The sequence below is a fragment of the Oryctolagus cuniculus genome, chromosome 1 (assembly GCF_051225735.1).
Source record: "Oryctolagus cuniculus isolate XC-2025 breed Fujian yellow rabbit chromosome 1, ASM5122573v1, whole genome shotgun sequence".
Taxonomy (NCBI): Eukaryota; Metazoa; Chordata; class Mammalia; order Lagomorpha; family Leporidae; genus Oryctolagus; species Oryctolagus cuniculus.
The window spans coordinates 65,796,793-65,938,433 of NC_142867.1; the positions used below are offsets into that span (position 1 = coordinate 65,796,793).

At 48.3% G+C, this 141,641-nt stretch overlaps 2 protein-coding genes, 1 long non-coding RNA gene and 1 other non-coding gene across 16 annotated transcripts in view; 2 read left to right on the forward strand and 2 right to left on the reverse strand.

The window, feature by feature from the left end:
- Positions 1-2,309: 2,309 nt before the first annotated feature.
- Positions 2,310-4,921, reverse strand: LOC138849953 (uncharacterized). Of its 2 annotated transcripts, XR_016232514.1 has the most exons (3): positions 4,672-4,808; positions 3,321-3,371; positions 2,310-2,447 (listed from the first exon to the last, which is right to left on the reverse strand). It is a non-coding gene; the product is annotated as an uncharacterized LOC138849953 (long non-coding RNA). The 2 variants fall into 2 exon arrangements; XR_011389270.1 differs by lacking the exon at positions 2,310-2,447 and having other exon boundaries at positions 3,056-3,371; positions 4,672-4,921.
- A 59-nt stretch (positions 4,922-4,980) lies between these two features.
- On the forward strand, positions 4,981-64,750 carry POLD3 (DNA polymerase delta 3, accessory subunit). Of its 7 annotated transcripts, none has more exons than XM_008264043.4 (12): positions 4,981-5,213; positions 6,483-6,538; positions 15,486-15,588; positions 30,710-30,749; positions 32,663-32,795; positions 39,856-40,120; positions 41,651-41,723; positions 46,759-46,924; positions 51,351-51,484; positions 56,965-57,077; positions 58,181-58,259; positions 62,850-64,750. In XM_008264043.4, exons 1-12 carry the CDS (start codon positions 5,154-5,156, stop codon positions 63,050-63,052), a joined length of 1,425 nt encoding a protein of 474 aa, XP_008262265.1. In that variant the 5' UTR covers positions 4,981-5,153; the 3' UTR covers positions 63,053-64,750. The 7 variants fall into 7 exon arrangements, with proteins under 7 accessions (XP_008262265.1, XP_002708741.1, XP_089186980.1 ...); XM_002708695.5 differs by having other exon boundaries at positions 51,378-51,484; XM_089330854.1 differs by having other exon boundaries at positions 5,001-5,213; positions 39,838-40,120.
- LOC127485218 (small nucleolar RNA SNORA2/SNORA34 family) lies at positions 26,248-26,384 on the forward strand. Its single transcript, XR_007912364.1, has one exon. It is a non-coding gene; the product is annotated as a small nucleolar RNA SNORA2/SNORA34 family (small nucleolar RNA).
- Positions 64,751-120,417: 55,667 nt separating the features above from the next.
- The window catches only part of CHRDL2 (chordin like 2), a 23,102-nt gene continuing 1,878 nt past the window's right edge, over positions 120,418-141,641 (reverse strand). Inside the window, exons 2-13 of one of the 6 annotated variants that reach the window (XM_089311580.1) lie at positions 134,542-134,654; positions 131,295-131,388; positions 129,511-129,653; positions 129,153-129,246; positions 127,751-127,809; positions 126,313-126,484; positions 125,513-125,707; positions 125,126-125,299; positions 124,302-124,356; positions 121,220-121,312; positions 120,862-120,931; positions 120,418-120,579 (exon numbers count right to left, since the gene is read on the reverse strand). In XM_089311580.1, the coding sequence (XP_089167706.1) occupies positions 120,559-120,579; positions 120,862-120,931; positions 121,220-121,312; positions 124,302-124,356; positions 125,126-125,299; positions 125,513-125,707; positions 126,313-126,484; positions 127,751-127,809; positions 129,153-129,246; positions 129,511-129,653; positions 131,295-131,388; positions 134,542-134,654 (1,283 nt within the window). In that variant the 3' untranslated portion in view covers positions 120,418-120,558. Of the gene's footprint in view, positions 120,580-120,861; positions 120,932-121,219; positions 121,313-124,093; positions 124,218-124,301; positions 124,357-125,125; positions 125,300-125,512; positions 125,708-126,312; positions 126,485-127,750; positions 127,810-129,152; positions 129,247-129,510; positions 129,654-131,294; positions 131,389-134,541; positions 134,655-139,513; positions 140,809-141,641 lie in introns of those variants that run through there. The other 5 variants (XM_089311589.1, XR_016218996.1, XM_089311573.1 and 2 more) reach the window with 5 other exon arrangements.

Sequence of the window (141,641 nt, forward strand, 5' to 3'; positions counted from 1 at the left end):
GTGATTTAACCTCTCTGTACCAAATTTTACTTACCTTCAAAAAGGGGATAATAACACGGCTTAATTCTAAGGCTTGTTATGGAGATTGGATGGGCAAATGTTTGTAAAGCACTTGGAAGAGAGCCTGGCCTACAGATGGTGGTATATGAGTGTTTGTTATACAACAATAGTTACCATTTCTGGAGCACTTTGCTATCTGCCAGGCATAGAATGTGTTACTTCCAACCCCCTCTCAATCATGGGAGGCAGATATATCATTTACAGTGGTGTGTTAGAGCTTGCTTGTACTTTCTTATGAGAACCAAATATTTTATTTCGAGAAAGTTTGGAAGTCAGTAGGTACTAAAGTCAGAGCCATTATTAAAAGTTAAATTATTGGTGCTGCTGTGTGGCACAGCAGGTTAAACCACTGCCTGCAGTGCCAGCATCCCATATGGATGCCAGTTCGAGTCCTGGCTGCTCCCACTTCCCATCTAGCTCCCTGCTAATGTGCCTGGGAAAGCAGTGGAAGATAGCCTAAGTGTTTGGGACCCTGCCACCCACATGGGAGTCCTGGATGAAACTCCTGGATCCTGGTTTCGGCCTGGCCCAACCCTGGCTGATGCAGCCCTTTGGGGAGTGAACCAGTGGATGGAAGACCTCTCTCTGTCTCTGCCTCTGCCTCCCTATATGCCTTTCAAATAAATAAACAAATCTTTTTTAAAAGGTTAAATTATATTTATAATCAAACATATTAAAAATGAAGATAATAAATATTCAAATATCACTTCCTAAGTATTTTACTACCATCTATGCCCAATCCTTTGCAGTATTTGCATGGTAGAAAAAAATGGTGTGAAATTGTGCCCTTCTCCCTAACTCTGCCTCTGGTGACGTCAGTAGCTGGCTTTGATATCTGCTGTGTGGAGCAGTGCTACCCTAGACATTGGCAGCCACTACAAATCCGGGTTTTTTTTTATTTGGCAAGTTGGTTGTTAAACACTTATCTGTATGCCTACTTTTAAGATGGTGAAATTGAGAAATTAAATGATTTTGCCCAAGGCCACACAGCTAAGAAGTGGTAATGTGGGAGGCAACCCTAGGATTTTGTTTGCTTGCTTGTGTTTAAAACAAAAGCTGTGTTTCCCAAGCCTCTGTGCTTGCTATTCAGCTACTCTCCCCTGAGCACAGGAACGTGCACACTGGATACACCTCGGACACAGAAACAGAAACAGGCGAGCTATCCCTTCCCTGGAGCTCCTGGGGCCTTAATGTGCACATCTAACCCCAGCACACCCATCCCGTGCACAGCTGTGAAAGTTCCTCTCCAGTCCCATTATTTTAATCCAGCCTAGGAATGCCTTTAGTCACTAATCTTTTTCTTTTTTTGAAGGTTTATTTATTTATTTGAAAGAGTTATACACAGAGAGAATAAGAGGAGAGAGAGAGAGAGAGAGAGGTCTTGCATCTGTTGGTTCACTCCCCAGATGGCTGCAATGGCCAGAGCTGCACCGATCCAAAGCAAGGAGCCAGGAGCTTCTCTCAGGTCTCCCACACGGGTGCAGGGGCCCAAGGACCTGGCCATCTTCTACTGCTTTCCCAGGCCACAGCAGAGAGCTGGATTGGAAGTGGAGCTGCCGGGACTTAGAACTGGTGCCCATATGGGATGCTGGCACTGCAGGCAGCGACTCTACCCACTCCGCCACAGCACAGGCCCCTGGTCACTTATCTTGATCATCCCATTGCTGTTTTGCCTGTGGTTCATTTTTGTCCATTATCCCTCATTCCCAGAACTTCCTTTCTGTTGTTCAGGGTTAAGATTAAACCCATTCTTTCCAACACCTGCCCTAGTTTCTATTTTCTGGGGTTGAGAAGGCTTGGAATAGTATTGAAGGTTTTCTAAATAACCAATTTCCTTAAACTTTTGATTAATGTAAATATGCATCCAGGAAACTACGCATATCAGAAGTGTCCCACTTACTCATTTCCACAAATTCAACAAACCCCCGTGACTGGCACCTTCCTTTCAGCAGCTTCTTCATCCTCTTGTCTAGTTTTTACTCTTCCAAGGGTAACCACGAATCTAATGTCTAAGTCTTGCAATTTTTTTCCTTTTAATTTTTATTTATTAGCAAGAGGGAGAGGGAGAGAGAGAGGGAGAGTGAGCTCCACCTGCTGTCTCAAATGCCCACCACGGGCAGGGCTGGGGCTGAAGCCGGGAGCCAGGAACCCAATCACTCGAACCACCACCACTGCCTCCAGGGTCAGGAGCTGGAGCCCTAGATCAAACTCAGGCGCTCTGATGTGGCAGGATACAGGCGTAACAGTCTTAACCACTACCCTTGCTGCGGGCACATCCAGGACTGTGTTGGGAGAACACTCTGTCCAGGATTATCTTCTCCTCCTTTTGGCATGGGCGTAGTGTCAGGACTCTTCTCTGGCCAACCCTCTTGACTTACTTCCTACTCCTGTGGAGCAATGACAAGAGACCTGAGTTCAGATTCCAGCACAACCCCTGAATAACCCCGTGGCCCTGGAAAGTCCACTTCTCTCTGAGCCTCAACAATCGAGTCTACAAAATATAAATGACACGATCTGTTTGCAGGGTTGCCATGAGGATCAACTGAAGTCTCAGCCTTAAACACCTTGTACAGTGTGCCTGCTGTGGAATCATGTACTAGCCAATTGTTACTGACTTGGCTTTGTGAAAGCACAATGCGAGGGTTTGTGTCTATTATTCTTAAATCTGGCCAAATGGAATGATCTGATTTTCTTATCTGCTCTTCCTCCCAGTCTTTGACATCTCAGTTAAGGCATCATTGCCATTTTCTAAAGATTTAGGTTCCACATATAGTTGTTTTTCTTGATTCCTATCTTTTTTACTCATCTAATTAACCAGTAGGTTTTGCTAACCCTAAAAGAAAACTCAGGCCACTAAATTTTCTCTTATTTCCTACTACCCTATTTTAAGCCAGCACTGTTGTTATGGAACATTCCAAAACCGCTTGGAGGAATTGCTATAGAATCCTGAAAACGGGGCCCACTTGCACAACACACAAGTCAATCACTCACTTGTGGAAGTGAATAGGTATTTATTGCAAAGCATAGAATAAAGAGCCAGGAAGCTATGGCTTAATTCCTAAGCCCCCTGAGGGTTTGGGGTAAAGGTTGTTATAGACTGAAGAGTTGAGACATGCATGTTCATGTCTCATGTTCATATGCAGATCACTGCTTGGTCTGTAGCACTTGTGGCCCTCCTGATTGGTTGGTGATACCGTATTCTTTTGGGAATTTTGGTGGTAGCAGAGTGGGCTCCAATCAGTCAGGTGGTAGCCACCTACTTCTTTCTCAGGGCCTGGGGTTCCAGATGAGACTAAACATCAAGAAATTGCCTACAGGGGAGATAAATGACCTCATGAGTCTTATGTTCAGGGATCCTGTAGGTCTAGTTACACCACTCCAACAATTTAGTGGATCATTTTATTTTAAAATATTTATTATTTATCCCAAAGGTAGAGTCATGGAGAGAGATACTCCCCAAATGACTGCAAACGCCAGGCTGAAGCCAACAGCCAAGAACTCAATCCAGGTCTCTTACATGCGTGGCAGGGGCCCAAGCACTAAAGCCACCTTCTGCTGCTTTCCCAGGTGCATTATCAGGGAGCTGGATCAGAAGTGGAGCAGCTGGGACTCATAAGGTATGCTGGCATTGCAAGCAGTGACTTAACCTGCTGTGCCACAAAACTGGCCCCTAGTGAGTTAATTTTGTAAGAGGTTGATTTGCGATCATAAAAGCTGGGCAAGGAAACTTTAAGCTAAGGGAAGGCAGCTGGGAGACCATGGGAGACTGGGACTTAAATATCTCCAGGAGAGTGTGATGTAATGAGAACGGCCTCCATGTCTTAATGACTGCAGCTGTACCCTCACTACCCTGAACCGTTCCTGGCCCTTGGTAGGCTTTTGCCATCTTACAGATAAGGAACCAGATTCTGAGTGGTTAAACAACTTATAAAACTCAGTACATAAAAAATCAGACTCAAGGGGCCAGGGCTGTGGCATAGTCAGTAAAGCTGCCGCTTGCAGTGCCCGAATCCCACATGGGCATGGCTTCAAGTCCTGACTGCTCCACTATGGATCCATCTCCCTGCTAAGGTGGCTGGGTACAGCGGTGGAAGATGATGAAGATGGCCCAAGTGAAGTGACCCATGTGAGGGACCTGGAAGAAGTTTATGGCTCCTAGCTTCTGGCTTCGGCCTCGCCCAGCCCTGGCTGTTGCAACCACTTGGGAGTGAACCAGTGGATGGAAAACCTCCCCCAATCCCCGCCCCGATTCTGCCTTTCAAATAAAAAATAAAAATTTAAAAAGAAATCCAGATTCAAATCTGGAGTCCTCTAGAGCTTGATTGCTTATTCACTATGCTGGGGACCTTGGCTTATCCTAAATTTTTGGTGATACTATGAGAAATTCTCACGCAATTCCCCAACCTGAAAATTCTCCTTGTCCTCTTTAACTGAGAAGGACGTGCATGCAACCCTACACACAGCCTCCTAAGGCATGGAGTGCTGTGGCCTCGTCAGATCTCCTCTCTCCCTGGCTCCTTCTCCCCCACATTCCCGCTATTCCCGCTATCTGGAGCTTTCTCTTCCCGGCAGCCGCTCCCGCCTCTCTCAGAAACGCCCCGCCTCCTTTACCTGCTTTGAAGAACTTCTAATTCTTTAACTGTGCATTATAACAGGCAAGTATTGTATTCCAGCCGGCCCTACTCAACTTTTATCTTTATCGTCCAAAACTGTGGCCTGCCTGAATAGGTTCCAAATATTTACTGAATAAAATATCGCGAGGCAAGGATTCTTTTATCAATTCACAGATGAAAAGGCTGTGGCTCCTACAGGTGCGGTCACTCAGCGGCGGGGTGAAACCCGACACCTCCTCTCCACACACACCACACACAAACCCGCCCCAACCAATGGCTCTTACTGGCTCCACCCACTTCACCCTGCGCCGTCTCCGTGACTAGTTTGACCCCTGGGCGGCCGCCGTAGCGCGTCGCTTCGGTTGCCGTGGGAAACGACCCGGGACCTGGGAGGGAGTAAAGACGTTTCCCGCCGGCGGGAGCTGCCGCTGTGACTGAGAGGGGGTACCCCGAGCCGGCGGGGCCGATTGCTGTGGCACCATGGCGGACCAGCTGTATCTGGAAAATATAGACGAGTTCGTCACGGACCAGAACAAGATTGTGAGGAGCGAGGGCCTGGGGGAGCAGGCGTGCGACTGGGGTCCTGGGCCGAGCCAGGGCGGTGGGGGCCTGGACCCTCGTGCTTGTGGTCTCGTGGGGGACTGGCCGAGAGGGGGGACAGGTCCCCGTCACCGCGTGCTCCCGGGGCGAGCGAGGACTCGCCGGGGAGGTCTAATGGCGCGCGCGGCAGCGGGCGTTCCTCGGGTAGGCGTGTTGGGGGCTGCCCCGGGGAGAGGCCGCGGGGGTTGAGGGTCTGTCTAAGGCGTCCCTACGCCGGCTTGACCCGGCGGGTGGCGTTTCAAGCCCCAGGTTTGCCTCTGAGGAAAGTGTGCCTCAGCCGTGTTGAGGGACGGTCTGACCTCGGGTTTCCTCTTCCTGGAAATTGGAGTATTGACGGGGGCGTGACCCGCCTGGCGGGGTTGGTGTCCTGATCGGAGGGGAGGGAGGCGAATGCGCCTTGCGAGGCGTGGTAGTGAGCGCCCGCTGGGTGCCGGGGCTCTGTGGCTACGCGCTGTTGCCCGTCATCTTTGCCTCGGCCCTCCCCACCCCCACCCCCGCCCCAGGCAGGGAGTCGTATTCCTTCGGGGAACCCCGAGGCCAAAGAACGAGTTCGGTCGCTCTTAGAGAGGGCGGCGCCGTCTTCGAACCTAGGCCTGGCTCTTCCACGAGTCCTTCGAGCTCGCCCCGGCCTGTGCCTGACCTGCCCAGGTCTTTTGATTATGGCAGCTCGGCCTGTAGCGAGCTTTAGCGAGAGAGTGACAGGCGGACGGGGTGGAGGAGGGCTGCACGCTTGGTGTCAGTGGTTCCCATCTGACCCGCTGCGGTCTTCATCCCGACCCCTGCACCGCCTGTGCCCCTAGTGCTCGTCCCTGTGGCTGCAGCTTTCCTGAGCGATTTCTGCATCATACGCTTGGGAAATCATTTAGCTCCTAGGTGAGTTTTCAGGTAGTTTAGGCCGGTGGTTCCCCCACAAAGGCAGAATCTAAAGAAAGGCCTAAGTGAAACAAGGAGCAAGAGGAAAAGGAGAGCTCTTTCTTTACGTGTATTCGGACTGTCTTTGTATGAAGCAGTCTGGGGGGAAAAAAACACAAACTTTTTGTTAGTGTTTGTAAAGTAGATATCTTTATTCTGCCAGCCCAGGTAGTTCTTGACAAAACTGTGGTGGTATTGATTGCAATTGATAAGGCACAATCACACTCACTTAAGATTACTGATCTAGGCTCTGGGGGCATTTCATAAAACATTCTTGAAAATTGCTTCTTCTTGCAGGTGACGTACAAATGGCTGAGCTATACACTAGGGGTTCATGTTAACCAGGCCAAACAGTAAGTCCAATTTACTACCAATTTTAATCACATAGAGGAGGGTTTTGTTTTGTTTGTTTCTTGTTTTGCTCTTTAGATAGCTCCTAGGATAGAACTAATTTTCTTTTTTTTTCCTGAGTAAATGGAAAAAAACACTTATTTTACTACCTCATATTTTTGTCTCTTTTAGGAGACTGGTAGACTTGATAACAAAGGTGTGGTGTGATCAATTTGCTGGATTCATTTGCATCCTTGGCCTGCTGTGAACATGTTTGTTATTTCAAATTTCTTAAATGAATTAGTTCTTTTTGCATCTAAAATTTATATGTCTGTTATCTTACGTCTTCACCACATTCTCATATGTGGGCCTTAGACCCATCTCCAGATGTTACTGGAGTACTTCATAATGAGGTCAACAGGTGTTCGACGCAAGCTGTGTGACAGGGTGAGCGATTTAAGTGAAACTGGAAAGGGAGTGTTTAGGATGGTGTATGGCCTTGCCTTTCTTCAATTTAGTGCCATGTCACCTTTCCTTGCCTAAATTTGGGATCTAACCCGAGCCCAAAAGAAAAGGTGAGCTTTTGAATTCACTTCCAAGATGTGGATGATGTCTGTGACCCAGGGGAGGAATTAGTGAACTGGCTGAGGATACATATATTGGGTTAAATTCTCATTTTGTTTGTTTGATTCCTAAGGGTGGTCTGAAGTTTCTTCTGGAGTCATAGAAACCTAGAGTCATGAGAACTTCCCACAAGTCTCAGAAAATCCCTGACTTCTAGAATGGGTTGATTTGGTTTTATTGGGTTAAGCACATCTAGGAGTCTAATTTGGGGTGTGATGTTAAAGCTTTCAAAACCCAGAAACTCTTATATAGGGATGGATTTGGATTGATTTTGACTAAAATTGCGTAAGACTAGTTCTGGCCCAAACCCAAGAGCTTCAGTTAACTTTGTCAGTGGATACCTATAAGAGTTATTGTCTGTTACCATTATGGGTATTTAAATAAGAGATGAAGCACCTGTTAACCTGTTGGGGTTTAAGGATGAATAATGACTGGATTCTCTGAAAATGAAATAAAGATGTATGCAATTTTAGTGGAGGTACCCCAATTACTTGTAATTTTTATAGCATTAGCACACTAATTCCTACCTGTGTACCCAACTTTACCTATACCACTCTCTGTCTCAATTGTGATACTCTAGCCATATTTGCTTTGCTTTCCTTCAGTTATGTGAAGTCATTCTCACCACAAGAACCTGTACCTTTCTCTCTGCCTAGATTGCTTTTCTTAGCTTTTTTCACCCTTCAGGTTTCAAACTCTAATTCCATGTTACAACAAGCCTTCCCCAATTCTCTATTCCAGGTATCCTCACCCTTCCCTATTTTTATCATAATACTGTTAATTTAGACTTACTATTTATTTTGAAAGTCAGAGTTACAGAGAGAGGGCGAGATAGAGAGAAAGTGATCTTCCATCTGCTGGTTCATTCCCCAGATGGCTGCCATAGCCAGCATTGGACAAGGCTGAAGCCAGGAACTAGGAGCTTTATCAGGTCTCCCACGTGGGTGGCACGGGCCCAAACACCTGGACCATCTTCCACTGCTTTTCCCAGGCCATTAGCAGGGAGCTGGATCAGAAGTGGAGCTGCAGCTGGGGTACAAACTGGCACCTATATGGGATACCAATGTCACAGACAGTGCCTTTCTCTGCTATGTCACAATACTAGCCCCCTACTGTTAATTTCTTTCATGATTCTTTTTTTTAAATAGATTTATTAAGACATGATTCACGTACTATACAATTTACCCATTTGAAGTATACTGTTCAATGATATTGTATACTTAGTTGTGCAGTCATTACCACAATTGCTTTTTTTTTTAAAGATTTATTTATTTTTTATTTATTTGAAAGGCAGAGTTACAGAAAGAAGATGAGAGACAGAGAGGGATCTTCCATCTGCTGATTCACTCCCCAAATGACCGCAACGGCCAGAGCTGGGCCAGGCCAAAACTAAGAGCTTTATTCATGTCTCCCATGTGGGTACAGGGCCCAAGCACTTAGACCATCATCTGCTGCCTTCCCAGGCTATTATCAGAGAGCTGGATCAGAAATGGAGCAGCCAGGACTCTAACAAGTGCTGATCTGGGATGCTGGCATTGCAGGTGGCAGCTTAACCAACGGTGCCACAGCACCAGTTCCTCAGGCTACATCTTAACTACTGTCAATCACCCTCCCAGTTATCAAGCTAATTTTTATTTTGTTGCTTATTTTTTTTTGTAGCAGGAAGCATATTAGCAAAGTTTAATGAGGAGAATACAGCTGACAGGCCAGGTGGGCATCTCAGCAAAGAACTGAGAGCCCAGCTTGCATTCAGACGAGTTTTTATAGATATGGGCCCACCGTTTCTCCTCCCCACTTCCTCTTCTGGGGTATTGCTGGATGGAGGGCTTTCTCAGCTTGGAATTTGGGAAATTCCTCTCAGTTTAACCAGCAAAATGTTCTTTGCCTTAATAGTCCTCCTGGTGCCAGGTGCAGAAGATTCCCCGAAGCTTCCTCCCCTCCCCCCTGCCTGGGAAGGGCTGGGACCCACCTAGCATGGTTATTGGACTTAGGCAAAACTTTTTTTTAAAGTTTTAATTATTTTGAAATAACTAGATACACACACACATACACACACACACATACACATCTTCCATCCTCTGGTTCACTCCCCAGATGACCACAACAGCCAGTGCTGGACCATGCCAAAGCCAGGAGCCTGGAGCTTCATCTGAGTCTCCCACATGGTTGGTGGGGCACAAATACTTGGGCCATCTTCTGCTGCTTTTTCCAAATCCATTTGTGGGGAACTGGATCAGAAGTGGAGCATCCAGGACTCAAACAGGAGCCCATATGGGATGCTGGTGTTGCAGGCAACAGCATTACCCACCATGCCACAACACCAGCCCCTTGGGCAAAACTTGGTGTCCAAATGCTGGTCTGCTTCCAAGGCCTGCTGCTTCTGCTTCTCATTCCACAGCACAGAATTCCCATTTTTGTTTTTCAGCCCCTCTCGCAATACATAGGCTAATGTTTACCTTCCTACCTAATGTTTCCCTCTCAAAAAAAAGTTACCCATGATCTCACGTGGGTAGAACAGGTGAAGGTCTGTCTTCTGTAGGTTCTTTGGGCTAGTGTATGGGCGGCGTAGAACTGGTATTATTGGTATTGGTTTTCTTCTCTTGCTGTCTGTCCTGTGGTGTTTGGAGGTGGCCTGGGAAAAGAGTGTCCTATGTGATCCAGAGGGCTGGTCACATGGTCCAGCAAGATAGGTTGGGACTCCTGACTCATGATCATCTGGAGTTGGGTGGCTTGTATTTGTGGCTCTTGTTTTCTCCTGGCCAGCTCTGCCAAAAATATGTCCCCAGAAACAGCAGGGTCAGAGGTCCTTGTCTTTGGACAAGAAAAGGAGTTCAGAAGTGAGAGTAACAATATGCATGCTGGCAAAGTTTAATGAAGAGAATATACCTGACAGGCCAGATGAGCATCTCAGCAAAGAAGTAAGCCTCAAACTAATTTTTTTTTAGATTTATTTATTTATTTGAAAGTCAGAGTTACAGAGAGAGAGAAGGAGAGGCAGAGAGAGAGAGAGAGAGAGAGGTCTTCCATCTGCTGGTTCACTCCCCAGTTGGCCGCAACTGCCGGAGCTGTGCCTATCCAAAGCCAGGAGCCAGGAGCTTCCTCCGGGTCTCCCACGTGGGTGCAGGGGCCCAAGGACTTGGGCCATCTTCTGCTGCTTTCCCAGGCCATAGCAGAGAGCCGATTTGGAAGTAGAGCAGCCAGTTCTCCAAGCGGCACCCATATGGGATGCCAGCGCTTCAGGCTGGGGCGTTAACCCCCTGCCACAGCGCTGGCTCCGCTCCCTCAAACTAATTTTTAAATGAACATTGAAATGTGTAAGTAGCGGCTGGAAACAACCATTTTATTCTCATGGATTCTTAATGGTCTGAAATTTGGACATAGAACAGAGGGAATAACTTATAGGTGTTTCCTAACTGGAAAGTCTCAATGACTAGAACCCAGTCATCTGAGTGCATTTTTTTGTACACATCTGGCAGCTGATGCTGGGCATTGGCTAGGATTTTCTATTCCCCCCAGTTCTTTGTATGTTTTTAGCATTACTTTAGACTCATAAAATGGTAAACTTGATAGAGTCTCAACCCTCATTGATTTGAACAAAATAATTTCACATTGTAAAAATGCTGTGGGGGCCAGCATTGTGGCATAGCAGGTGAAGCTGCCACCTGCAGTGGCATCCCATATGGGCACTGGTTCAAGTCCTGGCTGCTCCTCTTCCAATCCAGCTCTCTGCTGTGGCTTGGGAAAGCCGTGGAAGATGGCCCAAGTCCTTGGGCCCCTGCAACCACATGGGAGGACTGGAGGAAGCTCCTGGCTCCTTGCTTTGGATCGGCACAGCTCTGGCCATTTCGGCCAAATGGGGAGTGAACCAGCAGATGGAAGACCTCTCTCTCTCTCTCTGCTTCTCCTTCTCTCTGTGTGTAACTCTGACTTTCAAATAAATAAATAAATCTTTAAAAAAAAAAAAAAAGTTGTGAAAGAATTAGGCTAGGGAAGGCTGTATGGCCATGTACAGTATTTGTCCTGGAAAGAATTGTGTGTGGAATTTGCAAGGTAAATTAATAAAGTGAGAAGCTCTAATCATGTAGGAAGTGTGTGGTTTTTTTGTTTTGTTTTGTTTTGTTTTGTTTTGACAGGCAGAGTTAGTGAGAGAGAGACAGAGAGAAAGGTCTTCCTTCCATTGGTTCACCCCCCAAATGCCTGCCACGGCCGGCGCTGCACTGATCCGAAGCCAGGAGCCAGGTGCTTCCTCCTGGTTTCCCATGCCGGTGCAGGGCCCAAGGACTTTGGGCCATCCTCCACTGCCTTCCCGGGCCACAGCAGAGAGCTAGACTGGAAGAGGAGCAACTGGGACAGAATCCAGTGCCCCAACCGGGACTAGAAACTGGGGTGCCGGCGCTGCAGGCGGAGGATTAGCCTAGTGAGCCGCAGAGCCGGCCGGAAGTGTATCTTTAAAAATCATATATATATATTGTCATTTATATTTAAGAAATTCCATATTGCCGGTAAAATGCTTGACTTGATTAAATCAGAAAATGCATCTAAGAGCTTCAAAAAGTACTCAGAAATTACTTTTTTTTTTTTTTTTTTTTTTTTTGACAGGCAGAGTGGACAGTGAGAGAGAGAGACAGAGAGAAAGGTCTTCCTTTTACCATTGGTTCACCCTCCAATGGCCGCTGCGGCCGGAGCACCACACTGATCCGAAGGCAGGAGCCAGGTGCTTCTCCTGGTCTCCCATGGGGTGCAGGGCCCAAGTACTTGGGCCATCCTCCACTGCACTCCCTGGCCACAGCAGAGAGCTGGCCTGGAAGAGGGGCAACCGGGACAGAATCCGGTGCCCCGACCGGGACTAGAACCCAGTGTGCCGGCGCCGCAAGGCAGAGGATTAGCCAAGTGAGCCGCGGCGCCAGCCAGAAATTACTTTTTAAAGTTTGCTTTGATCTTGTTAATAAAGAGAACAACAGATTTATTTGCAAAGGCATGAAAAACAATCACTGTGGTGATATAGGCAAAGGTCTGAGTTTGGGATAAAAGCCCTACAGTTGGACAGTTAACTTGAGAGTGTCTTTGGTGTGGTACCTGCCTATCATGTCTCCTTCCAGCGTGGTCCTAACTAGTATAAACACACCAACGTGTTCCTGAGTCTGTTACCTTATTTGTCTTTCTAACATAATTGATGCAGTAGAAGGAAACACTATAGAGGCAAGGTGGAGAAATCAACAAAAATACTGAATAGGGTACGTTTTTATTCTTATAGTCTAGTGGGGATGGCACATAAGAAAACTAAATAGAGAATTTTAAGTGCTAAATAATGAGGTTGGGGTAAGTTCTGTTAGAGCTTGGAAGGTAGACAACCTTGCTTGCAGTGGGGGTGAGGGAGGGGGTTGTTAGGGAAGGCGTCACATAGGGGATGATGATAGAGCTTCTGTTTTCATGAGGAAATTGGGTGGATGAGGCCTGAGAAGAGCATTGCAGGCAGAAGGAGGGACGCAGACAAATGAGCCAGGGGTACTGCAGAATGCTTAAAATAGGGGAGTCAGGGAATGTGAGACATATAGGGTGCAGGATAAGAAGGGTCTTACTGCCTTTATTGGGAATTTGAAGTTGGTCCTTCCGGGTGGGGAGCCACTGAAATTTTGCAGACCAGTATTATTGAGCCAGCCACTTTTCAACGTTAATTATCTCAAATTTAACACATGCCAAAACTATCTCCTGATTTCTACCTGTACCACCAGCTTCTGCTGTCCCCCGTCTCCGTGAATGCTGCTTCCTTGAATTGCATAGTCTAGTCATCCTTGCCTCCTCGGTCTCTCACACTTCACAATCAGTCCATTGGCAAATCATGCTTTTCCCTTTAAGGTATACCCAGAATTGATCCACTACCTCCATTGCTGCTGCCCTGATTGAGCCCCCATCATGTTGAGCTTGGTCTCCTCCTTGCTTTCTCTTGCCCTTCCATGGTAAATGTGTTCTGCACACAGCAGTCAAGGATCCCTCTAAAAGATGACGTCATGTTACTTCTCTAAAAATTCTCATGGCTTCCTACAGTGACTGCAGAGCCCTCTGGGTCTGGTTCCTTCTCTGCTTTGCTTCAGCACTGGTTTCCTTTCTGTTCCTTGAACCTTGCTAACAGTCTTGCCTCAGAACTTCTGTGTTTGCTGCTTTCTCTGGAATATTTCCCCCCCAAAAAACCACATTGGTGGCCCTCTCACTTCCTATAGGACTCTGCTCATGAGATCTTCCCTAGTCACTTTATGTAAATTGCAAAACTTCTTATTGTGTACTCTCTGTTTGCTTTAATTTTTTTCATAGACTTACCACCAACCCAGATTGTGCAAGTACATTTACTTATTTATTTTTTTATCTCTATCTTCCAGAATGTAATCTCTAAAAGGGTAGGAACTTTGCTTTGTTCACAGCTGTGTCCCCATGGCATTGAGCATAAAGTAGCCACCCAGAATTTTTATTGACTGAGTGACTTGATTTGTATTTTTAAAACTTCATTCTGGCAACATCATGCACAATGAAAAGTGGGAGGAAGAAGGGGAATTGACATTTGGAATTGAAATGGTCCAGTCAAGAGATTTGAAGGGCATGGAATCAAGAATTACTTGGGAGGGAGAGCTGATGAGACTTGGCAACTCACTGCATAGGGAGGAGTGAAGAATAATGACTCCCAGATTTCTGGCTTAAGTAGTTTGAGCAGATGATGGTGTTGTCAGGGATAGAGGAGACCATGGGGATGAATGAAATAGACCAAGGTGAAGAAGTGGTGGGGAGACTAACCATGTCTAATGCTCCAGGAAGCCCCTCTGACCCAAGCAAGGATGGTGGGTCCCTGTTATACATGGAGTGAAAAGATAGCTAAAGACAGCACCAGCAGTTAAAGAGGAAGGAAGCAGAGAAGTCTGAGGATAACAATGGAGTGGAGACTGTTGGTGGGGTAGCAGGGTTCATGGAAGCTAGGAGGGTTCATTTCAAGAAAGCAATCAGTCGTATAGATTGAGTTTCTCTTGGGATTTTGGCATTTCTAGCCGTCTTTGGCTGGAATCTGACATCTTTTAGAGGCTCAGGAAATGTTTCTTGGTATCTTTTTTGTAGTTGAACTATAAATGACTGAGGGGAGCCAACTTCTGATATTTACTGGATCATAGGGCTAAACATGAATTTAGAGATTTTATTAGAAGCCGCATTATTCCTGTATTTAGTGCTTGGCCTCTCAGGTTAATGTGTAGTCTGAATACTGGGCAGTGGAGTAAGCAGCTAACATTCCACAGTTCCAAAACACTGTTGGATCTAAGTAAACATAAAATTGGAATTTCAGAGCTGGGCATTTGTGATTATGTACAGAGTAGTTCTTAATGTTTTGGAATAATGAACTCTTAGAAACTATTGAAAACCCTGAATCAGCCCCCTCTGAAAGAAGCACACATATGTTTGCTGACACTTTGGGATTTGAGGATTGTAGAGAACCTTGGGAATCTCAGGTTAAGAGAATCACTAATCTTATACAGCCCTGTTTTATACCTCAGGATATTGGGAGGCTTGGAAAAATCAGCTAACATACACAAGAGAACACATAGTAACTTTATTCTTGATTGAGATTTGTGTCCATCGTATGAGTAGCTTTATTATTGATTGAGTTTTGGGTCCATCGTATGAGGAGGTCTTCAAAAAGTTCTTGGAGAATGCATATTATGAAAAAAATGCACGGATTTCAAGGTTTTTTTGCACCAAAATAAACTTACTTTTTTAAAAGATTTATTTATTTATTTATTTGATATAGAAGAGAGAAAGAGAGAGAGAATATCACTCTTCCATCTGCTGGGTTACTCCCCAAATGGCCATAGTGGCTGGGGTTGGGCCAGGCTGAAGCCAGGAGATTCCTCTGGGTCTCCCACATGGGTTCAGGGGCCCAAGTACATGAGCAGCCAGGACTTGAACCAGTGCCCATATGGGCTGCTGGTACCGCAGGCAAAGGCTTAGCCTTCTACTCCGCAGTACTGCCCCAATAAACTTACCTTTTAATTCCATTTTTCCATGAACTTTTTGAAGAGCCCTTCATTGCCATTGTTTTAATAGATTCAGTCCCTTTTGGTCTATTATTAAATTTATTTTCTCTCCTTACTGGGTCACCACCAGTTCAGTATAGATGGCAGTTGAAATCTCCATTTTCTATCTGATGTCCATACCTTTCTAAACTGTCCATAGACTGGGCATAAATTACATTGTTTAGAAATTTGGTGGAGTATCAATTTCATAGTTCTAAGTTTCAAGGTGTAAGTTAAGAGTTGATGAGATAAAAACTCATGTTAATGACTTTCATGTACCTTCTTTTCTTTGGAACAGGATGCTGTATGATTACGTTGAAAGGAAGCGAAAGGAAAATTCAGGAGCCCAGCTGCACGTCACCTACTTGGTATCCGGCAGTCTCATACAGAATGGACATTCTGTAAGTTCTCAGAATCTTAGAGTGAGCTTATATGTCTGAGCAAAGAACAGTGTTATAACTTAACACAAGGGGAGAAAAAGACAAAGATTCATAACACAGCTGTTTTTAAAAGCTGCTTGAAGGAGATGATTATTTTCCATTGTTAGACTGACTCAAACTCTTAGAAGTCTACACTTGATCTTAGCCAAAAGGCCAAAAAGCGATTGAAAAGTCTAATTAATAGTATCTTGGCTGTGATGTAGAAAGTATGTCGTCATTACAGTTTTCTAAGTAACAAGACATTAGGTCATGCTTCTATTATTCCTTATAGCTTTTTCTTCCTCTTGAAGATATATTTGGGACAATAGTAGTTGTCTATTCAAATTTCAAGCCACAAACCCAGGTGTCAGAAACGACATTTTTTAAAAATTGACATTTTAATTTTGGTAAGCTGTGTCTTAAGTGGCTGAGAGATAGTGGGTATTGACAGGGAGCTGAGTGAATGCAGAGACCTGAGCCAGGAATAACTTCATTCTGCATTATCTTTTTATAGTCCTCTCTAGTATCTGATCATCCATCAGCACAGGTCACTGCTACATTTTCACCATCCCAACCACAAAGCTGTCTTGGGCCTGCTGACTTTCTCTTAGCTTCCACATCCTTTTGGGCCCAGGGATCATTCTGTTACTTTCATTCTTTGGTGGGCACCAGAAGCTCCCTCTGTTGAGATATTTTGTTCCCTTTTCTTACGCTGACAAAGCCCTGTGAACTTTAAAAATTCCCCTTCTGGTTTCTTTCCTGGAGGAAGGCATACGTCCTGTGTTTTCATTTCCTCAAGCCTCCTATCTTTTGCTTCTGCCACCATCAGTCCCATCGGACTTGGCTCAAGGATCAGGATCTCTCTTCAGATAGCCACTAATTTAAATTTTCTGCTTCCTTTTTTTTTTTTCTCAAAAACTTATTTGCTAAAATGCTCACTGGATTTGTTTTTTAGCAATGGAGTCCCAAACATGTGGAATTTAAAACTGGAATGTCAATGTAGTAATTTACAAGGAGAAACAAAACTGCCAGTGGGATCAGATCCAAACATTTGCTAGCCAGAATATTCTTTTCCTGGTTGACAAGCTATTTGGTAACGCAGAGAATAAGATACAATCATACATTGGTTAACACTGAGATATGTTCTGAGAAATGTGTTAGGTATTTTTGTCATTGTGCAGACATCACAGAGTGTACTTACACAGACCTGAATGGTATGGCCTGCTACACACCCAGGAAGTAGTCTGTTGCTCCTAGGCCACAAACCTGTATAATATGTTACTGTGCTAAATACTGCAGACAGTTATAATACAGTGGTAACTACTTGTGTACAGTTATAATACAGTGGTAACTACTTGTGTATCTAAACATAGAAAGGGTACAGTCAAAATACAGTATAAAAGGGTTTTAAAAATGATTTACTTTTAGAGGACACTTACTATGAAAGGAGCTAGCAGGAGTGGACGTTGCAATGGGTGAGTCAGTGAGTGGTGAGTGAGTGTAAAAGATGACGAATTGCTGTCACTGCTGTAGGCTTTATCAACCTTGTATCCTCAAATAACACTGCATTTATGAAAGCATATTTTATTTCAGTAATTAACCTTAACTTACTGTAACCTTTTTTACTTTTTTTTAAGTCAGAGTTACAGAGAGAGAGAAAGAGAAGCAGAGAGAGAAAGAGAGAGAGAGAGAGGGAGGGAGAGAGGTCTTCTATCCATTGGTTCACTCCCCAATTGACCGCAATGGCCAGAGCTGAGCCGATCCGAAGCCAGGAACCAGGAGCTTCCTCCAGGTCTCCCACGCAGGTGCAGGGGCCCAAGGACTTGGGCCATCTTCTACTGCTTTCCCAGGCTATAGTGGAGAGCTGGATTGGAAGTGGAGCAACCGGGACTCGAACCAGCACCCATATGGGATTCCAGCACTGCAGGCGGCAGCTTTACCCACTACGCCACAGTGCCAGCCCGTAACCTTTTTACTTTATAAGCTTTTAAATTTTTAAGCTTTTTGACTGGTAATAACACTTAGCTTAAAGTGCATCATACAGCTACATAAAAATATTTTCTTTACATTCTTTTCTAACTTTTTTGTTACAAATTCAGACAAACATACAGATTAGCCCATGCTTACACAGGATCAGGACCATCGATATTACTGTCTCTTCCACCTCCACATCTTGTCCCACTGGAAAGTCTTCAGGGACAAAAACATGCATGGAGCTGTCATCTCCTAGGAAAACAGTGCCTTCCCGATGCTTTCAGATGGACCTGCCTGGGGCCTTTCCTTTTGAGAGGGTGTCACTCATTTCACAAATGTGTCCATGGTGGTTTACTTGATTTATTTATTTTTTCATCAAAGATTTGCTTGTAAGTAGATAATGTACCCTGAACATTCCTCTCTATAATGAATACCTTTTGGTATTGGGGTCCATGTTTTTGAACTTTTCAAGGAGCTTGTTGAGATCTGCATAAGCCTCTGCTAACCTTTCACTGAATTTTCTTGGAGGTTCTTTTTATTCTGCAGTTTCCTTTTCTTGTTCCTGCAGCTCTGTCTTTACTAGATGATAGGAAATTTTATTTATTTATTTATTTTAAGAGATGGGAGACAGCTCCCATCCACTGGTTCACCTAGCATGTCCACAATGACCAGGATTCTGCAACTGGGAACTCATTCCAGGTCTCTTAACATGAGTGACAGGAACCCAACTACTTGAACCATCACCTCTATCTCCTAGGATCCATATAGCAAGAAACTGGAATTAGGGGCTAGAACTAGGGAATGAACCCAGGCACTCTGTTCTGGCCAGGTGTCCTAACCAGTGACTTTACTGCTAGGCCAACACCTGCCCAGTGATAGTAATTATTTTTTTTCTCTTAGATTTATTATTATTTTTTAGGTTTATTTGAAAAGCAGAGTGACAGAAAGAGATATCTTATATCTGTTGGTTCATTCCCTGAGAGAGAGATCTAGTATCTGTTGGTTCACTCCTTAAATAGCTGCAACAACAGGGGCTTGGCCAGACTGAAGCCAAGGTCTAGGACTCCTTTTGGGTCTCTGACATGGCGGCAGGGATTCAAGCACTTGAGTGGGATTGCTGTAGCTGAAATAGGTGTGAGGATTTTGGAGCCCTAGACTTGCCCTCCTAACAGCCTCACATGGGAAGCTCTGGAGCCCTGGCCAAGTAAGGATGCTTACCTATGTTTTTTTCCTTAATGAGGCACTCCTACAGAAAGATGAATTATTTTGCTTGTGTTTTAAATTTGTATTTATCCATTTGAGAGACAGAAACAGAGAGGACGAGCTGCCACCTGCTGGCTCACTCTCCAGTTGCCTACAATATCAGAGCTGAGCCAGAGCCAACCTTGGGAGCCAGGAACACAATCCACATCCCCTTTGTTGGTGACAGGAACCCATTTACTTGAGCCGTCGCCGATGCCTGCCAGGATCTGCATTAGTAGGAAGCTGGAGTCAGCAGCTGGAGTCAGTTGTTAAACCCACATACGCTGATGTGGGACATGGGTGTTTTATCCAGCACTTTAACTACAAGATTAAATGCCTGCTCTGTGTAAAGTAAATTTTTAAGCATATTAGCGAGTTTTGTTCTTTGGATTCTTCTAGTTTTTTCTTAAAGATGTGTTTCTGGGAAGAAGGTGTTAAAGGCTTCGTATGGATTTTTTTAAATATAAATTTTTATTTTTCCAATTACCGTGTTCATTATAAAAAGTGTTTAACAATACCCAGAAAGTACAAAGCCTCTTTCTAATCTCATCATGGAGTTTATTCCAGAGAATTATTTGAAAATTTCGAGGTAATGTTTGTGTGATTCTTGACCTGACCCATCTTTTATCAGTTCCCCATTAGCTTTCTATCTGAAGATGTTACTGATACTGGTTTTATAATGTGTCAATCATTAATTTACCAGAGGTTACAAAATAATCACTTTTTTTTGCTGGCTTTTTTTTTTTTTTAAGATTTATTTATTTATTTGAAAGTCAGAGTTACACAGAGAGAAGGAAAGGCAGAGAAAGGTCTTCCATATGCTGGTTCACTCCCCAGTTGGCCTCAGCAGTCAGAGCTGGGCCGATCTGGAGCCAGGAGCTTCTTCCAAGTCTCCCATGTGGGTGCAGGGGCCCAAAGACTTGGGCCATCTTCTACTGCTTTCCCAGGCCATAGCAGGGAGTTGGATTGGAAGTGGAGCAGCCGGGACTTGAACTGGCACCCATGTGGGATGCCAGCACTGCAGGCGGCGGCTTTACCTGCTGTGCCACAGCGCTGGCCCTCTGCTGGCTTTTTTTTTTTTTTTTTTTTTTTTTTTTATGAAGAACTTTGACCAGCCATATTTTCCCCTTAATTACTAAAAATCTCAGGGCTGACCCAACAGCCTTGGGGTTTGTAGATGCAGTCTTACTCTTGTGTCCACCTTCCCAGGAGCCCACTGAATCAGAGCCCCATTCTGATTCATATTATTCTAACACCTGCAAGGTGGTATTTCCAGTCTGTTGTGTTTGTACATTTTCCATAACTCCCCAAGGCAGCATTTAGCTACCTTCTGTGCTAAACTTTTCCTAAGGTACAAATTACTGTTTTTAGATCTGTTACTAAAAAAGAGTGAGTAGTTCCTAATGCTCATTCTCACAAGCTTTGTAATTTTTAGTGTTCAGTTTTACAGAACATGACATATAGAAATGCCCATTTTAAGAAAAAACGTGGCCGGTGCCGCGGCTCACTAGGCTAATCCTCCACCTTGCGGTGCCGGCACACCGGGTTCTAGTCCCGGTCGGGCGCCAGATTCTGTCCCGGTTGCCCCTCTTCTAGGCCAGCTCTCTGCGGTGGACCGGGAAGTCAGTGGAGGATGGCCCAAGTGCTTGGGCCCTGCACCCCATGGGAGACCAGGATAAATGCCTGGCTCCTGCCATGGATCAGCGCGGTGCGCCGGCTGCGGCGGCCATTGGAGGGTAAACCAACGGCAAAAGGAAGACCTTTCTCCCTGTCTCTCTCTCTCTCACTGTCCACTCTGCCTGTCAAAAAAAAAGTAATAATATTCCCAGTTCAGATTTGTGATTTTGCTTTTTGAAAAACTTACTTGATTTCTATATTGTTTTATTTCATGAACTTTGTTGTTCCTACCCAATGTTAACATAAGTATGTATTTACTTTAGTCAAATATGAAGGTTTTTTTTTTAAGGTTTATTTTATTTATTTGAAAGTCAGAGTTACATAGAGAGAAGGAGAGGTGGCGGGGGGTGGGGTGGGGGGGTGGGGGTGGATCTTCCATCTGTTGGTTCACTCCCCAATTGGCTGCAGTGGTCGCAGCTGTGCCGATCCGAAGCCAGGAGCCAGGAGCTTCTTCCTGGTCTCCCACATGGGTGCAGAGGCCCAAGCACTTGGGCCATCTTCTATTGCTTTCCCAGGCCATAGCAGAGAGCTGGATCATAAATCATACAGTGGAGCATCTGGGTCTCGAACCAGCACCTATATGGCTTGCTGGCATTGCAGACAGTAGCTTTACCCACTATGCCACAGCACCAGCCCCCTGTTTATATTTTTAATGTAAGCAAATGCTTATTTGTATTGCCCCTCTTTCTTAAAGTTTCCTTAGGTAAAGTGGTCTTTTTTGTTTGTTTGTTTTAGATTGATTTATTTTATTTGAAAGAATTAAAGAGGTTTTCCATTTGCTGGTTAATTCTCCAAGTGGCCACAATGCCAGGGCTGAGCAAGGCCAAAGCCAGGAGCTTTATCTAGGTCTCCTATGTGGGTCGCCAGGGCCCAAGCACTTGTGCCATCTTCTGCTGCTTTTCCCAGGTGCATTAGCAGGGATTTGGACTGGTACTGGGGCAGCCAGGACTTAACTGGCACCAGAATGGGATGCTGGCATTGCAGGCAGTGGCTTTATTCCATGTGCCGCACAAATCTAAATAAATTGAAAGAAATACGAGACAGGATTTTTTCTTTTACCAGAGTGGAACTAAATTAGAAGTCAAATAATGAAAATGTTTCTGGAAAGTCTCCAAATATTTGAAATTAATAACATACTTCTAAATAATCTGAGTCAAAGAAACAATGAAATTAAAATCTTTTGAGATGAAGAAAAATGAAAACAAAACATAGCAGAATCTGTGGAGTACAGCAGGAAGCAGTACTTAGGGGAATTTGCAGAAATAAAAACTTAATATAGAAAAGAAAAGAGTTTTGAATCAATGACTTTAACTTCTAGCTTAAGCTATAAAAAGAAGAGCACATTTGTAAGAATAACAACAAAGATCAGAACGGGGGGAGGTGAATGGAAAACAATGAAATCTAAAACTGGTTTTTTGAAAAGATCAATAAAATGGATAACCTCTAGCCAGATTAATCAAGAAAAAAGGAGTAAAGAAATAAATTGCCAATATCTGAATTAATTACACATGTATTAAAAGGATCATAAGGATAAAATATTGTGAACAACTTCATGCCAATAAATTAACAACATGGAAGAAACAGACAAAATCCTTGTAGGACACAAGCATCCAAATTTTACTTTTTTTTTAAATTAATTAATTTTTTATTTTTTTGATAGGCAGAGTGGACAATGAGAGAGAGACAGAGAGAAAGGTCTTCCTTTACTGTTGGTTCACCCTCCAATGGCCGCTGCAATTGGCACACTGCAGCCAGCACACCACGCTGATCCAAAGCCAGGAGCCAGGTGCTTCTCCTGGTCTTCCATGTGGGTGCAGGGCCCAGGGACTTGGGCCATCCTTCACTGCACTCCCAGGCCACAGCAGAGAGCTGGACTGGAAAAGGGGCAACTGGGACTAGAACCTGCTGTGCCGGCGCCACAGGCGGAGGATTAGCCTAGTGAGCTGCGGCACCAGGCCAAATTTTACTTAATCACTATATAACTTGAGTAACTCTTAAAAATATTTAATTAGGTGAAAAATATTCCATCAAAGAGAACACCAAGCCCAGATTGCTTACTAGTGAATCTACCAAATATTTAAGGAAAAAAATAATATCAATTTTACAAACTTCCAGATAATTGAAAATATTTTCAAATATGTCCTGTGAGACCAGTGCTACTCTGGTGCCAAAATCAAAAACATTATAAAAACCCTACAGATAAGTGTCCCTCATGAACATAGATACGAAAATTGTAAACTACAGTGCTGACATCCCATATGGGCGTTGGTTTGAGTCCCAGCTACTCTGCTTCTGATCCAGCTCTCAGCTAGGCCTGGGAAAGCAATAGAAGATGACCAAAGTGCTTGGGCCCCTGCACCCATGTGGGAGACCCAGAAGAAATTCCTGGCTTCTGGCTTTGGATTAGCACAGCTCCGGCCATTGTGGACAATTGGGGGAGTGAACCAGTGGATGGAAGACCTCTCTCTCTCTTCCTCTCCTTTTCTCTCTGTAACACTGACTTTCAAATAGATAAATAAATCTTTTAAAAATTTTAGCAATAAAAAATAGTTCAATATATAAATTGATAACATAACCCAGTCATGAGAACGACCAGTATAATTAATGATATTAGCAAATTATAGAAAAACCGCATCATTTCAATAATACAAAGCATTGGATACAATGTAATATCTGTTCTTGAGAATAATACTCAGCAAACTAGAAATAATAGACAAGTTCCTCAACCTGATACCTACCACTAACATTACACATAACAATTAAGACCAGGTGCTTTCCTCCTAACATCAGGAATGAGACAGACCTCCATCTTCAGTACTTATATCTGCAGTGCACTGGACATTTTAGCCAGTGCAATAAGGCAAGAAAAATAAATAAAAGTCATCCAAATAAGAGAGAGAGTACTAGGGGCAGGCATTTGGCCTAGAGTTGAAATGCCTGGCTTCTAAATTGAGCACCTGGGTTTTATTCTCAGTTCTGCTCCTGACTCCAGCTTACTGCTAATGCAGGCCCTGGGAAGCAGCAGTGATGGCTCAGATAATTGAGATTCTGCAAACCATGTGAGGACCTAGACTGAGTTCCTGGCTTCCAGCTTCAGCCCAGGGTCATTACAAGTATTTGGGGAGTAAATCAGAAGATGGGTATCTTTTTCTCCTTTCTGTTTTGCTCTCACTCTAGCTCTCTGCTTTTCTCTCTAATAAGTAAATAAGAACTTTTTGAAAAGCTTTCAGAAAGATGGTATGAAAGTTGACTTTGCAGACATTATTTTCTTTGTGGACTACAATTAAGTCTAAGAAAGCTATGGTATCTAATAAGTGAGTTTAACATGGTTTTCAGGATTACGATCAATCTATAAAACCAATGCCTCAATATACCAGCAAGAACAAATGGAAATTGAAGAGTTTTAAGTACATGATTTATAATATGCTAAAGGTAAGCTTGATAGGCCGGTGCCGCGGCTCACTAGGCTAATCCTCTGCCTGCGGTGCCGGCACACCAGGTTCTAGTCCCAGTCGGGGCGCCGGATTCTGTCCTGGTTGCCCCTCTTGCAGTCCAGTCTCAGTCTCTCTCTCTCTCTCTCTCTCTCACTATCCACTCTGCCTCTGGGGGAAAAAAAAAGATAAGCTTGATAAAAAAATATGAAATATATGTATACTAAACTTTTGAGAGAAATTAAAAGTCTTAAGTAGATTCATAGAAATAACTTGTTCATGAGTCAGAAGACTCAACATTAAGGAGTCAGTTCCCCTCAGATTCATTTAAAGATTCAAAGTAACCCCAATCACTTTTAAAATAGAAGTGAACAACCTGATTATGAAGTTTATATGGAAATGCAAAGAGCCCGAATAGCCAAAATCACTCTGAAAAAGAACACTACTTGTTTTTAAAATATATCATAAAGACAGTGTGATCTTGGTGAAAAGACTGATAAATAGATCAATATAACAGAATAGAGGTTCCCGTAGGAAACTTATACAAAAGTGGATGATTGATTTTTGACAAAGATGGAACATAGTGAAAGGAGAGTATTTTATTTAACAAATATAAATTTCCAAAGTACAGCTTATGGATTACAGTGGCTTTTTCCCCCCCATAGCTTCTCTCCCACCCGCAACCCTGTCATCTCCCGCTCCCTCTCCCATTCCATTCATATCAAGATTCATTTTCAATTCTCTTTATATACAGATCAATTTAGTATATATTAAGTAAAGATTTCAACAATTTGCACCCACACAGAAACACAAAGTGCAAAATGCTGTTTCAGTACTAGTTATAGCATTAATTCACATTGTACAAGACATTAATAGGACAGATCCTACATGAGAAGTAAGTGCACAGTGACTCCTGTTGTTGACTTAGCAAATTGACACTCTTGTTTATGGCGTCAGTAATCACCCCAGGCCCTTATCGTGAGTTGCTAAGGCTATGGAAGCCTTTTGAGTTCACCGACTCCGATCTTTTTTAGACAAGGTCATAGTCAAAGTGGAAGTTCTCTCCTCCCTTCAGAGAAAGGTGTCTTGGCTTTCCATGCCTAAAATACTCTCATGGGCTCTTCAGCCAGATCTGAATACCTTAAGGGCTGATTTCTATCAGTTAGTATTAGCAGACACTAGTCTTGTTTATGTGATCTCTTTGACTCTTAGACCTATCTATCATTATGGTCAATTGTGAACAGAAATTGATCACTTGGACTAGTGAGATGGCATTGGTACATGCCACCTTGATGGGATTGAATTAGAATCTCCTGGCACTTTTCTAACTCTAACATTTGGGGCAAGTCAGCTTGAGCATGTCCCAAATTATACATCTCCTCCCTCTCTTATTCCCACTCTTATATTTAACAGAGATCACTTTTCAGTTAAATTAAACACCTAAGAATAATTGTGTGTTAATTACAGAGTTCAACCAATAGTATTAAGTAGAACAGAACAAAATACTAAAAGGGATAAAGTATTAAGTTGTTCATCAACAGTCAGGACAAGGGCTGATCAAGTTACCATTTCTCATAGTGTCCATTTCACTTCAACAGGTTTCCTTTTTGGTGCTCGGTTAGTTGTCACCAATCAGGCAGAACATATGATATTTGTCCCTTTGGGACTGGCTTATTTCACTCAGCATCATGTGTTCGAGATTCTTCCGTTTTGTTGTAAATGACTGGATTTCATTGTTTTCTACTGCTGTATAGTGTTCTATAGAGTACATGTCCCATAATTTCTTTGTCCAGTCTACTGTTGATGGGCATTTAGGTTGATTCCAGGTCTTAGCTATTGTAATTGAGCTGCAGTAAATTTAAGGTACAGACAGCTTTTTTGTTTGCAATTTAATTTCCTTTGGATAAATTCCAAGGAGTGGGATGGCTGGGTTCTATGGTAGGGTTATATTCAGGTTTCTGAGGAAACTCTGTCGTTTCTAGGAGAAAACCTTTATGACCTTAGGGTAGGCAAAGATTTCTTGAATGTGATGTGATAACAGAATTTTTAAAATTAATCTATTGATCTTAGAATGAAAAATGTCTTCTCTACAAAAGACAGTGTTAAGAGAATGAAAAGACAAGCCATAGACTTGGAGAAAATGTTTGCAAATCACATATCTCATAAAGGACTTGTATTCAGAATATTGTAAGAACTCTCCAAACTTTAGAAAGTCACAAAGAATTCAAACCTTAAAAATTTTTGGGTGGAAAGGATATATACTGGCCAATAAGCACTTGATATTCAACATCATTAGTTATTAGGAAATATAAATTTATTGGCCCTGAATCAAGACCAGCAGTTTGCTGAAGCTGTTGGTTTCAAGCAGGAGCCTAAAGAAATGTCTTTCTATGGTCTGTTGACCATTTCAGAACTTCTGAAGTGTAATGGTCAATTCATTGGGAAGAAACACCAGAGTTGTTGGTGATAGATATGGGCTAATATTTATTTTTTAGTCTTTGTACTGGGATTCTTAAAGATTTATATTTATCTCTAGATTCTTTTTTTTTTTTTATTTTTTTTATTTTTTTTTGACAGGCAGAGTGGACAGTGAGAGAGAGAGACAGAGAGAAAGGTCTTCCTTTGCCGTTGGTTCACCCTCCAATGGCCGCCGCGGCCGGCGCGCTGCGGCCGGCGCACCGCGCTGATCCGATGGCAGGAGCCAGGAGCCAGGTGCTTTTCCTGGTCTCCCATGGGGTGCAGGGCCCAAGCACCTGGGCCATCCTCCACTGCACTCCCTGGCCACAGCAGAGGGCTGGCCTGGAAGAGGGGCAACCGGGACAGAATCTGGCGCCCCGACCGGGACTAGAACCCGGTGTGCCGGCGCCGCTAGGCGGAGGATTAGCCTAGTGAGCCGCGGCGCCGGCCTATCTCTAGATTCTTGATTTGACTTGTTCATCAGATTATAATGCTGTAAAATTATTATTAACAAAAAATGTGAATGGTAGGTTTTCCACCCAAAACAAAAGGGTGATATTGCAATGTGAACTTCTAGTATTGTAGTTTTGTATGATCAAGACTCTTATGCATTTTAAACTTCATTCAAATTAGAAACAGTGGTTCAAAAAATTAAAAAAAAAGGAAATATAAATTTAAACTGCAATAGGTATCATTATGTATGTATTAGAATAGTTAAAACATAAGAAGACTGACTATACCAAGAGTTGGTAGAAACATGTTCTCATATGCCACTGGTCAGAATGAAAAATGTTATATCCACTTGGAAACAATTTGGCACTTAAAAAGAAAAACCTATTATTTATTCATTCCACTCCTGAGAACTTACCCAGAGAAATGAGAAACTTATGTGTACAAAGATACTTTTACACACTGGGGCTGGCGCTGTGGCTCATTTGGTTAATTCTCCGCCTGCTGGGCCGGCATCCCATATGGACGCCAGTTCTAGTCCCGGTTGCTCCTCTTCCAGTCCAGCTCTCTGCTGTGGCCCAAGTGCTTGGGTTCCTGCACCCGCATGGAAGACCAAGAAGAAGCACCTGGCTCCTGTCTTCGGATCGGTGCAGCGCCAGCCGTAGTGGCCATTTGGGGAGTGAACCAACAGAAGGAAGACCTTTCTCTCTGTCTCTCTCTCTCACTGTCTATAACTCTACCTATCAAATAAATTTAAAAAAAGTTATTTAAAATAATAAAAGATACTTGTACACAAATGTCCACAGAAGATTGACCTGTATCGGAAACAAACCAAATAGCCTTAATAAGTGAGAGGATAATCACAGTGTGGTTTATTCATCCAGTGGAACTCTATTCAGCAATGAAAAGGAAGAAACTATTGAACATACCACAACATACTTATCACTCAGTTATTCAGAGTGAAAGCCAGATTAAAATAAGATTATGTAATGTATGTTATCATTTATATAAAATTCAAGAAAATTGAAACTATAGTTCCAGAAGGTGCATCTGTAGTTCAATGAAGATGGGGCAGGCATGGGCAGGCAGGCAGAGCCTGAAACTTGCAGTTACAACCCCATTATTTTTGGGGCAATAGACATGTTCACTGTCTTAAGTGGGGTGATGGTTTCACAAGTGTATACACATGTCAAAACGCTAATTTTTTTTTCTTTTTTTCTTTTTTTTTTTTTTATTATTTAATGAGCATAAATTTCCAAAGTACAGCTTATGGACCACAATAGCCTCCTCCCCCCCCCCCCCCGTGTCTTCCCTCCCATCCACAACGCTCCCCTCTCCCACTCCCTCTCCCCTTCCCCTTCACATCACAATTAATTTTCAATTATCTTTATATACAGAAGATCAATTTAGCGTATGTTAAGTAAAGATTACCACATTTTGCTCCCACACAGAAACATAAAGTGTAAAATACTATTTGAGTACTAGTTATAGCATTAATTAGACACCTAAGAGTAATTGTGTATTAATTACAGAGCTCAACCAATAGTTTTAAGTAGAATATAAAATGCATCTTTTGCATTGTTGTGGCTTCCCCCCGACCTCCCTCCCTTCCGTGGCCCTCCCTCACCCACTTCTTCTCCCCTCTCCCCCCTTCATCACGCTTCATTTTCGGTTACCTTCATATACCGAAGATCAATTTAGTATATACTAAGCAGGGATTTCAACAGGTTGCACTCACACAACCGAACCAGGTATAGGGTATTGTTCGACTAGTAGTGTTGTTTTTGAGTTTCATAGATAAACATATTGAGGACAGAGATCCTGCGAGGGGAGCATGAACCCAGTGACTCCCGTTGTTGATTTAACAATTGGCACTCTTATTTATGACGTCAGCAATCACCCGAGACTCTTGCTATGAGCTGTCTAGGCTATGGAGGCCCCTTGAGTTCACCAACTCTGAATTTGTTTAGTCAAGGCCATATCACAGTGGAGGTTCCTTCCTCCCTTCAGAGAAAGGCGCCTCTCTCCTTGATGGCCTGATCCTTCTGCTGGAGTGTTGTTCGCCAGGATCCTTCATTTAGATTGTTTTTTTGCCACCGTGTCATGGCTTTCCATGCCTGCGAGACTCTCATGGACCTTTTAGTCAGATCCGAATGTCCCAAGGGTTGATTCTGAGGCAGGAGTGCTGCAAAACGCTAAATTGTACACTTAACAAATGTGTCTGGGGTGGGTGTTTGGTGCAACAGATAAGATGCAGCTTGGGACATCTGCATCCCTTGTCTGAGTGCTTAGTTTTGAGTCCTGGCTCTGCTTATGATTCCAGCTTCTGGCTGATGTGCACCCTGGGAGGCAGCAGGTTATGGCTCAAGTGGTTGGGTCTCAGCAATCCATATGAGACCCAGATTGAGTGCCGAGCTCCTGGCTTTGGCCTGGCCCAGCTCTGGATGTTGAGGGCATTTGGAGAGTGGGCCAGTGAATGGAATATCTCTGCCTCTGTATGTCTCTCTCTCTCTCTCCCCTGTTTCTTTTCACTTAAAACAGGTAAAAAGAAATATTTTTAACAATTAAAATGTGTCAGGTCTGGTGCTGTGGTGTAGTGGGTAAAGCCACCGCCTGCCATGGCAGCATCCCATATGTGCTCCAGTCCTGGGTGCTAATGTGCCTGGGAAAGCAGTGGAAGATGGCCCTAGTGCTTGTACCCCTGTACCCATGTGGGAGACCTGGATGAAGCTCCTGGCTCCTGGCTTTGGCCTGGCTCAGCTTGGTCATTGTGGCCATTTGAGGTGGAAGGTGTGTGTGTGTGTGTCCCTCTCTCCACCTGTGACTTTCAAAATAAATCTTTTAAAAGTTATACCGCCCAATAAATCTGTTAAGATTATGTGACCTTATTTTGGCAAAAATACATGTGCATATTATGCAATTGGAAGAGGACATATACACCAAAATGAAAACACAACTTACTTTTCTGTCCTTTTGCCCTTTCTTTATCTTTGTCCTACTCATCTTCATTTGCTTATTTACACTTTCAGATTTCAAAAACTGACATGTATTGCATGTGTAACAAAAATAATGCAGAACAAAGAACCAGAGAGATAAAGAAGGAAAGGTTGTGATCTTATTAACAGGGACAGGAGGTACAATTTTAAAGATATCTCTTATTTTAGAACAAAGATTTGTACAAAAATCCATCAGACATGAAACACTTAGGGATTAAAACAGTGGGCTTTTGTGCACCTTAGAAAGCAAACGCTAAAATTTTAACATAACTGATAAGCCAATACAGATAAAAAAATGTATTAAAAATCTCAATCCATAAGAGGGCAGAAGAAGGACAGGAAGAACAAAGAACACATGAGACACTTTGTCCTTTATGTTTTGCTTGGAGTTTTTTTTTTGTTTTTTTTTTTTTTTTTGTCATCCAAGTTTGTTTCAATTACTTCTGGCTTTTCAGTTATACCTAAGAAATGATCCCTCATTCTTAGGTTAAGATAAGCTACAGAAAAATTCACTTATGTTTTCTTCTAATGCATGTATGTTTTTACCTTTTATTTAAATCTTTGATCCATTCAGAACTTATTTTGTACTACCAGGTCCAATTTTTTTTGGTTACATGTAATTATACAGTAGTTCTCATCAAATCCATTACTTGAAAGTCTTGTTCCTCACTGACTTGAGATGCTGTATTTTTTCTTTTTGACTCTTTCACTTTCCTTTATCTTATTGTAGTTTTAAAGTAAGCAGATTTAAAGATTCTGACTTTATTAAACTGTAACATTTTAAGGGGTACCTTGGTGTTTTCTTAATTTCACGTTGAAGCACAAAACCCGGAATTCTACAACTTTGAACGCTAATGAAGTGTTATTTTCTTACAGTGCCACAAGGTTGCAGTAGTGAGAGAAGACAAATTAGAAGGTAAATGTATTTATGATTTGGCAGGTTTTTTCTTATGGAGTCAGTGTAAGTACAATAAAAAAAAATCTTTACCTAACAGCTGCATGCTTTTATTTATATATATATAGAGAGAGAGAGAGAGAGAGCGAGCGTGAGAGCGAGCAAGCTACTTAATAAAAGAGCTCTGTTCCTTTTATGAATAGTTTCTGAAACATGTTTTAAAACATAATACTACATCTGCCTAACTTCCTGTTCTTAAGGTTGATAGCTGTATCAAGCGCTTTTATCACAGGATTTCAAAACTTATGACAAACATACAGAAAAACTATGATCGGTACTGTATAGGACACCTCATTGATAAAAATACTGCATTGTGTTCCATACAGTTTTTTTTTTTTTTTAAGGAAGAAAATAAAAGAACACTTTTTTAGAAATGAGAAAGACTCCAAAATTGAATAACTTTTTTAAAAAAAAATTAGTTATTTTAAAGCCACAGTTACGGAGAATAAGGGATAGACAGATATCTTCCATCAGCTGGTTTACTCCCCAGATGTCCACAAAGGTGGGGGCTGGGCCAGACTGAAGCCAAGAGCCAGGGACTCCATCTAGGTCTCCCACGTGGGTGGCAGGGCCCCAATTGCTTGGGACATCTGCTGCTTTCCCAGGCATAATAGCAGGGCTGGATTGGAACTGGAGCAGCCAGGACTAAAACCAGTTCTCATGGGATGCTGTCATCACAGGTGGTGGTGTAATCTGCTATACCATGATGCTGCCCCCAGATAACTTTTTTTTTTTTCTTTCTTTTGACGGAGTGGACAGTGAGAGAGAGAGACAGAGAGAAAGGTCTACCGTTTTCTGTTGGTTCACCCCCCAATGGCCACCGTGGCCGGCGCACCGTGCTGATCCAAAGCCAGGAGCCAGGTGCTTCTCCTGGTCTCCCATGCGGGTGCAGGGCCCAGGGACTTGGGTCATCCTCCACTGCACTCCCGGGCCACAGCAGAGAGCTGGACTGGAAGAGGAGCAACTGGGACAGAACCGGCGCCCCGACCAGGACTAGAACCCGGTGTGCCGGCGCCACAGGCGGAGGATTAGCCTAGTGAGCTGCGGCGCTGGCCCCAAATAACTTCTACATTAAATTTGTCCAGCTGTTTTAAGGCTGTTAGTACTACTCTTTGTTTAAAACCCAATTCAAAAGAATTTAATAACAGATCTTCATGATCCTGAACTTAAGTTTCAAAACAAAATTTCATTATTGTACTTTGTAGACTCCTGCCAGAATAGGGGGGTATTTTCTCACCTAGTTGTCTTTGGAGTATTTAGGGTGGTGGTGGTGGTGTCCCCTGTGGCAGATAGAGTCAGATCTCATTATTATTTAGATCTGTGGTGGTTATCCACTCTGTGCCTTGCTCTGTTTTAGACACTGGGGCATGTGGAAAGGTAGGCACAGTCCTTTCCTTTGTGGAACTTACAATTTGTTTTTGTGATTTTCTTTTTTTTCTGCAGATTTATCTAGTTAGTAGTATTTTTATGTAGTTGCTTTCTCTAAACTAAAATTGAAATATGTAAGTGAGCCTTCTCAAGTAGAGATTACTTATTTTTAATTATATGCTAGAATGTGAGGTTCTTCACTGGCCATAAAAAAAGAACATTGTAGTCACCATTGGTCATTAATTAATATTTGCTGAGTGTCTACTGCATGAGTGATATCCTCAGTTGCTGTACTTAGGAATGACTCACTGCCACCTATGTTGTCATAATGTCCCCACTGCAGACAGAAGGATTGATGTTACACTGTATATGTGGCTATTTGGCCTTCTAGAGTTTTTGAACCACTACAGATGGCAAATGGTTTAATGCAGATGGGTTTCTTGTTAAAGTCCCCACATGCGATGAACTTTGTGTATTAACAGACTGCTTTTCCTGTTGACTTGTAGCAGTGAAATCCAAGCTAGCTGTGACTGCCAGCATCCATGTGTACAGCATCCAGAAAGCCATGCTAAAGGACAGTGGGCCTCTGTTCAATACTGACTATGACATCCTTAAAAGCAACTTGCAGAACTGCAGCAAGTAAGCTCCTTAATGTTCCTTGTGGGCTTCTTTAGGAATTGATTTTGTAAGATGTTTACACAGTGGCTGCCTCTTCAGAGTGATTGCCAAGTCTAGTAAAACCCCATTTATCTTGCAGTAAGACACATGCTTGGTTTTATTAGCACATCATAAGATGAAAAATAGCAGCCACAACCCACATTGAAAACCCCAATGGACTCCTCATAAATCTATTTCTCCTTTCAAAACTGTTTGTTGTGCCCCCTTGGTACTCCTTTACCCCAGTCTCTGCTTGTCTAAATCCTACCTACCCTTCAAGAACAGGTTCAAATGTCCTTCAAAAAACTATGCCTAATTTGGTATATCTCTTCCTTCTAACCAACAACAACTTCTTGAGCTTCCATAGCCAGAATCAGGTCCTCTAAATCTTGTATCTTTCACAGTACAGAGAGGTGATGCATGTGCATTTTGGAAGTTGATGGTTATAGACTTGAGTAGTACTCTGCTGATTTAATAGCCCACTGGGTTTGGGCAAGTTACATAAGCTCTTTGAGCTCTTATTTCATCTTTAAATTGGATGTAAATAATGCCTACTTTGTGGGGTTGTATTGAAGGCTTAAATTAGTTCTTCAAACATACATTGTGAGCACCTGCTACTTTGACAGGTACTAAGCCAAATCATTGGAATTGATTCAGCAAATATCTGATTAGTATACCTGTTATTTGCCACACATTATAGGATGACTATCACCCAGTACCTACTCATGGAACTGATGATCTGATGGGAAACAGGCAGTTAACACAGTGTGGTCATGCTATAGTAGGAGCAACAGGAAATCAGGGAGAACACTTGTATCCTGCTTTTGGGTGGGTGGAATGAATGGCAAGACAGAAGTCTTTTTGAAGGTTATAACATCAAAGTTGAGGGTTGAAGGCTAGGCAGAGGAGAAATGGAAGAGTAAGAACAGAGCTGAGAGAGAAAGCATGATTCTTGTATGCAACCATGATAGTTTCTGTGGCTGGAACTTAGAGGGAGAAAATGAGATAGAAGACTGAAAATGTGCCATTATGCTTTGACTCCTGGGATAAGGAGTTTCATTCTGAGAGTACAGGGGAGCCACTGAAGATTTTTAAACAGATGGAGTAAAATGATCAGAATTACATTTCAGGGGCCTGCACTGTGGTGTAGTAGGTTAAGCATCCACCTGCGGCATGTGTACAGCATCCAGAGTCCCAGCTGCTCCATTTCCAATCCATCTCCCTGCTTATGGCCTGGGAAAGCAGTAGAAGATGGTCCAAGTGCTTGAGCTCTTGTACTTGCGTGGGAGACCTGGAAGAAGCTCCTGGCTTTGGATGGCCCAAGTGCGTCTGTTGTGGCCATTTGGGGAGTAAACCAGCAGATGGAAGACCTCTCTCTCCTAAGTAAATAAATAAATCTTAAAAAAACAAAAAACAAAAAACTGCATTTTAGAAAGATCACTCTGGCTGCAGTGTTATAGGTAGGTCAGAAGGCAGTAATCTGGAGGCAAGGCAATCAAAGAAGAGAAATGTTGCCATGATCCATGATAGGGAGGACAGCTGTGGTAAAGTAGTGGTGGAGATGGAGAGACATGAAGATTAGAGTCGTAATTATCAAGGGCAAGCTGTGGGTGTGAGATAGCTGTTCATGGTGTTAGGGATGATATTCAACATCTGTTTGAGTAACTGGGTACTAAGGGAATGTAAAAGGAGGAGCAAGCTCTAAGAAGAGGGAAAAATGATGAATTGGGTTTTGGACATGTTAATTTTTAGCCGATCCGAAGCCAGGAGCTTCTGGGTCTCCCACATGGGTGCAGAGGCCCAGGGACTTGGGCCATCTTCTACTGCTTTCCCAGGCCGTAGCAGAGAGCTGGATGGGAGGTGGAGCAGCCGGGTCTCGAACCGGCGCCCATATGGGTTGCCGCCACAGCACCGGCCCCTAAAGATAGATTTTGAAATCAGAGAAAATAGGATTAGTAACTGGATCATAGCAATAGATAAAACTTATACAGAATATAGAATGCCAGGTCAGTTACTAGTGTGTGACCTTGGACTAATGATTTAACCTTTCTGTGTTTTATTTTCCTTATCAGTAAGATGGAGTTAACAAGAATACTAACTTCATATATGTTATAAAGCTCTTATTGCAGTGGTTGACATGTAGTAAGCGCTATTTAATGATAGCTTTTTCAAAAAAATATTTATTTGGAAGGCAGAGGGACAGAGACAGAGGTAGAGAGACAGAACAAGAGAGATCTTCATCTGCTTGTTTACTTCCCAAATGCTTGCAATAGCCAAGGCTGTGCCAGGCTTAAGCCAGGAGCCTAGAACTCCCTCCACATCTCATGTAGGTGGCAAGGACCCAAGTATTTAAGGCATCATCTGCTGCTTCTCAGGTACATTAAGAGCAAGATGGAATGGCAGTGGAATAGCTGGAACTCAAACCAGGCACCCCAATAAGAGATGTAGGTATCTGAAGCAGGGGTTTAACCTGTTGTGCCAAAATGCTTACCCCATTATAGCTATTTTGAAAGGGATGCACAGAAAAAGAGGGGACCAGGAAAGAGCTGCCAAAGACAAAAAGAAAATCACTAAAGTGTATGGGGTCCCAGCACACAAGGGAAGAGTTTCAGGAGGGATTTTCAGGAGGGATTGGTCTACAATGTGAAATGCTGCTGAAAAGCCAAGTAAGAACTGAAAAGTGCCCATTGATTCAGTGATGGTTGTGGTAAGAGCATTTTCAGTGGAGTGACCAGGTTCTGTCCAGCTGAGTCAATGGGCAAATGAGGAAGTGAGACAGCTAATACATGCAACTCTTTGCGAGAAACTTGACTATGAAATGGAGGGGAACAGAGGGCAGTAGCTAAGGAGGAACTGACACTAAAGAAGGATATTTACAGTTTTAAAGTTGAGGATGATATGAACTTACGTTGTTAGGAAAAAGGTGTGGAAAGAGAAGGTTGAAAATATTGGGGAAGATGGGGTAACTGATTGAGATGGGTTCTTAAAGTGAAATAGATGCAGAATTGGGGCTGGCATTGTGGCATAGCAGGTAAAGTGGCTGCCTGTGATGCCAGCATCCCATATGGGTGCCAGTTCGAATCCTGGCTGCTCTACTTCAGATTCAGCTCCCTGCTAATGGCCTGGGAAAAGCAGTAGAAGATGGCCCAAGTACTATACCCACAAGAAGATCTTGGCGTCATCCTGGCCCAACCCTGGCTGTTACAGCCATCTGGGGAGTGAACCAGGAAGTAGAAGATCTGTCTCTTTCTCTCTCCCTTTTTCTCTGTAACTCTTGTCTTTCAAGTAAATAAATAAGTCTTTAAAAAAAGACTTACGAAATTGCCAGACAGAAATTCCAGAATAGGGATCATGTCTGTTTTATTAACTGTATAACCAAGATGGTGCCTGGCATGTGATAAATAATTGGCATATATAATTGCATGTAATTGTTGAATGAACCGATATTAGTTCCTTTCCTTTAGCTCAAAACTTCGAGTGTAATAGGCATAAATATTTTTTAAATATATAACCGCAATGAAATAATGTACAAATCCAGAGTCTTTTTGGGAAAGATTTCAAGAGAACATTGAAATGTTGGTAAGTTTATATAAAATCTATTTTAGGATTTTGAAATAATCTGTGTTTAAACCTAGTCATGGCATGTAAGGCTCTAAAAATCAATTCTTCTGTTGTATCTATGAAGTAAGCAAACAAGAATAAAAGTGACTCAAAAGCTCAAAATGAAATTTCCACAGGGCCCATTAAAGTAAACATGGCAAGTAGGATTGTGATAATAGGAAGCACTTCCATGAAACTTTACCTAAAAACTTAGTGTCCTCAGTAGAAATGTGAAGAATTTATCTCCAATAAAGAAGTTTGTGTTTGGTCCTGAGAATTACTGGCCAACTGAGAACTGACTCATGATTTTGTGTGTTTTAAGAAGTGCTGTGACAGGAAGAAAGTTGAAATTTTAGGATTGAGCAGAGATTCTTCTCTTCAGACATACTCCCAGCCTAACTTGATCGCTTCCTCATTGCCAGTTCCTGGTCCTGACCCTAAGGTGTGGAATGTGAACCAAACGGAGAAAGAGTTGTCTCAGGGCCAACTTTAGATGTTGACAGTGAAATAAAACATTGCCCTTTTCCTTGTACCTGGAAGCACTACAAGGCCAGAGAGGAAGAATGGTGGGTGAAAGTAAATGATTTCCATCTGTTCTCAATTCTGAGGCACAGGAGATGTGTGTTATATAGGGTTTGCTGATGCGGACTGTAATAAATCAGTGGAAGGTTTCTGGAGCTGTAGATGCTAGCTTTGGGACTGTTCAGTCTAAAGCTATTCTTGACATGAAATGAAATTATATTGTGTCCAATTGTTTTCTTAGGCCAGTTATTCCATCAGTCAATGTTGTCAAAGTTGTACCTTGTTGATGTCTAAGATAATTGATGTTACTGCATATTTTCTGATATATTAAAGAAGACAAACCAGAAGCCTCAGTCACTTAAATAGTCATTCTTTTTTTAAAAAAATTTATTTATTTATTTATTTGAAAGAGTTACACGGAGAGAGGAGAGGCAGAGAGAGAGAGAGAGAGAGGTCTTCCATCTGCTGGTTCACTCCCCAGTTGGCGGCAACGGCCAGAGCTGAGGCAATCCAAAGCCAGGAGCCAGGAGCTTCTTCTGGGTCTCCCACATGGGTGCAGGGGCCCAAGGACTTGGGCCATCTTCTACTGCTTTCCCAGGCCATAGTAGAGAGCCGGATTGGAAGAGGAATAGCCAGGACTCGAATCGGCGCCCATATGGGATGCCTGCACGGCAGACAGCAGCTTTACCCATTACGCCACAGTGCTAACCCCACTTAAATGGTTACGTCTTTCCTAATACTTGCTATGTGCCAGGTCTTGTGTTGACTGCCTGAAATAAAAGTGACAGCTAAAACCTGCAAGGAGCTCTTCCCTACCCTCAGTGAATAAAAGACATGGAAAATAAAATGCCTTTATTTGCTAGGATTTTGCTTAAGTATAACCCTTAAAAACTTTTTTAATTGATTTGAGAGATACAGAACTCCATCCACTCTTTGTTGTACACACCAAATGATCACAATGGCCAGGACTGGGCTGGGCCAGGCCAGTTCATAGGAACCATGAACTCAACTCAGGTCTTCCACATGAGTGCCAGGAACCCAGCCACTTGCATCATCACTGTTGCCTCCCAGGATCTGCATTGGTGGGAGGCTTGATTTGGGAGCCAAGTATAGGACCCAAATTGTCCAATGTGGGGCATGAGCATGTTAATCACTGGGATAATTGGCTACCCCAGTGTAACCCTTTGAGAAGGCTGAATCAGTTATCCTGCCACATTGTAGAACATTACATTATGGGTTTGTGTGAAACAGGCACATCTCTAATGATGAGATGAATCATTAGAAAAGGTGACTGTTCCCTTTAATATACCATACAAACTATTCCACCAGATTTCTTCACTTGGCTTTGGACATACTTGTCTGGTACTATTTGTTAAGATTGTTAGAAATTAGTAACAAATGATTGGGAAGGACTATAGGTTATAGGAGCCAGTCACTCTATTCTCAGCTTCTTCCTTTTTTTTTTTTTTTTTTTTTTAAGATCTATTTGTTTATTTGAAAGGCAGAGTTAACAGAGAGGCAGAGGCAGACATAGAGAGAGGTCTTCCGTCTGCTGGTTCACTTCCCAGTTGGCCACAATGGCTGGAGCTGCTCCGATTCGGAGCCAGGAGCTTCTTCCAGGTCTCCCACGTGGGTGCAGAGGCCCCAGGACTTGAGCCATCTTCCACTGCTTTCCCAGTCCATAGCAGAGAGCTGGATCAGAAGTGGAGCAGCCAGAACTTGAACCAGCACCCACATGGGATTTGGGCACTGTGGGCAACAGCTTTACCTGCTATGCCACAGCACCGGCCCTTCTTCCACCTTTTAAATCAGACTTCTCAGGCCAGGAGAGCTGCCAGGAAACTTGTTAATAATTAAAGCTCTTGGATTTGATTCAGTCCATATTCGTTGCATAGCCAGCTATGTAAGAGGAAGACCTTCAAATTAAGGGATAACCATGTGGTTTCCCAAGGATAGTAAAATTGCTAAATATTTTATTATTATTTTGTGAATTCTTACTCTTTTGAATTAGGATTTTCTTTTTTCAAAGAATTAGGAATATTCAATATGGTGTGGTAGAAGATACCTGATTCCAATCCTAGCTCTATCATTAACTAGATGTATAACCTTAGGACAAATCACTCATTTCTCTTATCTAAATGAAGGTTTCTTTATTTCAATGAGTTTGTTTCATTTTTTTTTTTAAGATTTACGTATTTATTTGAAAGAGTTAGAGAGAGGGAAAAACAGAAGCAGAGATCTTTCATCCACTGGTTCACTCCCCAAGTGGCTGCAACAGCCAGGGCTGAGCCAGGCTGAAACCAGAAGCCACATCTGGGTCTCCCACATGAGTGGTAGGGGCCCAAACACTTGAGCCATCTTCTGCTGCTCTTTCCAGGCCAATCCAGGAAGCTGGATTGGAAATGGAGGAACAGGGAATGAACTGGTGCCCATATGGGACACTGGTATCTTAGGCTACTGCCTCACCTACTATGCCACAAAGCCAGCCCCATCAATGAGAGTTTTATACCAAACAAGTTCTAAACATCCTAGTTCTAAAATTCCCAAATTTTATAGTTTCTGGGTTACAAAGAAGGAAGAGTTTGAAAATAAGGGACCAGAGCAATTAGCACAGTGGTTAAGATGCCACGTAGGACTCACATATGGTGGAATGACTGAGTTTGAGTGCTGGTTCCAGTCCCATTCCAGTTTCCTGCTAATGGACACCCTGAGAGCCAGCAGGTGATGACAGGTACTTAATTCCCTGCCACCCATGTGGGAGATCCAGATTGGATTAAGGGCATTTGAGGGTGAATCAGCAATTGGAGATCTTTGTCTCTCTACCTTTCAAATAAATAAATAAATAAATAACTCTGGAAATCCAGAGTCTAGAGATAGGTTTGATACTAACATTAATTTAAAGTAACATTTGTGTCCTCAGGTTTAGTGCCATACAGTGTGCAGCTGCTGTTCCTAGAGCTCCTGCAGAATCCTCATCCTCCAAAAAGTTTGAGCAGTCAAATCTTCAAGTACCAAGTGAGACACAAGTGAATAATGAGCCTACTACCAATGGTCATGGCCCACCTGCCTCCAAGCAGGTTTCCCAGCAGCCGAAAGGAATTATGGGAATGTTCGCTGCTAAGGCTGCTACTAAAACCCAAGATGCCAACAAAGAAACAAAAACAGAGGCTAAAGACGTAACAAATGTGAGTCCTCTTTGAAGATATGCCTTTATTATAGCTTAGAATGGGAATCTAAAAAAGTACTAATAATTCCAGTAATAGTAGTTTGATTACATAAGTTTCTGATTTTTCTACTGTAGTTTGAACCTTTTAATCTCTATATTCTCATCTAAAGCAGTTTTTTACTTTTGCTAATATTTCTTGTCAAAGCTTGTATTCTACTGTCAAATGGTATTGACTGGCCTGAAAACATCAACAGGATTGTTGAGAGACCCAGTTGAGATAGATAATGCATGTGAAAAAATGTTGAAAATTGCAAAGCTTAAGGAATTGCATGTTAGCAGTCACTCTAGGAATATTTCCATATATGTCCATATATGCTTGCCTTGTATTTAACATTCTTGTTCTATACATTTTTCTTTTCTTTTTTTTTTAGATTTATTTATTAATTTGAAAATCAGAGTTACTGAGAGAGGAGAGGCAGAGAGAGAGAGAGAGAGAGAGAAAGGTAGAGACAGAGAAAGAGGTTTTCCATCTGCTGGTTCACTCCCCAGATGGCTGCAACGGCCGGAGCTGCGCCAATCTGAAGCCAGGAGCCAGGAGCTCCTTCCAGGTCTCCCACGCAGGTGCAGAGGCCCAAAGACTTGGGCCATCTTCTACTGCTTTCCTAGGCCATAGCAGAGAGCTGGATCAGAAGTGGAGCATCTGGGTCTCGAACCAGCACCCATATGGGATGTTGGCGCTACAGGCCAGGGCATTAACCTACTGTGCCACAGCACCGGCCCCTCCAAACATTTTTCTTGATCTATTTCTTCAGTTGAGTTCCCTTAGTTTTTTATTGTTCAGTCATCTGGACTAAAGGGCATTGACTTAAAAGATTCAAGAAAAATGTAATTATTGTCATTACTGTTGCCATCATTATGATTTTTTTTTTTTTTTTTTTTGGTCATCTTCAGGCTTTTGTTCTGGGAAAGTAGAAGAGGGATAGCGTGAAACACACTCTTTGAATTTGTACTGTGTGCCAATAGTTTGATCTTTGTTTAACTCCTCTTGTCAGTTACATGAGGGACATACTACCATTTCCATTCTGTATGTGATAAAACTGAAGGCTAGACTTGTTAAAAAAAAATGTGCCTATAGGTCATTTTGCTGGTATGTGGTAGAACCATGGTTCAGATCCATTTCTTAATGATTAAAGATGTTTTATGTTGAAATTTCCTCCCCCTACTTCTACCATACTCCGTCTGACCTGTTTTAATTCTGTCAAACTAAATAGTTTTTAAGTAGGCTCAAAGTAAGTTTAGCCATATCTGTGGATAGTAATTTAATAAGCACTATGAGAAACTAAGTGTTGGAGATTAACACCTGATACTGTCTGGTATGGACTGTTCTAGATTTATCCTTTCTAATTCCTACACAATCATACATGGTTCTATACAGACTGTATAGCACACAATGTGCTGTGCTATTGAAGAGATGGTTCGAGACTGCTCCTTCAAAAGTCAGCTAAATGCTAGGGAAAAATCGTGTGTGTTTTCTTTTCTATGCTTTTAGGCATCCTCGGCAGGCACCAAGGCATCTGGGAAAGGGAATGTGATGAGCAACTTTTTTGGAAAAGCTGCAATGAGTAAGCTTGATTTTCCTTTGGCTAATAAATGAATGTTAATGCACTAACGTAATTGAGGGAAAAGCTACCTTCTAGTTTTTGCCCATCTGGGAGACTACCATAAAGTATTCCTGCATTCTAACAAATTTACAGTGTCCTGAGAATATACTGATGAAAGTAACTCAGCTGAAACAGTGGACTTTATAGGTGAACTGGGCTCAGTTGAGATCTCTTGAAGGTGGTTTACTTTTCCTACTTTTATCTCCTTCCTTGAAGAGAGAGGGACATATTTTCTTCATAGCGCTCTTGAAAATGGGTGGGAAAATGAATGGGATACTGGCCGGTTAAACAGTGTTGTGTTGAGGTTGAGACCACAGATGCCAGAGTCAGTTTGCCTGTTGTGACCTTTAGCACCCTTATCTTCCAATGGGCAGCAAATATTTTCCCCTTTTGAATTAAACCTTAGTGTGAATTAGAAGAGCCCCAGTAGTAATAGCCATCTTAAAGTATCTATTTTTGAGAAATCAAAAATCTTACTTATTTAATAATTTTTTTTAATAAGAATGATTTTCAGTGGAAAGAAAGCACAGTCACATATTTTCATACTTTCATGTCAAGTACACCTCCACTAGGTATGTGTGGCAGGATACCAGGGAGAATGCAGAAGCCTCAGGATAGTTAGGGTACACTTCTTTGGAGCATCAGTTTGACAAAGATTCTGCAAGGAAGCATTTTGTTTATACACCTATGCAAGCAGAATTAGTGAGAATTCTGCTTTTCCATGATGGTTAATTAGGTAGACAGGGAAGAAATGAAGGTGATAGTTTTTTATTTGCAAAACTGCTATCTCTTTATATTTTAAAATGGAAAATGTGGTACTTTCAGAGTATTGGGAAGCAGAACTGAGGTACTGCAGACGATACAATCACGGGAACTCAGGGAATTCCTGCTTTCTGAACGCACAGCCATGCTGGTGTCAGTGGCCTGCATGGCTGGTAGCGGGCCCCTGGACATGATCAGATTCTAAGTTCTTGGCAGTTTGTTGAGGCCCACACGTTTGTTTCTTTTCTTCTTTTTTTTGACTGGCGTGGCCAGTGAGGGAGAGAGACAGAGAAAGGTCTTCCTTTACCATTGGTTCACTCTTCAATGGCCGGCGCACTGCGCTGATCCGAAGCCAAGAGCCAGTTGCTTCTCCTGGTCTCCCATGCAGGTGCAGGACCTAAGGACTTGGGCCATCCTCCACTGCACTCCCAGGCCAAAGCAGAGAGCTGGACTGGAAGAGGGGCAACCGGGACTAAAACCTGGTGTGCCAGTGCCGCAGGCGGAGGATTAGCCTATTGAGCCATGGCGCTGGCCTCTTTTCTTTTTAAATGTCTTTGTCACCTTAAAAATCAGTGCATTTTTAGAATTATTTTTCCTTTTTTTTTTTTTTTTTAAGATTCATTTATTTATTTGAAGGTAGAGTTACAGAGAGGCAGAGGCAGAGAGAGAGAGAGAGAGGTCTTCCATCCACTGATTCATTCCTCAGGTGGCCACAATGGCCAGAGCTACACCAATCTGAAGCCTGGAGCTAGAAGCTTCTTCCAGGTCTCCCACCTGGGTGCAGGGGCCCAAGGACTTGGGCCATCTTCTTCTGCTTTCCCCAGCCATAGCAGAAAGCTAGATCGGAAGTGGCACAGTCAGGACTTGAAACAGCAGCCATATGGAATGCCTGCACTGCAGGCAGCAGCTTTACCGGCTACGCCACAGCACCAGCCCCATAAAATTATTATTCCTTAAATTGACATAATCATTGTAAATATTTATAGGGTGCCGTTTAATACAGTGTGGTCAAATCAGAATAATTTATCAGTTTCATCTCTTTAAACCTCATTTCTTTCTGTTAGGAACTTTGAACTTCTGTCTTCTAGTTTTTTATATATAATAAGTTGTTGGAAACTGTAGATAAATTATTTTTAAATATATTAAAATATGTGAACATCTTGCTAATTATAACACCAAATCAGAATGTATAGAAGTATACACTTATTTATTTAGCAATACTAGCTGAGCAGCTACTACATGTTTGCCACTTATGTTACTGGTGATACAATGGAGAAAAAGACAATCAAGATCCCTTCCTTATAGCCCGTATGTTCTACTAGGAGAGAGAAGCAAATGAATGTGGAAAAAATGAAATCGTTATTGACTGTAATTGCTCAGCAGAGGGCAACAGGGTGTTATGATAGCATGAGATGGGAGGAGGGAAACTTGGATAAAATAAAAAATAGTCACCTAATAAAAAGAATCACAAGGTTGACTTATTTAACAGGTGTTTTCTCAAGGCTGAATATTCAGTATAAAATTTTGAATTTTTTGAGACATAGCAATAAATTGCAGTAATGATTAAGCTTGAGAGTTGGAGAGCTGGTTTTAAGGGTTTGAACCATCTAAGAATGCTGATCAATAACAGGTGTTAGCAAGGATGTGGAAAAATTGAGTTCTCATACTTTGGACTTAAGGAATGGAAAATCATGTGATGGATGGTTTAAAAAACTGCACACAAAAATTTGTACACAAATGCTCATAGCAGCATTTTCCATAATGTCCAAAATGTGGAACCAACTCAAAGGTCCATCTGATGAAGGGGGTAAATAAACTGGTATATCCAGATGGTGGAATGTTATTCAGCCATGAAAAGGAATGAAGTACAGATACATGTGATGCATGGGTGAACCTGAGACATGAAGTAAAAGGAGGCCAGCACCATGGCTCACTTGGTTAATCCTCTGCCTTTGGTGCCGGCATCCCATACGGGCGCTGGGTTCCAGTCCAGGTTGCTCCTCTTCCAGTCCAGCTCTCTGCTGTGGCCCGGGAAAAGGCAGTGAAGGATGGCCCAAATGCTTGGGCCCCTGTACCCGCATGGGAGACCGGGAGGAAGTATCTGGCTCCTGCTTCGGATCTGCGCAGCGCCGGCTGTAGCGGCCATTTGGGGAGTGAACCAACAGAAGGAAGACCTTTCTCTCTCTCTCACTGTCTGTAATTCCACCTGTCAAATAAATAGCCTCTCTTTCCTTGGCACAAGATCAGAAATATTTGGAGGTTTTTCCTTATAATAATATAATTTTAAAACAAATGGTAGTATAACAGTATAACTTATAAAATGTAAAATTTGGATATGTTGTAAAAACACATATATTCAGAAGATTGTTTATTAGGACTGGCTATTAACCCCTACACCCTCTAGAGATGCATGCTTACTCTTGTACTCTTTGGGATATTTTGGTGAAAATATTTGAGAAGCATTGATACTTACGAACCGACAGTATTGGAAATGCACGAGCGTATACCACCACTGGGCTGGTGAATTCCACCATCCAGAATACCCTTTTTTTTTTTTTTTTTTTTTTTTTTTTTTAAGATTTATTTATTTGAAAGGCAGAGTTACAGAGAGAAGGAGAGACAGGGAGAGATCTTCTCTCTTGGGATTCACTCCCCATATGGCCACAATAGCCAGGGCTGGGCTAGACTGAAGCCAGGAGCTTATTCTGTGTCTCCCACATGGGTGCAGGGGTCCAAACACTTGGGCCATCTTCTGTTGCTTTCCCAGGCGCATTAGCAGGGAGCTGGATTGGAAGAGAAGCAGCTGGTACTTGAACTGGTGCTCATATAGGATGCTGGCACTGCAGGTGGCAGCTTAACCCACTACGCCACAGTGCAGGCCCAGATTACCCATTTAAGTCTTAAAAAACAAAAACCCAAGTATAAGTAGTTTGCATTTTACACTTTGGTCCATCATGTACATTTTCAACTCATACACATATTTATTATTATATCAAACTGTATGTATCAGCCAAGATTATCAGTTTTTATCTATACTTAGATGATTTAAGCTGCTATACAACACATAACCAAAGCTGCTTATTAAGGAGCTTCCTACTGCTTATAGCTAATAGTGTTTTGTGACTTTGCTTGTAAAAAAATTACTGCTGAGTACAGTGTGAAGGCAAAATTATATACCTCTTTTTTTTTAAGATTTATTTATTTATTTGAGAGAGTTACACAGAGAGAGAAGGAGAGGCAGAGAGAGGTGTTCCATCTGATGGTTCACTCCCCAATTGGCCGCAATGGCCAGAGCTGTGCTGGTGCAGGGGCCCAAGGACTTGGGTCATCTTCTACTGCTTTCCCAGGCCATAACAGAGAGCTGGATTGGAAGAGGGGCAGCTGGGACTAGAACCAGCACCTATATGGAATGCCGGTGCTGCAGGCACCGCCACAGTGCCAGCCCCCAAATTATGCTTCTATAGTCTCTCAGATGGCTAGGCCCATTTGCATTTCCTGGTCCTCTGCACTGCACAATGGTTTTTGTGTTTTTCAACTGGTGTGTAGGGAAAGGGGTAAAGATGGACTTTGGAGTGTTAAACTGACTAAGGTTCAAATCCTGGCCCTTTGCTTTTGTATGTGTTACCTTGGGTAAGTCACTGAATCTCACATACTTATCTCTTAATCCTTACAATGATACAAATATTATCCCAGTGATTACAGATAAGACTGACTCATATAAAATAACTTGCCCAGAGGGAAGAATAGTCTTCCAATTTTGTCATTAGGGTAGGAGTGAGAATAAGAGTATCCAAACTTGAAAAGGTAGACTCTGGTAGAAAGAAAGGTTGTGCCTGCATGTTCTGTTATCAGCACTTGTAAGTTGTGTACTTAGGGGAAACATTTTATAATCCTTCTGACTCCTAATTTTCCTCATCTGAAAAGTGAGAGAGATGATACCTCATAAACCTATATTTATTCTTTCTAAGCTTAGCTTTTACTATCATTTGGCCTAGGGGCGGTCATAATGAGAGATTAGTGGGAAGCAAGATAAGAACAGTTATAGCTAGTGTAGTCAATGAAAAGGAAAAGTGTTTTCTGAATAGACCTAGAGCTCCCTCAGGACAGCTGCTGATTTTTATCCTTTTAGCCCCTGCTCTTAATATATTACCTGGCACTTAGTAGGCTGTCATGAAAATGATGGATTAATATTGCATGCTGGGGTTATATATCGTCTGCTATTCTTTATTTGTAGATAAACTTAAAGTCAATTTGGATTCAGAACAAGCAGTGAAAGAAGAAAAAATAGTGGAGCAACCTCCAGTGTCTGTCACTGAACTGAAGCTGGCAGCTCCTGCAGGCCTGAAGAAATCCAGCAGAAAAGCAGAGCTTGTTAGGATGCAGCAGAAAGAGAAAAAAAGGTAGGGAAATTTTGTTGGTTATGGGGAAAGAGAGTCCCTAATGGGGTGAGAAGGTCTGTTCAGGCAGATTGACAGCAGGCAGTTTTCAGCTGAGTACTAAATCCTACTTCATACTTTAGGAATTCAGCTATACAACCAAAACACAGAGGGAAGCTCCGCAGCGTATCTAGTGGAGCAGGAAGGCGCAGTCAGGCGGCTTGGGTGATTCAGGGCTCAAAGTTTTTTTCGTCTTTTCTGTTTTCTTTCTTTTTCTTCTCTTTATTTCTCTCTTTCTTTATTGGACCCCTTTGAAATAAATTGGTTGTCTTTTCTCCCTTCATTTTAAATTTGTGAACATAGCATAAGTATTTCTAATTGTATGTCTGTTTTTCACTTCAAATTGCCAAATGAAGGGTTACTGTTTCCAGTCAAATTTAAGAGAAAAAGTTCTTTGTTTTCTTTTTATATCAATGAGTTTATTTTTCAAGTGGTAAAATGTAATTAGAAAAGAAAATAAAACGCACACAAGCTGTTAAAAATGGATCCAGGAATTTGAGACACTACCTCATAGTTGGTAGAAATTAGTTTGTTGAAAGAAATTCTAAAGAACACTGTCAGCACTGATAGGCCCAGAAAGACTTGACTTTCATGGCAGGGTTAGAGCTACTCTAGTAGAAAACATCAACAAAATAGTGGCATTTTATGGCTAAAGCTCTGTCCAGTGAGCCTCAACTCCTAGGGACACATGATATAGGTGGATTAAAGTGTACCTAAACATGGGTGTAACACACACTGTTCATGGTTATTGCCAAGAATGCATTCAGTAGTTCACTACTAAGTATGGTGTTAAGTGTACAATTGTTGTAGATGCCCTTACCTATACTGAGAAAGTTCTTTTTATTTTAAGTTTGCTGAGAGATTTATCATGAATGGATGTTTTTGTTTTGTTTTGTTTTGTTTTAAGTTTTAAATGTATTTACTTTATTGAATAGTAGAGAGAGAGCTTGTTCACTCTTCAAATGTCCACAACAGCCAGGATTGGGCGAAGCCAAAGCCAGGAGCCTGGAACTCAATCCAGGTCTCCTATGTGGGTGGCAAAGACTCAAGCACTTGAGCCATCACCTACTACCTCCTAGAGTAAACATTAACAGGAAGCTGAATTGGAAGCAGAACCAGTATGCAAACCCTGGGACTCTGATATGGGATACTGGTGTCAACTGCTGTACCAGATGCCCATGTGCTGAATTTTGAAAGATGGATTTTCTGCATTTAGTGAGATGATCATATGATTTTGTTAATGTGGCGAATTACATTGATTTATTTAAAAATGTTAAATTCACTTCTCTTTTTGGGGATGAACACCACTTGGTCATGATTATTCTCCTTTTGTTGCTGGAGTAGACTTGTTGGTGTTACATTAAAGATTTTTGCCTATGTGGTTATAAAGGCTATAAGTCAGTTATTTCTTTTTTTTTTTTAATTTTTTTTTTTTAATTTATTTGACAGATAAAGTTAGACAGTGAGAGAGAGACACAGAGAGAAAGGTCCTTCTTCCATTGGTTCACCCCCCAAATGGCTGCTACGGCCGGTGCTGTGCTGATCTGAAGCCAGGCCCCAGGTGCTTCCTCCTGGTCTCCCGTGCAGGTGCAGGAGCCCAAGCACTTGGGCCATCCTCCAGTGCCTTCCCAGGCCATAGTAACAGAGAGCTGGACTGGAAGAGGAACAACCGGGACTAGAACCTGGCGCCCATATGGGATGCTGGCGCCACAGGCGAAGGATTAACCAAGTGAGCCATGGCGCTGGCCTCTGGTCAGTTATTTCTGATAATGTCTTTGATAAGTTTTATTATCAAAATTGTAGAAACATTAATTGGGAGGAAGCTTTTGTTTTCTTAAGGAGTTTGTGTTAGATATATTAACATTTTTTAAAAGATTTATGTATTTATTTTAAAGTCAGAAACGCAGAGGAAGAAACAGAGAGAAATCTTCCATCTGCTGGTTCACTCCCAAAATGGCCCCAGTAGCTGGGTCTAGGCCTTAGCCTGGAGCTTCTTCTAGGTCTCTCCTGTATTCAGGGGCCCAAGAATGTAGGCCATCTTCTGCTGCTTTCACACGCACATCAGCAGGAAGCTGGATAAGAAGTGGATGAGCTGGGCCCTGAACCGATGCCCGTATGGGACATCTGTATCACAGGTGGTGGCTTTACCCACCATGCTACAACACTGGCCCAATATATTTCTTTAAAAAAACAAGACAAAGAGCCAGCACTATGGTGTAGCGGATAAAGCCACCACCTGCAGTGCCAGCATCCCATATGGACACCAGTTCGAGTCCCAGCTGCTCCACTTCCAATCCAGCTCTCTGCTATGGCCTAGGAAAGCAGTAGAAGATGGCCCAAGTCCTTGGGCTCCTGCACCTGTATGGGAGATCCGGAAGAAGCTCCTGGCTCCTGGCTTCAGATCTGTGCAGCTCTGGCCGTTGCAGCCATCTGGGGAGTGAACCATCAGATAGAAGACCTTTCTCTTTCTCTCTGCCTCTTCTTCTCACTCTATGTAACTCTGACTTTCAATAAATAAATAAATCTCATAATAAAAAAGAAAAATCTGAGCCTGAATATCTTTTTTTTTAGAAAGATATTTTTATTGTAAATTTGATTCAAATTTTTTAGTTCTTCTTGGATCAATTTTGACTTAGTTGTATTTTTAAATAAATTTGTCTATTTCTCAAAGTTACTTAGTTTATTGACATAAAGTTCATAAAATAGCCTTATTTGAGTATCTAAAGAATCTAGAATTTATGGGAATTTCAAACTAAATGTTTTTCAAATTTAATATATATTATATAACAGAATCACTACAGATTCTTTCATTATTTCATTCTCAATTGTTAGTGTTTTCCTTTTTTATATATATATATATTTTTTTTTTTTTTTTTGACAGAGTGGACATTGAGAGAGAGAGGCAGTGAGAAAGGTCTTCTTTTACCGTTGGTTCACCCTCCAATGGTTGCTGCGGCCAGCGCACTGCGCTGATCCAAAGCCAGGAGCCAGGTCCTTCTCCTGGTCTCCCATGCGGGTGCCGGGCCCAAGGACTTGGGCCATCTTCCACTGCACTCCCGGGCCATAGCAGAGAGCTGGACTGGAAGAGGGGCAACCGGGACTAGAACCCTGTGTGCTGGCGCCGCAAGGTGGAGGATTAGCCTATTGAGCCGCGGCGCCAGCCTTTCCTTTTTAAAATGGGTTTTGTAAGAGCCTTATTTTATTAGACTTTGCCCAAAAAGTAACAACTTTTGGCTTTGTTAAGCTTCTCTATTTTCTGTTTCATTGATCTCTGCTCTTTATTATTTCCTTTTACTTACTTTGCATTTAATTTTTTGTTTTTTAGTTCTAGGTAGAAAGAAAAGTTGATGCTAAACTTTAGATAAGACATTGTTATTTGATATACAAAGACTATGTCTTGTATGTATTTGTGTTTCTGACATACAGTAGGCCATTGATAAATTATTTGTTGATTGAATGACTTGTATGGTGGAGTATCCATCCAGAGGAAGTAAATATTGTCACAGTGATGTCTGGGCCTTTTATTATAATCACCTTAAAGTCTTATTTTTATGCCATTGCTTATATTGTGTTTCTCTTTCAAATATTTGTCTCCTGGAGTGAGCATTTAGCCTAGTGGTTGAAATGCAAGTTGAGATGCCTCATCCTATATTGGGGAACTTATATTTGATACCCTGTTCAAGCTCCTGACTCCAGCTTGCTGCTAAGATAGATCGTAGGTTGATGGTTCAAGTGTTTGGGTCCCTGCCACTGTCACGAGAGACTTGGTTTGAGTTCCCATCTCCTGACTTGGCCTGTTCCGTTTCTGACCATTGCAGATGTTTGAGGGTGAACCAGCAGAAAGGATCTCTCTGCTTTTCAGATGAACAAAAATTTTAAAAATAAAGTATTTGTTTCCCCTTTCTACCTGGTGAACTTCTATTCTACCTGACTTTTTAAAGTTCCTAAGAAAAATCATGTCCCCAAACACCTCACTTGTCCAGTAAAATTTATCACATTGTATTATAGCTAATGATGTTTTCCAGAGCTTCATGAGAACAGTATTTCCTGCTTGATCTTTGCATCTCAATGTTTAGTGAATAGCCTTATAGGTAGATAATAGTTGTCTTAACATTTGCTAAATGATTGAAGGGCCAATTGGGAAAATAAAAAGGAATTAGGAAAGATTCTTAATAACTTGATTATAACTTCCTGTGGTCAATAGAGAACTGGAAGAATATTTTACTCTGACCACACTATGAAGTGACCTTCTTGTGATCAGTTAGCAGAGTGTTCTTAAAACAAATTCTTACTGGTCTACTTTGTTCTTTTCTACCCTGTGGAATTAAGACTGTGAGTTATGAAACTAGAGCTATATGAGCACTGCTTCCATTTTTGTTCTGTGTAACAGGCTTAATTTATTCCTGAATGGCAACAGGGGGAAGCGAGTAGATTTATCTGATGATGAGACAAAGGAAACTGAAAACATGAAGAAAAAGAGGAGAAGAATCAAACTTCCTGACTCTGATAGCAGTGAAGATGAAGGTGGGTAATGCTATTAGTTTTTAACCACAAGGATCATTTCTTACCATGATGTACAAGAAGCTAAAAAAATTAATCTGAGTTACAATGAGAAGAGGAATTCTAGCACTGAGACACATTGCACCTGTTTCTGTTTGAAGTCTATTTTAGCTTTTTGACCAGAACCATGATCTGGTAATTTGCCAAAACAATGGACACATAGGGAAAGAAGATAAAGATTATTATTACATATGATATCTGAAACATTTTCTTTTTTTGAAAGGGATATTCCTTTGGATACTTTTTTTTAACTCTTTTTAACAATTGTGACATTCTAGGCATCAAAGGTGGTGGTGGTGGTGGTGGTGATCATACAGATAAAACGAACATTTTGTTTTTTGAAAAACAGTTGTTGAAAGGGAATGATGCTCTGAACCCTTCCAGTTGTAGTCTCTGGGAAATGGAAATTAAGAAAATGAAATAAGGGCAAGAGTCTCACCAAGAAAATTAATATGCTTTTTAAAAGAATATTAAGTATTCTTAATAGCCAAGATAGCTTCCCAAATCATGTGAAGGAAGTACATGAAACGAGAAAGAAGCTAATGAGAAAGATGCCTGGGCTGGATTGATAAGCCGGGTGATTACACTGGAAAGTCTTTTTTGAGAACCTGTGGTGAAAAGCTTGAGCTGCTGTAATCAATTCTGCATAAGTTGGCCTAATGAGTATAAAACAGTTTAGGTTGTAGGTGGAAATCTAGTCCAGAGGAATTCAGCAACACACGGAAGGATCATAGGGAAATATAAACTAAATCTCAAAGAGGATAAAGAATAATGGGGTCTTAATCAAGTCCTTACCTTGGCCAGCTACAGATGTGGGACGAGCTACACCTGCTTTTCACATTCTGGTGGTTCCACTCTGCTGTGTCTGGCAGGATGGCCCACATGCAGGTCGGTCTACTACTTGGACAAACACTTTGAGGAACACAATGAGCATCAGCCTATAGTGTTACTCAGAGATCTTTCCAAACAAGTACCAAAAACGCATCTGGTGTCTGAAGAGGAGCAGAGGAGACAGTGTCCTCCAGCAGAGTCTAGGCTGAGCTCATTATGTGATAATCAGAACCATACATTCTTTAGATGACTTCTTCTGAAAGATCAACAAAAATGAAATATTTATGGGATTTCAAACTAAATCTTTTTCAAATTTAATATTTGAATAAATTATATAATATATATTCAAATATAATGTATAAGGTAGCATTCAGAGAATATTTGAAAAGTGTCCAAATCATTTGTCCATACCTGTCCATTAGCTATTTCTTCATAGCAATAGAGCTCAGTTAAATGGAGCTGCAAGTAGATTTACTATAAAGTATTTAAGATAAAATTTCTTCATTAGTTTTTCTCTTAATGTAAATGCCTGTTTGACTTTACCTGTTACTTTTGTTAAATAAAGTTTGTGTGAACATACTTCACAAAGTTTCTGGAAAATGGAATTCAAAGTTTATTTTGGTGCCAAAAATTTGAAATCTATATGCATGAGGGGTCTTCAAAAAGTTTATGGAAAAATGCATATCATAAAAAAGCTATGCATGGATTTCAGAAAGTTTGGCACCAAAATAAGCTTATCTTTTAATTCAATTTTTCACAAACCTTTCGAATTACCCTTGTATGTTGCATTAAAAAAAAAAAAAAGCAGATATTGTAGTGCAGTGGATTAAGCTGTTGCTTGGGAGGCCCACATGCATGCATTTCAAATCCTATATCCACTTCCAATCCAGCTTCCTGCCAATGTGCCTGGGAGGCAGCAGGTGCTCTCTCAAGGACTTGAGGCCCTGCTAGCCATGTGGAAGGCCTGGATGGTGTTCTTGGCTCTGGGCTTTGGTCTGCTGCTGCCTTGGCTTATGGGTATTTGGGGAATAAACTAGCCTATGAAATATCTCTCCCTCTCTTTATCACTCTGCCTTTCAAATAAATAAATCTTTTTTGTTGCTCTTGATTTAAAAAAAAAAAAAGATTGATTTATTTACTTGAGAGGCATAGTTACAGACAGAGAGGTCTTCCATCCACTGGTTCACTCCCCAAATGGCCACAACAGCCAGGGCTAGGCCAGGCCGAAGCCAAGAGCCAGGAACTTCATCTGGATCTCCCATCTTTTTTTTTTAATGGAATGAATGCAAAAAAGGAACCTGCTATGCTGAAAGAAGAAAACTAAGTAAGACTTTACTCTTAACAGAAACTGCAAGAAAAACTGGAAGTAGTGGGATTGGCATTGTGGTGTAGCGAATAAAGCTGCTGCCTAGAACACCGCCGTCCCATATAGGTGTCTGTCCTGGCTTCTCCACTTCTTGTCTAGCTCCCTGCTGGATGGCTGAGTGCTTGGGCCCCTACTACCCAAGGGGGAGACTCGGAAGAAGTTCCTAGCTTTGGCCTGGTCAGCCCTGGCCATGTGGCCACTTGGGGAATGAACTCTCTTTCTCACTTTCCCTCTCTCTCTGACTCTGACTTTCAGATTAAAAAAAAATCAACAGAAAGAACTGAAAGTGGTAACAGAGACTCCTCCAAAAGGATATTAGGTTAACAAATGAGTGAAAAGAGATTATATATGTAGATGACAGTAATACAAAAGAAATAAACAATCCTAAGAAACATACCTAGAAGTTGAAGCTCTGTGTGATAGAAATACCATCTTTGAGTCTCTGGATTTTGTCCTACCATTCGTGCTTACTTGTTAAGGATTGCAGTCTCTGATATACTGTGAGGGGCATAGTGCCCTTTTAGGTGTGGCTTTTAATAGCTATTTGGAATGTGTTGGGGTAGGACATTATAAGCATTCCAGAGTGGCGGTTGCTATATTTTCATTCCATGTCGTTTATCAAAATGCTTTGACCAAGGCTACTGAAAGGAAGAATTTCAAAGGTGTCAATGAAATAAGCCATCAGGGAGCATTTCTAGAAATGGAGGAACTATAGACAATTCCATACAGATGCATGGGAAAATAATTAGGAAATAAATTTAGGAATATATGCTAATTAGAACAGGCTTCCCTATTTCCAGTCAGGACAAGGACTTGGGAAAGATTCTGGAAAAGTCTGAAGCCATCAGCCAATGTAATTTAAAAAGGTAAAACTATAGGCCAGTGCTGTGGTGTAGTAGGTTAAGCTGCTGTCTGCAATGCCGGCATCCCATATGGGTACTGGTTTGTGTCCTGGCTGCTCCACTTGCGATCCAGCTCCCTGCTAATGCATCTGGGAAGACAGTGGAGGATGGTCCAAGTGCTTAGGCCCCTATACTCATGTGGGAGACTTGGAAGAAACTCCTGGCTCTTGGCTTCAGCCTGGCCCAGCCTTGGCCTTTATAGCCATTGGGAGTGAACCAGTGGGTAGAAGTTTCTCTCTCTCTTTCCCTCTCTCAATTCTGACTTTATAATATAACAATAATAATAATAATAAAAGATAAAACTGGATGTCCTAGTATTAGTGCAGAAGTCAGCTATAAGTCAAGGAATTACTGTGGTTGGTGGAGCACTCATTATGTACTTCTGAAATATTCTCTGTAATTCTAATCTGCACTCCACAAAAGTAATACCCGAGGTGATTAGATTGAGTGAAGTTATTTAGTTTGGAAGGAGTGTGAAGAAATGTGAGAGAGGTGCATATCCTGAAAGAATGCATGATACAGAGTAGAGGCTCTTGGGGTTCTTCCCTCTGAAAGATAATTTTTGACATCTGACTAAATGTAAACCTTTCTACCATTTTATTCTTTTTTTTTTTTTTAAACAATTATTTGAAAGAGTTACACACAGAGAGAAGCAGAGGTAGAAAGAGAGAGAGAGAAAGAGGGGTCTTCCATTCCGCTGGTTCACTCCCCAAATGACCACAGCAGCCAGAGCTGAGCTGATCTGAAACCAGGAGCCTGGAGCTTCTTCCAGGTCCCCACATGGGTGCAGGGGCCCAAGGAGTTGGGCCACCTTCAACTGCTATCCCAGGCCATAGCAGAGAGTGAATCAGAAGAGGAGTAGCCAGGGTTCGAACTGGTGCCCATATGGGATGCCAGCGCTGTAGGCTGGGGCTTTAACCCACTGTGCCACAGCGCCGGCCCCTGCCATTTTATTCTTAAATGTCTTCTTTCCTCCCATCCAGTGGAGTTGTAACTTAACTCTTTATACAGTCTCTAAGTTACTGTGTTCTTTCATTTTTTTTAAATATTTATTTGAAAGGCAGAGTTACAGAGACTTTGTCTTTAGCTCTCATCATGTTAGCCTCCCAGAGCTGGGTTAATAGCTGGACCACTTTCCTTTTTATGTTTGTCTCTTGTTTCCCAGAGCTTATAAAGTCCTGGGGCCCATTTCATTCTTGAAGTGTATAATTTATTGTTTTGTTCTGGTTTTGTTCTTCACCTCTTTGGGTCATTTGGCCTTCAACCCTCCAGTGTCATAACTTTTAACACTGATCTAATCAGTTGGGAGAATTTCAGATCCAAGACTTGTGCTAAGAATTTGAATATAGCCAGGCGGTTTGGGGAGCAGGTGAGGCTAGGCAGTCACCCAGTCCCTCAATCAGCAATTTCTTTGTGGTGATTAAGCAGTAGGTCAGCTGAGGGTATTTTTATGTCCCCTCTCCTGGGCCTACTTCCAAGACCGCTGCTCTGGGGCTGTTGAGAACTGATGGGATGTCTCTGGTAACACTGTTGTCTCAGGTGGTGCCACTTCCATAGCAATCTGAGTTCCTTCTGTCAATCTCAGTGTAGTAGCACAAGCCTCATCAGGGAGCAGTTACATCACTAGAAATAGTGCCATACAAAATTTAAAGCAGAATGTAATTATTGGAGCTGTAATTGTGACAGTTTCAAAGATGCTTCCCCTACTGCCTCAAAGTTTATGCTCTTACCATCACCTAGAAATTTTTAGTGGAACAAGCATCTCAGGTTATTATGAGTAGTCAGATCACAGTCACAGCATCTCTGGCCTGGGGCATGTGCTGTAGTCTGAGGATTAACTCCACATCCTAAATTTTGAAAGAAAATACCTGGTCCATGAATAGCAAGGCAGCAGGGGACAGTTGGATTAGGCTGACTGACATGGGTTTAAAACCTGTCTCATCAAGTTAAGGAACCTCTCTGAGCCTCTATTTACTCGCTGTAAGTGTGAATAATATCTGCTTCTTGGGGCTGTGGTGAGGATAATGTGAAATACATGACAAGTAGTATGTGATCACTGGACATTTATAAACCAGCTGCATGCCCTTAGCTGTAAAATGTTTAGCTAAGATGATCTCTCAGGTGCTTCCAGCTCTAATAATTCTTGATTCTCAGATTTTATTTGTATAAGCTTAATAAAATGTGCATCTTAAAAATTACTATATAACCGTAAAGCTTTGGTTGGCAAACATTACTGCTTCCAATTGCTGTATGCTGGACATGGAAATCTGGAGATGCCAGTAGAGAGGGCTTTGTACCAGTTCATTCCTGTAGTTCTCTTATCTAAGCTTGTCTCATTATTTCAGTCTGCCCAGACTCTCCTGGGGCTTATGAAGCTGAGTCACTGTCCCCACCTCCACCTGGGTCTCCACCTCCTGAGTCAGTGCCGAAGACTGACCCCGAGCTTCCTCCTATCAAGGTAAAACAGTCCGAGGACACTGCACTTCCACATGTCCTTTATCTCCCCAGTGCTGCATTCAACTGCGCTAAGTCAGTTCACTTGCTGTATACTGCACAAATGCCAGTACATGGCTCTTGTCTCATTCTGCTCTCCTCCAGACTGTACAGAATGGCTACTCCCCTCCTTCTCACCTAAATGGAGATTCTTGTCCTAGGGCATAGTATCAGGAAGCTTTGCAGAGGTGGATCCCTCAGCTGTTCTGTTTTGTTTTTGTGACCTTTGATTTCAGGGCTATTGTGCTACATGGTTCCTGTTGGAATTGTGCAAAAAGAAGTCCTGCTTGCATCAAAGCAAAATGTGAAAGATAGAGGGGAATAATCAAGCCATGCACATTTGTGGCGCTTCAGAAGGCTTTCTGGTAAAGCACTGGGTGACAGAAGCTGGCCACATGGGGAAACTCGAGCAGAGTATTTTAAATGACCTTCAGCTGCGTCTTGTCTGCTCTGTCAGTGCACATAATGAGTTGAGAGCATGGATGCTTACAAGGCTCTGTGTGTGTATGTGTGCTGGTCGGTCGCTGTGAGTTTTCCTTAGTTCATTATGTTAAGCCTGTCATTTTTTAATCTTGCACTCATTTCCTCATTAGCCAGAGAAAATGAGATGAAAGGAAATCGGTGTTAGTTACTGTTTGAGACTAGAGTAGATGAGTCAGTATCATTGTTGACATAACAGGTGTCTGCAGCAAGAAGTCCCTAATCTGGTTCAGAGATGCTCTCATAATACCTGCCTGAGTTCTCCTTGAAAGCCCTTACCACAGTGCATTGCTCATCTTTTTAACCACGCTGCTTGCACCTTCCAACAGGTGATTGTTGACTGAATAAACACTGTTCTTCCCTCAGCATGCCACTTACCTTCTCATAGACCATGAACCAGCCAGCTTGTACATGCAGTGAGCGTAACTTGTCTGTGTGGCAGGGTTTGTCCCCTGAAAGTAATGCATAAGCTTCCTCTTTGTACGTTTTTATCAGAATAGTAGGAGGTGATTCTTGCAGACTAAATATCTTTTGTCATTTTCTCTGCAGCTTCAATGGTTAACATTGTATTCTCTGATCTTCCTCTAGAGCTCAACTGGAGAAAACAGAAGAAAACGAAAGCGTGTATTGAAATCTAAAACCTTTTTGGATGCGGAAGGCTGCATGGGTAAGATGAATTTTTGGCCCTGACTCCAGAGAGTTGTTACCACAGGGAGCCATCATAATCCCCTATGGAGCAGTAGCTCTCAGACTTGAATGTGCATATGAATCACCTGCATGGTGCTGATGCTGCTTGTCTGTGGGCCTTGCTTGGAATACTGAGTGTTGGGAGGGCTGCAATAAAATCAGGACACCTGGGTTCTTGTTTGGGCCATAACACTATAAAAATAACCACTAAAATCTTGGCCAGAAGTCATGTCTCTCTGGTGCAGAGTTTGTTATCTATGGAGCAGAGGTGAAATTTTCCTTTTGCCTAAATGTGGGCTTATGAAGATTCAGGTGAGGTCATAGTTGTGAAAACACCTTGAATGTGGAAACCACAGTGTGAACATAGGATGCTGTTATCACAGATGTTGAGAAACATTTCTTTTATTAGAAGAGTTGTATCAATGTAAACAGTGGAAAGAAGCCCTTCTGATGATTAGACTCTGAAGAGAGTATCTGGAGTGTTTAGTATTTGAGTATTTGGTCCCATTTTTAATCCAGAGGGAGATGACTCACCCAGACTGCTTCCTCTAGATTTCCTATTTATAAGCCAAGTTAGGTAAAAGCATGTGCTCATAATGAAGGTCAAGAGGGCAGTTAGAATTCAGGCTTTGTATTGGCTAATTCCTCAGCCATGTTTTAGTTCTACCCTTGCCACAATCAAACCAGACTTCAGTGGGGCTCTTAGAATTTAGCTCTTGAGGCTTGATAGAATTCTCAGATGCCAGTACTGTATTTTTTGTGTTTGGAAAGAGTTATGGGCTTAGGCTCTCAAATCTCTTACTTGTGGAGTAGCCCATAATCTTTGTTTCTTCATGCTGGTGGCACCTGCCATACCTTGGATCTGCTAGAGGAGATCCATGCCCCCTTTCTTGATTTTACCTTTCCAGTTCAAATTTCTAGCTAGAAATGTTGGCTGTGAAAAATCAGCTTTTGCTAGACAATGTGCTGGTGAAAACTTGCAGAAACATTCTGTGGGTTTTGTGTCCATTTCCCTTACTCTCCACTCCTCTGAAAGGGCCTCTGCCATTTTCACTGTACCATGTAACTGGGGAATGAAGTCCCTCACATGTGGAAATGCTGCCTTTCAGTGCGAAAGTTCTTGTGAGCCTGTGAGTTTTGAACTTTGATTTTTGCTTTGTTTTGTTTTCCATCTCCTAATAGTTCATTTTCAAGCCTCTTGGTTTGGCCACTGATGGTAACATATGTATTTACTGTTGAATTTATTTATTTTTCTTTTGAATTTGAGGACAAAAAAGTGGCCAGTTTTTTCCTCTTCCTCCTCCCCTACCTTCCCTACTCTGCTAAAGTCAGATATATGTTTGAGAGGGTTCATTGGGGATTTGTTACTAATTACTTACTGCTTTGTTCAAAACATGGTACTTAAGTTTTGGCCAGGTGTGGGATGGGGACTTTTTTGCACTCCTGTCTCCAGACAGGACTATTAGAACCTTGGATGCAACAATGAAAACTGCTCACATAGCACTTTTTTTTTTTTTTTTTTTTTAAGGTTTTTTGGTCCAAGCTCAACCTAATGAATCTTGGCTCTGGTTACCAACAAAGGGGTTCTGCTTTCCTCTCTGCTCACACAGTTCCAAATGTGCCAGCACAGTGACTTGCCCTGTCCTGTGCTGGATCAGATTTGTTCTGTGGATTCAAAACGCTGGTCTTTCCATTCCTGTGAGTTTGCCACAGGAACTAAGGAGTTGTGCCCCTGAGATAAGTTCGGGGTGTAAGAGCAAAACAGTTGTTTGGAAAAGAAATCAGATGTTACCCTAGCAAATCAGGCTTTTTTAAATGAAAGCCAGAAAGGTGGCATGTTGTTCAGTTAAAGTAAAGATTCTGCATTTTTAAGTTGAATTCTTTATCCTGTAGCTTGAAGTAGCTACAGCTTTGAATATTGGAATGCTCCTTTTAGCACTTAAGGTATACAGAATACATTGCTTAAAAAAATTTGTTGGTGCTGTCTTGACTGGTTTTTACTCCTCCCAAGCAATGTATTGCACAAAGTTGGCAATAAGACAGCTAGTTGTTTCATTGATAAGTAATGAAATGAGTTAATTGATGTTGAAGTATAATATTATAGACATACTGTCATTTGAATACAGATTATAGCTTACAAAGAAGCAGTTTTACATCACCAACTAGTGATATATATCTACAGCAGACTCTTCAGGCTTTCTTAATTTAAGGTATTGAATAAATAACAGCTTATAATTTTGGGCCATTAGTCCAGCTACACGGTGCTTTGGAATATGCCTGTGATGGTGTCATAATTGCTGAACTAAGAGTTATGTCATGGAAATTCCCTAAGTGTTTCCCAAACTTTGCTGACCATGCGTATTAGTTGAAAATTTTTCTAAAATTGAAATTCTAGAGGCCAGTGCTGTGGCGTGGTAGGCTAAGCCTCCACCCATGGCACCGGCATTCCATATGATGCCAGTTCGTGTCCCAGCTATTCCACTTCCAATCTAGTTCTCTGCTTATGGCCTGGGAAAGCAGTGGAAGATGGCCCAAATGCCTGGGCCCCTGCACCCACGTAGGAGACCCAGAAGAAGACACTCCTGCTCCTGGCTTCAGATCGGCCCAATTCTGGCCATTGCAGCCATTCGAGGAGCAAACCAGCGGATGGAAGACCTTTCTCTCTGTCTCTCCCTCTCTCTGTCTATAACTCTGCCTCTCAAATCAATAAATCAAATCTTTAAAAAAAAAAAAAAAGGAAAAAAGTTCTGGTTCAATAGGCCAGTTAGACCTGAGATTCTACTTTTTATTATTATTAAGATTTTAAATTATTAAGATTTATTTATTTATTTGAAAGGCAGAGGCACAGAGAGAGGAAGAGACAGATCTGCCACCCACTGGTTCACTCCCTGAATGGCTGCAACTGCTGGAGTTAGGTCAATCCGAAGCAGGAGCCAGGAGTTTCCTCCAGGTCTCCCATGTGGGTGCAGGGGCCCAAGTACTTGGGCCGTATCCTGCTGCTTTCTCAGGCACATTAGCAGGGTGCTGGATCAGAAGTGGGGCAGCCAGGACTAGAACAGGCACCCATATGTGATATACTGGTGCCACAGGCAGTGACTTCACCACTATGCTATAGCACGGGCCCCCAAGATTCTGCATTTCTAATAAGCTCACAGAAGACTAACCCTTCAGGTCTGTGGAATTCTTCTACAACATTTAATATTTATTGAAAGCTTATGGGTAGTTTTTGTCCACTAAGTGACATTAAAATGAATTCTAGGCTCTAAAAAATAAAGACAGATTCTAGGAACTGTTGGGGAAGGGATTGTTTCTTATGCAGCCCTAATGAAATTAGATGTTCCAGTGGTTAATAGGCTGTTGACTTCCTCCACTCCCCACCATGGTCTATTGTGAGGGGAAATTAAGGTAAATCAATATTGAAAATCACTTGCCAAAGACTGGTAGGTGCATCTGCATATTCTGTGAGGTGCTGTTATCTTCATTGTAACAGAGGAAGAAAGAATAGTGTTCTTTGGTAAGAAAAAAATACCTTCCACTCTAATGATTTGAGCATTCATTATGCCTATTAGGTTACTTTCTTCACCTAAGCAAAGATGTTTTCCTTCATTATTTCTCCATCACTTCCTGCAGCCAGAAAGGCTGAGAGGGAATTTAGATGGCGTTGCTTATACATATCAGCTGCTGCAGCTCTCACAGGAAGGTGGCCTTGTACTTTGTGTTGTGGTTGGTGTATGTACTGCAGTGTATTAGAAGAGACCCCCATCAGTTCTGTGATATGGTGGGAAGTCACTCTCTACCTGTGCCCTTTGGGGCTTGCTCATTGGTGTAGTCCTTTCCCAAGTGTCCCTGGGGAAGTGTTTGGGGGATTTTAATGGCAGGGAACAAGGCAAATTCTGCCTTTGGATGGTAAGGGAGTAAGAGAACTGATAACATTTCTCATTTTATCCTTGTCTTCCTTTATATTATCAAGTGTGTCATCTTACAGAATTTGGGGCATTTACCTTCTTGATATTGACTACTACTAAATCTCGGATTAATTAGCACTCATTCAGAACTCAGCAGTTGATTAATCTGATTTTCTGTTATTAGTGTGTTCAGCATGGGTGACATCAGGATTGAGCTAGCCAGGAGGATCTAGGGTGGTGAGCCTGGCTAGACAGAAGGGGGCCGGTGAATAGACCAGAGATTTAAGACCAGGAAAGCCAGCAGTGGAAATAGACAGGCACTGTGGGTCAGGGACCTGAGACTCAAGAGGTCAGAGTATGAAGTCATAAGTGAGTGTTGAGATGACAGTTCATTTCTAGAGCTCAGGAAGTTAGCTTATACACTAGGACCCAAATAAGAATTTGGGCTATTAAATAATAAAGGCTCACTTAAAGGTGTGGGACATACCTTTAATACCAGTGGAGGAGGAAGGTTGAATGTTAACTCTGAGCCTGATGTGGAGGATGTGTGAGTTCAGTGGCATACCTGTCTTGAACAGTGATTGGAGTTAGCAAGATACTGCCTTCTCTTGATAGAGTAAATGACTCAACCTACACATGTCCCATTGTTTTCCTCGTTCTGCCAGTGACTGAAAAAGTCTACGAGAGTGAATCCTGCACAGATAGTGAAGAGGAGCTTACGATGAAGACAGCCTCTGTACACAGGCCCCCTGCCATGACTGTGAAAAAAGAACCCAAAGAGGAACGAAAAGGCCCCAAGAAAGGGACTGCTGCTCTGGGCAAAGCCAACAGGCAAGTGTCCATCACTGGCTTCTTCCAGAGGAAATAACCTGCATTTCTGGAAGGCCAGAAACTTGGAGTGGTCAAGGGAAGAGACCAGGAAGAACCAGCTCTCTCGCTTACTGTGTAAGTGCAGCCACCTCCTCACCTCACCTGAATCAAGACTGTACTTCATCCTGTGAGGTTTATACTACTTCTGGTTTTTAACCAAAAGAAATCACCTAGAAGCAGGAGGCAAAAGATTTAAAAAGCTGTTACCTTCAATGCCATAAGCACAACTTTGACCTGCCAGAAGAACTCATTTCAAAGCTGAATTGGAGCAGGTTTCAGCATTACCACTGAGGCCACGCAGTGACCAGTTCACTGTCCTACTCATCCTGTGTGCTGGACCTGCTCACGGCTCAGAATGTATTCCTGCTTGTTCCTTTGTGTTCTGTGAACTTGTGTGGGTGTTTTTTACCCCTCACTTCTACCAGATGCGTCTACCATTTCCCCATCCTCCTCTCCCCGCTACTGCACTTCTGTCCCCTGTCCCCATGAAGCTGTTTATCTTTTCGTTCTTGGACTAAAGACTGACAGAAAATCTCCTCATAGTCCTCTTTCTCCGTTGTACAGCACACAGACACCTGACTACACCCCGGCAAGTGGCTTGTGTTCTACTTTCGCCCACAGTTAGTGTTAGGGAGAAGCCTTAAGCAGAACAGAAATGGCAATTTATTGATGTATTCGGCTCCACAGAAGTGAAGGTCTAGGGGAGCTGTCACATTGCTGACCCAGGCTGTGCTTTACCCTGCGCTGTGTGGCTTGTTGCTCCCCATCCCCCCTCTTGGTACCAAGAGTGAGACCATTCATTGAGAAACCCTTCCTACATAGAGCGCACAGTGGCTGAGACATTTCTCCCTCTCCAGGAAGTGGAATGTACAGAAACAGCAGCTTCCCAGGAAGTTAGTAGGGAAGATAAGGTGCATGTTTAAACAGAAGTGTTGCCCCTTTGTATTTTCATCTACCCCATTTGCTTGCAAGTTCCAGCTCCCCAAGAGAAGACGGAGGGAGATACTGAGTTGTGACAGGGTCTAAACAGGAAACAAAACATTTTTGGCTGTTTTTGTGGAAAGCCACCTATCAGTAACTTACAAGAGATTTCCATTGTGGCAGGCTTGGTGGTGAGCTGCGTGCATTGAGCCGGAGTGGTGGTGGTCTTGCACAGGGAGCTCTGGGGAAGGAGCACAGGCTCGACTGCCCGTGTGACTCACCCGTAGCAGACAGCGATGTCTGACCTGCCCCCCGCCCTCGGTCTGGTGTATGTCGTAAGTGACGCAGTCTGCTGTGCGCTGCTTAAGGTTAGCATTGCGACTGACCTTGGGATTAACGCGGGCTTCTTTAGCAATCAAGCGTGGACTTGATTAAGACCAGAGGCTGGGAGATGAGTCCTGGCGTCATGTCCAGGACTTGCGAAGGCAGACGCTTTTTATATAGTAAGCTGAGTAAAGGTTGACGTGTTCCAAGATGCTTTCTTTTTTAAATGAAAAGGGATGGAGACAAGGATGGAAAGCCTGGACTTAAAGCTCGACAAAAAAAAATAAAACTTCTGGAAAGGAATCCCTTTTAAATGGTTATTTTTGTCATTGCCTCTAGTCACTTTTCAAAATAGGAATGGAAAATTAAAGAAAAAGCAACAACCTAGTCTCTCTCTTTTTCTAATTATTGTGCTGGGATCTCTAATAAAACTGAATTTGAATTGGAAAAATCTGGTGCTGGTTGGAGTTCCATATTTCAAGGGATAATGCAAATTCTCTGATCTCTGCCCAGTGTGCTGCCTAAATGCTCAGCTGTCTGTCAAGCTTACCAAGTTTGGAATCGTGGCCTTCTTTCTTTTTATGCCATATTCTCCCATGTTAAGTAAATTTGAGAAGTTGTTTTAAAACAGGGCTTCTGCTGGATGTCTAGTGAATCTGTTACCTGACAGCATGGCAGCGGTGTGTACAATCGTGTAAACTGTGAGCAGGAACAAGGCTGGTTTTCAGTTTCTGTTAACACTGCATACCCATAGTCTGAGATGGATAAGTTATTTGCTGCCTTCATCATTTTTTCAGCCCTGTGGGAAATCTTAGTTTCAGCCAACCTCATTTTTTAGCTCATTTAGAAGAAAATTTCATCCTGAGCTTGCACATCATGTTAGTTTGGCTTCATCACTTGCTAGCCTCGGCTTGGGCAAATTTCTGACTCACAAGTTCTTTATCAAAGAGGAGTAAAATGAGTTTCCATGGGTATCAAGTCTGAAGTCATGTGGAGTAACTGTCCGTAGTGGCAGGGACATCATCTCGTACGTCTTAAAAGATTTGAAACAGAGCCAGTGCCGCGGCTCAATAGGCTAATCCTCCGCCTTGCGGCGCCGGCACACCAGGTTCTAGTCCCGGTCGGGGCGCCGGATTCTGTCCTGGTTGCCCCTCTTCCAGGCCAGCTCTCTGCTGTGGCCCGGGAAGGCAGTGGAGGATGGCCCAAGTGCTTGGGCCCTGCACCCCATGGGAGACCAGGAGAAGCACCTGGCTCCTGCCATCGGATCAGCACGGTGCGCCAGCCGTGGCGGCCATTGGAGGGTGAACCAACGACAAAGGAAGACCTTTCTGTCTCTCTCTCTCACTGTCCACTCTGCCTGTCAAAAAAAAAGAAAGAAAAGATTTGAAACAGAGTGGATATTTTCCTGTGAAAAGAAAATGAGATTTATAGAGGGCTATATTCATTGTTCAGTAAAACGTTCATTTTTTTATGTTCATGTGTCAGGTCTTTGACCTGGGCACTGGAGGATATATATCATGGAAACTGAGGAAGGTGGCACTTGTCCTCAGGATCTAATGGAATAGACCAGCCAATAAAGTCAGGTAGGGGTGTAGTGACAGCACAAGGTCCTCCAAGAGTCTATAGGAGGGTGGGTGTTGAGGCTGTCTCCTGGAGGAGGGGAAAGCAAGCAGTTGTTTGAATGATGACCAGGGTTTCACCAGGCAAAGCAGGATGGAAAGGATTTCCAGGCAGAGAAGCGTGGCTTTGGGGGGTGTGGGTAGGGAGGAGTTGGGCTGTCTGAGACTAGGGAGCAAAATGTATTGAGAAATAAAGCTATGATCTTGCTAAGGAGTTTGGGTTTTAGCTGCAGATAATGGGGACCAACTGGAGAATATTAAGAGTAATGTTATAAGTTGATTCTCTGTTAAGCATGACAGCTGGCATTTATTTTGATTTTGTATGCCACAATAGTACTTGTACCCATGTGTGCATATTGTATCTTAGTTGTAACACTGTTTAATGTTGGCAGTCGGCAGAGTTCATTTGCACTTTCTCTTCTCTGCCCCTATCAACATGGATTTATTTAGCAGAATCAGTTTTTCAAAAGTGATTTTTAAAAGCTAGTAGATCTCTGACCCTCTCAGTGATGGGAGCCTCCACTCAGCTCCCTGAAAAAAAAAAAAAAATTGAGGGAACGCGGGGGTGAGTGGAGCAGTTCTATTCCTTTTCTATCTTTGTTTCTTTAAGAAGACATTAGTTATTATACAGGGGAGAGCTGAAGAGAAGGGCCATATAAGGAAACTAAATAGTTTCTCCAGGACATGAGTAGAATGAGTGCCTAATAATGTGTTTGCCAGAAACGTACTCTGTGTCAAGACTCGTTTTGGTAAACTCGTCTTCTTTCATTGGTTCCGGGATCTCAGAATGCCGTAATGCAGCTTTTACCACCATGAAGCTCTCTGGGGCTGTGAGAAGGCAGTGTTGCTTTCTGAGCAGTTGCCCTGGTGGCTCTGTAAACTGGCCCATGCTGTCACCATGCCCTCTCTGAAGGGCACATTGTACCCAAATGACTGCGTTCAGGATTGACTCTTGCCACTCCCTGCCTGCCACATGACACTTCTCTCCACTTGTATCTGTATCCAGTTTTTTTATGTTCCTAAGTGTGGGCCACCCACAGATTGCCACCCAGAGAAACTTGGTGAGGCTCCTTTCTGATCCAATACTTTTCCATTGGATCTGAACCCACCTTAACTCTAGCAATCCCCTACCATTTCAAACCCTAAATATTGGCCGCCTGTCCCTGCCCCTCCGCCTTTATTTCCTCGTCTGCTTTTGCCAGACTCCTTGTTTCTTGAGACTTCACCTTGGCTCTCTCCGCATTTTTTAATACCCAGAGTTCCCCCTAGCTAGTCTGTACTTTCTTCTGGTCTCCTCAGCTTGCTTTCTCAAAGCTCTCCTTCCATAGGGCCTGTCTTGTCTTGGACGGCTCTTGAAGAATAGAAAAGCCACTTTGTTTCATTTCTGCTTTGGATCGTTCACATCCAAAGCATCAAGCAGTTACTGAGTGCCAGCTACATTTGGTCCTGGACAGTATACTGTGGGGTTTGTAGGAGCCCAGAAGTGGCTGTTTTGGAAGGATGGGTCATGCACTAAATGGCACACAGCAGTTGAGAGAGTACTTAGATGCGTAGTAGACAGGGGACTTAGTAACTCAGAAATGGGGTAGGTGATTGTAATGGGTCCAGTTTTAGAGTTCTCTGCAAAACATTAAGACAAGAAGCAGGCCGAGGAAGGTTGCCCACTTCAGAAGGGTTTTTTTAGCTGTCTCACTCGTCAGTTATGCACTCAGGGTAGAAGTAACCATGATTAAGTGAATCTTTATCAGAGTTATTTCTGGTCTACCTTAAGAATGAGAATTTTTTTTTAACTATGTCAACAGGAAATCTTATTGGCAGAGCTATCTTTTTTTCTTTTTTTTTCTTTTTTTTCTTTTTTTTTTTTTTTCGACAGGCAGAGTAGATAGGGAGAGAGACAGAGAGAAAGGTCTTACTTTGCCGTTGGTTTACCCTCCAATGGCCCCACGGCCAGTGCGCTGTGGCCGGCGCACCACGCTGATCTGAAGGCAGGAGCCAGGTGCTTCTCCTGGTCTCCCATGGGGTGCAGGGCCCAAGCACTTGGGCCATCCTCCACTGCCTTCCCGGGCCACAGCAGAGAGCTGGCCTGGAAGAGGGGCAACCGGGACAGAATCCAGCACCCCGACCGGGACTAGAACCTGGAAGAATGAGAATATTGACAAAGCAAACAGCTGCTAGGGCTTATTTCAAAAGGCAGTTTATAGAATACATGGCTATATCAGTACAAGTTCAACTTGATTTTGTACACCATTTTGGCATACTGGGGAAGCAGGGTGTTGTGATGGAGACAACATTCACTAGGGACACGCAGGGCCCTGGACTCAGACCCTTGCTGAGGCACTGACCATAGGCAGTGCTCTCACCCTCTATAGACTGCAGTTTCTTCATCTTTAAATTGAGTTACCACCTGCATTAAAGAGTGGTTCTAAGGCTTTAGGGAGGGCATACATAGGCAGTCCCTGGTATTTTGAAACAGTTAACACAAAGCTGAATAACACAGTTTTGAAAAAAATAATGTGATTTTCATTTTATTTGGAACAGATTTTGTATGCACTGGTTCACTCACCAAGTATCTACAATAAGCTAGAGCTGGGCTAGGTTGAACCCAGGAGCTTGGGACTCGATGTGGGTCTCCCATGTGTGGCAGGGACCCCAGTACCTGAGCCATCCTCTATTGCCTTTCTAGCATGCACAAATAGCAGGAAGCTGGATAAAAAATGGAGAAGCCAGGAAACCAACTAGGCACTTTGACATGGGATGCAGGCGTCCCAAACAGTGACTTAACCACCGTGCCATTTGCCCACTTCATAACTCACATCTTTGAGCACCTACCATGTGCTAATCACTCCTCCAAACACATTGGCTGTATTAACTCATTTAACCCTGACAGCAAACCTGTGAAATAAGTTCTTGAGCAGACAGGTTAGGTTAGTTGGTCAGGGTCACAGGGTTAGCAAGTGGAAGGGCTAGGATGTAAATCTTGACCACTTGGCCCCATAGCCTGCAGTGCTGCCATGGCTATTAGTCCATACTTCCATACTGTCCAGCGATGATTGATGCTCATTTTTATGAGTGAAAGTACAACTTGTTGTTCAGATCCCACATTATTAGATTCAAAGACTGTTCTAACATTTACGTAAGTCAAGCACTCATCTGATGCTCCAGTCTGCTTTACGGGATCTCTGCCAAGTTGTGCTGAATCTATAAACAGAGATTCAATTATGTCCAGTATACCATGCTGACTAAATTACGAAGTCAGATAAGTAGACTCATAAATGTTAAGAAGAATTTAAAGAGAAGCTAGAATAAAATAAAGCCCTTTGATTAATTTTAGATCACCGGGAAACTCATCTAAATAGAGCCTAGTTCCCTAAGCAATCCATTTAATTGGTTTCAGTCTGTCAAGAACATATTTCCCTTGAAAAAGCTTGTCCAATTGTTGGCCTTGCCTGTAACTTAACTGTTGTAAGAAAATCGAGAGGAGATTCGGCATTTTTTGCCCTATTTAAGCCATACTGCAGGTTCACAGGTGGAAAAGTAGCCCAGGGCACTGTTGCCCAGTAATTGTAACTGGGCTGTGTTCTCCATTTTTAGTATCCACAGCTTATTTTCCTGGGATATTTCCTCTGAGCTCCTAAGGAGTGTGTGTATGTGTGTGGGGGTAGATCCAGAAACGTAGCATAATGTTGGGGAAGAGTAGAGTGTACAGAAAGAGCCATTTTCCTGCCAACCACAAAGGGTTCCATGAATGTTTCCAGGGTCCCTCTTAGTTGCATTCTGCAGTTACTTATAGAAGGTTTTACTTAATCTTATTTCATCCTGCCAATAACCTTCAAGATCGATCTCCCACATTCTGCAGAAAATAAGCTCAGGGAGTTTAGCTCATGAGGCCACCATCTCAGAGTAAGGGAATGAACACAGTTTAGAAGCCAGGTCTTCAGACACTGCATCCTGTGACTTCTCCACAATGGAGCAGTCCCTAGGAAGAATGATTCACCCAACAAGCATGGTGGCTTCTGTGGAGGATTTAAGAGAAAACGCGTGGCAAGTTCTCTGTCTTCCTGAGCTGACAGTATTGGAAAGGTAGAGCATGTGCATGTTTGTACATTTCACAGGTTTTTATTAAAGCTTTCTTAGGTGCCCAACACTGATTCGTGAAAGATTAATTTCTTGGCCTTGAGAAATTTACTATCCAGTGGTGGGGAGAAAGATGTAGAGAAATAATTAAATGTGTTGTAATAGCAATAATATAATATTTATAAACATAATAGTGTTTACCCTGGGCCAGAAGTTGTGCAGATTTTAAAATATATTTTCTCTGATCCTCACATCACTTTATTTACAAATGAAGACAGGAAGACTTGGAGAGTTTAAATGATTCATCCAATAGGTGGAAAGGTCACACATGTTTGTTTTTTTAAAAAAATATTTATTTATTTATTTATTTGAAAGGAAGGGCGATAGGGAGAGTCAGAGGAAAAAAAGAGATCTTCCATCTATTGGTTCATTCCCCCCTATAATAGACTGAGGCAAGAACTAAGAAACTCTAACCTGGTCTCCCAAGTGGGTGGCAGGGGCCCAGATACTTGGGCTATAACCTACTGCCTTCCTAGGCGCATTAGCTAGGAGCTGGATCAGAAGCCGAGCAGCTGGGACCATAACCAGCACTCTGATGTGGGATGCTACTGTTGCAGGACATGGCTTAACCTGCTGTGCCACAATGCTGGCCTCCACACATATTTATTTTAAATGATAGATGTATGATACAAAGTTAACTACAACAACTGAATGTTGTGATTAGCACCTTTGCATGGATGGAACTAAAGGAACACCATGAATTACATCTTTTAAAATTGTCAGTCTCAGATAGAAATCATCTTGCTGGTGGCTCAGGACATGTGTGGCTCTGATTCCCTGTGGAAAACGACACCCGTGCACTGTACTTCGGGCTGGAGACTCAGGCTTTTCCTCCTCCCGTTGGTGTCTAGCTGGCCTGGAGGGAGGGCCAACATTTGAATCCAGGCTTTCTGACTGGAGGCCTGTAGCTCTACCTTTTACCCGCCTTCTGAGAAAAGCAGTTAAGTGCCCCCGGGGAAGTGTGGACCCACAGAGAGGTTACCTAGGACCCAAGATTCACAGAGGAAGCAATGACTAAATGGTGGTCTGCAGAGCAAAAGGAGTTTGCCAGAGAGGGAAATGAGAAGAGCTTTCCAGAGAAAGCTTAAAGTGTTGGAGAGCGATGAGTGGCTTAGCGAGAGGCAGAATGGTGGCTTGGATTACAAGGCTGAGTAAGTAAATAGGCAGGGGCAAGATCCCAGAAGCCATTGGCATATTTTAGCAAATCAGATTTATACATTAGAAAAAGCAGGCTTTGTAGCCTGAGGAGAGAATTGCTGGTATACACAGAGTGTAAGAGCCAAATTGCACCTGCTTCTTGAGATAGGGCAAATAGAGAAAAATAATTCAAAGTGGGATTTTGTTCCATTTCAGGCAGATAACTCCTTAGATCCCCTTGGAACGTCAGGACAGGAGAAACTTGGGAGTGACTTCAGTGTGGGATGATTAGCCTTTTGCAGGGTCATCTCATGCTTGGAAATCCTCTGGCTCTTGCCTGAGCCATGGTCCTAGTTAAACCATGGAGATGGGATTGGTTCCATGGTTCCACTAAGGATTCATGCAGGCCATTCTCTGACGCACATACACACACTCTGACTTCGACCTGGAACTGACTGCATCACCCTGGAATTCTCTGGACCAAAATGACCCTAGTCCCAGACTGGTCAACTAAATTCATTCCAAGTCATATTTATCGTGCATCTGTTCTATGCCAGGGACTTCCATATACTTTACGCCATTGTATCAAAATGGGTATTGGCCCATTTTCATGAATAAGGGGTTCAATGGCAGGGAAGGTGCCCAGCTAGTATGTGAGAGAGCTGAGATTTGAGAGGCAGGATGCTGTCCTATTGTTATCCATCCCTTTTATTTATTTATTTATTTATTTGTTTATTTGAAAAGCAAATTGAAAGAGATCTATCTGCTGGTTCACTTTCCAAATGGCCTCCATGACTAAGGCTGGGCCAGACCAAAGCCAGGAGCCTGCAACTCCTTCTGGGTCTCCCACGTAAGTGGCATCTTCCACTGCTTTCCCAGGCACATTAACAGGGAATTGGATTGGAAGTGGTGCAGCTAACAGCTGAACCAGCACTCAAGTTTTACCTACTGTGTCACAAGCTGTGCCACAATTCTGGCGCCTATTATCCATCTATCCTTTTTTTTTTTTTTTTAAAGATTTTATTTATTTGAGAGGTAGAATTACAATGAGAGGGAGAGACAGAGAAAGGTCTTCCTTCTGTTGGTTCACTCCTCAAATGGCTGTAACAGCTGGAGCTGCGCCTATCCGAAGCCCAGAGCCCAGTGCTTCTTCCCGGTCTCCCATACGGGTGCAGGGGCCCAAGTACTTGAGCCATCTTCTACTGCTTTCCCACACCACAGCAGAGAGCTGGACAGGAAGAGGAGCAGCTGGGACTAGAACCAGCGCCCATATGGGATGCTGGCACTGCAGGTGGAGGATTAACTTACTTCACCACAGTGTCAGCCCCTCCATCCATTCTTGATGTAAGTTTTTTCCAAAGTCCTTGAGTGCAATAAACAGTCTCACATATCATAAGACATGTTCATATTAGGCCCTCACTGAATGGCCTTTATCCTTGGGACCAAACAATGATCTAATTATTTTCTAGTAGCAATATTTTTTTTTTTTGCTGTGAAAGATAAATAGGGGAACAACTATCCCCAGTCCCCTGCATGAAACTCCCTACCTAATAGAATTTTGTACAGTGCACACCATGAGTTATGTGGCTTCCCGGCCTACACACTTTAGAAAGCAGCAGAACAGCTAGAGTCACTTCTTGCCGCCTGGCAAATGGTTGTCACTTTTTGGTTTTGTAGAAAATACTTGGACTAGATGGAATGCACCAGCATTCCATCTGACTGCTGGTTTGAGTCCCTGCTGCTCCTCTTCTGATCCAGCTCTCTGCTATGGTCTGGGAAAGCAATAGAGGATGGCCCAACTGCTTGGGTCCCTACACTGCATGGAAGACCCGAAAGAAGCTCCTGGCTTCAAATCAGCCCAGCTCCAGTTGCTGCAGCCATTTGGGGTGTGAACCAGCAGATGGAAGATCTCCCTCTCTATGTCTGTAACTCTACCTCTCAAAATAAATAAAATATTAAAAAAAAAAAAGTACTTGGACTGGAGCTGGCACTGTGGCACAGTGGGTTAAGCTGCCATCTACTGTGTCAGTGTCCCATTTGGGTGCTGATTTGAGGCCAGGCTGCTCTATTTCCAATCCAGCTCCCTGCTATTGCACCTGGGAAAGTGGAAGATGGCATAAGTCACTGGGCCTCTGCATCCACATGGGAGACCCAGATGAAGCTCCTGGCTTTGGGAAACGATCTAGTGGACTGAAGATTCTCTCTCTTTCTGTCCCTCCCTCTGTCTGTGTAATTCTGATTTTCAAATAAAATAAGTAAATCTTAAAAAAAAAAAAAAAAGAAAGAAAAGAAAAGAGAGTACCTGGACTGCTGGAGCTCAGTGCCTGTTTACTGTCTATGTGACTTACAGAGTCTCAGTCTACGCATCTGTAAGGTGAAGCTGATAGCTACCTCGAGGTTGTCTGAGGATTAGAAATGTTAAGTGCCTGGTTCATAGTGCCTGGTCAGCAAATGCTAACCGTTCTTTTCAAAGCAACGCTTTGGTCTTGAATCTTACCTATGGGAGAAAAACAAGTTCTCATACTTTATTCATTTTTTTCTAGCCTCAGTAGAGTGTACACTTTGTATTATAGACAACACACGTTGGACTACCAAACCTGATGGTACAACAAAGTGAGGAGGGAGTGCAAATGGGCCTGGTGTTTTAGTGGGCATCCTTGTGATTCTGCTCACCTGTCAAATCTTTGACTCCTCGTGATCCATCCGCACCCCTACCTTTTAAGTGGGCTGTGTGCCACTCTACGTGCATATGCACAATGCACCCTTGTTTCAACCATATTTCTGCTTAAAATCATTTAGCGGAAAGCTTGTGGTCTGAGTGTGCATTCTGTTTCCCCAAGTACAGACATCATAGGGTACCTTTATTAGTGAGAAAATAAACAGATGTCCAGCAGCGAAGAGGCCTCCCCTGATGATGTATGGGGTGCTCAGGCAAGAGTCATGCCTGCACTTCAAGCCCATCTGTTTTCTCTGTTCACCTCCTGAGTACTGTCCCCTTGTGGTTTGCATCATTCCCTGAGACTAGCCAACTCCAACCCTCCTCAATTCACTCGTTCAATAGCTGTCTTATTTAAACACACTCCCTCTCTCTTTGGGCGCCAGATGTGAAGTTTCAAGGCAGCAGAGGCCAGGCTGGCTAGTGCTGTGACACCTGCTTTAGCAGGCAAGCCAGTCAGCTGCTGCGTCTGATGATGTTGGCCCCCTTTCATGGACAGCCTGAGGATTTCACCCCACCAAGTACACACACAGGCAGCTGAGAGAGCCTCATAAATTATGGTTTTGTTTGTTTACTTCAGCCAAACAGCGTGGTGTAGTGGAAAGAGCCGTGCAGTTGGAAGCAGAAGGTGTGTGTGGGTTGGAGTGCTCTCTGGTTGTGATTTTTGTCGACACAGCACCTCTTTCTTATCACTAACTATCTAAGCTAGAATCTAGCTGTTTTGTTCATCTGATAATCAGCCATCTCCTCTGTGATAGAAGTTCTAAGGAGTCAGGGACTGTCTTGTGCATCACTCTATCTCTAGCACCTAGGACAGTGCCTGGAATGTGGTAACTCTTAGAAAGCATGCATTCAATGGGTGAACAGGTGTTTATTGGGTGAATGTCTCATCTGCTCCCTGGCCCTGTGATCCTGGGAAAGTCATTTATGTCCTCTGGGCTTTAGTTTTGTCAACTCTCAAATGAAGGCATAGAATTCCACCGTTGATGCTCTTAAGAGTTTAAGAATTCATTAGTGTAATAAATTACCTTGTGTTGCAGGGTTGGGTGTCCTGCCAAGCCCAATAAACACACAGTCACAAGTCAGAAGCAAAGCCTGCCCTCATGGAGTTTTGAAAGGGAGAGACAACCAAATAATGACATAAACAAATAGCGAATGACCTTTGTGATCAGCTTTGTGAAGGATCTATATGGGCACTGGAAGAGGACCCTGGACAGAAGCTGAGCCCTTTTGGTGTCATCAGGGAGGATTTCCTGGTCAAAGGAACGTTTAAGCAGACCTTTCAGATAAGTAGGAGTTGGCCAGGCAAAAGGGGTGCAAGATTTCAGGCAGAGGGAGAAGTTAGCCAACAGGAGGCGGTGCCCAGGGTGAGGCTAGAAAGGTAGAACCTTGTAGGCTGTGGTAAGGACTTTGTCATTCTAAAGGCAAAGGGCCGATTGAAAACACTTCCTGTGGTGACAGAGAAACCTTGCTAGTACAGACAAAAGGGAAAGCTGGACGCTTGTTACCCGTCTGTCAGAGCTGCACGGGGCTGGAGGCAGGCCCAGGGAGGCTAGGGGACTTATCAAGACCATCCGGCAAGTAGTGGCAGAACTTGATCTCCAGAATTTGAGTCCCCACCTATCAGTACTCTCATCACATGACAGAGGTAAGAGCTGTTTTTTTTTCCCCTTTAGATTCCCCAAATGGCCAATTTCTGGATCTAAATAACCTGTAGTAATAACTCTCATCTAAAAATTGAGTAACTCTGGCAAATCTGATAGAGACAAATCCCTCTTGCATTTTGGGTGACTACAACCAAATCTCTGAAGCATTTTAGATCATTTTTAGAATAGATTCATAGGAATAGAATTAGTGCATCAAAGGGTATCAGTATTTAAGAAACACTAAATATATATTGCCAAATTGTACCCTCCACCCCCATAAAGCATGCATGCATCAGTTTTTAAGTTCACCATCAGTGCAGTGAGAATGATTTGCTTCAAGTGATAGAGACCAAATATAATTTAAGCAAAACTGAGTAGATTCCCCCCCCACCCAAATTTCTCATCATACTTATTTTGTTTATTTAGAGACAGGAAGGGTAACCTGACTAATCGTTCTAATTGAGGCAAGAAGATGAACCTGTAGAGACAGTGCCCAAGGGAGGCAGGGGAAAGGCACAAGCCTCGACCAGGGTCTGGTTGGTCGATGTGGGGAGGCATCACGTGTGTATGTAGTTGCTGACACTTGCACCTTGACGTGCTTCTTGGAGGCTTCAGTGGGGTCTACAAAGCTGATACAACTCTGCAGATTGACAGCCTTAGAAGTTGGGGACGGTGCTGTGGCGTGTCGGGTTTAAAGCTTCTGCCTACAGTGCCTCATCCCATATGGGCACCGATTCGAGTCCTGACTGCTCCACTTCCAATCCAGCTCTCTGCTGTGGCCTGGGAAAGCAGTAGAAGATGGCCCAAGTCCTTGGGTGCCTGCACCAGCATAGGAGACCCAGAAGCTCCTGGCTCCTGGTTTCGGGTTGGCTCAGCTCTGGCTGTTGCGGCCATCTGGAGAGTGAACCAGCAGATGAAAGACCTCTCTCTCTCTCTCTCTCTTTCTTTCTTTCTCTCTTTCTCTCTCTGCCTCTCTGTAACTCTTTCAAATAAATAAATCTTAAATAATAAAAAAAAAAAAGCAGCCAAGAAGGAAGGAAACTCCTCTCTGGTAGAAGCAGAGTTGAACACGTGGTGAATTAGCACTGCCCTCATGGTCGGTGGAGTATCTGCTGTTACCCTCACCCTTGGCTTGTCCTTAGGGCTGGCGGGGTGGGTGCTTTGCACAGCAGGGTTGCTGCTGCAGGTCTGTTTCAGAGCCAAACTGAGTTTTCAATAAGTTGTTAGTTCAGTCAGTAGCTAATGTACGAGGCAGTGGAAATAAAGTGAGGTTAATATGGTTCATGCTTCCACAGAGCTTGTAGTCTAGTGAGGGTTACTCACAGGTAAGTAAGCAATTACCGTCAATGAAGAGTATGGCTATGAGAGTGAAATACAGGGAGTTAGGGAAGTATATAGTAGGTGCTCCAGGTACAGACTTGACAGGTATGGGAAGGCAGCAGCGTAAATTCCAGGGAGCGCAGGGACTGTATGTGTCTTGCTTGCTGCTGTAAGTACCTGGTACATGATGGCTTCTCCGTAAACATTTTATAAAGGAATGAATGAAAGAGTGAGTGAATAAGGTGACATCTACATTGGTGAGTCCTTTAAGCATAGAAAGACTGCTTCATACAGACATAAAGGCCTTCTTGGATTATGAATGTTTTCACTGTGGCTAAAGCAAAAGAAGCTCTGAGTGGCAAGATTCAAGGCTGAAGAGGTGGAATGAGGTCAGGTCACAGATGGTCTTGTAAGCCCTATTGGGAAGTTGGGGGTGGTTGGATATTTGGTGTAGCAGTTAAGTCATATCCCATACCCGAATGCCTGATTCAAGTCCTGGCTACCTTGCTTCTGATCCAGCTTTATGCTAACACATACCCTGGGGGCATTTGATAATGGCTCAAATAGGTCCATGCCACCCAGTGGGAGACTTCCCCTGGAACTCAAGGCTCCTGAACCCGCCCTGGCTTTTGAGGGCTTTTTGGGAATGAACATTTGGGTAGAAGATACCGTGCTGTATCTCTGGCTTTCAAATAAGATGAAAATAAGTTGAAAAGTTTTTAAAGACGTTTGGGTTTTTTCTTGGAGGAGAAGCCAGGGAAAGTATTAAGCAAGTGGTAGAATTAGATGATACAGACGAGAATGGTGGTTACTGTGTATCACCGATATACCAGAGGCTTTACATGTATTACCTTTTAGTTTCAGAACAACTCGGCAGGCAGGTGTGTGTTATCTACTTTTCTGCAGACAAGATTATACACTTTACCTAAGATCAAATACATCTAGCGTTGAAACCCAGGCCTTTTGAGACTCCAAAGCCTATGTATCCTTTCTGCTGCTTCCCACTGCCTCCCTTGCACTTGATTCTCTCACTTTCATGTTGTTGACAGTGAGTGGCCTTCACCTGATGTTTGGCTATAAGTACACTGTCCATTATCATGTCCAGGTGGCCAGGACAGCTCAGGGCTTGCAGACTGTGTGGGATGGTGAGAGTTTCTGGTTTCAGATAACAGTTCTCCTGTATGTTAATCTCTTGCTAGCCTTTTTTTTTTTTTTTTTTTTTTTTTTTACAGGCAGAGTAGACAGAGAAAGAGACAGGGAGAAAGGTCTTCCTTTTGCCATTGGTTCACCCTCCAATGGCCGGCGCGCTGTGGCCAGCGCACCGCGCTGATCCAAAGGCAGGAGCCAGGTGCTTCTCCTGGTCTCCCATGGGGTGCAGGGCCCAAGTACTTGGGCCATCCTCCACTGCACTCCCGGGCCACAGCAGAGAGCTGGCCTGGAAGAGGGGCAACTGGGACAGAATCCAGCGCCCCGACCGGGACTAGAACCTGGTGTGCCGGCGCCGCAAGGTGGAGGATTAGCCTGTTGAGCCGCGGCGCCAGCCGCCTTTTTTTTTTTTTTTTTTAATATTTATTTATTCATTTGAAAGGCAGAGTTACAGAGAAAGGGAGAAACAAAGAAAATCTTCCATCTGCTGGTTCACTCCCTGCAACAGCTGGGGCTGGACTAGGCCAGGAGCCAGGAACTCTATCCTGGTCTCTCACATGGGTGACAGGAGCCCCAGCACTTGGGCCATCTTCTGCTGCCTTCCCAGACATGTTAACAGGAAGCCAAACCAAAAGCAGAGCAGCCAGGACTTGAACTGGTGCTCTGATATGGGATGCTGGCGCTACAAGCAATGGCATAACTCACTGCATCACAATGCTTTTTTTTTTTTTTTAAGATTTATTTATTTATTTGAAAGGCAGAGTTACAGAGGCATAGACAGAGAGAGAGAGGTCTTCCATTCAATGATTCACTCCTCAAATGGCTGCAATAGCCAGAGCTGGGCTGATCCAAAGCCAGGAGCCTGGAGCTTCTTCTGGGTCTCCCACATGGGTGCAGGGGCCCAAGGACTTGGGCCATCTTCTACTGCTTCCCTGGGCCATAGCAAAGAGGTGGATGGGAAGTAGAGCAGCCAGGTCTTGAACCAGTGCCCATATGGGATGCTGGCACTGCAGGCGGCATCTTTACCTGCTATGCCACAGCACCGGCCTCCCACAATGTCTTTTTTTTTTTTTTTTTTTTGACAGGCAGAGTGGACAGTGAGAGAGAGACAGAGAGAAAGGTCTTCCTTCCATTGGTTCACCCTCCAATGGCCACTATGGCTGGCATGCTGCAGCTGGCGCACCGTGCTGATCCGAAGCCAGGAGCCAGGTGCTTCTCCTGGTCTCCCATGGGGTGCAGGGCCCAAGCATTTGGGCCATCCTCCACTGCACTCCCGGGCCACAGCAGAGAGCTGGCCTGGAAGAGGAGCAACCAGGATAGAATCCGGCGCACCGACCGGGACTAGAATCCAGTGTGCCGGCGCCACAGGCAGAGGATTAGCCTATTGAGCCGCCGCACCGGCCACACAATGTCTTTTTAATTCCCTTTGCCCAATACAGATTTTAACACACTTTAACATAATGCCAAGTAATAAACAACAGTCTTTCATGGAGCTTCTGAAGTGCTCCAGGCACTAATTTCAAGAACTCAGACATTATTTCTTTTTATTTGAACTATATTTTAAAGTAGATATTATCAGGCTGATTTTGACATGGAAAAAGTTGAGGCTCAGAGAAGTTAAGAACTGTGTTGCTCAAGCTAATACAGTAAACAAGTTACTTTAAGTAGAGGGATTTCTGCTTCTGGTCAGGGAGAGTACCTGGTACTAAGCAGGCCTCAAACATAAACAACATGTGAATGGACTATACATGGAGACGATGTATGAAATAGTTGTTTTCCGACATTGGGTGACAGACAGAATAGGTATATTGTTCTTCTAAAAAGAATACAAATGAGATGTGCCGCACTGTCACCCAATGTAGAGTCATTTCCTAGACCCTGTTGCAGGAAAGGGGAGACCAAAGCATGAGTTCTGCTTAGACGGGAGGTTGGGGCTACTGAGACAGCTGAAATGCGCCAGGCAGCGTTTCAGAGATGCTGGAGCTGCACAGAAAAGGAGACTAGAAATACGCACAGGTGTCCCTTTCACGTCCATGGGTGGCACTACTGGAGAACTGGGAGCTCAACTATTGCTCTTGCCTGCAGAGAACTGAGACGGGTTGGAGTTCTAAATGACCAGAATACAGAGAGCTCTTAGGAAGGCAAGCTGGCCTAGCTCAAGAGTCAAGGCTACTCCAGATCCACCTCAACAGAACTTACACACCAACCTCAAAAGGACCACAAGTAAACTGTCTGCCAGAGAAGAAACCATGAAGGCAAATGACCAAATCCAGATACCCCAAATGTAACATAATGATAATGCCCAGCATAAAATAAAATATTAACACATAGGCAAAGAAGCAGGAAAATGTGGCCCTTAATCACAAGAAAAATCATTCACCAGAAACACTCTTAAATGACATAAATGTTGGAATTAGCAGACAAGGAATTTAAATGTTATACGTATGTTCAAGGCTTTAGAGAAAAGCATAAACATAATGAGGGAAAACAGATTTTTAAGAGACAAATAAGATTTTAAAAACAAATAGAAATTAAAGCATTGAAAAGTAAAATTTTATTTTAAAATTTTTTAAAGATTTTATGTATTTATTTGAGAGGTAGAGTTATAGACATTGAGAAGGAGAGACAGAGGGAGAGGTCTTCCATCCGCTGGTTCACTCCCCAAATGGCTGCAATGGCTGGAGCTGTACCGATCCGAAGCCAGGAGCCAGAAGCTTCTGCCAGGTATCCCACACAGGTGCAAGGGCCCAAGCGCCTGGGCCATCTTCTGTTTTCCCAGGCCATAGCAGAGAGCTGGATCAGAAGAGAAGCAGCCAGGACTAGAATTAGCGCACATATGGAATGCTGGCACTACAGGCAGACACTTAACCTACTGTGCCGCAGTGCCAGCCCCACAAAAAAAAGTAAAATTTTGGCCGGCACCGTGGCTCACTAGGCTAATCTTCCGCCTTGCGGCGCCGGCACACCGGGTTCTAGTCCCGGTCGGGGCACCGGATTCTGTCCCGGTTGCCCCTCTTCCAGGCCAGCTCTCTGCTGTGGCCCGGGAAGGCAGTGGAGGATGGCCCAAGTGCTTGGGCCCTGCACCCCATGGGAGACCAGGAGAAGCACCTGGCTCCTGCCTTCAGATCAGCATGGTGCGCCGGCCACAGCGCGCCGGCCACGGTGGCCATTGGAGGGTGAACCAACGGCAAAAGGAAGACCTTTCTCTCTGTCTCTCTCTCTCTCTCTCTCACTGTCCACTCTGCCTGTCAAAAAAAAAAAAAAAAAAGTAAAATTTTAAAAAATTCACTCCTTGATCTATAGATTCAGTGTAATCCCAATCAAAACCCCAGGAAGTCATTTGTGGACATCAGTAAACTGATTCTAAAGTGTGTAAGACCCAGAATAGCCTGTACAATATTGAAGGAGAAGAACAAAGTCTGTGCTGGTCAGCTTTTTGTCTATAATACCCAAGAGAAAGCACTTATGAAGAAGTTTGTGGACTGCAATAGAGAGTCCAGCTTGAGACCTACATCATACAGTCCACTGATTATTATTATTTTGTTTATTTGACAAGTAGAGTTATATACTCTATAGTGAGAGAGAGAGAGAGAGAAAGGTCTTCCTTCCGTTTGTTCACCCCTCAAAAGTCCGCTGATTATTGACAAAGGAGCCAAGGCAGTGCAGTGGAGGAGTGATGTCTGTTTAACAAATGGGTCTGGAACAACTGGCTATCCATATGGAAAAGACATTAATCTAAACATAGGCCTTCCATCATCCACAAAAATAATCCTGAATGTAAAACATAAAACTAGAAACCTCCTAGAGGATAGCAGGAGAAAACCTATGACCTTGGGTTTGAGGATGACTTTTTAGATAGCACATCAGAGGCCGGCGCCGCGGCTCACTAGGCTAATCCTCCGCCTAGCGGTGCCGGCACACCAGGTTCTAGTCCCAGTCAGCGCCGGATTCTGTCCCGGTTGCCCCTCTTCCAGGCCAGCTCTCTGCTGTGGCCATGGAGTGCAGTGGAGGATGACCCAAGTGCTAGGGCCCTGCACCGCATGGGAAACCAGGAGAAGCACCTGGCTCCTGCCTTCAGATCAGCGCAGTGCGCCGGCCACAGCACGCTGGCCATTGGAGGGTGAACCAACGGCAAAAGGAAGACCTTTCTCTCTGTCTCTCTCTCTCACTATCCACTCTGCCTGCCAATAATAATAATAATAATAATAATAATAATAATAAATCAAAGTCTTGAACAAGCAACTCACTGCAGGGACAGACCAATGCTCAACATCTTATGTCACTGGGAAGTTACAAGTTAAGACAATGATGAGATTCTCCTTCACACCTATTAAAGTAGCAAAAACCCAAACACTGACAACACCAGTGCTGGCAAGGATGTGGCACTGTCAATCATTACTGCCGGCAACAAAATGGTACAGCCCCTTTCAGAGACAACATGATGGTTTCTTACAAAACCTAGCACACTCTTACCATAACAGTTCAACAGTCACAGTCCCAGGTATTTACTCAAAGGAGTTGAAAACGTAATGTCCACACAAAAATTTGCACACAAGTACTTGTAGCCAAAAATTTGGAAGCAAACAAGATGTCCTTGGGTTGGTAAATGGAGAAAGAAACCGCAGAACATCCAGACAATGGAGTATTGTTCCACACTGATAAGAAATGAGCTAACCAGCCAGGAAAAGACATAGAGGAGACTTACATGCATACAGATGCCCCTTGACTTACTGTGGGTTATGTTTTTGATAAACCCATTGTACACTGGAAATATCAGAAGTCAAAAATGCATGTAATACCTAGCCTAGCAAACATTATAGTTTAGCCTAATGTATCTTCAATTTGCTCAGAATATTTACGTTAGCCTACAGTTGGGCAAAGTCATGTAACACAAAGCCTAGTTCATAAGAGTGTCGAATATGTTACATGATTCATTGAATACTATACTGAAAGTGGATAGCAGAATGGTCATGTGGGTATGCTTTTATACCACCATAAAGTAAAAAAAAAAAAAAAAAAAAAAAAATCCCAAGTCAAAACATCCTAAGTTGGGCATAGTCTGCACTACTATGTGAAAGAAGCCACGGTGAAAAGGCTACCTAGTACATGCATCCAACTGTGTGACAGTCTGGGCAAGGCAGAAAAGCAAGCAGTTGCTCTCAAGGGTTAGGAGGGTTGATAGATGAATAGATAAAGCACAGAGGATTTTTTTAGGGCAATGAAATTACTCTCTGATACTGTAATGGTGGATACAAGTCATTATAGATTTGTCAGAGTTAATACAATGTATATCACCAACAGGGAGCCTTAATGTCAATATTGGGTGTTAATGCCGCATCACGGAGGCTCACTGATTCTGACAATGTGTTATGCTGGTGCAGAATTTTGATAGCAGGGAAAGCTATATGTACATGGATGCAGGTACGTGAGAAATCTGTACCATCTGCTCGATTTTCTATGAACCTAATACTGGTGGTTAAAAAAAAAAGTCCACTTTTAAAAATTTACTGGATAACATCAATAGCAAATTGGACACTGCTAAGGAAAAGACTCATGGCCGGCGCCGCGGCTCACTAGGCTAATCCTCCGCCTTGTGGCGCCGGCACACCAGGTTCTAGTCCCGGTCAGGGCGCCGGATTCTGTCCCGGTTGCCCCTCTTCCAGGCCAGCTCTCTGCTGTGGCCAGGGAGTGCAGTGGAGGATGGCCCAAGTGCTTGGGCCCTGCACCCCATGGGAGACCAGGATAAGTACCTGGCTCCTGCCATCAGATCAGCACAGTGCGCCAGCCGCAACACGCTGGCTGCGGCAGCCATTGGAGGGTGAACCAATGGCAAAAGGAAGACCTTTCTCTCTGTCTCTCTCTCTCACTGTCCACTCTGCCTGTCAAAAAAAAAAAAAAAAAAGAAAGAAAGAAAGAAAGAAAGAAAGAAAGAAAGAAAGAAAGAAAGAAAGAAAGAAAGAAAAGACTCATGACTTTGAAGACATAGAAACTCTGAAAATGAAATCACAGAGAGGAAATAAGGCTTTAAGTGAGGGCCAGCATTGTGGTACAGCAAGCTGAGCTGTCACCTGCAGTGAGTCCCAGCTGTTTTGCTTCTGATCCAACTCCCTGCTAATGCACCTGGGAAAGCATCTGAGGATGGCCAAAGAACTTGGGTCCCTGCAGCCATGTAGGAGACCCAGATGGAGTTCTGGGTTCCTGGCTTCAACCTGGCCCAGCCTTGACCACTGCAGCCATTTGGGGAGTCAATCAGCAGATGGAAGGTCTGTGTGTGTGTGTATGTGTGTTTCAAATAAATAAATATTTCTTTTAGTGTGTAGCTAAAAAGTGTGTAGCTGGGGCCAGCACTGTAGCGTAGTGGGTAAAGCCACCATCTGCAGTGCCAGCATCCCATATTGGCACTGGTTCAAGTCCCGGCTGCTTCTCTTCTGATCCAGCTGTTGGCTGTGGCCTGGGAAAGCAGTAGAAGATGGCCCAAGTCCTTGGGCCCCTGCACCCATGTGGGAAACCCAGAAGAAGCTCCTGGCTCCTGGCTTCAGATCAGCCCAGCTCCAGCCATTGCGGCCATTTGGGGAGTGAATCAGTAGATGGAAGACCTCCCTCTCTTTCTCTCTGCCTCTGTAAATCTGTCTTTCAAATAAATAAATATTTTTAAAAAGTATGTAGCCACCTTGGGTATTGAGGGCCATCCACTTGTGTTCCACACCAACAGACAACCTGTTAAGTTCCACATAGGAGATACAGCTGGTCAGGAGAAATTTGGTGAGCTGGGAGATCACTATTGCATCTGACTTCAGTGTGCTGGTAATACTTGCTCTAACACAGAGAATCATGTACAAGGATGTGCCTAACAGGCATAGAGGACTGGTTGGTACAAATGTACCATCATCCCCACTGTGTTGTGTGGCAACAAAATGAATATTAAGGAAGAGAAAGTGGAGGCAAGATCTCTACTACTCAACAAGGAGTATGCCATTTCTGCTCAAATTAACAGCAGCTTTGGAAAGTCCTTCCTGTGGCTCACTAGAAAATGCATTGGAGAACCTCGTGTGGAGTTTGTCACCCCACTGAGCATGCTGTGGCCCCCGCTTTCACAACATGATACAAGCAAGATTCAGAAGCTGGATAACTGCTGTCCGGATGAGGATGGTGACTTGTGGGAAAAGGAAGCCAGGGCCCAGTGTCAGAAGTCCAGTTTTATGACAAGGCCATAACAACACTGCCAGTGGCACAGCGTTTTGCCATCCTGTTATCTAGCTGGACAGAACACGGCTTCATCTTTGGGGTGCTGAAGGAGGTGAGTGGGCTTCAGAGGGAATGTGGCAGTTTGAAAAACACCTTTTATTTCTGGGACCTGTGAATGTAGCTGTTTTGGAATGTAGTTTTTTTCTTCTTCAGTTTCAAGTATATTTCCCAGCACAGTGTTTGGTGGTGGAAACTCGTTTGTTATAGTTATTCCCATACCTTGTCATTAGAATCAGAATAAGGTTGTTAATAGTAAAAATAATCAGGTATTGTGAGTTCCATAACATTAGTAGAAATAAAATGTCACAAAACTAGCACATAGTATGGGAGAAAGAAATAGGAAAGTCTAATCTTGTGCAGTTCTTTTTTTTTTTTTTTAAAGATTTTATTTATTTTATTTGAAAGAGTTACACAGAAGAGGAGAGGCAGAAGTCTTCCATCTGTTGGTTTACTCCCCAGTTGGCTGCAACGGCCAGAGCTGCACCGATCTGAAGCCAGGATCCAGGAGCTTCTTCCGGATCTCTCCACATGGGTGCAGGGGCCCAAAGGACTTGGAGCATCTTCTGTTACTTTCTCAGGCCATAGCAGAGAGCTGGAATGATCTAGAACTGGAACCCATGTGGGATGCCGCCACTTCAGCCAGGGCATTAACCTGCTGTACCACAGCGCCAGCCCCTTGTGCAGTTCTTATGTTATTTTGGGGGTGATATGATATTACTTAAAAATAAACTTGATAGTGACCACTAAAAACTACAATTACAAAACTCAAAAGTATAGCTAATAGGTCAATAGTGGAGATGAAATGGAATACTAAATAAATACTCAAAGGATGTTGGAAAAAAAGAACCAAGAATAAATAAGTGGGAATCCATGGAAAGCACTAGGAAGATGGTGGACTTAACCTAGCAGTATTAACATTCAATGAAAATGGAGAAAGCACTTCAGTTAAAAGGTGGGAATTGACAGATTGGATTTTTTTTTAAAAGCTAGACTCTGGCCGGCGCCGCGGCTCAATAGGCTAATCCTCCACCTTGCAGCGCCGGCACACTGGGTTCTAGTCCCGATTGGGGTGCTGGATTCTGTCCCGGTTGCCCCTCTTCCAGGCCAGCTCTCTGCTGTGGCCCGGGAAGGCAGTGGAGGATGGCCCAAGTGCTTGGGCCCTGCACCCACATGGGAGACCAGGAGAAGCACCTGGCTCCTGCTTTCGTTTGGATCAGCGCGGTGCGCCGGCCGCAGCGCACCAGCTGTGGTGGCCACTGGAGGGTGAACCAACGGCAAAAAGGAAGACGTTTCTCTCTGTCTCTCTCTCTCACTATCCATTCTGCCTGTCAAAAAATAAATAAATAAATAAATAAATAAATAAATAAATAAAATAAAAGCTAGACTCAAACATACTGTTCACAAGAGATCATGTTAAAAATAAAGGTGGAGAGCTGGCGCCGCGGCTCACTAGGCTAATCCTCCACCTAGCGGCGCTGGCACACCGGGTTCTAGTCCCAGTCGGGGTGCCGGATTCTTTCCCGGTTGCCCCCCTTCCAGGCCAGCTCTATGCTATGGCCCAGGAAGGCAGTGGAGGATGGCCCAAGTGCTTGGGCCCTGCACCCCATGGGAGACCAGAAGCACCTGGCTCCTGCCTTCGGATCAGCGCAGAGCACCAGCCGTCGCGTGCCGGCCGCGGCGGCCATTGGAGGGTGAACCAACGGCAAAAGGAAGACCTTTCTCTCTGTCTCTCTCACTGTCCACTCTGCCTGTCAAAAAAAATAAAAAATAAAATAAAAAAAAAATAAAGGTGGACATAGGGTAAAAGTAATAGTATAGAAAAAGATAAGACCATGTACACATAAATCATAAGAAACCTGGAGCAGCTACCTGATGGAGTGGATGGACTTCAGGACAAGGAGTATTACCAGATATAGAGGGATGTGTTTCTTAATCATAAGAGAATCAAAGATGCGCTCCGTGGCACTGCTTGGGATGCCCACATCCCATACAAGCATTCCAGTTCTGACTGGCTCTTCCACTTCTAATCCAGCTTTCTGCTAAAGCATCCTGGGACACAGTGGGTGATGACTCAAGTCTTGGGCCCCTACCACCACTTAGGAGACCCAGAGGGAGTTCTGGACTCCTGGTATTGTGGGCATTTTGGGAGTGAACCAGAAGATGGAAGATTTCTCCCTCTCTCTCTCTCTCTCTCTCTCTCTCTGCCTTTCAAGTAGATGAAAATAAACAAACTGCTTTTTTAAAAAGGAAGGGAATCAGTTCATCCAGAAGATACAATACTCCTAAATATGCCCATGTTTAACAATGTGAAATAAAAATGGACAAAACTAAAAAAGAAATAATTAAATAAACATTTTAGAAGACTATCAAGTGATGAGAGCAGGACTTTTGGAATAGTAGAGTAAGGAGCTTGGAAAAATTCTCTTTAAAAAAATCAAAAGACCAAAATGTTAAAACTGGAAAAAAAAACAAAATTGACCAAAGTCCGACAACAAATTGAGAAGCATTTATTCATGAAAAACTGCTGAACTTCGGTTGAGAACAGTGGGAGTCTGTGGTGTTTTAGCCTGGGGCTGCTTCCAACCCTCTTCCTCCCACAATCCCCTGCCCCAACTCAGTCACCATGGTAATTGTTCTACAGGGAGAGGCAAGTCGTGAAAAACTGAAGCTTCGCTATGGGAAGGGACTCACTTTGGAGCAGAGCTTGAAAACACTGCATGACCACAGGTATTGAAAGAAAGAAATCTCAGTGAAAAAACAAAAATAGGGAATAGTGGAAAAACAAAAATATGCAATACCAACAGCCCAGCTAACCTTAGGTTGTATAAGTAAGAGACCAGAGAGATACAGAGGAGACAACAATGGTGAGCCTTGATAAGCTCCCACGTGTCCTTGGCAAAGCAAATGTGCATGAAAAACCAGAGTTCCTCAGCTATCTTCATATTCCTGGTAAAAGTTGAGGTCATGCAAACAGGTAGAAGGGATGTGAGAGTGCACAAGAAAAAGCCAGTGCTGGTGAAGATTTGTCAGCTGAATGAATATTGATGCAACCACCAACCCGCACATGGATTCAAGATAGGATCCCTGCAGAATATGGAAGTTCTACTGACTCAAGGCATTTGAGCATAATCTGACCAGTCTTTGACCAGTAAGCAATGCTGACATGGGTACAATCTCTGGGAAGCAAAACCTAAAAATAAAGATGAGAATTTCAAAACCAAAACATAAAGTGAGAGACACCAATGGTCCCACATCAAGGCTGCATGGATTGAGTCTAGGCAAGTTACTAACAAAAGCAATAGCAACTCCTAGGGGGAAAAGTATCAGACTCCATAATCACTAGAATATTATCTAAAATATTCAATTTCAACTAAACACTGAGAAATGCAAAGAAAAAGGAAACTATGACCTATTTTGGGGGGGAAAAGCAATTAATAAAATACAACAAATTTCACCTGAGTGACATGTACAGAATGCCATATCTGGTAACTGCAAAACACCTGTTCTTTTCAGATACACATGGGAGATCAATCATGTGTATTTTTTTAAAGAATTATTTTATTTATTTGAAACACAGAGTTACAGAGAGAGGTAGAGCTAGAGAGAGAGAGGTCTTCCATCTGTTGGTTCACTCCCCAGATGGCTGCAATGGCCAGAGCTGAGCTTATCCAAAGCCAGGAGCCAGGATCTTCTTCCAGCTCTCCCATGTGGGCGCAGGGGCCCAAGAACTTGGGTCATCTTCTACTGCTTCCCCGGCCCATAGCTGGGATCAGAAGAGGAGCAGCTGGGACTTGAACCAGTGCCCATATGGTATGCCAGTGCTACAGGCTGGTGCTTTAACCCATGGCACCACAGCGCCAGCCCCAAATCATGTGTATTTTTATAAAATTCAGCACCTAAATTTGATGAAAAGAAAAGAACTTTCCAAAAACTAGGCATAGAAGAAAACATCCTCAACCTGCTAAGTGGAATCCATGAAAAACCAAACATCACATGTCATATTTCATGGTGCAGTATTGAACACTTTCCTACTAAGTTTGGGAAGTCAGTGGTATCTGCTGTCATCAGTTCTTCCAATATTATGTTACTGGAGGTCATAGTCAATGCAATAAACAATAAAAGTAAAAGGCATACAGATTGAAAGGTAGAAGTAAAATTATTTTTATTTTCAAAGAACATAATCATATATGTGGAAAAGTTTAAGAAGTCTACCCCCAAAAACCTAATAGAGCCAATAAATGATTGACAGAATATAAGATCAATATACAAGAATCAATTGTACTTCATATACTAGCAATATGCAATTGGAAAACAGAAAAATTTAAAAACATTTAATAGCATTGAAGACATAAAATGGTTAAGGATATATTTATCAAAATATGTACAAGATATCTATGCTAAAACTATAAAACACTGATAGAAATGAAAGCAATTATATTAATGGAGAACTACGCCACAATCATGGATTAGAAGAATGCAATATTGTTAACTTATCAGTTCTCCCCACGTGAACCAATAGGTTATGAGCAATACCGGTCAAATTTCCAGCAAGGTTTTTGGTAGAAATTGACAATTTGGCCCTCAAATTTATAAAGAAATGCAAAAGATGTAGAATAATGTAGTCTTAAAAGAGAACAAAGGTGAAGAACTTGCATTACCTCATTTCCAAACATACAGTAATGCTGTGGTATTTGAGACAGTGCAATATTGGGACCAGCATTGTGGATGGAAGTACTCTCTTTCTAATAAATAAATACAAAATTTTTAAAAATGAGTAGGAAAGCCACAGACTTGGAATGAAGATTCAATATATATACATCTCTATATCTATCTATCTATCTACCTACCTATCTATCATCTATCTATCCATCTCTTGCTATATCTACCCAGAATATCTTAACTCTTATAGCTCAATATTAATAAGACTCAGTTAAAATACATTTTAGATAAAAGATATTAATAGATACTGTATAAAGGAAGATATATAAATGGCCAATGAACACATGAAAGTGTAATATCATTATTCATCAGAAAAATGTAAATGAAAATGATGCTGAGATATCATGACATGCCCATTAGATGACAGAAATAAAAAGACTGACAACACCTACTGTGGCAAGGATGTAAAATAAAACTCATGCGAAGTGCGAAGTGATGCAACCACTTTGAAAATTTACCCGGAACTTTCTCACAAAGCTAACATGTGCCTACTAAATGATCCAGCAATGCCACTTGTAAATATTTACCCAAGATTTTTAAAACAGGTGTCCAAATGAAGACTTGTATACTGGTGTTCATAGTAGCTTTATTTCAAAATGGGAAACCACTCAAATATCTTATAAACAGGTGAATGGATATGCAAACTGCAGTATATTCATATAATGGAAGCCAACTCATCAGTAAAAAGAATAAATTCTACCAAACATTTAAAGAATATGAAACATCTTCAGAAAGTTCACAGAGGGGCCAGTGCTGTGGCTCAGCGGGTTAACGCCTTGGCCTGATGCGCTGGCATCCCATATGGGCACCGGTTCTAGTCCCGGCTGCTCCATTTCTGATCCAGTTCTCTGCTGTGGCCTGCGATAGCAGTAGAAGATGGCCCAAGTTCTTGGGCCCCTGCACCTGCATAGGAGACCTGGAGGAAGCTCCTGGCTCCTGGCTTCAGATCGGCGTAGCTCCGGCCATTGCGGCCATCTGGGGAGTGAACCATTGGATGGAAGATATCTCTCTCTCTCTCTCTCTCTCTCTCTGCCTCTCCTCTCTAACTCTGACTTTCAAATAAATAAATAAACCTTTAAAAAGAAAGTTCACAGAAGGTATACATTGATAAGAAAGCTGTTGTGCATATTTCCAAATTTTTTGCACAAAGTAAACCCTTCCAAAAATTAGAACAGAACACTTCTCAACTAATTCTATAAGGGCCATATTACCCTGATACCAAAACCAAACAAAACTATCAATAAGAAAAGAAAATTAAGGGGTTGGCATTGTGGCATAAAGGGTAAAGCTGCTGCCTGCATCACCAGCAACACATATGGGCACCAGGTTGAGTCCCAATTGCTCCATTTCCAATTCAGCTCCCTGCTAATGCATCTGGGAAGGAAGCGTAGGATGGCCCAAGTGCTTGGACCCCTGGCATTCATGTGGGAGACCAAGATGGAGCTCTTGGCTCCTGGCTTTGGCCTGGCCCACCTTGGGCCGTTACAGCCATTTGGAGAATGAATCAGTGTATGGAAGATTCTCTCTCTCTCTCTCTCTCTCTCTCTGGAACTTTGAATTTCAAATAAGTAAATAAATACATCTTTCTTTAAAATAACAGATTTTGGATAATAGATGAAAAAATCCTCAACAAAATGTTACTATACTGAATCCATTGACATATAAAAATAATTTTCCACTGTGACAAAGAGAATTTATCCTAGGAATGTAAGGTTGGTTTAATATGTGAAAATTGGTTAAAGTAATACCCTTATTGGTAGAATAATAGACCAAAAAAAGAAAAATACATGGTAATCCGAGTTGTCAGAAAAAGCATTTGACAAAATCAGCACCCTTTCATATTAAAAAAGAAAAACTATTCCCAAGAAGATGAGGAATAGACAGGAAGTACCCCACCCCAGTAAAGGGCATACATGAAAGCCCACAGCTGACATCACGCTTAAGGTGACAGGCTGAGAGCTTTCCCCGAAAGATCAGGACTAGGATGTCTGCTCAGACTATTTCAGTTTAGCATTGCATTAGAGGTTCTAGCCAAGGCAATTAGACAGGAAAAATAAATAAACGGGTTCACACTGGAACAGAGTAAAACTATATACAGATGACATAACCTTCCATATAGAAAATTCTAAGGAATCCACTAAAAAATTAAGCCAAATAAGTTCAGCAAGGTTTCAGGATATAAGGTTAATATTAAAAACCAATTATGTCTCTGCAGACTAGAAATAAGCAACCTGAAAATGAAATTAGGAAATCCATTTTAAAGTATCAAGAAAACAAAAGCACCCAGGAGTAAATTTAACAAAAGAAGTGCAAATCTTAATTGTGAAATCCGAAAACAGACAGTAACAAAAGTTGACAAGAATATCGATAGACTGAAACCCTTGTATCTCACTGGTGGAAGTGTAAAATGGTGTAGACACTTTGGAAAACTGTTTGGCATTTCTTCTAAATGTTAACTGTAAAGGCAGGCATTTGGCCTAGCAGTTAAGAAGCCAGTTGAAATGTCCATGTCCCGCATCAGAATGCCTGGCTTTGTCATCTGGCTCCAACTCCTGACTCCAGCTTCCTGCTAATGCCAACCCAGGGAGGCAGTGGATGGCTCAAGTCCTTGGGTTCCTATCACCCATGTGGGAGACCCAGATTGAGCTCCTACCCCCTAGTTTTGGCCCAGCCCAGACCTAGCCTTGTAGGCATTTGGGGAGTGAACCAGCAGAGAAGAACATTGTATCTGTTTGTGTCTGTCTCTCTACTTCTCAAATAAATATTTTTTTAAATGTTAAAGATAGAGTTACCACATGACCCAGAAATTCCACTCCTAGGGGATGTAACCAAAAGATGCAAAACATGTGAGGGCACTTTAAAAAGTTTAAGGAAAATGGAATCAAAAGATAATGTATGGGTGTTCCCTGGACTCTGAAGACCCCTCATGCATGTACAAAAAGGCTTACACACAAGTGTTCCTCGCAGCCTTACTCACAACAGCCCCCACATGGAAACAACCCAAATGTCCCTCACTTGATGAGTGCATAATAAAACGTGGTGGAGCCATACACGGCAGTATTATTCAGCCCTGAAAGGGAGTGAAACACCGATAGGAGCTGCAACATGGATGGACCTTGCTAATTCTGCTAAGTGCAAGGAGTCAGACACTACGACTACATAGCATTGGGATGCAGAGCAGACTGCAAAGGTTTAGCACATGATCGGTACTGGCTACATGAATAAGCGAGCGGCTATTCAGTCATGCCCAGGACCTGGCCAATGGGACTTAGAAGGCGAAGTTAGACTGCAACACCGCTGGGTTTTCTGCACTGAGTGAGTAAGGGGCAGAGGCCTGCAGCAGTTAGGAGGTACTGGGGGGGAGTTGGGGGAAATATATTGAGTTTTTATTTTTGCCTTGATCTTGTCTTTTAGACAGATGCTGGCCACTCAGGCCTACGGCTAGACACAGGGAGCCCTAGGAGGAAATGCCCAACCAGCAGAGGAGAGGCAGGGGAGGACCCGAAGGTCTCAGGCCCCAGAGGGAAGCACAGATTTTTGTAGTCATTGGCTTGGAGGCCATGGTTAAGTCCACCAAAGGGAAGAGTTCAGAAGTAAAAAAAAGCAGGGGGCAAGGGGCTGAGCCTTCTGCCCTTTCCTGGTTTGGGAAGCAAGTGTCTGAGACCCTGGACATGCACGTGATACGAGCAGTGTGTGATGCAGGGTGAACACTTGAGTCAGAAGCCCCAGGAGTTTGCTTTAGCTCCGTCTTGCTCTATGACCTTGGGCGGCTACATGTCTGACTCTGAGTTTCCTTACCTGTAACCAAGGTTGATAATGCCAGCCTTCTCTCCCACCCCGAAATCGTGAAATCGTAGCAGGACCGAAAGGGAGAATGCATAAGAAAGTGCTTTGTAAACGGTTAGAGACTCGTCAAATGCAAGGGGCTATTATTATTGCAGCGGGAGATGCAGGAGGCCCATAAAATGGATTTGGTTGCCGTAAGCACAGGGCTTACTTTCTGAAAAAAGGAAGAAAGAAAAACCAGCAGCAGCAAGTACTGCCAGGTGCACAGCGTAGTTTTTCCAACTTTGAGAAGCAAATAACAGCAAGGAGCCAACTGGCTCATCCCAGGGGGCCTGTCTTCACCAATTGAATCTGAAATCATGGCCCAGGGAATGGCTGCAGGCACAGGCCCAGGCCAGCAGGCCCTGTCCAGGCGGGGGCGGGTCCCAGGGAGTTGCTGGGCCAACAGAGGTTGTCCACATGGCCAGAGACCCGGTCCCTGGGCTCCTGTGGCTTGGAACTGCCCTTAGGCCCGGCCCAGTCAGATGTGCTTCTCAGGGTCCCAGGTGGCCCATGAAGGGTGCTGCCCAGGCCCTAGGCCACTTTCAGGAGCATCACCCCCGGGGGCAGGCAGAGAAGGGACCACGGCCTCCCCACAAAATAGGCCAGGCCCGGTTTCTATCTCCAGGTGGCCGGCCTCATTAGTGCTGAGGGCCGCACTGGGCCTGCCAGAACTGTGGGAGAGGGGCCAGTGCAGGAGGCCTGGGGAAACGGCTTCCAGTCCTTTCCAGGCCCAGAGACACGTTCCCCCCAGCTGCCTGGCTGGATTTGAGCTCCTGCCATCTGAGTGCCAGCCTGGGGACAGTCCCCTCCAGCACACCTTTAAGGTGCCACACTTCCTGGCCAGAGCTAACAAGGAGCTGTGTGACCAGCTCGTCCAGACCCTTCCTGTTCAGTTGAGGAGCCCAAGGCCCAGAGAGAGCTGGGACTTAAAAGGCCTGAGGCAGGGCACTGCTCAGGCGCCCATGGGGCTGGGAGCAGACGTCAGGTCTCTGGGTGCCCCACTGTGTATGTAGCTCTCCCTGCCCCTTCTTCTCTCCTCATCTCTCATATTTCCCAGTTGCTGCCCCTGGGGCCCGCTGCCCTCTCATCCCTCCCACAGTGTCCTGGCCAGCTCTGAGGAGCCCACCCGAGGCTAAGGCTGCTTCCCGGCTCTGCTTGCCCTGCACTGGCTGGCCTCTGCAGCTCCTGTGGCCCTGGGAGAGTGGAAGTGGAGGAGGTGAAGGCCGGCGAGGGGAGCTGCGACACGAGGGCCCAGGGTGCCACTCCATGGGCAGGAGAGGGCTTGGAGTCTTAGCTGTCGAGAAACAGCTCGTCCTCGGAGGTCTTGTCTGGGAGCCTCTCCTGTCCCTCCTTACACTACCCCCAGGGCACGTGGCCTTCCGTTCTGTGTTCCTTCTGCACTCAGCACAGCCCTGCAGAGGAACTTTGACCTCGTGCCATGCCCTGTTGAGGGGCTAGGGCAGAGACTGTGCACCAGCTCAGCCCTGCCTTTGGGTATTCTAGGTCAGCTGGAGGAGACAGCAGACGGGCACTGGCCACCCGTGTGATCAACACCACGACACGGGAGAGAGCAGGGGACTCTGGAGGCGGAGATGATGTCCCTTGACCCCTCAGCCTGGGCTGGCGAGAGAGGACTCTGAGAGGAGGCTGCAGTGGTGAAGATACCATTTGGGATGCTTGCATCTCATATCAGAGTGCCTGGCTTCGCGTCTGGCTCTGCTTTAAGTTCCAGCTTCCTGCAGACACTGACCCTGGGAGGCAGCAGATGACAATTCAAGTACCTGGGTCCCAGCTGCCCACTTAGGAGACCCAGATTGAATTCCAGGCCCCTGGCTTGGCCCTGGCCCAACCCTGGCTGTTGCATTTGGGGAGTGAAGCAGCATATGGGATCTCTCTCTCTGTCTTTGTCTCTCTGCATTTCAAATAAACATAAACAAGCAAGAAAAAAAAAAGTAAAAAAAAAAAGAAAAACAGGAGACATTTGTTAGACAAACTGGGAAAAGACATCCCAGGAAGCCTATAGTGAGATGAGACTTAAGAGGGATGACAGGCTCAAGGGCCCAGTGCTGGATTCTGGTTGACTCAAACCACAGGCTCTGCAGGGGTTGGAGGGTAAGTCAGGGCGGGAGGGTGCTAAGGACAGGCTAGTGTTTGGACGTGGTCCTGTTACTGATAGGAAAGCCATTGGAGAATTTTGATCAGGGGAGATGGATAAAGTGTGTGTTCTACAAACACCCTTCTGGCTTCTAGGGTAGAGGGCAGGACTGGCATTGAGTGGCCTAGGGTGTCAACTCCCACCTCCCATCCCCTTCAACCCTGGGCCTCCTGGGGAGAGGCCGGGGTGGGTCCATTGCGCCCACCTGCTCCATGGAGGGCCAGGCTCAGTGTTTCCCTTGCTGGCCCTGAGGCTTCCTTTCCAGCAATAGGCAGGAGGGGACCTGTCCTAAACCAGAATGACTCCAAATCAGCCATGGAACTTTCCAGAAGATGAAAACTTGAGCACTGCCCCCAGCTAACTAACACTTCCATACATTGCACAGACATATGTATAGGGTGCATACCACGCATGGGACACCGTGGCAAGTCACAGGGACACCCCTACAGGCAAAGCCTCTGTCCTCGGGGAGCTCACACCCAGAATCCCTGGGCAGGGGCCCAGACACCTGCATTTGGAAAAGCTCCACTGGTGCCTCCAAAGCCTCATGTTGTGGGCTGAACTGTGTCCACCCAAGATCCATTAAGTCCCAGCTCCCAGAGCCTCCGAAGGGGACTGTGTTTGGAGATAGGGTCTGTGAAGAGTAATTAAGTTAAAAGGGGTGGGCTCTAGTCCAACATGACCTATGTTCTCAGAGGAAGCCATGAGGCCCCTGGCTCACACTGCATGGAGGAAAGAGCAGGTGGGGATGCAGGGAGAAGACACTGGCACAGCCAAGGAGGGGACGCAGGAAGAACCGACCCCATCGACACCTTGCTCTTGGATGTCTGGTCTGCAGAGCTGTGAGGAGATCCATTTCTGCTGCTTAAGTTAGCAGCCTATGGTACTTTGTTATGGCCAAATGCTGGCAAACGAACACATCCAGCCCCGTGCAGGAGCTCCAGCTTGGAAGAACTGGCTGAGGACGCAGAGTGCAGATGGGAACACATCTGGGCAGTGCGGGCCGCATGACCAAAGCTTAGAGATAGCTTGCTCCATGGCTTGTTGCTGACAGAAGCCGGTTGGCTCTGCATGGGTTCACAGACTTCCGGTTGGCTCTGCATGACTTCCCCAGAAGGAGCCCGTTTTCTGCACAGCCTGCTGCAGAAGCCCACTTCAAACCCTGGCAGGCCTCCTGGGGGCTCCTCCTCATCCACAAAGACCACCCCCCCAGGGGGGTCCTGCCCTCCACAAGGAGGCTCCAATGGGAACAGACCCTGAGAAGAGCATCAAGGACCTGAGCTGCCCAGAGAGGCCCAGAATGGGCAAGGACCCAGCCTGTGGTCACACAGCATGAGGAGTGGCATCCAGGCTGGAGTCTCACCCCCTGCTGGTCCCAGCTGGTTCCTTCTGCAGCCCCGGCACTTTGCCCAAACCTGCTGCCACCCACTCTGCTTTCCCACCCTCTCCTCCCCACCTCTCCAGCTTTGACTAAGGCCAGGAGCATGATTTCGGGATGATGAAACCCAGCTCCTGAGGTCATGCCGGTCTCTTCACAGTGACTGTGATTTTGCACGCTGCCACCACCCCCCCACCACCACCACCCCCCCGCCCCAGCTGGGGAAGCTGCCAGGCCTTTGGCACATGTCTGGGGGAAATGTGAGGGTGAGACAACCAGCAGAGATGGCTTCAAGTCGGGTCAAGAGGACTTCTGCATTACAGACCATCTCCTGCCTGCACTGGGGTGGGGGATACCCATCACCCCACCAGATTCTCTCACATCCACACTCCCCCAGCCAGCCCCACCCACAGGTTTGCACTGCTGTGCCTGTGCCGTGCTGATTCCCACCTCCGGGGTCTCGCTCCTGCTCGTTCCTCTGCTGGAGTCACTCCCACAGGGGCCACCTGCAGGTTGCCCCCTCCCGGCCCCACCTGGTCTGTTTTGCCTGGTGAACCCCTTCTCGCCCTTTAAGGCTCAGAGGGCTCAACAGGCAGAGTTGGTATCAGGGCAGGGACCACATCCAGCTCTTGGGGAGCTTCATCTTGTTCCCTAGTGCACCAAGGACAGCAGCCAGGCAGAGGGACCCACTGAGCCTGAGCCCTCCTGGCGTATGAATTTCTAGCTGTGGCTGGAACAGAGCGCCACACCGTGATGGCATACACCCACACGCAGATTTATGAGCTCACCGTTCTGGAGGCCAGAAGTTTAGAATGGGTCTCTCGCATTCCTTTCTGGGGGTGCCAGCAGGGACCCTGTTTTCTCCCCTTCTCCAGCTGGTGGAGGCTGCCTGCATCCCTGGGCCCAGGGCCCCCTTCCAGTTTCAGAGCCAGGTCTTTGTCATCCCGTGTCACCCTGGGTCTTCCCATGATCACACCGGGCTCTCCCACATGACCCGGGGAAATCTCATCTTGAGGTCGGCCCATCTATAACCATAGACCCCTCTGCCACATGACCTAATGTGTCCTCAGGTTCCAGAAATTGGGAAAGTGGCCTGTTTTGCCTGTCACACTGGTGGGCAAGGAGGTGATGGGAGGTATCTGCCAAGGGCTAGCATCTATAGTGGCCAGACTTGCAGGGTGCCCGGAACTGTCCTGGCTTAGTCCTGTCATCTGGAGAGCAATAGCACCTGCTCTCACTCTCAAAAGGATTCTGGTTTGAAAGGTAAATGATGCAGTTTAACCCTCACCACAGACGATCGGAGCAGGAAGCCCAAGTCTTCCATTGTGCAGATGAAGAAGCTGAGGTGCAGCAAGGGGAAGGAACTCACTTGGTGTCATATGGTGACACAGCTGGGGAGACCAGAGCCCAGATCTTCTGCAAGGGGGAGAAGGCCAGTTCAGTTCTCAAATCAGACTGAAATATTATTTCGTCAGTGCAAGAAGGCATCCTAGAAGAGATGGTAATGATCATCTCCTAGAGGGGTGTGAAACACTGGCTATGTGGCAGGCTCTGTTAGTTAATGCTGAATGCTTTATATGGATTATTTCATTCGGTCCTCACAAAAATCTTGAATTATTTTACAAGCAGGGAGACAGATTTCTTAAATTCAGTTTTATTTGAGAGACAGAGAGAGATCTGTCGTCTGCTGGTTCACTCCCTCAAATGCTGGCAACAGCTGGGGCTGGCCCTGGGCCGGGCCACAGCCAAAGCCAGGAACTTAATTGGCTCTCTGATGTGGGTGACAGGGACCCAATTCCTTTGCCATCACTGACTGCCTTCCAGCGTGCATTAGCAAGAAGCTGGATCAGAAGCGGAGTCACTAGAACTCAAGCCAAGTTCTCTGATCCGGGATATGGGCATCCCAAGCAGGGGTCTTAACCATTGTCAAACGTTCACTCATACACTTGGGAATAGCTTTATAGTGGTTACTGAAGCCAAGGTTCAAACTCAGCTCTTCCTTATCATGCAATCTTTCCTCTAAGCACAGTGGGTGCTGGGCTTGGGAGCTAAGACGCTGGAAGCTTTACCCTGGAGAAGGGTAGAGATGGAGAATGAAGGAGGGGTGAGGGATTCACTGCGCCCGTGGATCTGCTGGGGAAAGGCAGTGAGAGTGCGGTGCCTCCCCCGTTGTGTTTAATTTCCACGGAAGACTAAGATCATGGTTCTAGCAGGAGGAGTTCATCTTTCTTTTAAAAGGTTTACCGATTTTTTCCATATCTGCTTAGTGTAGAGCATTTGGAAAACATCAGAAGTAAAAAGAAGATAATAAAAATCATGATAATTTCATACTCGTGAAGAACCATTGTTAATATTTTGGCAAGTTTCCTTACAGGGATTAAAAAGATTTTTTTTATTTGTTTATTTGACAGACAGGGAGATAGAGAGAGGTCCCATCTGCTTGTTTACTCACCGAACATCTACCATAGCCAGGGCTGGCCCAGGCCAAAGCCAGAAGCTGGGAACTCAATCCAGGTGTCCCACGTGGGTGGCAGGAGCCCAGTCATTTGAGCCACCACTGCTGCCTCCCAGGGCCTCCTGAGTAGGTAGTGGGGGCCAGTATTGAACCCAGGTGCTCCTGTATGGGGTGCATCCAGCACTGCACCAAATACCTGCGCTCCCCTATACATTTTTTAAAAGTTTTTAGGGATTTAAAAATATTTCCACATATGAAAAAGCATAAGAGGGGCTGGCGCTGTGGTGTAGCGAAAAAAGCTGCTGCTTGCAGTGCCAGCATCCCATATGAGCGCCAGTTCGAGTCCCAGCTGTTCCAATCCAGCCTCTACTATGGCCTGGGAAAGCAGTAGAAGATGGCCCAAGTCTTGGGCCCCTGCACCCACGTGGGAGACCTGGAAGAAGCTCCTGGCTCCTGGCTTCGGATCAGCTCAGCTCTGGCTGTTGTAGTCATTTGAGGAGTGAACCAGTGGATGGAAGACCTCTCTCTCTCTGGCTCTACCTCTCTCTGTAACTCAAGAAGGAGAAGGAGGAGGAGGAGGAGGAGAAGGAAGGGAGGAAGGAAAGAAAAAAGAAAAGAAAAGAAGAGAAAAAGCATACGAACACTATGATCCACACCCATGTTCCCACCTCAGCAGAAGAAATGACGTCCTGTATCGAAGGCTGCCAAGCTTCTTACCAGCGCGTTGCCTGCCTTCCTGCCTGGAGGTCCCACAGGCTTTGCTCTATGCATCTCGTTTTGGCTCAGCTGATGTCACTGTGAGTCCAGGAGAGAAGCATCAGAGGGTCTCCAAGCCTCCCACAGTCAGTAGCTGCTGATTTTTTTTTTCTCATGAGAAAGGAAAGGATCTCTGGCCTGGCTCCCCTTCACACCTCTGGCTCCTGATGGCCAGGTGGTGTCACTCCACTCTGGGCAGCTCCAGCCACAGGTGTGCAGCTATGGGCCTGGCTCAGGGAGGCCCCTGCTCCGTTCCCTTCCCACCCGCAGACCGCCCTCTGCCTCCCAGCCTCTCCCTGTCTCACCTCAGCCTCACTGCCCTGTCCCTCAGTCCCCATGTCCCGCCTCTGACCCTTCTCCTCATCTCTGTCCCAGCTCCTCCTCTCCCCGTGGCTCAGCCAGGTACTTCCTGCCAGGCGTCCTGCTTCCCGAGGGTTATACAGCCTTCCCCACTGATGCCTGAAGTGCCTTCATTTCTGTTAGAAACTCACGGGTGCTCGGGCCCAGAAGCACCTGCAGAGGTGACCAGCCCTCCCCCCCACCCCATTTCTAGTCGAGGCCATCAGCTGGGGGAGGCTGAATCTGTCCCACACCATATGTTGTCTGGCAGGGTGGGCCCTGGAGCAGACCTCATACTGCTCTTGCATCCTGTCCCCAGGGGAGCGCCTCCGGGACTCCAGCCCTCCCTAGAGCCTGCGCCCAGAAGACCCGTGTGTTGTCCACGCGTGTGCATGCTGGGGGGAGCCCCCATCTGGAGCATCGCAGCTGGGGAATTCCGGGGGTGGGCTATCACATCTGGACTGACCAGGTCCTGGAGGCGCTAAGCCCGCTCCTCCCAGCAAGGAGGGACCTGAGGCTCAGCCAGGGACTGTTGCACAACCTGGGGCCTCTGCCCTGTGACGGGCGCTCAAGGAGACACCGATCTGGCTCCCTACCTGCATGTGTCCCCTCTTTCCTCCTCAGAGATACCCCACTCTCCTGCCTCCTCTCCTAACCCTCCTCCCCCCTGCCCCTTACTTTCTTCAGTGGTGGAGAAGAGCAAGGACAGATGTGTGCAGCTGGGAAGGCCTTCCTGGGCACTGTGAGGGGCACGGTCTGGATGACCTTGCAAACAGTCTTAAACACCGGGTGAAGAATTTGATCTTTACCTAAAAGGCAGGAGATTGAGGCCCAGCTCTATCACTTACCAGCCGTGTGACTCTGAGCAAGTCACTAAACCTCTCTGAGCTTCTGTAAAATTCAGTAATAACATTTAATGTGCAGGGAGAGGGCCCAGCACAGAGCCTGGCACACATTTTTCTACCTATGGCAAAAGGAAGCTGTGTGACTCCTGAAGATTTCCGGGTTCACATGCAGCTGTGTTGCTAAGACCTGGAGCTGCACCCAAACCCTCAGACCTCACCAAGCCTTGCACTGTGTGCATGGCCCTGTGGAGAGGCACAGGGAGGGGGAGACATCCTCTCTAACAACTCTGCAAAGGCAGAGTTACAGAAAGAAAGGGAAAGACAGAGAGAAATCTTCCATCTGCTGTTTTACTCCCCAGATGGCCCCAACGGCCAGGGCTGAGCCAGGCCAAAGCCAGGAGCCTGGAACTCCATCCTTGTCTCCCGTGAGGGTGGCAAGGACCCAAGTTCTTGGGCCATCCTCCACTGCTTTCCCAGGTGCATTAGCAGGGCGCTGGATTGGCAGTGGAGCAACTGGGACTGGAACTGGTGCTTATATGGGATGCCAACATCCCAGGTGGTGGCTTAACCCACTGCACCACAGCGTTGGCCCCAGGAGCTGTGGTTCTTACTGGTGAGGGGTCAGATGAGCCAAGACAGGGCTGGCTGCACTGGGAGGGAGCACGGGAGGTGGGAAGCTGGGGCAGCTGTGGCCACCGCACAAGTTCTCGAGGGACTAAACTCGAGAATCTGCTCCCGTGCCCCGCACGGGGCCAGGCCAGAACAGCCTTCAGGCAGTGACTGTGGGAGAGTCCCTCGCTGCTCCCAGCTCTCAACAGCGTCACAGGGAGCCAGGGATGCTGCAAGGACCGAAGGCCTCAGCCTCACAGCTCATGCTGGGTCCCCTCCAGCTCAGCTCAGCCTGCTTTCTTCAGGCTCACATCTCCAGTCCCATGGTGCACCGGGAAATCTGTGTGTCCAAGTTTTTGCCAGGGGACCAAGGCATGGGAGGTTCTCAGGCCTTGGGGCCGCTCTTACAGCGCTTCTCAGGGACACCATGAGCCGCGGATCCTCACGGTGAAAGGACAGGCCAGGCAGTTTCTCTCTGCTGTCCTCTGCGTATATGTGAGTGTGAATGAGTGTGTGTGAGATGTAGACCTCACGTGTAGGGGGAATTTCAAAAATCCATGGGGAAATGGAATGGAGAGGTAAGTTTATTTTGCTGCAAAAAAATTTTGAAACCTCTGTAGTTTTTTCCCACAACATACATTTTCCATTAACTTTTTGAAGACCTGCTATATGCTTGGGTTTCAAAATATTTTCCCACCAAAATAAACTTTCCTTTCGTTACATCTTCCATGGGCTTTCTGAAGGTCTGTGCATGTGTGCCTTCCTCACAGGTAACTGTCTGATGCTGAACAAGCCTCCCAGGAGCTTCCCTGAATGGTTTCCTCATCCACAGACTGGGGACGGAGGGTAGTACCACACTGGGGCAGGCACTGGGAGCACTGGTTAGGAGAGCACTTAGGAAGCCGGCATCCCATATTGGAATGCCTGGGTCCAAATTCCAGCTCACCTCCTGATTCCAGCTGCCTGTCAGTGTGCGCCCTGGAGGGTCAGCAGTGGTGGTTCCAGTCATTGGGTCCGGGGTGGGTGTTGTGGTGCAGCAGGGTGAACCACTGCTGGGGACGCCCAGTGTGCCCGGTGTGATCAGTGTGCCCGGTTCAGCTCCCCGCTCCTCTGCTTCCAGTCCAGCTTCTTGCTGATGTGTCAAGGAGGCAGCAGGTCCCTGGGCCTCTGCCCATCTACATAAGCAACCCAGGTGGACTTCCAAGCTCCTGGCTTCAGCCTGGCCCAGCCCATACTGTTGTAGGCATTTGGGGAGTGAACCAGTGGAAGGAAGATCTCTCTTTCTGTGCCTATCCCTCTCTGTGTGTCACTCTGCTTTTCTTTTCTTTTTTTTTTTTTAATCTTTTGTCTTTTTAAAAGATTTATTTATTTATTTGAAAGGCGGATAGAGAATCTTCCATCTGTTGGCTTACTCTCCAAATGGCTGCAATAGCTGGAGCTGGGCTGGTCCAAAGCCAGGAGCCAAGAGCTTCTTCCAGGTCTCCCATGTGGGTGCAGGAGCCCAAGGACTTGGGCCACCTGATGCTGCTTTCCCAGGCCATAGCAGAGAGCTGGATCAGAAGTGGAACAGCCAGGACTCGAACCGGTGCCCATACAGGATGCCGGCATTGCAGGCGGCAGCTTTACCCACTACACCACAATGCTGGCCCTGTCACTCTGCTTTTCAAATAAATAGATCTTAAAGGAAAAAAAAAAGTAGTAGTGGTAGGATTCCTGCCACCCATGTGCAAGATCTGGATTAAGTTCCCTGGCCTTAGCCTGGCCCAGCTCTGGTTATTACAGGCATCTGGGGAGTGAACCAGATGATGGAAGCGCTCTCTCTCTCTCGCTCCCCCTTTCAAATAAAATAAAGAAATAATGCAGTTGGTCCATTAAAGGCAATGCATTGCACAGGGCCAGCATACAGTAGGCGCGCCCCCAACGGCGATTGTGTTTATGTGAATCCCATCACCACACACAGGCTGCGTCCTTGGAGGGTCGTGCTGGCACTCAAAAGGGACTTCTCTTTAGGCATCAAGCATGTAACCCACCCCGTGTGGGGGAGGGGCAGCCGGTGGGGATTTGCCATTTGGTGTTTTCCCGTGGATGAGGTCACGCATGATGAATCACTTGTACCTGGATACTGAGCCCCGGGGTGGTTTCCAATTCATGATCTCATTGTATTCTCACAACCACCCCTGCTCCCCCACCCCCCAGCATCGCATCTCGTGGGAGGACATGGAGAAGCCGGGGTTGGGCTCCCCAGTGTCCAGATGAGAAAAATCAAGCCCGGGAGGGGCTGAGTGACTGATTTTGGCCACCTGGCAGTTCCTGCCCCAGCTGGGGCCCCCGTCTCCCCACCCAAGGGATTTGCAGGCGGCCAGTGGTAATTTAAGCTGTTTGGGTTGCAAGGGATGGAGAACCACCAAGATGCTGTGGGGACATGTGGGGACAGCCAGGCAGCTCGGGAGGACTTGCAGGCATCACAGCCTTTTTGATGGCCATGTCTGACCTGCAGCTCTGCTGGCCAGGTGACCCCTCCAGGGCCCTTGAGAAGGGTGGCCTCAGCTCCTGCCTCAGCCTTCTCGGTTCTCTTTGCTGCATGCCCTCCGGGTTTGCCACTTAAAGCACCTAAGAGCCAGAATCCATTGGACAGACAGCATTTTGGATGCAAGAAGCACAGGCTATCTCGCTCAGGCCATCTCAGGAGTACTTCTCTGGAGGACACATGTGGTCTGGGACAGCGAAAGGCTCAGGCGGGAAGGCAACCTCTGCTCATGTCATCTTTCTCTGCTCTGAGCCGGCCCCAGACCGGCCCCCTGGAGGAGAGTCAGACAGGCTGAGCTCATCACCTGCTGGCTGACCATTCCCAGAGGCCACCTAGGGGCTCAGGGGCCTGGGAGCTGGTCCAAGCAGTGGCTGCCCTGGGCAAAGGCCTGCCCAGCACCGCTTCCCTGAAATAGGGTGGGAAGCTGTTGCCTGAGAATAGTGAACTGGGTGGGTGCAGCCACCAGCACCCGTAGTGTCTTCAGATTGGGACGCTCCATGTCCCAGAGCTGGGCCCCCTGAGACAGCCCTAGCAACGGGTGCCTTTGCCATGTGGCCAGAGTGGCAGGGGCAGAACTCTGCACTGACCACGCGTGTGTCCAGGGTGCCACGTCCAGCAGAAGGGGCTGTCCGTGCGGGGAGCAGCCTGCCCAGGGCAGAGCAGTGCACTCGGCTGCAGGGATAGGCAGCGACCGTGAGCCAGAATGAACAGCCACTTACACCCTCTGCCTGCAGTCAGGGCCCTGTCAGCCCACAAGATGTGTGACAGATGGGCAGACTCGAGGATTGCGTCATGGTGTTCTGGAAAGTTCCATGTGGCCAGCGGGGAGGTGGGGATGTGCGAAGTGGCCCTGTGGGTCTGTGGGGGAATGGCTGGAGTAGATGTGCAGGTAAGGTCTCCTTGGATGAAAGCCTAGCAGAGAGGACGCCATGTGGCATCAGAAGGCAGGAGAAGTGGCCCACAGGTGCCCAGCCGGTGTGGGCCTGGAACCCTGTGGAGCACAGAAGCAAAGGGCAGGTGCTGCTCTAGGGAGCCAGCATGGCCAGGTACCCTTGAGGGAGGTCTCATGCTGCCCATCTGCTCACCACTGCCCCTCCCACGGAGACCCTGTAGGGAGCCCGTGTCAGGGCCAGGAGGGTCGCAGCTCCAGCTGCACTGGGCCCGTGCAGAAATGGTCCTTTCCCTCTGCTTTGATGGGTCCTGAGGGAAGGCGAGCGTCAGAGAAACTCCCCGACAGGGAGAACAGCTCACAGCGGCTCCCCCAGCTCTCCGAGGGCAGCCATCTGCCTGGGTGGTGTGTCCGTCACTGCCGAGCCTGGCCCAAAGCTCAGCACTGTGGGGGGATCAGAGGCTCAGGTCGTGGGGCCTCTGTGCCCCCATCGCTGGCCTCCATCAGGGAGCCCAGAGTAATGGGCGTCTGGGAGCAAGTGAGCAGCCTCCTGCAAGCCTGTCTCCCACGACTCGGAGAGAACACGGGGCCTTCGGCGCCAGCTCCGGGCTGAACTTGGGAAAGTTCCTGACTGCCCTGGGCCTCAGCACTGGGGAACCAAGCTGGGCAATGCAATCACAGTCGGTACCTGAGCCGTTCCTGCCATCACACTGCGACGGAACTTACCGGAAAGCAGGGACCTCTGGGAACCCAGTGTCTGCCAAACAATATGTGCTCGGTAAATGTTTTCTCCATAAACTGACAGTGGAGAAGGGAGCATTTCGAGATGTATCATTAATGGCAGCGACTGCCATCACCAATGGGGGGGCGGGGGGTGAGACCAGGGACCTCCGGGGTTGCTGCCTGGCCTGCAGGTGCCACTGGCTTGCCGAGGACCTGGGGCGAGTCACATCGCCAGCCAGGGCCCCCGTTTTGTCACTTGCTCCGTGAAAGAGTCAGACAAGGGGCGCTCCAGGCCCTGAGTTCCAGGGGCTTTGCTGGGGCGAGGGTGTCCATGGCAATGCCCATCTGGGTCTACGCAGACCCTGGGACCCCTCTCCTGGCCCTAATCGCTTCTGCTCATGCTTGCCGTCGTCGTCTTGGTGTTTTCGACTCTGGCTGGGCCATCTTCCTTTCCAGAGGTTTGAACACTGTTTTGGTCTTCATCGTGTACAAGGGCGCCCTGCCCCTGCCCCCGAAGCACATTGCGGGAGCCCTGGGTGGGCAGTGCCATCCTCCCCGCCCCCCACCTTACAGATAAGACCTCCCTTTCCCCTCAGCCTACACATCCTCCCTGCCTCTCTCCTGAGTGGGTGAAGCCTCATCCTCACCCGGGTCTCTCCTCCATATCCACCCCCCACCCTGCCCCGGCCCTCACCACGGGTGGGGGAGGGCAGAGTGACATGCTTGCTGACAGACTGATGGCTGGCCAGCGCTGAGGGGGAGCAGGCCAGCCGCCGCAAAGGTGCAGACCATGCCAGGTGGGCCTTGCCAGCCAGGGCTATTTTTAGAAGCCATGTTTGCAAATTTTGTGTTAATAGCGTCTCTGTCCAAACTCTGGCTCCCAGGGCTTAGGGAGGAAGCCAGTCTTTGCGAACTCCCCACTCCCCTCCTCCTCCTCCTCCTCTTTCTCCTCCTCCTCCTCCTCGATGCCCTCCTCACAGGTGGCTGGGATCAGCAGGGGACTTCATCCAGGTCGGAGCCCCCCTTGGCCACTGCCAGCCAGCCATCCACAGAGCAAGCAAACGGAGTGCGGAGGGGGAGACGCATATAGCTGCTGGAGGACCAGTCTCGCCGGGGAGCCAGGAACCCCACCACAGGGCGCCAGGCGCTGGATGGGGATGCGAACTGTGGGCCGCCTGACCTCCACCTCCGTAGCCAGGGAGTTTAGGTCCCCACGGGCTTCTGAGTTTCTCTGATGACACCTGTGACAAGGCTCTGATGACTGAGCCTTGCTCAGGCCCAGGCTGAGCTCAGATCCGAGGCACAAGAGGCAACACTGCCCAGTGCATCTTCCTGGACCCTTTTATGAAGGGAGCGGGTTGGGTGCAGAGGCAGGAGCAAGCCCCTGCTGTCCCCTCCTCAGGGCCTTCTGGTCTGGCCAGAAAGACAAAGGTTCTGCGTTCAGAAAGGGAAGCTGTGCGTGCTGCAGGGTGTCCCCGGCTCTGAGCTGAAAACCGAAAGCTGAGGAGGAGTGGAAAGTCGGTAAAAGAGGAGTCCCTGGTAAGAGCAGGTGCAAAGGCCCCCAGATAGGAGCACGAGCCTCAAGTTGAGTGACTCAGTGCCCTTGGAGGAGGCGGCCAGCTCTTCTTTCCTGTTCCCCACCAGACACAGACCTGCACCTCTGCAAGGCCCCTGGGGGATGGGAGGGGTCTCTCCTGCAGGATAGTGCCACCGGTGCTCAGCTAGGAGGGGAACCCCCAGGAGCCACCATGAGTCCTGTTTAGGACCCCAGCGCTGGGGAGCCCACTCTCCACTGGGCAACTTGCTTGGTGGGAGCAGGCCCTGACCAGCAGGTAGATGTTCCCTGTTGGAGCCCACCTTTCTGGAGCCCACCCAGGTGGCCTTGCCGTCCCTCCTCGGACTTTTGGAGTTCCGGTCCTGCACCCCAGGCCCAGGTGTTTAGAACAGGGCGCCCTTGGGCAAATGCTCAGGCTCCGTGGGCGTCATCTGCAGAATGGGTCTGTGATCAGCGCGGGGAGGGGCGGGGGAATTTCAGTCGACTGAAGCAAGACGAGTCTCAGCCCGGCGCACAGGAAGCGCTCCCAACGGTACACCATTGTTTCACCGTAACCATAGGGGAAACCGAGCGCCGTGGCCCCCGGGGGCGGCGGAGGGGGGCGCAGCGGGCCGAGCGCGGCGGGGGCAGCGGCCGTGGCCTCAGGGGCCCTCGCCCGGCTCCCGCCCCCTCGCCGCCCGGGCACCGCTAGCGGCCGCCGGGCTTTACGAGCAAAAACAAACACGTCCCACAAGCGGCCCCTGTGCGCCGCCGCCGCCCGCTCAAAGCCGGCTTTGTGCCCGCCCCGCCGCCCCCGCGGCCCAGGCGACTTTAATTAGCGTCTGGGTCTGCGCCGGGGGACGGGAATCAAAGCCCGCGTTCTTCCAGCGCCCCCGCGCCGACCCCCGGCCCCCGCCCCGCTGAGCTCCGGGCCTCCGCGCACCCCTGCCGGCGGTCGCGGAGAACGGAGCCCTGCCGGTTCGGATTCTGCCTCGGGAACAGCGTGGGGTCCCGGGGGCGAGCGGTCAGATCGGCGCTCCGAGCCTCGGTTTCTCCCATTGCTCACGGCCCACGGCCCTCGGCCCTCGCCTCCGCCGGCCGGAGGTAGCAGGTTCACAGGTGTGCTGGCCCTGGGGCCAGAGGCAGCACACCCATTTTAGGGAAGAAGAGGTTTCTGCATCTGGGGTACAGTCCGGGAGGTGTTCGCCAGGTGCCTAGGAAGAGACAGCGCCGGCTGTAGCTTGAGCTGCCTGGCAGGGTCACTGCGCCTGTGTGACCCAGGTTTGGACCCTCGGGCACTGAGGGTGTTCTCAAGGGCACCCTGGACCTTGGCTTGGGTCCACCTGGGGCACTTGTATTTTTGGTTTTCCAAAGATTAATTGATTTATTTGAAAGGCAGAGTTACAAGGGGAGCAAGAGAGGAATCTTCCATCAGCTGGTTCGTTTCCCAAATGGCCGCAAAGGGCCGAAGCTGGGCCCACCTGAAGCCAGGAGCCAGGAGCTTCTTCTGGGTCTCCCACGTGAACCATCCTCCACTGCTCTCCTAGATACATCAGCAGGGAGCTAGATCTGGAGGTGGAGCAGCCAGTGCCGGCCTGGGGCACTTGTTTAAAATGCTAACTCATGGTTCCGTCCCACACCTGCTGGATCAGAACTCTGGGCCTGGGACCCCTGGAATGCACCTTTGAAACAGCCCCTGCCTCGCGCTGATTCTCCTGCATGAATGGGTGCACCATGGTCTGTGGTCCCCGTCTCCCACACCGAGCCTCGCTTCTGTCACACGGCCTCGTGTCCTTCAGTGGGCCTCAGTTTCCTTACCCCTGACATGGCCACCGCTGCACTCACTCACCCTCCCTCCTGACACGGGCACCCTTGAGTGGGAAAACCTTAAACAGTCCTGTGTTCCACACACTGCTGTTAGCTCTCCTAAAGGCACTTTTGTACATGCCTGCCGCTGCTCCACAACCTTCTGTGGCTCCCCACTGCCTTCAAAATAAAGGTGTTCCGCAGCGGGACCTGCCCAGCCTGCCTCCTCCCTGTCACCTGTCGTGGACTGAAACAACCCTCCAACCCAGTCCATGCCCAGCACCTGACCTGGGCTTTCCTGCTTGCTCGCCTTTACTTGATGTGAATTTCGCAGTGTGAAGAAGCCTGGTTTCATCATCTGTCCAGGAGCGGATGGAAAGGCTGCCTTCTCCGTCCTCGCCCCTTCCCGGCTCCCAGAGGGGTCCTAGGAGTCTCTTCTGAACCCGTTCAGCACTCCCTCTGCTCACCATCTTGGGTGTGGGAGTTTGGTAACCCTCATCTGTTGTCCCAGTTCCCCTGCTGTGGGAACACGGGCAAAACCCTCGAGCTCTCTGAGCGTCCATTTGTCCTCGTGAGGACTGAGGGGATTCTGGGACCGAAGGCAGGGAGTGGCCCTGGCACAGCGTCTGGGCCGGGTAGAGTCACTGTTAGAATGGGCGAACTGGAGCTGTGCTCCACCCCTACTTGTTGGGGGCATGATTTTGGATAGGATTACTAGAGCGCCATGGCTCACTTGGTTAACCCTCTGCCTGCGGTGCCGGCATCCCATATGGGTGCCGGTTCTAGTCCCAGTTGCTCCTTTTCCAGTCCAGCTCTCTGCTGTGGCCCGGGAGGGCAGTGGAGGATGGCCCAAGTGCTTGGGCCCCTGCACCTGCATGGGAGACCAGGAGGAAGCCCCTGGCACCTAGCTTTGGATCAGCGCAGCGCCGGCTGTAGTGGCCATTTGGGGGGTGAACTAATGGAAGGAAGACGACCTTTCTCTGTCTCTCTCTCTGTGTCTATAACTCTCAACTAAAAAAAAAAAAAAAAAAAAAAAAAAAAAAAAACAACAAACCTGTTCTGCCTCAGTTTCCCCAGTTATACAATTTGGATATATTTTTTTAAAAAAAATATTTATTTATGTATTTACTTTGAAAGGCAGAGTTACAGAGAGAAGGAAAGAGAGATCTTCCATCTGCTGGTTCACTCCCCAAAGGGCTGCAACAGCCAGGGCTGGGCCAGCTCGAAGCCAGGAGCCTGGAGCCTCATCCAGGGCTCCCATGTGGTAGCAGGGGCTGGATAGGAAGTGGAGCAACCAGGACTCACATGGGAAGCCAGCATCAGCAGGCAGCTTAACCAGCTGTGCCACACCCGGGCCCCACAATTTGAATTGTAATAGTGTGACAGGCAGCCCCTGAGGCGGGGGGTGCCCTAGGGCGTTCACAGCCACCATAACCCCTCTGTGAGTGTGGGTGCTGCCTGTGACTGCTTCTGGCCGGAGGACCCTGGCACAGGTGAAGGGATTTCGCAGATGTGATTCCGGCCTCAGGTGAGCCGATTTTGAGCAACTCCAAAGGAAGCGTGTCCTCGGTGGGCCTGGTGTAGATGAGCAGCATTCAAGGAGCAGCCCCTCACCGGGTCAGAGACCCCTGCCCTCTCCCGATTTTGAAGAAGTAGCTGTTATCAAGAGAAGCACATGGCGGGGGCTGCCGATGGCCTCCAGGCACTGGGAGTGGCCCCCGCTGACCACAAGAAGACAGGGACCCAGTCCTGAGCACTGCCAGGGAGCTTGGGAGTGCCCCCCACCCCCAGCCTCTGATGCCTGCACACTTACCCTGCAGGCTGGCGGGCCCCTGCGGGGGAGACCTGTGCCCAGACTCAGACCTGCAGGCGCCGGGAGCTGGGAAGCGGGTTTGCAGCAGCTGGGGCTGCAGCCATTTGGTGCTCAGCGTAGCAGCTAATACGAACCCCGTCTTCCTAGTGGGATTCTGGTGGCGGTGAAGCGAGGTGGCCGAGACAGTGCGGCCTGGGGCTGGCTCATAGGAGTCGCTCAGTCACTGGGAGTAGTTAGCTGCTGTGGTCGCTGTGTTTAGGACGCAGCCCTTTGCAGAAGTAAGTTTTTTAGTTCAGTTCATTAGCAGGTTTAAAAAGCCCGCAGGCTTTGCAGGAAGCCTGCGTTTGAGCAAATTTGCCATGAGGCCTTCGCCGTGCAGGCCTGTGTATGCTGGGAAGCTTTAGGCTTCTCAGGTGGGGGATTCCCAAAAGTGGGAGTTGAGAAGAGGAGTCTGGGGAAGTGGTGGATCAGGAAGTCTCTCCCGGGCCGGCACTGTGGTGAGGCAGGTTAAGCCTCACCGTGCAATGCCAGCATCCCGTATCAGAGCACAGGTTCAAGTCCCAGCTACCCGGCTTCCAATCCAGCTCCCTCCAAATACCCCGGGGAAAGGAGCAGCAACAGCTGGCCCAAGTACTTGGGCCAAGTTGGGGAGACACTCAGTAACCACTGGGCTCAAACAGGCCCTGGACAGTCAGGGGGCTCCTGGCGTGGGCAGCCCCGGGAAGGCCGGCCTCTGCCACCTCCAGGCTGCTCCTTAGAAACCCTGGCCGTACCGCCCGTTCCCCACCACCGGGTACGACTTCTTGCTTGTCGCCAGGCCTCTGCCCTCGCTGTTTCTGAGGCCCGGAACACAATGTCTTCACTTCCCAAGCTGGCTTATGTGGGGTCCCTGCTGCAAGGAAGCTTCCCCTGACAGCCCCGTGCCTGGGCCCCAGCTGTGGTGTATCACAGCACCCCCAGTGCTTTCTTCTGTCTGAGCACGGGACACTGTTTCTGCCTCTTGCCCCCTCACTGGCCCCGGGACTTTGGAGGGCACAGGTGGACACACAGGATGATGGTGGTGGTGATAGCAGAAGGTAGGCCAGGCCCTCTAGAGGGGGCTACACTGACCCCTTTCCAGCTGCTCCCACAATGCATAGCACAGGAGACCCTGGGAGCATGTGCTGGAGCCCCGGGGTCCTGGCACCCTCGGCCCCAGAAGCCCCAGATCTGCTTCCAGGACCACGCGGCCCTCCTCCCTCAGCTTGAAGCTGAGGGACAGTTGGCTGGGGCAGCAGGGGTCAAAAGTATTCACTTATTTATTTGAAAGGCAAAGAGATAAACAGATCTTCCATTCACTGGTTCATGTCCCAAATGTCTGTCATGGCAGAGGCTGAACCAGGCCAAAGCCAGCAGCCCAGAACTCAACCCAGAATGCCCATGTGAGTGACAGAGACCCGACTGCTTGAGTCGTCCCCTGCTGCCTCCCGGGGTGCACATTAGCAGGAAGCTGGGATTGGAAGCAGAGATGGGACTTGAACCCAGGCTCTCTGGTATGGAGTATGAGCCTCTCATGTGGCATCCTACCCACTGTGCCAAACACCCACCCCAGACAAGCGTTTTCTGACACTCGTGAATTCTGTGGGTCAGGAACTTGGGGAATGGTTTGTCCTTGCTCCACAGCGTCCAAGGCCTGAGCTGGGAGGACGTGATGACGTGGGGCTGGGATTGGCTGGAGGGGTCTTTATTCATGTGTCTGGCTGCTGTTTCTGGGGTTGGCCCAGAGCTCAGCTGGGGCTGTTGCCTGGAGCATGGGCGTGGGCCCTGTCCCTGGGGTCTGGGCTTCTTCCTAGTGTGGCAGCCGCAGCATGGCTGGACCTCATATGCGGTGGCTGGGGCTCCAAGAGCGAGTAGCTCAGGAGAAAAAGCAGAGGCCGCGTTGCTTTTGCTGGCCTGGTTCTGGACCTTGTCAGGATCATCTCTGCTGTATTCTGATCCGTGCAAACTGGTCATGGCCAACCCATACCTTTCAATGGGAGCTGTCTGAAAGAACAGGATGTAAAAGCCCCACAGATTTGTAGGCTGGGGTGTCCATGCATGTTTGTGGGCCCCCCACAATACAGGGCAGAGCTGGGAGCCAGGGGTTCGGGGTTGGCTCTCCCCATGCTTCCATGTTTTGACAAAGAAGTCAGAAAACTCTAACTCCTACCTTGAGTTTCCAGGTCATTAAGAAGTTCTGTTTGTCAAGGTGGGGAAGACAGCATGATTGTTTAATAGTTTGTCTGTCTGACAGGCAAAGTGGACAGTGAGAGAGAGAGAGGCAGAGAGAAAGGTCTTCCTTTTCCGTTGGTTCACCCCCCAGTGGCCGCCACGGCCGGCGCACCACACTGATCCAAAGCCAGGAGCCAGGTGCTTCTCCTGGTCTCCCATGCAGGTGCAGGGGCCAAGCACCTGGGCCATCCTCCACTGCCCTCCCGGGCCACAGCAGAGAGCTGGCCTGGAAGAGGAGCAACCGGGACAGAATCCGGCGCCCCAACCGGGACTAGAACCTGGTGTGCTGGTGCCGCAGGCGGAGGATTAGCCTAGTGAGCCGCGGCGCCGGCCATGTCCGTTTGTTTATAACTTAGGACGTGATTTGTCGGCTCCATCTGGGCCCTGTGCCTGGGGCAGTGGTCCTAGCGGTGGAGGTGGCGCTGGTAGGGGCAGTGAGCGTGCTGACCCTTCAAGGACTCAGCAACCACTTATGGAGCGGCTACTATGCACCGGCTGTCAGTCATCCATCCTGCTGTCACCTTCACCATCGGCGTCACTCTTCCTTCTTTCAATTCCTTCTCCAGGCAACACGTACTGCATGTCCTCCGGGGGCTGGGGACCACACCAGCGGCTGGCGTGCAGAGATGGCACCATGTGGGCTCTGGTGCGGGAGGCCGACGTCCAGTGTGGGGAAGGCTCCCTGGGGGATCCCCGCAGCTCAGAGGCTGAGCTCGGCTGCACAGGGGCTGCCGGAAGAGCCGGGGACTGGATTGGTGAGGATGAAGGATGAGATGGAAAAGTATAGGGAGAAAGTGGGGAGCAGCATTCCAGAACGAGGGAACAGCATGTGGAGGGGACAGAAGGGAGGACATGGGTTCAGACAGTCGTCAGCATGGTAGCAGTGGCAGCCTGGGTACAGGGATCCCCCTGGTGAGCACGTGTTTGTGATCACTGTGCGTTTTGCTGCTTATTTGCAGGCACTGCTGTTGCTCACTGCAGTCACACGATGCCGGGACCTCATTCCCTAACCCTGAGGTCAATTTTTGTGTTGCCCAATATGGACCAATAAGAGTCCCTCCTCGGAATATTTCTACTGGGCCTGGAAGAGGAGATCCTTTGCCTGCCACCTCGTTGGGAGCTGTTAGGATGCGGAGCGGTGCGCGGGGAGTTGTGCACCCCCTGAAAGAGTAGGCTGGAGAGGACGTGGAGACGTGCAGGGGCAGCAGGCTTGGGAATGGATGGAGAACCTCCTGGTGGCGTCAGAGGCTGTGACTCAGGTCTGCCTGGAGCTGAGATCCATCCCAACTTGGCCAGGGAGTGTAGCAAACTAGACCTCGCGCGATAAACAGGGGGATCGGGCTGAAGAGGCAGCGGGAGCCGGAGCACAAAGGGCCAGGAAAGGGAGCTTGGTGTCCCCCCTCCCCCCAGGGCAGTGAGGAGCCTTCCAAGGAGGCGCCTGATGAGGGAGAGGCCTGACCACATTTGCGTTTGCAGTGATTCTGGGCAGGTGGGCAAGCCTCCCCGGGCAGGGGAGAGGCGGCTGTTGGTGAGAAGGCTGAAACGTCCTTGGCCTGAACATTATGGGGCAGGGGTTGCCCCAACCGTGGGCTCAGACCCTGTGCGTCCCCATAGACTCCCACTCTTGATTGCCATTTGGCTTTGGACAAGTTGGGTGGGCTCTGGTTTGTCCCAGAGGAGGACACAGGTGGCCTAGGGAGAGAAGCAGACTGCATGTGGCCACTGAACCCGCACTGAATTGGGGGCCGGAGATCCCTGTTCTGAGACAGGTCTGAGGAACGCTTCGTCTACATAGAAACTCACATCACTGCCAGCCCCCGCGAGCCTCCTGTGGTAGCTCCTGCTTGTCTTCCAGGAATTCACTGCGATGGAGGAGGCAGCGGGCGGTGTGTGCCAGGCAGCAGGGCGAGGGGAGGAAGGCTGCTGAGCCAGCCCCAGAGAGCGATGCCATTGTGCCCGCTGGGGCCCCAGGCCAGCCCAAACCACAGGCTCTGTCCCGTTTCTCAGAAAGATTGCCATTTCCCTGAGCACAGGGTTCGTGGGGGATGGGAACAGGTGACTTCACAGCTGTCCCGGGAGAAGAGAGAGGAAGCATCCCCACTGAACCTGGGGGTCAGGCCTGGTATCATAGGATGACCGAGTTTTGGGGTCACGGAGCTATCTGGGAGGGTTGGATGGAACAGAGACCCTGAACTCAGGTCAGCTGCACCTGCCCCAGCCCGGGGCCTGGCCCCCTGCAGTGCTCTGGGGCTACAAGTGTGCTGAATCATAGGATCGGTTGGGATCAAACTCCTCCATTTGCTATTTTTAAATGTTGATTTATTTTCATCTCCTTGAAAGGTAGAGCAACAGAGAGAGAAAGAGATTGATTTTCCACCTGCTAGTCCATTCCTCAAATGCCTACAACAGTCAGAGCTGGGCCAGGCTGAAGCCAGGAGTCCAGAACTCCATCAGGGTCCCCACATGGGTGGCAGGGGCCCAAGTACTTGAGCCATCATCTACTCCCTCCCAGATGCATTAGCAGGAAGCTGGAACAGAAGCAGTGTAGGCAGAACTCAAACCAGGCCCTCCGATATGGGATGCGGGCTCGCTAAGCAGTGCTTTAACCTGCTGTGCCCTAGTGCATCTTGGCTGGTCCCACCCTCCCTGGGCCTCAGGGGCCTCACCTCTATGATGTGGTTAATACTCCATGCCTCGCTCGTCCCAGCAATCAGGTGAATCGGTGGCTTTGAATATGCTTTGTTAACGAGCAACAGCCAGGCTTGTGGGAAGGGATGCCTACCCCATCCAGAGCCCATGCTGTGGCCAACCTGGCCACCAGGCAGGACGGTGGCTCCCATGGGACTCCCTGCTGGAGTTGGAGGAGCACGGGGAGGAGCGGAGTTGGCAGCTCTGGGACACCCATGGCCCAGCTCCTCCCTCACATTCACCGGGAGACGAGCCAAGGCGACACAGCAAGTTAGTGGCCAGGAAGAGTGGAATTTAACTCGAACCCACACCTTAGCTTCCTCCACCCCCACTCCTGTCCCTTCCCTGAGTGGCTTCTTGTTACTGAACCTTGCCTCAGTCGCGCTCATCCCCAAACTCCCCATCTTCCACCCCTGCCTCATTTTGCCAATTTTTTAAAAAGATTTATTTATTTGAAAGGCAGAGTTAGAGGCAGAGAGAGAGGGAGGGAGAGAGGTCTTCCATCCACTGGTTCACTCCCCACATGACCTCAATGGCCAGAGCTGCGCTGATCTGAAGCCAGGTACCAGGAGCTTCTGGGTCTCCCACGTGGGTGCAGGGGCCCAAGCACTTGGGCCATCTTCCACTGCTTTCCCAGGCCATAGCAGAGAGATGGATCAGAAGTGGAGCAGCCAGGTCTCTAACCGGTGCCCCCATGGAATGCCGGCACTGCAGGTGGTGGCTTTACCTGCTACGCCACAGTGCTGGCCCCCCAAATTTCTTTTTCTTTTTTTTTTTTTTTTTTTTTTGACAGGCAGAGTGGACAGTGAGAGAGAGAGACAGAGAGAAAGGTCTTCCTTTGCCGTTAGTTCACCCTCCAATGGCCGCCGCGGCCGGCGCGCTGCGGCCAGCGCACCGCGCTGATCCGATGGCAGGAGCCTGGAGCCAGGTGCTTTTCCTGGTCTCCCATGGGGTGCAGGGCCCAAGCACCTGGGCCATCCTCCACTGCACTCCCGGCCACAGCAGAGAGCTGGCCTGGAAGAGGGGCAACCGGGACATAATCCGGCGCCCCAACCGGGACTAGAACCCAGTGTGCCGGCGCCACTAGGCGGAGGATTAGCCTAGTGAGCCGCGGCGCCGGCTGGCCCCCCAAATTTCTTAAAACACCACCTCAGTCCCTTAAAATCCAGCTTCTGCCTCACAGCTGCCCTGCTGTGGGCACCAGAACCCTGCCTGTCCCCGTGGGAGACCCTTTGCAGGCCTCACGTCCTGGACCCCTCACTGCCATGCTCGCCTGCGTTCTCTCACCTCCACGGCTATTTCTCTGCTGGTGCTCAGAGTTCTGTGCTGGTCGCCTGTTTCTTTCTCTCTTTTAATGATACTCATTTATTTGAAAGGCAGAGTTACAGAGAGAGAGAGAGAGATCTTCCATCCACTGGTTCGCTCCCCAAATGGTCTCAACAGCTGAGGCCAAGAGCCAGGAGCTTCATTTTGGTCTCCCACATGGGTGGAGGGGCCCAAGGACCTAGGCCCCATCTGTTTCTCTTCACTCTACAGTCTCTCCTAGGCCAGTGATCCCTCCCCCCTGCTGGCTTTAGCCACCACCTAGGAGCCAGCAGCTCCCACCTCCCCATCTGTGGCCCAGCCTCCTCTCCAAATCCTCACGTCCCCAAGGGCTGCAGGTGTCTCCTGAGACACCTGCCAGGTATACTCTGTGGGAGCTTCCAGTGTCTCCTCCCAGGAGGTGTCTCTGAGTGAGAGCCCCAGCACACACGTGGCCCCTCCCTCTCCTTCAACCCCACATTCAGGCTGCCGGGCACTCTGCCTTCCCTGGGTCCCTCTCCCACTTGGGCTTCGTCACCCCTTCCGGGGCCTCCCATGGCAGCTTCCCCCTGGTCTGAGCCTGGCTCTGCCACGACGCTCACTCATTCCTGCTGTGAGCAGGCAGGGCCAGCTTTCTAATCCACAAACCTGACCAAAGCATCGGCCTCCCGCACGGCCTCTGCGTGCAGGTACAGCCTCTCCTCCCTCTGCTCTTGGCCTCAACCTGCTACGCAGCAGCAGGGAGCTCTCAGTGTGCCTTCACCGGGCACCTCTGTCTCCCTCCCCCAGCTCATCCTGCAGAGCCAGCGCTAGTGCCGTCTGTCTAGGCTAGGGGCTGCGTTCCCTGTGGCCCCTGCCATCACCACCCTCAGCTCTCAGGTGCAGCCATGCCTCTGTCTCCTTCACCTCCTCTTGGGGACTTGGGCTCTCTAGGGACAGGAAGGGCAGCTCCGGTCCTTACACCAAGTCAGCAGCCCGGCAGTGCGCACACCCCAGGATGGTGGGGCTGACCTGGTGAGCCTTGCAATTACACACTCAGAAAGGTCTAGAGCAAACAGAGGAGGGGCTGATGTGCTGGGCGTGTCCCCATCCCCCCTGCCAGGGGGGAAAAGGTTGGGGGTGACTTCACAGTGTGCCAGAGAAGCCAGGAGGGCAGGGTGTGCAGGGAAGTCCCCTCCTGTCCTGAGCCCTCCCTCAGCAGGTGGTGGGGGGTTTCCGGGAAGGCATCCCCGGGAGAGAGGCGTCCGTCCGAGCAAGACTGCATGACCAGAGCTCGCCATATGAATGGCAGAACCTTCATCTTGCTGTGCGTTAAATGCTTTCAACCTGGGGTGCTCAGAACCACCCCTGGCTGGTTGCTAGTTACCCCCGTCCCTGCTGCCGCCGCCATGTGACAAACAAGCCAGGCCCAATGTGAGTCTTCTTTAGGATGGACAGGGCGGGGCCGTGAGGGAGGGGGCCGTGGTCTTCTGCCTCGTGTGGTGGGAGGGTCCACCCATGCTCCTGGTACCCCAGGTGAGATCTCAAACCAGGCCCCCAGAGCTGGCAGAGGGAGCTTGGGGAGGGCAACAGCGTCCCACTCAGGAGGTGGGCAGGGTGGGGCTGCCAAGCTGACTCTAGGGACCCCAGTAACCCTAGGGTCAAGGGCAAGGCTTTAGAAGCAACACAAGCACAGCCATGTCTCTGGGGCTTCCTGCAGGCCCAGGGGCGGGGCGGGTAGAGGGAGCCCCGCGGGGTGTCGGGGGCCTAGGCTGCACCTGCTTCACCTCTTCCCCAGCGCCTCTGTGGGCTCCTCCCCAAACTCACGTAAGTCCCCCACCGTTCACCGTTAAGTGAAACCACAGGCCCTGGAACAGCTTTGAAACAGCAAGGGCGTGCACCTGGGCGCAGGATGAGTTATCACTGCCACTGTCCCTAACCGAGACTGGCGGAGCTTCCCCTCTGACCACAGTGCCAGGCTGGCACGGGGACCGCAGAGTCTCTGGAATCTGGAGGTGAGGCTACTCGGGCTCCTAAGATTCGCCACCGTGTGGAATCGGCGGAGAACCGCAGGCCTGGAGCAAGAGCGAGGCCTGACTTCCGGTCCGATCTGCTACCAAGCAGCTCTGTGGCCGCAGGCAAGTGCCTACTTCCCGCTCCTCCTCGTGCAGGGCGGCTGACAAGGACGAGAGTCTCTGGAATATTTGTGGGTGAAGCACTTTGAGGCTGCCTCTCCTGGCTAGGGAGAATCAGTCCTCTTGGGCTCAGTGCCTCCGAGCTGGGGCGGGGCTGCCCTAAGAGCAGGAGGCACCAGGGTCGGGGGCCTGAGGCAGATACAGTACAGGGCAGGGGATGGCAGCACGTTGGCACCCAAGGGACTGCGTGGGGAGGCTGCGGGAACCAGCCCTGGCTCCAGTGCCGAATCACCGTGAGAACTGAGGCCAGGCTCTGCCCCTCTGGGTCTCAGTTTTGCCCCCTGTAAAATGGGAATAACCAGACCTGCCATGCAACTTGCCAGGAGAGCACACAGAACACTGGATATGAATCTAGCAAGGTAGGGTTAAGGGTATTGCAACTTCTTATTTATTAATATATAATAACAAAAATGATAAAGCTCGTATCTGCAGCTCTCTAGGTCTTTGTTATAAAGTCTTCGTCGCTTTGTCTGGACTGGCCGTGACCTTCAGCTCTGGGGTCTGGGCTAGGAAGATGTTCCAGTGGCCTGCATGGAAGAAGGCAGAAGAGAAGGGGCAGTGAGCGCGCGCGCATGCGCAGCAGGCGGTGACTGCCGGCCGGAAGTGCTCAGGGTGGGAAGAAGTGTGAGGGCTGCAATGTGGAGCCCACGGGGAGCCCAGAGGAACGCGGCCCCCTGGTACAGTGCTGGCACATGACCCTGTCCTCTGACAACTCGTGCTGGGGACTGGGCCGGCCTCCTGACACCTGTTGGCCATTCTCCCATCTGTGTCTCCCCCGACCCCCACCCCAAAGCCTCCCCTGGGCCCACCTTCCAGAGTGGCGCAGGGCAAATTGAGGGCGGCAGGAGGACCATGTTAGGAGGGCTTCTACGACAAACGCTGCAGTAGACAGAGCGTTGGCAGCACTGTTTCGGAGACTTGGACCCCCCTCCTATAGCCACGCCCCCCACCCCCACCCTGGAGACCAAATCCAGGCAGCTCTGCTTCAGCTTCCAGCTCCTGAACCGAGTTGGGAAATCTCTGGCCCAGACGCCCACTGGATTCCTGTTCTGGGAACTGACGTCTGTGGCCCACGGCCGCTCCCCCCCCCCCCCCCCCCCCCGCCTCCTGCCCAGCAGCTGGGAGCTCCCCGCCCCAGGCCCTGCTGCCCTCAGCCCCAGGGCCCACCTTCGTGGGTGCCGCTGAGCAGCCGGAAGTTCTGTGCCTCCTTCTGGAAGTCTTGTTTCCTGACTCTCTTGATCTGAATCAAGTGGAAGATCCCTGCGGGCAGAGACAAGCAGCAGGGTGGGCTCCACACAGGGCTGCCCAGCCACCTCTTCCCTGCCTCGGTTCGCGGCTGACCCCAAATCCTGTCGGTCTCTCCCTTCTGTCCTGCCACCCAGTGCCCCCTCTCCTCACCAGAGCCCCCGTTGTCCAGCCTCCCTTTCACTCACCCTGATCCAGCCACACTGCCCTGTCGGTCCCCGCCCAGGCCCCCTGTGGCCCTCTGTGACCCTGCTTCTATCACCAGCATTGTCTGCACCTGTGCTCGCCCTGCTCACCTGCCGCAGCACAGGGAGGGAGGGGCGGTGGGAAATGGAGCAGGCAGAGAGGAAAGGAGGAGGGGAGGAAGGAGGCCATCTGACTGCTCAAGCTTTTCTCTGGGCGTGGAGCATCTGATACAAACCAACAGGCGAGCTGCTTCAGACCCCAGAGACCAGCGAGTGTCAGAGCACAGAGCTCAGCCCGTGCCCCTGCCCCTGCCCGGGCCAGGAGGCCGAGCCTTCACAGACGCCTTCTACCACTGCCTTCCACTCCTGATGCTCCAGGTGCATTCCTACTCCTCCAGCCCACAGCTGGGACATCTTCCCTGGGGACCCACAGCTTCTGTCTGTGGTGGCACCTATTTCTCACGTGCCATCATTGGAACTATTCCTGCCACCCTCACCAGACTGAGAACCCCTGGAGGCCTCCCCTGTCTAGGCCCCCTAAGCCCGGCCCATAAAAGGCACGGAGAATCAATGAATTCCTGGATGAATGGACAATGGGACAAATGATATGTGGACCCAGGCTAGGCCAGGCCAAGGGGGAGCGAGATGCTAGCTGGACCCTCTGATGTTTGCATCTCCTGGGGAGCTGGCCACTGGCACCACACGTGGCACAGAGGCCCTTAGCACATAGGCTGGAGGCCGCACCAGCTGTTACCCACCAAGGTCCCCGGCCAGAAAGAACAGATGCAGCCAGCAAGGCCTCTGCTGGACAGGCCCTGCCTTCAAGAAAACTCAGAACTGGCCCTGGGAGTCAGAATGGGACCCCACAGAGGGAACAAACAACTCTGGTCCTGGACTGAGTTCCAGGAACCAGGGAAGGTCCAGTTGGGACCTCAAGGACCAGGATGTGGAAGAAACTCAGGCCAGTGACCCAGGGCTACATCACCGTGGCAGGCCTGAGGCACACGATGACATGGGGATGGGGCTTTCTGAACAGGCCTGCACCTCCCCGGGACACAAATACCGGGGAGCAGGTGATGGGTGAGGGTGCATCCTCACGCTGTCCTCTGTAAGGTGTGGTTGAAAGGACTGGGCCCCACGGCCCACAATCAGGAGCTACTCTGAGCATCATGGCTGTGCCCCCTGCCCTCTGAAGGGCTGTGCCAGGGCTGGGGGCAGCTGGCCCTGTGCAGCCCCACAGCAAAGCCTCTGCTCGCCGTGCAGCTGACCCCTCTCCGGGCTGAGCCAGCAGAGTGTTGGAAGTGGATGGCCAGTCTGGGAGTGGGAGTGGGCGTGTGTGCTGTCAGTGGCCAGAGGGCATCGGGGGCCTGCCATCCAGACCCCTGAGGTCCACTGCCCACATCTGTGCCTGGCGCTGGCCCCATGGTGGAGCCTCCGTGGCACAGCTTTCTGCGTCCCCCTGGTCTCTGCCTCCACTCCTGCGAGTGAGGGGCAGTGGTGCTCCCCACTGATGGCAGCCCCGGGGGGTGTCGCCCTGCAGAGGCTGAGGGGGACAGTTAGGCACTCTGCAGGGTCAGGAGGTGAGCGGTGGGGCTGGGCGCTGGTGACGGGATGGTGGAGACCAGCACTGGGAGAGTGACGAGTCTCTCAGCCTCACTTCCTTTCTGCTGGGCCTGGTGACGATGAGACTGGCCATGAACTACATCCTTGCATACCTCGGCCTCCCTCGGCCACTCCTCAAAAGCTTGAGGCAGTGCTGGGGATGGTGGGACCTGGGTTTGATTCTGTTTCTTGGTTTAAGCTGTGTGACTGTAAGTCAGTCATGTGCTCTCTGAGACTCTTATTTTCTTATCTGCAAAACGGGGACATTAAAACACGGCCTGTAGGTTTCTCATGAGAATCAAACGAGGCAGATTAAACGTGGTGCCTGCTGCGCACCAATCACGGAGCACAGGGCCCAGGAGCAGCGTCGGGGTTGGAGGCCGTCGCTGCCCGCCTGCCTGCCCGCCCACCCCTCTAAATCGCAGAGGGCCATCCTCCACGGAAGCCTTCCCTCCCAGAGAGCTGCTGCTGCTAAGCTGTGAGCCCTAAGGACGGGGCTAGGCCTAGCACCCTCTGTGGTCCCAGCACCTGCTGCGGGCAGGGGAGCGGAAGACACGCAGCCAGCAGCTAGCTGCCAGCGACTGATGGACTCTTAAGACTCAAAGCAACTGAAAGGGCTGCCTCGCGTTTCCCCAGCTGCTAGCAGAACCCTCACCCCTCCCACCCCCTCCCCTTGGAGCTCCCCCCCCCCCCGCCCCGCCCCGAGGCAGCAGGCAGGCTTGTGATAGCAGACAGTTCTTCCTCTCACTGGCTTGGAACCCGCTCCCTGCTGCTGTAACCAGCAGGTATGGCGGGAGAGGCAGGGGCTGGACCCACGCCACCACGTCTAACCCTCCAAATGCCCTCGCCCCCAGCGAATGGAAGAGAAGACAGAGGCCCAGAGACGCGGAGAAAATGCCCAAGGCCACACAGCTAAGAAGAAGCAGAGCCAGAATTCAAGCTGGCGGCGCTGGGCCCCCAGCCCAGGTCTGCCAGGTCCCAAAGGCCCTACTTGCTGCCTGACCCTTACGGTCACTGAGATCACGGCTGCTCCCTCTGCCTGGGCCAGCCCTTCAGCGCCGTGAGGCCGGCAGTGCTGTCCCTGAGTCTTCCGTCCTCCGGGCTGAACCGCGTCACTCTCTTCGTCCATCCTCCTACGACAGGGGGCAGGGCAGAGCAGGGACAGAGCCGCATCTGACGCCACAAGACAAGGGCTCTAGCTCCCGTCCTCCACTTACTGGCTGTGTGGCCTTGGGCCAGGCACTTCACCTCTCTGAGCCTCAGTCTCCTCATCTGTAAAATGGGGACAGTCATTCCTAACTCTCAGGATCGTGGAGGGTCCAACGAGACGGCGCAGGGGAAGCACTCTGGGGGCTCTCAGTGCTGCCCACATTGCCTGTCACCGTCGCCATCACCATGGCTCCCTCTTCCACTCCCCCCGCCCCCAGCCAAGCCCCTCCAACGTGCCCCTGAGCACTAAGGCAACTTAAAGGGTTGAGTCTGGATCATGGCTTCCTGTTTTGCCCTATGCGGGGAGTCTACTATTTTTTTTAATACAACAAGTGCCACAAAGCCAAACTCCCGGCAATTCTTGTGTCAGGGAGAACCCCTCCCAACCTTCAGCTTGTAACACGGGCAGCCTATCACACAAGTCCAGTTTCTCAATGAGAAGTGTACTGTGATATCGACTTGGCTTACAGTGGCAGGCGCAGCCATTCAGAAAGGGGGAGGTGAGACCAGCCGCTGCCCTCCCGCTTAGGGGATGCTCTGAAACCCCTCCCCCCTGGGGAGATGGCCCTTCCCGGGGCAGAGATCCCACCACCCAACCAGCAGCCTATTCAATTCTATCAGCGCAGGCTGTGCAATGACCCCTTCCCCCAGGAGAGGGAGCACTTCCAGGCCTTGGCACAGCAGCCTCATCAGAAGCAACAGAATCCCAGACTGAAATTGTTGCCTGCATTGGCGTCAGAGACTCCTACACCTGGAGGGGCGGCCAGAGGCGCCTGGTCCCTAAGGCCCCTGTGGGGTCGCAGCCCAGGAAGGGGGTGTGGCCAGCACTCACCTTTCACCAGCCTCCAGAGGTAGATGTCCACCTGGTCCGAGGCCTCGTGCTCCAGGGCGAAGCGCTGCAGGCTGTCTGGGCTCGGGGAGATGGCTGTATGGACGAGGACCCGGCCCGGCGTCTTGGGACACCTGCTGAACCTGACGTCGCTGTGGCCAGGGTCTGCCTTGTCCTCTGGGAGAAACAAGTAGCTCATGAGGACTCAGTCTACACCGGCTGCCCCTCTTGACAGTCCATGTGTTCTGAATGACACGATCCGGACTCCATGTGCGCCCAGAGCCTGTGAGTGTGTTACTGTCACACCGGGCGGGGCCCTGCATGCACCGGTCGGTCCTCAAGTGCAGCTGCGAGAGCCCGGAGCCCCCTCCCCCCAGCACCCCTCTGCACCTGGGCAAATCTTGCAGCACTTCCCGGCCACCTTCTCGGGACGACCGCAGGGGTACTCAGTGGGGCAGGTCACACGCTGGCAGTCCTGGTGGCCATCCTGACAGGTGCACAGGATGCAGGGCAGGGGACCGAAGGAGCGGAAGGCCGGGTGCCATACCTCCCCGTGGGAGTAGGTCTTCCCGCCATGCACGCAGGCTGGCAGGGGGAGGAGAGGAGGGCAGGTCTCAGCCCCCTCTCCCGGCACCTGGGACTGGGCCAAGCCCAGCAGGAGCCTCTGGATAGGGAGGGACCTGCCCCGGCCTGGCAGGTCCCTCTCCCTCCACTGCCTTTTACAGTGACCCATCTGTAAAAGGGGAGCTGGGACTCAGTGCCCCCAGCTCCTCTTCCTCCACTGGTCAGGCGGCCCTGCAGCAAGGCTCCTGGGCGCCCCCTCTGCGGCCATGGCTGCCCACCAGCATCAACCCCCCACCCCACCCCCACCGCCCTGCTCGGCTCCCTCCTTCCTCCATCAAACAGTTGCCCTTAGCCCTGCCTAGTATGAAAGCTCCGTCTCCTCACGTCTGTCTCCCGCCCCTCAGTCCCATCTTCCCTGGGCCCCGGCACAGGTGGCCCCGCTGCAGGACTGCCTGTGTCTCGGCTCTCAGTCTCGGGGTCCTGCACACCTGAGCGCCTTCAGTTCCCACGTCCCAGAGTCCACAGGCTCGTGGCCACGTTGGGACTGGGGAACCGCTGAACTGCGCGGGTGGCCATCGGGGCTCCCCCTCCCTGCCTCCCAGATGGCAGCAGAGCCCAGTCCCCACCTTTCTTATGCTTCTCCTTTAGCACAATCTTGACGGTGGTGCTGCCTGCCCCCTTCGGTCGGAAGTGTCGCGGGAGGAAGCCCAGAGGGGGGCTGAGGCCCGTGGTGGGGGCCGGGGTGCCTGGGCCTCTCTTTCTCGCGCCATCCCCCGCACACGGGTCCTGAGACTGTCTCTGCAAGTGGTGGGAAGGCGCAGACCACTGAGTGAGCGCGACAGGCTGGTGGCCGAGCAGCAGGAGGCCTGGCGGTGGACACCTGTGTGACTTCCCAGGGAGGAGGGCACGCCTAGGGACAGGGAGAGCTGGAGGGGGACCTGGAGACCCAGCCTCTTGGGCCTTGGGGCTGGGGGGGGGGGCACACAGGATGCTGTGGTGCTAATCTGGGACACGGAACTGATCAGGGCTATTTAAGAGCACACAGTGACGACGACACAGACACGGGGACAGGCATCTGAGGACCCCACAGACAGGAAGACCCAGGGACAAGAGCCCCTCCCCTGTGCTGCAGGTCTCAGCAGGGGCTGGGGGTGGGGCTGGCAGTGACAGCAAATGTGTACGCTGAGGGCAGCCGCCTGGGGCAGGAGCTGCACACAGGTCAGTGTCTGAGGGTCAGGGCAGCCCTAGGCCATGGGAGAGGAACAGGCTGGTTGGTGGCCAAAAGCAGGGCCAGCTTCCTCCCTTGCTGATCCAACGTCAGCACATCTGTCCCGCGGCCACTCCTGCCCTGTTCTCTGATGGCCTGGAGTGAGCCCACGAGGGCTTCCACAGTGGACAGCATCCCAGGCTTTCCAGCGGGCCCAGCGGAATCTCCCAGGTGAAGCTCTCCCAATACTGCAGAGATGAGAAGGAACTGGGAGCTCGAGCCCAGAGTGTGGCCTGCCCTAGTCAGCAGGTGTCTGACCCTTGGCTGCCTCCAGGGAGAGGGCAGGCCTGCAGGGCAGGTGCCACCCCCCACAAGGCATGATGGGCCCACAGCCCTGAGGCAGCCCTGGGAAGGGGAGTCCAGTCTCCAGCCCCCCAGGGTCCAGGGTCGCGCTGTTCCCATGGCAGCAGCACAGAGAACACACAGGGCCTCAGGGGGCCAGCCCGCTCTTCCCTCACATGGGGTGGGACAGCCACAGAGGGGCCAGAGAGAGAGACTGGGACCACGGAGCCTCAGGACCCGGTGCAGGGCCTGTGTCCTTGAGAGGCCGTTCCTGGGGCACCGCGTTCCCGGCAGCAGCTGAATGGATGATAGGCGCAGCCAGACGCAGGCCGCGTGGAGGAGCGTCCAGGAGGCCGTCTTGGGCCTGCGCCTGCCCTGCCTGGTGCATCAGCCAGGACGGGGGCCGTGGCGGGAGGCTAGGGGGAGGGGTGGCTTAGGCAGTAGACCCAGGCGCAGGCGTGAGATGAGGACCTCAAGCATTGCCCCCACCCCCAAGCAGGGAAGCCGGCGCTCACCGCTCCATGGTGGGATAACTCCGCAGAGGCGTCCTCAGCTGGCTGCTCACTCGCCCCATCTGCAGACGCGAGTGGAGGCGGGGTTGGGCTCAGGCCCCTCAGCCTTGCTGGCTGCGACCTTGAGGCCACCCCGTCCCCTACAGCAGGGCCCGTTGCCCTCGGTGGGGACTTATTCCCACTATAGCCTCCCTCCCTTCATCCTAGTTGGTCAACAAAGTCCCTGCCACTGGGGTGCTGCCTCAGTTTCCCCATACCGACCTCATGGTCACTATCAGGACTGAGCCGCTTGGTTGGGCCACAGCATCTTGCTTAGCCCTTAGGTAAAGGTCTCCTCTCTGGGACGCTGAGCCATGCCCCTCAGCGCCTCCATGGATAGTGCGAGGGAGGGCCCAGAATCCCATCGCTGGGGTCTCCACACCCCACCCAGGGCCCTGCCCTCCTGGACCCAGCCCCCTGGGAACCAGCACACAGAAGCCACCAAGCCCTGCGGCTGATGCCCCAAGCAGGCTTCTGTCCCCCTAGGCCTTGCAAGAACCCAAACTTAGCCCATCCACTGGTCATGCCAGGGGCCACCCTCATACCACCGTGGAGTCAGCCAAAAGACCCAAGACTAAGCTGACATCACCAGACTCCTGGTCCAATATGCCTTCCAAAACTCCAACATCGGACGGTGTGACCCATGCAGAGCATTCCCCTGGGCCTGCCTCCTCCAGGAAGCTTTCCTTGACTGCCCCAACCCACAGAGACCAGAACCGCCGCTTCATCCGGCTCAAGCCACGTCTTCCCGTCACCAGCCCATTCCTGGGTTCTGCTTGACAGATGTGCTCTGAGCCCCAGGGAACGCAGTCTGGGACCTGCCTTCCTCAGACCCCCCTCAGGTGCCACTTTGGGTCCTGTCAGCCTCATTTGATGGCAAGGACTCAGTGCACTCGTCACAGGCACTGCCACAGTGCCCTCCACATGGCCGCAGCTCCCAGCCCCTCTCCTCCCGCCTCCCCCCTTCCTGCTGCTCCCAGGGCTACGAGCACCCACGCATGCATGCACAATAGGTGGTGAGGCAGGTGTGAGGGAACTAACTCCCTGGGGTGCACTTTTGATCAGCAGGAGGTAGTGGCCAAATTCTCTCCTCCCTCTCTCCCGCCCCCAGGCTGTTCTGAGAAGCCCAAGGCCACGGAGAGCCAACCAGCAGCACTTGGTGTTGCTTCTCTCTCCTTCCCCGACCCTCCCCCCATTCCTGCTCCCTGTGACTGCAATTAAAAAGAAAGAGTGGCACATCAGCTGCCACCACAGGCCTGGAGGAAGGAACGGTGTACACCATGCTGGCTATCCCCCAGGGCCACCCTGGCTCACATCGCTGGCAGAGCACAGGAGTGGGCACCATCAGTGTTAGGGCCAGACGCACCTGTGCAGGCCTGGCAGCAGGAGTCCGGCAGCAGGAGGGGAGTGGGGCAGCCGGGCTCGGGGCAGGTGGTGAGGCCGCAGTAGATCTGGCCCTCCTGACAAACAGAGCACATGGGCTGGGAAATGAGGTCTGATGAGGACCAGCCTTGGGGGCTAGGCCCATCCCCTTCCCTGGGAGCGAATGGCTAAGGGGTCTCCCCTGAGGCTGGGAGGGGAGGGAGCAGCAGGGGGCCTGCAACACCCCACTCAGGAAGCTCAGGAGGGTGTGGGAGCCCAGAGAAGGGTCGCCTGCACCCCTTCCCTCCAGGCCCCACCATGCTCGCCATGCCGGCTACCGGGACGCCGGCGGGAGGCCTTACGGTGCAGCTGCACACGACACACTGGTTGGGCAGTCGGGCAGGGAACAGCTCGTGGGCACTGAAGATCTCTCCGTGCTGGTACGTGGTCCCGTTGTGCTGGCAGGACTTTGGGGCAGCCCGGAGCCCAGAGGGTGTGTGGGGTTCTGCAGATGGGGAGAGCCAGGCAGAAGAGGAAGGTGAGGTATATGCCGGATGGAGCTGGCCGTGTTTCCGCAGACTTTGCCCCTTAGCCTTCTTGGTGTTTTAACTTAGCTCTGGCCTTGACCCTCCGCAACCAGCTGAGAGGTTGGCACTGACACGCCGTCTGACCGCTTCACTCCCTTCCACCGCCCGTGTCTGAGCTGGGCTGATGCGAGCAAGAGGGGAAGGCTGGAAGCCGCAGTCCCCACGGGCCTGACTCAGTTCATTGTCCACCCAAGCAGCATCCACAGAGCACCTCCTAGTGCCAGGCACTGCTGCGGGTGCTGCGGATACAGCAGGGAACGAAACAGAGTCCCTGTCCTCACCAAGCTGCGTTCCAGTGCAGTCGGCTGGGAGCATCCCTCTGCTGTCCCGGCGCTGCATGCCAACTGTCACTCATGGGCCACGGCCTGCCAGTGAGTCAGTCCCGAGAGAAGCCCCTCCATCATCAGGAAGCCCACCCTCAGTGGCTTCTTCGTGAGCAGGGACACTGCCCTGCAGCGCCACGCTAGGCACCAGAGTGGATGAGCAGTAGGGCTTAGGCCCTGCCATCAAGAATCTCGCAAACCCCTTGGGTGCCTGCAGTGTGAGGTGGGCCAGGGTGGGCACAGGCCCCCCATGTGCTGTATAGGATGGTCCAGGAATACTTTTGAAAGGGGCCCAGGCTATGCTAAGTCTTGCAGACCAGGTATAGCCAAGCAGGCAATGGGACAAGGGAAGGGGAGAGGCAGGGTGATGGGCATCTGAGGGCAGAGGAGGGTCCCAAAGTCAGCAAGGAGGGGTAAGAAGCCCTGGAGCAAGCTTTGGACACACAGGGGAAGCACAATGATGTTGGGAACCCAGAGCCAGGAATCTCTGTGACCCAAGCCAGAGCCAAGGTCAGGTCTCCGCTGGGCTCCCAGTGAGAGAACATGAACCCATCGACACCCGTGCATGTACCAGGGAGCCCCGGCTCCAGCGCCTGGGGCTGAGACCCAAATCCGAGTCCCTCTGTCACCACCTCCTTGATGCATCCTTCCACACTGATTCTTCTTTCAACATCGCCCCGGCTTCTGAGCTGGCCTCCCCTGGCTGCCCCTCAGTGGCCTCTTGGTTAGGCCAGCTGCTCCTCAGACCTTCTCTCTCTCTCTCTCTCTCTCTCTCTCTCTCTCTCTCTCTCTCTCTCACCTCCCTTCCCTGGAATCCCAGGCTCAGGGGTCTTTGGAAGCTTCAAATCATGGAGTCACAGCTATTCAGTGTAGGGAGGCAGAGACCCTGAATCTGCACTGGAGGGGATCTTGGAAGACAGGCACCCACACTCCTGGTCCCCCCACCCCCAGCCCCAGGGGCTTCCAGCTCTGGCCAGAGACAGGTGCCCAAGCATGGCAGTCCACAGGCCACACACACCCCTGTCCCATCAGCTACTTCACAGCTTCTCCCCACCGCTCCCCGCCCCATTCTGGCTGTGCACATCTATCTACTTAAGACTGACAAGTTGGCTGCTCCTCCAGCCCTGAGCGCGCCTGTTGGGTAGAGACAGCCTCTCTCCTAATAGAGCCTCAATCAGCAGGAGGCCAGCATTGGGCAGGACACCAAGGTCATTGGGCAAGGGAGAGGCTACTTACCAACACACCTGGGACAGCACTGCTGCGGCTCCGTCACAGGCTGGGGGCAGTGGACAGGCGGGCAGTGGAGGCGGTAACAGTTCACATGGGCACTCTGAGGGCAACACAGGGATCAGTCCTGCTTCCCAACAGCCCCCTTGCCTCCCACCTGCACCTGTCCTCTCCCCAAACCCTACCGGGCCTGGGAACTCTGCACTTGCTCTGAGCCTGTGATGAGATTAAAAATGGCAACCACGAGGTGCCTGGTTCCTCCCCTTCCCCCTGCCCGCGAAGGGGGTCTCCCTTGGCTCACCCACTTGTGGCCCTCCCCACCTTGGAGGGGGTGTCCTGTCTACTGATTTGCTCAGGTGTTGCAGAAATACCCGTGAAAGCCCCAAGTGGCTCCAACACTGATCTTGGGGCCTCATGCCAGTGTACCTGGGAGCTTTGTTCTTTTACAGAGCAATGATCAGGACAAGAACGCCACCCATGGTGACCAGGATAGGACAAGACTTAAAAAGCTGGCATAAGGAAGACCTGGGGCCTTGTGACCCCACTCCCTGAGTCTCTAGGAGGTTTGTGGGTGACCCTAGACAATGCCTTTGGAGTGTGGTGCAACAGAGAAGGATAGGCCCACTTTTCTGAGTACAGCCAATGAGAGAGAACAGGGCAGAGTACACAGACGCAGAGCTGAGCGCAAACAGAGAGGGGATGCTCCAGGCACAGTCCATCAGCCCCTCCTAGGCCTTCCCCCAGCCCACTCTGTCCTCTGGGACAAGCTCACCAGCAGCCAGCATCGGGGCGACCCCAGAATTCCAATGCATTGTCAGCACAGGGCCCCGCTACAAGGGAGCACCTGCTACCATGGAGGGACGCCAAGTGGTGAATGAGAGCAAGGGGAGGAAGTCAGAGGCGTCTCTGAGATGAATGGAGCCTGTGTCGTCCGAAACCTTGATGGTGGCAAAGTTTGTTTCCAGCCCACTGGCCCCCACCACCCAGTTCCTTCCCACCCTGCTCTGACCACAGGAGGTCTCCCAGAGGCAGCCTAGTGCCCCACGCCAGGCCTACTGGGGTCACGGCAAGGGCTCACCGAGCTGAGCACATCACAGAGGCTGCAGAATGGGTCTGCGCTCCCCCAGCGCTGTCCAGAGGCCCAGCACCTATGGGTGCTTAGGAAGTGGGGGGGTGAACTGGGCCCTCCTATGCGACACCCAGGGGGAGTGAGGGACAGGGTTGCCTGAAGACAGAATTCTCTCACGCAGGCCATGGAGGAGCTGCGGATGGGGAGCAAGATAGAGATGAGGGTGGGGATGGCCAGGCACACGGTGAAGCCGGGGCAGCCCAGCAGGATCTCAGGAAAGGTCCTGCTATGGTTTATTGAGTGACTAGTAGGCAGGGGGTTTATTTTCTAAATGATGATCTCCCTCTATCTTGTCAACTACCCTGGAGGCGGGTCCCACTCTGCTGAAATGATCTTAGGATCACATGGCACTGGGGGTCAGGGCCCTCACACTACCCTCCAGGCTGAGCTGGGCTCATCATTCAACAACACCTGCTCCGTATGCCTCGGCGCCAGGCCCTGTCCCGAGCACGGCAAGGCGCAGCCTTGGGCACCACCCACCAGGTTTCTGTCCTCAAGAAACTCACATCCTAGCAACGGGAGAGTGACCATAAAACAACAAATGAGTAGAGATGGGCCAATTCCGGATGTTGGACTCCTGACATCCACAAAGCAGGCTGTTGTGACTGCCTTAACAGGAGCCGGCTACTGGGGGAGTCCTCGTAATGGGGGGTCACTTGTGAACAGGGAGGATCAGGTGCAGAGGACCTGGGCAGTGGGCGGTAGGGCCATGGGGCTGCAGCGGAGAGGGCAGGGAGGCGGTGAAGCCGCAGAGCCAGGCAGGAGTCAGCCCAGGCAGGCCACCCGCAGGGAACAGGAGCTGGAGGGTTTGAGGAGCAGAACCACGCGATCCATTCTAGGTTCAGAAAAGATGGCCACTGTGAGGGGCGTGGGTGCAGGGGAGCAGGGAGGCCCATCAGGAAGTCCAGGTGGCTCAGGTGACAGACTGAGGGGATGCAGTCATGACGGCGGGGAAGGGAAGGACTTGGGACACTGCAGATGACGGCAGCAGGCCCTTGGGTTGAGGACGCTGTGTGTGTGGGAACTCCGGGGCGTGAGACGTGGGCCTGGCCAGGCACTGCATCTGGAATGTTCTGTGATGCTTCCTTCCCCTTCTCTGGTGGTATGTCATCCGTTCTTTCTGAAAAGGCTGACCCCAGATGTGCTCGGGAGAAACCAAGGGGGTGAGGAGGTTCCCATAGGTGTCCCAGTCCTGGCTGGGGCCAACACAGTGGAAACTGGGGAACCACAGGCCAAGACCCCAGGAGGAGTGGGCAGGTGCAGGCTGTCCCGCCCCTCTCCACCTCCCAGGTCTCCTCAGGAGCTGGTTTCTGCTCCAACCCCAGACGCTTCTCAAGGCTGCTCTTGGCTGGGTGCAGGGTGAGCTGGGCTGGCTCCAGCTGGACACCAGCTACCCACTTTCCTCATGTACCAGCACCCACACCACAGAAGCTGGGGTTGTCCACACTGCACCCTGGGTGCCTAAGCTAAGGCCAAGGGCTTTTCATGCCTCTTAAGCCACTGCCCCCTCTCTCATCCCTCCCATCTTCCTACCTCTGGACCCACGGAGGTCTCCTTCAGACCACCTGGCTGATTGTACAGGCCCCCGTGAGGGTGCTGGGGGCAGTGGCGTGGGAGGTGGTGACAGAGCCATGGTCTCCGCCCCAGGGAGTCTCAGTAAGCATCGTGCTGGGGACAAGTGAGGATCCAGCTGGACCTGTTCTCAGGCTCAGTCTAGGAGGGGCCATCAGTCACTGATAGCCACAGACAGCTGGACCCTGGAATCCCAGCCAGGAGACAGGGACAGGGAGACACTACCTCCAGGCAGGGTCATTCATCCACGGGGTTGTGGGTCAGTGATGGCAGGGGAACAGGGAATCCAGAGGAAGGAGTGGAGGGAAGAGGCTGGCGGGAGCGCGAGCTGGCAAGGAGGCTGGGATGAGAGACCCAGCAGGTGGGACCTCCCTGGGAGGGGCACGCTGGCCATCAGCTCCTATAAAGGCACCCTGGTAACAGAGTGACCGCTGACAGCACAACTCCACGGGGCCTGGCTCCAGAGTGCCCAGTCGCCCAGGCTCCCCCCTTTCAGGAGTGATTCTCCGGAGGTTTTCCCAGATATACCTGACACAGGTGGCCAGAGGAACCTACCTCAGAGCAGGTGCAGCGCAGGCAGTACATCAGGCCTTGGGGCTCCAGGTAGGGGTGCCAGCTCTCCCCGGGGGAATAGCGCTTCCCGTGGAAAAGGCAGAACATGTCAGGGCCTGGCAAAGCAACCCGTGCTCCGTTAGTCCCGGGGTGCTCCAGTGCTGGGGGGGCGTTCTCCCTGCCCGAGCTCCTGTGGCTCAGCACAAGCCATGTGCCCAGACAAGGGTTTGTTGAATTAAATGAGATGGAAATACAAGGCTCATATTGACTGTCTTCTCTGTATGTAAGTTATGTAGATCATTCACATTACTGGTTTTTAAATTTTTATCTATTTGAGAGGAGAGAGATTGATTTTCTTCCATTGGCTGGTTCACTCCTCAAATGCCTGCAAAAACCAGGGCTGGGCCAGGCTGAAGTCAGCAGCTCAGTCGAGGCCTCCCATGTGGGTGGCAAGGGCCCAGCTGTCTGAGCTGTCACCCGCTGCTGCCCAGGGAGCACATTAGCAGGTAGCTGGAATGAAAAGCAAGCAAGCGGGCAATCACACCCAGGCACTCGGGATGAAGACACAGGCATCCCAAGCAGTGATGGCTTAGCCTTTAGGCCTGCATGAGCAGTATCATTTTGGGGATTAGATCATGTTTGCAAGGTGAGTAGCCTGCTCAGTTCCTGACATCTGGTTGAACACCATTACTAAGACAATTACAGAAACAATCACAAAGACACTGCAAAGTGGACATCCTGATCTTCTGGAATAGCTTTGGGATTGTTACCACAATTACGAGAAAACCAAAGCTCACAGAGACCAAGTTAACTGGAACGCAGGCTGTGAGCTCCTCTGAGCTCACCCCAGCACCTCTGGCTTCTGACCTCAGCCTCTCGGGCCACACTTCCCAGTCCCTGGGCCCACGTGGCCTAAACTGTATGTTGCCTTTCCCTCCTCCTGGCTTTCCAGGGTTGAGCATCCTGGCGACACGGGCTCTCACCCCTCCGGATCCCATGCTCTCTGACATTTGCACCCACCGAATCCTTGGGCAGTCACAGCAGGGCCCAGCAGGGGCGGGGCGCACCTACAATGCACCGGCCCCGGGCCGACAGCTCCAGGGAACAGAAAGGAGCTCCTTGACCATCCCAACCATGAGAAAGTTTTCTTTTTAAGAAGCAGAAATGGGTCTCCCTCTGTCTCCTCCCATTGCTCCCACTCTGCCCTCGTGGGCCTCCAGGGACAAGGACCTGAGAGGTCTGAGGACTGCAGGGACACACCAAGTGCCCCCAGCGTGGAGGAGCTGTCACACAGCAGATCCCGCTCCCTGCAAGCCGGCTGGCCCGTATCAAATGAGCTGTGTTTATCTCTCAGCCTCCACTGGCAGAGGGTGGAACACAGGCCCAGCTGGGGTGCCGGTCAGAGCCAGCCCAACTCTCTAAGGAGTGAATAATGTCTTTCTTCCTTGGTCCCCTCCCCCTTGCAGGGAGGGGCCATTGCGACACCGCCACCACCTTAGGTCTTGGGCTGTTGCTGAAGACAGCCTGTCCTACCTTCTTTGGGGCGGCCCTGAAGCCCTGGCCCCCGTGCCAGTTGGCAGCCCGTCCGGCTCACCGCCTGCTCAGAGCATGAAGCCAGGGAGTCTCAGCCAATTCCTGGGCCAGGAGCCCTCCCCCGCCCCCACCAGGCGACCTGGCAGAGGCTGAGAATGTGGGGGGCCTGGCAGGAGGCCTCTAGTGGCCACAGTCCCCTCCCCACCATGCCCTCCAAGGTGAGAGGCGCAAGGATCCGTGGCACTGCCTGGAGGTGAGTGCCCAAGGCCAAGCCAAAACCAGGCGGGAGGAGGAACTGCCAGGCGGCAGACAGCCTCGGTTCCTGCAGCCCTGGCGCTGTACCTGGCCCTTGTGCACGGTTGGTGGAAGGAGTGCTAGCTCCTTGAGCTGCAAATTCACTGTGTGGCCTTGGGGACTATCCTTTCTGCCCTTCTCTGAGCCTCCCCTTTGCAAACTAAGGGGGAGGGCAAGTTATGATCTCTTCAAAGGCTTCCTACATACATAGGTTACAAAACCAGGACTTTGAGGTGCTGAGAGTCCCCAGTTCTAGCTTGCTAAGGTTCAAGAATGAGAATTCCACATTCCTAAGAGCCTCTATTTCATCGGACCGGAAGCTTCTAGAATTGGATGGTGTTGTGTGTGTGGTTCTAAGATCTGATAATCCCAAGACTCCACGACTCGTGGATGTGTGGATGGCCCCAGCTGTGCTGGCTCCTGGGCTCCAGGGTCCGTGCAGTGAGCCTCCAGCAGCCTCTGGGGCTAGGCTGAGTGACGTGGGGGGTGGGGGGTGACTCCTGTCTCCCTCCCTTTGTCTTCAGTGGCCTGCTCTGCTTCTCCTCCCACTCTGCCACCCCTTGTCCCACCATCCATGTCTCCCTCCATCCCTCAGAAGCCCAGGGTCCTGCTCTCAGGACCTTGGGAAATCAGGTAGACTGGAGTTCTGAACATGGACTTGGCTTTTATGAGCAGTCTGAATTTAGACAAATTACTTAACCCTTTCAGGTCTCTGTTTCCACTTCTGTTAAATAGGTCTAGTGACAATCTCTACCAGTCAAGAATCAAGTTGGATAATGCACATAAAATGCTTAGTGCCTGACACATACTAGATGCTCAATTAGAAGGAAAAAAAAGACCAAAAAACCCAGATCTGGGCACTGACTTGGAGCTTCCTTAATAATCTATTTCTCATGGTATTTCTCTTACTCCCAGAATTCCATGTGGCAGTGCCCAGGGTCCTATTACTGAACACTGTCTTACCCAGTATGGGTACCTCTCCCAGGGCTTACATAGAGGGGCACCAGCCCTCATTCCTGGGGCTCCCTGCACACATCTAGTCCTACTTGCGACCCAGACCAGGTTCCATCAATCCCACCGTGTACCCGCCAAGTCCCCAACCAGGATGTGAGATGCCAGCAGTTCAGACAGCTGGGGGAGAGAACGGGAAGGTGAGAGCAGGCTGGTAAGAGAGAGCGGCAGAGGCTCAGGAAGGCAGGCAGGAGAGCCATGGAAATGCTGTCCACGAGGAGTCACATGGCCAGGTCTGCAGTTAGGATAGTCACTGTCACCACAGGCATGGAGAATTGACACCAAGGGCAGAGAGACCAGAGACAGGCTGATGTGGTCACAACACTGGGCCCAGACCAGTGGCCAGGATCAGGAGAGAAGCAGCACGAACAGCAAAAGTACAGCTCCAAGAAATGCTTCGTGGGCACAGCAGGAAGCCTTTGGAGCAGGCTGGATAGGAGAACCGGCTAGGCTATGGGCGGAGGGTGAAGGCACAGTGGGGAGGTCGGAGAATTGGAGCTTAAACAGGTGAATGTGGTGGCCCTGTTTCCAGCCTCCCTCCTCCTCGCCGACCGTCTCCTTGCTCCACCTCTCATCCCAGGCCCCTCCACACAGGCCGGTTCCCTAGCCTGCAGCACCTGGCCCCATCTCCAGCATTTGACAAACTTCCGGTCCTACAGAAGTCGGAGGCCACGCCCTCCTTCCGGTGCGGCCGGGGCACATCCGGGCCGCTGCCTTCCCTCAGAACTCAGTTCCGACCTCTATCGCGTTCTCGCCACAGTGGGTCGGAAGTACTTGTTAAGTTGGTTTGTCTTCCTCACTAAGCCGTGAGCCTCTCAGAGCAAGAACTGATCTCGCTGGGTTTTGTGCTTGATGTGAGGTGCTAGAGGAGAAGCTGACCGGCGGTCCCGGCTACCAGGCCTCTTCACTGCGCAAGGGCGAGCCAGCTCCCCTTCAGCACGCTAGCCCTGGCCAACCAACAGCAACCGGTCTCTGACCTTCCCTAACCAGCTGCCGACCATCTGAACTCCCAAACCACGTGCCAAGCCAAACAACAACATGTGGCAGAAAGGTCGGCAGCTGGGGCAGCTAGGGGAGGAGCGGTTCCATGATCCTCAGGTGGAAGTCAGAATTTCCAGACTGTTCCCAACCAACGTCATTCCCGAAGTCTGACTTGAAGCTTTCACGCTATGACGAAGGCCGGTAGAGGGGTCAGGTAGGCGTGAGCTGTGTGGAAGGGAATCCATTCAAGAGGAAGCAGAAAAGGCAGCCAGAAAGAAGCTTCTGGGCTGGAGAGAGGCTGGCCAAAGCCCTGAGAATGGAGAGACGTTGAGAATTGTGGCTGGCTTGTCCCCAGCCTGCAGGAACTCAGCAAAACTGGGTGAGCCAGGCTGCTCAGGAATGTGAGAAGGTTTACATCTCTTGCCTCACGCCCACACAGCCTCTCTTCTCCTCTCTCTCTCCCTCTCTATTTATTTATAGTCTCCTCTTCACACAAACAAACTTGCTCTGCTCGGAGACATAAGCTGTGCTCTGGGCCCTGGCACCCAAAGTGGGAGGCCTCTTAAGGGAATCAGTGGCTGAGCTGTGCAACCCAGGCAAAGGGACCGCTCTTCCCTGAACTTGACCCCTTGCAGGCTGGCATGTGGCAGCGGTACAGGAGCACAGAGGGGCCTCAGAGGAGGGGGCTGTCAGACCAGGAAAGGCGACTGTGTCACCTGCTAAGTGGCAGGGCATGGGAGGGATGGCTTCTGTGATGCCTGGGACATCTTGTACTTGGATTTGTAGCATCTCAGAGAGCGAAGATCTCAGAGATGATGTCCAGTCCCCTGGTCTTAAGTAGCTGGAAACTGAGTCCCAGAAAGGGAGCAAGACTTGCCCAAGGTTACTGGCTCCTGCCAGCACCAACTGCAATGTCAGTCTTCACCTGCGAGGATGGTCACAGGGAGGCCCACCCCTAAGGGACAGGACTAGAAGCAATGGCTTTAGCTTGCAAAAAGAAGGATTCAGCTGAGCTATAAGGAGGAACCCCTGAGCATGAGAACAGGTAACAGAAGGTGGCCATGGAACAGCCCTCTTGGGGATAGGGCCCTGCCCACAGGCAGGGGAAAACCTCAAATGATCTCTGCACAGCACCTCCCAGGGGCACCACCCTCACCTGGTCCAAGGGATTCTTCAGGGATCCAAGGGATTCAAGCTCCCTCTCTTGGAGCCCGGCGCCGGGGCCGGCGGCTGGGGGAACTTGAGAGGCCAGTCCTGACAACAGGTGCAACAGCTGGAGCGGCTGCACAGCTGTTGCTCCGGCTTGGGCTCCGGCTCCTACGCCTGCAAGCCAGGGAGTGAGGCAGAGACCTCTACTGGTGGAAGAAGGGAGTTGCAGGCCAGCCCAGTTGGAGAGGCAGACAGGGGCCTGCTGAGCAGGACTTCAGGCCTTCTCCCAGGTGTCCCCCAGTGCCTGATGCGCATCTAGACAGCCGAATTCAACCTAAGCTGGCCACAGGGCAGGGTCTTCCTGATGGATACCCACTGTCACAGGACCCCGAGCACTCCTGTCTGGCAGGGCAGCAGAGCACACACCATTCCCCGACTCACTTGTCCAAAGGTCAGGGTGGTCAGAATCAAGGCCACAGCGTCTTTGGATCTTATAGACTTAGAATCACAGCTATTAAAGTCGACTGCTCCTTGGGGATCATCCATATGTGTGCACCCATTGCACTGTACAGACACGGGCAACCTGCTCTGCTTGCAGTGGGGATTGGTGGCAGAGGTGGGGCTAGAGCCCATTCCAGGTGTGCCCTCTGCAACACATCACACCAAAGGGAGCCCCCTCCCTGCCTCAGGCTCACTCCTAGGATCTGGGATTCCATCACTATCAATTCCCATAAGTCACAAAACCCTTGAGGCAATGCAGAGGGATCAAGGTTTTCACTTGGCAAATGACTCCCTTTGGGGAGGAAGAGAAAGCGGAAGCAAGCCAGACATGTAACAGGGGCAAGTAGTAAGGGAAAAGCACAAAAGAGAGGCACTGGCGAAGGGAATGCACTGGAGAGGGAGTGAAGTCAGCTCCTCGCCCCACAGTGGGGAGGGGCGTTCAGAGCAGCCAACATCACTCATGTTTGTGGCTTAGCCTGGCACTGGGGTCAGTACCAGTCAGTGGCCAGGTCAGGGACCCAGCATGGGTAAGGGCTCAAGCCTGGGGGTGGAATCGGGGTCCAATCTGTGGTCAGAATTGTAAGATTAGGGCTCAGCCTCTGGCTGGAGTTGAAACTCGGTCTGGATTGGAATTGGGGCTCAGGCTACAGCTGGAAGCAGAGCCTGTAAGAGAACCACCTTGGCCTGAAGAGCCTTGTTCTGTAACTGGGGAGCAGGCAGCCCCCACGTGCCCCCGAGGCCTGGCTCCTCCAGAGGCTGGCTCCACACAGACCAGATTTCTCCCTGCTGGCACCACTTTGGAAGGCATCTAAGAAGTCACCAGGAGACTGAAGTCACTGAAAGGAAGACCAGGGCCTTCACAGGAGGCCTTCAGAAAGGATCCTGGCACAGGACTCTTTCTAGATGCAAAGATTTTCCATGCAAGACAAAATGAGGCTCAGAGAAGGGAAGGGACTTGTCCTGATTCACATGGCCAACAAGGGACACACCGGGGTCCAGGATCCAGGTCTCTGTTCTGTTCTTTAATCAATTTACTGTGTGACCTGTGGCAAGTCACTGCCCTTTCTGGGCTTCAGTTGAACTGCAAAGATCAAGAAATTGATGGCAGAAGCGGAGCAGCTGCAAAGGCGAATCTTCCAGCTCTGACATCTTAGACTGACTTTTAACACTGCCCGCCGAGCATCAGTCCTCCTCACTGTAACTCGGCGAGTCCACCCCAGGTGTGCCCTAAGCAGGGTGTGAAGGGCTGGCAGAATATGAGGCAGAGAGGTACAGCCGGGACATGAGCCGTCCTGCACCTGGGACTGAGTCTAGACCATCTTTCCAAGAGGCATCAGGGCAAGGCCATCTGGGGGAAAGCTTGAGGGCCAAGGACACGGTGCCAAGTGGAAGGGCGGCAGGCATGGAGGACGTCCTGTGCTCAGCCTCTCTTAAGAAACAACAGGCAGGTGTTAGGAGGAAACCCCCCTGGGGTTCCAGGAGGAAGAGGAGACATTCAACACATTGCCTCCTTTCAGCCTCCTAAGAGCCCTTCAGGCTCCGTGTTAGAATCTTCCTGGGGCAGAGAAGGACACTGAGGCTCAGGGCAGTTGTGACTTAACCAAGACTCACACAGCGACAGGGGCCAGAGCCAG

Coding starts and splice junctions, on each gene's coding strand:
- POLD3 (XM_089330854.1), top strand. CDS start 5,154: ATGGCGGACCAGCTGTATCTGGAAAATATAGACGAGTTCGTCACGGAC. Junction 5,214..6,482: donor TCACGGACCAGAACAAGATT/GTGAGGAGCGAG, acceptor TTCTTCTTGCAG/GTGACGTACAAATGGCTGAG. Junction 40,121..41,650: donor AGGCTAAAGACGTAACAAAT/GTGAGTCCTCTT, acceptor CTATGCTTTTAG/GCATCCTCGGCAGGCACCAA.